A 131,406-nucleotide genomic window follows, 5' to 3' on the forward strand; every position below is an offset into this window, starting at 1 on the left:
AGATACTCCCTAGATAGTCCCCCTTAGGCAGATTCCTGTAGCCAGGTACAGCAAGTTAACCCTGGAAAAGCCAATTAGGTGTAGCCCCAGAGACTACCTGGCTTGTTTACACTAAAAGATTAGCCAAGCATGCAACTTGTAAATTATTTACACTGATGGAGACCCCACTTCTTCATGTCCTTGCTTATGTTATACTACAAGTGTTCATCAATCATAAAATAAAATAATAATAATTATAATTATAATTATAATAATAATAAAGAACAGGACCCACCTAAATCTAAGTTCTGGGTTTACTCTTGCATGGCAGGCTGTCCCCACTCATTCCCCTGTTAGAGGGGGCCAGGTATCTCCAGCTCTGCTGCAATTAAAACTTTAGCCCTAATTATGAAGATAAAAATTTCAAGGGAACTTATTGCTCATGTAGATACAGACTTAGGCCATCTGAAAAATTCTATTTCCTGTCTGGAAGCCCAGGTAGACTTCTTAGTAGAGGTAGTTCTCTAGAATCAAACGGGTTTGGATCTCCTCTTCATGGAACAAGGAGGCCTCTCTGTATGACACTGGGAGGAACTTTGGTTCTATGCTAACTAGAAGGCAAGAAACTGACAACTGACTGTGGATGAAATGAAAAGAGGACGGGTACAAAGCCTGTCACTGGACGAGAAGGAAGGGCAGGCGGGAACAAAGTTTTAGAAAGGAGAGATGGAAGCAAGAGAGGAAAGAGGCAAGATGGTGGAAGAGGAGGATGACCCTTTCTGCATATCTCTGCATAGCTACAGGTTTTAATGAATATTTTTAAAATTTAATTTATTTATGTGAGTACACTGTTGGTGTCTTCAGGCACACCAGAAGAGGACACCAGATCCCACTACAGATGGTTGTGAGCTACCAGGTTGTTGCTGGGATTTGAACTCAGGACCTCTGAAAGAGCAGTCAGTGCTCTTAACCACTGAGCCATCTCTCCAGCCCATAAATATTTTTAAGGGATAGATGTGTACAGGTTTTCGTGCTGTCTGAATGGGCAAATTATACCATATCAATTGGATCAGAGGTTACCGTGTGGTATTTTCTTTCTTGTGGTACTTAACTGAGTTCAAGAGAAGGTACCGTGGTGGGACACATCAAGTCCACCATGAAATTGGGATGTGCGGAATTGGCATGGTAACAACCTGCCAAGGGAACTGTGAGTGAAAGTGGTGTGGCAAGGTTGGAATGGCTTGAAGACCATCGGGTCAGAGAGTACTCTGGGGGCCAGCGTGGAGCCGCTGAGATAAATTAGCGCTAGTTTCTATGGCCTTATGGTGCCAGAATAGTGTGGGTCAGAGAGAGTAGGGAAATGTGGAAACTGCTCACGTTGCTTTTTTTTTTTCTTTTTCTTTTTTAATGTTTAAACTGGTACCAATCCTTGTTCTCTCAGTCCCCTTGGTTAACTATACTTAACATCCGTCACTGAGCCATTAGTCCTTTAACTCAAAAGTCATCAAAAGGAACACCTTTAATTCTGGTTGCAAGATTTGGGTGGATGTTTTCAGAATACAGTCAGCTTTTTGTGTTATCAAACTGTCTCTACCTCTCAAGTTCTGAGGTTATAATTGCTCACCATTGTCCTCAGTGAATACAAATAAAATCTCCAGGACAGTCTCGGTGTACCGCTGCCACTCTGTTCCATGAGACCCCGAGCAACTTGGGATGCAAGATGCCCAACGAAGAACCTTTTCCTAAGAGGCCTGATGCTGTCGGACTATTCCGAAGAATGTAGACACTTGAGAAATGTTTCTCTTTGAAGAAAATAGAGGGAAAAACAGAACTCTTAAGTCTGTGTCACACTGTGTGTCTTCAGGACAGTTTGGAGGATTGCAAACCTAGAGGTTTCAAATCATAAATTGAACATGTAAAATTTCAGTAAAATGTAAAGATGGAATATGCATCGCTCTTAACCATGAGCACAGTGACTTAGAGACACTCACTGTACATCAGTTATGCCAATAAGACTGTGGACTTCATGACTGTTGAACTACTGGGTCAAAACTCAGATGAGCCAAACAGGCAAAAAGTTAATGGTGAAGTGTTGGATGCTTATCCAGGAGACCTAAGAGCTTGGAAGGCAGCTGTCCCAGGGCCGTATTGCACAGCCTGAAATAGAATTGGCTTTACAGAAGAAATATAGTGAGGAGCTTAAATGAATGAACTGAATGACCTCATTGTTCAGCTTGACGAAGAAGTATCGTGTATGCAGAGCACCATGCTAGTTCTTGAGCTGGACGGAGACACGGCAGCAGTTGGCACAGTACCAGCAGCAGCAGCAGCACCTCAAGCTCCTCCCGCCAGAGGACGGGAAGGGGAGCACACCTTCTTCTTCAGGGGATGGAAATAAGGCCTCCAACATCTCAGAGGAGAGACTGGCAGCGGAAGTAGTAGTCCACTCAGTGCAGGGTATGAAAGTGTAGACTCGCTCACAGGCAGGGAAACTCACACATCACTCAAATGACAGACTCCAGCCATGACCCTCAAGAAGAGAAAGCAGGGAGTGGGAAAGGTAATCCAACTGTGGGTTCCTGCCATGTTCAGAATGGCTTGGACTCAAGTGTAAATATACAGGGTTGTTTTGTAATTTTTTTTTTTTTTTTTTTTGGTAAATTTTTATACAGTGTCATTCAATTGGGGAGAGGACACTGTCCAAAATGAATGCATACTTTGTCACAATTTACCTTTTTGTGGGTGTGTTTTTGTTTAGTTTCTTTTTTTTTTAATTGCTTCAATACCTCTGCCACTTTAATTACTTTGAACGTTGCTAAAAGGACATTTTGTGTAGGGTCAAGTTATTTTTATATGAGTTAATGTGAAGTTGTAAGCGGGAATCTATAGCAGTGACGTCTGTAGAAATCGGTGTCTGTCTGGAACCTGTGCTGTCAGGGCACTTCCTCACACTGTTGTTACTCGGGCACCAGACTTGTTAGAGTCGAGGTGGGTTTAGGACTGCCGAGTTTGCCCAGTACAGTAGTTTTTATCACTAAGAAGTTGGACTTGGGAGTCCTCTAGTAGTTTCAGAGCACTGGCTGCTTTTCCAGAGGTCCTGAGTTCAAATCTCAGCAACCACATGGTAGCTCACAACCATCAGTCATGAGATCTGATGCCCTCTTCTGGTGTGCCTGAAGACAGCTACAGTGTATTTCTATGCAATTAAATCTTAAAATAAAATTTCCTTTTTGGTTGCATAGGACTGGGGGATGGTTTAGTGAGCAGAGTGCTTGCTGAAGATCTGGGTTTGCATCCTCAGTCCCCATTTATAAATCCAGGGAGGAAAACCATATAAAACACAATTGTAGCCCTGGGAGAAGAAAGGAGAGGGTCTCATGGCCTTACAGGCCAGTCTGGCAAGCTCCATGTTTAGTAAAAGACCCTGACTTTCCAGATGTGGCTCAGAGGTTAAGAGTAGGCACTGCTCTTGCAGAGGACTAGAGTTCAGTTCCCAGCATATACACAAGCTCTGGGAGATCCAGTGCCCTCTTTGGACCCCACAGGCACCAGTTACCTGCACATACCCCCATACACATAATTAAAAATAGTAAGAAGTCTTTAAAAATGTGGAGTAAAATTGAGGAAGATACCCAACAGTCCTGGCACTCTACATATGCATACATGGGAAAGAGAACCTACACACACAGTTTTAAAATGTGCATCTAAAGTAATATGAGGTATGTAAACACCAAGGAATTTGGTATCTAGAAGAGAAAGCAGTCTCCCCAAATCCATTCTCTGTGAACACCAAGAATATACTGCATCCTTTCATTTTTCCTTTAAAGATGTTTTTATGTGTGTGTCTGAATGTGTGTGTGTGCTGAGTATAGGTGCGTAGGAGGCCATAGATGATGTCAGCCACCTAATATGTGCTAGGAACTTGCAAGTGTTCTTCTTTCTCAACCACTGAGCCATCTTTCTAGTCCCATACTGTGGCACAGGATCTCAACTGGTCTGCCTGGAACTCACTTCACAGACTGGCCTTCAACTCCAGAGTTCGGCTTGCCTCTGCCTTAGTGCTAGGACTAAAGATGTACAACCATCCCACCCAGCCCCAACACTATGTCTTCTAAAATTTAAAATGTCTTAAATATTTAATAACAAAGTTTCCCCTTTCTTCTTCTCCCTCCAACTTTTTTTCTGTGCTCCTATTCTCTCAATATCAATACTGTGGTCTCTACTGTCTGTGTTCATGTGTGTGTAAATATATAGTCTGATTAAGTCCATGTTACTTTTATGTGTATGACTCAGGGCTGGCCACTTGGATTACAAATATGGAGGCTCTTCTCTGAGAAAAACGATTTCCTTCTGTTCTCAGCATTCCTTAGTTCTGTCACAGGCTGAGGCTTCACGAGAGCTCCCCCTTTAATTGGTTTACACAGCCATGTTGATGAGACTTCATAGGTATAACTCCTAACATTTCTGGATAAAATCATGTATCTCCTGTTCCTCTGGTCTTACAATTTTCCTGCCCCCTCTTACACTATGATCCTTGAGCTGTAGGTGCCAGATTGTGTAGATGCATCAGTTGGGGCTGAGCCCTATTCCATTAAAATACCACTTTTTATAAGAAAAAAATGCATCATAGCCCCCAATTCTGAAGTTGAATTTGTTGTTTTCCATGTCTGCAAACTATTTCAAGAGAGAACTAGCTAAAGGCCCTGTCCCATTTGGAGTCTTGCATAGTTGAAAGTTGAAGTTTCAAAAGTCCATGAGGTCCACTCCACCCCCAACTCCAGTAAGATTTTGAACAACAGACACAATTACTCATGGATGTGTATTTTAATAAAAATAATTCTGTCAAAATACAACAGGAAATTTTCATCTCAAGTACAATTTAATAGGATGTTTGTGTTAGAATTCTGTCAACCCTCTCACACCACAAGTTTCATGCTAATGCTGAATATCAACTTGCAAGGACAAAGGCAGAACCAGTGTGCACAATGTGGAGGATGCCTGTTTCAGCTGTAGTTGACAATGGAGGGACCTATGCAGAGGTGGGCACTGGGACAGCCACAGACCCAAATGCCTGTGATTGGTGGTGAAGTAGGGCTCTGCTGTCCAGCGGCCTAATGACATGCATACCTGAGTTGTGAGCAACCAAAGGAACGTTCAGCCCCAACAGTCCTCTGCCTCATCTTTGTGCTTAAGGACTGGGAAGGTGCTGGGTAGCCAGGCAGTCCTTACTTCTTTAGCTTGTGATATCCTGCACCTAGTCTGCACCTAGCCACAGACCGTCGGAGGAAGGGATGGGGGGAGTGACTCTGAGTCATCTGCCAACTTGGTCCTTGCTTTGCAAGGAGCTACCAACTGTGCCTCAAAGGGAAGATGAGTTAGGAAATGCGCTACCTCAGGACTGGACCCAGCCAGGTCCTTTTGCACACCAGGGTCAGGTCCAGCCCTTTACTAAGCTGCTTCCAGGAACTACTCCCCACTCCAGGTTCCTAGAAACAGGCTAGTAGGATTGGGGGTGCATATGGGTCTCCTCTGGCAGCAGGACTGGACTAATAACTGGCTCCAGCAGCTTAATTTTGGCCCTCCCCACAGCTTGTGGGACAAAGGCTTATGTCCTCAAAGTGAGCTGTCCAACTAGGACAGAAAGCCTCTGGAGAGGAACAGAGTAAACAACTTGGACTCAGCTGAAACAGTGAGATAAGGCACAGAAAATGGGGAGGTGGCCATGGGTACTGAGTGTGAGCCAGGTGGACACACGACCCAGTGCAGCACACAGCAGTCCCAAGCCGTCCAAGGCCCTCTCAGCCACTCCACAACCCATGTCTCAGCACCCATCCCCACCCTTGTCACACCCCTAAAGGTGTCAGCTGCTCAGGCACTGCTGAACTCACGCCAACCTAACCCCTTACAAAGCTCATTTGCTGTTTTGCTTTAGGTTTAGACAGGACTGTCTAACCCACGGGAATAGTTAGTTAGCCCTGGCTCTGCCACTATTTGCTGTGTGGCTTTGGTCAAGTCACTTAATTTCCTGGACCTGATTCTTTCACTGTAAAAGGAGAGAACTGGTGGAAATGTTTTCTAAGTTCCACTGTTCTGCAATGCTTCTGGTTTTCATTTCCAAATGTGAGGCCCACCATTGTTAACAGCCCGGTATTTCCAACACGAGTTTAAAGCTTGGGTGTTCCAGCCTTGGGCAGAATGAAAATTCCTTTACACAAGGACAAGACCTCCTTATGAGCTGCTAACTAAGGCCCTGACAGAAACCAAGAAAACATAGTAGCCTATAGGATTAGCCCCTAAAGCAAAATTTTGGGAGATCTCAGTCAGGGCCCTAGTCCCTCACTGACAGATGGTCTAACTCAATTTTGTTCAGCTGTGAGCCTTGTGAGGCCTGGTGAGCACAGAACATCTTGAGTTCTATCACTGATATCTGTGTCCACCAACAGAACAAAAATTTACCCTGCCTAGATATAGATGGAGACTGGAAACTCACTTGTGGCTTTGCCACAGATGACCCTAATCTTTGCAGAGGTTGCCTGGGCTTTTCATTCACCCTGTGAAGCAGGTAAAATCCTGGCCCTTCTAGGTATCCTTTGCATAGACCCTCTCTTTCTTGGCAGACAGTCCCCTCCACAGATGGCCTACCCATGTCCTGGCAGCATCCCAGCCCTGTGATAGTGGATTTTGTTGCTGTTGTCCCACCAGCTGTGAGGATCCATGTGAAACAGCTGGTGGGACATTTGTAAGGCCCATGGAATCTCCCCTTCCTAAGAGTCACTGAGGCCAAGCTGTAGTGAGGAGTATCCTTCCTTAGTTGTAGGGAAATCGAGACCAGGAAGTCAAGGGTTCCATCCACTCCAAGAATCAGCCTCCTTGAGGTACCAACTTCTCTAAAGAACACACCAATCCCATCAGAGTTGGGCAGTGATGGTGAAGTCTCCGACAGGAAGAAAACAGCCCTGTCCTTAAGGGCCTGTCTTGGGAATGGCTTCCTCTTGGCAGCCTGACACACAGCAGCTCTTGGGTAGAAGGCAGGTAGTTTCCAGGCAATCAACTGAGAGTAATGAATTATTTGGCCATCTTAACAAGGGAAGGTAGGCATTGAGATGGGAGAGAGGGGCAAGGCAGGCAGTGAGAGGCAGGGTAGAGTGGTAGACAGCACGCTGGCTACGGACCCTGTGTTCCCTTGCTGTGCTATGTGCCCCTGGGCCACCTCACTTCCCTGAATCCCTGAACTTGCAGCTGTTTTGTTTACCTATAAGGAACCTAGAGACCTACACCTCTTGGGATGCTGCAAAACAGCTTAGTTTGACCTTGCCCATCAAGCAGCCTTCCCTAAAACCCAAATTTCCTGGGCAGCAGCTGAACCTGAGGCTCAACAAAAGGGGAGCCTAAAATAAACAAATCACTTGATTGAAGTGACAAGAGATGATTCTTTTTTAATGAGTTGGACTCAAATAAAAACACATGGTGTCTGGACAGCCTCACCCAAGAGGTGCTGGACCACTAGTGCTGCGATAAATACTGTGTCTTTTTTTTTAATATATATTTATATATATATATAATCTCATTTGTTTGTTTTTTTACTTATGAAAATAATAAGCTATCATCAACCTGGATAGGCTTCATTACTAAATTAGCAGAAACCAGCTCAGCACAAACTCTCCCGAGATAAACACTGGTGGCTCAGTCAGGAGGAAAAAAAAGTTAAAAAACAAAAACAAAAAAACCCAACCTCTCCTCAAAACAAAATCTCCTTTACAGGAGAAGCTACTACATGAGTAACCAGCCAATACTGAGTCACAGGCCACTGCACGTGGAAGGGGACAAGGAGGAGAGGACAAAGGAGGGAGGGAGGAAAGGGAGGAAGGAGGATGGACCGGCCAGGTAGGAAGAGTGGACTCTGCCCATGGCTTCCATGTCTCTGTACCAGATGCCTATGGAGGACAGGGTTGCACCAGCCCTAGGGCTGAAGAAGGGCCAGACAGAGCCAGCCAAGAAGGTCTGCTAATGCAGGTAGTCATCGACTCTGGCAAAGGAGCAAGATCCCAGGCCCGCTCGGGCCATGAGCCGTAGACATTCAGATGCCTGGCCCAGGGCGAGCATCAGAGGAGGCTGCTTTGGCAGGTTCTGAGACTCTGTGGAGGAGATTATAAGGTACGGTCAATACCTAGCCAAGGACTTGGACACAGGTCAAATTTTCTAAAGATGGAAGGTGGAATTAAAGCTATGGATAGAACTCTTAGAAGAGTGTTCAATGTTTGAGTGTCCTAGCCACGAGGCCAAGGACCTGCATTCATGTTAGTAACCTGAGGACCCTGGCCTTCTCTAGAGCAAGTAAGCTGGCCTGGCACATGGCAATGAACTAGCAGCCAATGACCTCAGCTGGGCAAAGGGAGGTCAGGGTTAGGATTAGTCCTAAAAGCCCAGGAGCCCTATGAGGGGCTATGCCAACCTCCACACTCATGGGTTAGCTTTTACCTTAATTAGATGCACTCACCTAAAATGGCGCTGTTGAGAGCAGCACACACAGGCTCCCTCTGGATGGGATCAAGCTGATGACCAACTGGGCAGCTCCAAGGGTCTGAGTATGCTAGTAGGCTAAAGGCATCCTAAGAGACAGAGCACCCGTGAGAAGAATGTAGAACACTATACATAGTCCTGTAGCTTTAGAAGCAAACAGAATACAGTATGGGACCTAGTGAGAGCTCAATATACTTGCGCTATAGAGTTAGACAAGGGTATCACCTCTTTAGATCCCACATTCCACTGCTGATGTGTCTAGAGCCTATTGTGGCCTATTATTACTACCCTTAGATGCTCCCAGAACATCAATTAGGGAACAGCTCTGTGTGAGAACCTGGCTTATCCTATACCTGCAACATCTCCATGTGGGCCAAGTTCTTGCCATATTCCCGGCCCAGCTGTTCACTCAATGCCTGCAACTCTCGGCCAAACAGGATGATCCTTTCTGTGGCAGCCTGGTTGCCCCCGCAGAGCTGCCGCCGTGGATGCCCATCGTCTGCACACAGAGGCCAGCAAAAAACACATTAGAGGGTGAAAAGGGAAGGACAAGAAGAACCCCATTAAGCTACAGCTTCTGAAAGGCAGGTAAGAGAGGAGAGTAAGTGGAGAAGCCTAAGTCTACCTGGCATATAGACCAGGGACAAGACTTGGAAGCTTCTCTTTTCCCACCCTACACAAATCCACATTCTTGAACTCCCTTTAGCCTTGAAGGAGTTCTAGTCTTGGCAGCAGGAATGGACCTTTCTACACTCTGGAATCCACCTTAAGGATGCGTCCAGGAAGGACCAGGAAAGAAGTAGACTCAGTACAGCTAAAGTTTCTCAAGCTGCCAGAGCCTACCATCTTAGCCCCTCCTTAGAGGAAGTGGGCATTGGGAACATAGAAGCTGGATCGTCCTAAGGATCAGTACTTACCCATGCTGGACTCATCTGTCTGCAGGTCCTCGTGCTTATAGGCCCCATTGACGATGCGTGTGGATACGCTTTCCAGCACACCGTTGGGATAGTGCTCTGCCTCCATCTCCATCTCACTGTCACTGTGGAGCAGGGTTGAGACAGGAGTTGGGCCTCGAGGTTGAGCATTGCTTTAGGTAAACTGCAGGAGTTTACCTGAGAGACCATAACGGGTCCTCTAATGACATCAAACCGAAGGATTCCCAGGAACGTGAAATAGCAGCCCAGCTTTCTCCAGGTGCCTGTTACATGGTTCCCACTCTTGTCTCAAAGCTGCTTGTGACTCTCTTCTCACTGCACTCCTCTGAGGGAATATATATCTTCAATGTTTCCCTCTCATCCCTACCAACTCAACTGACTGGGTATCTCTGTGGCCTTGGCTGGGACCCAAACCAAGGTCAGCTTCTAGGCATGCCTAGGACCCACTGAATGCTATCTGGAGCTGTAGACTGCAGGCCAGTTCACATGGCTATCCATAACCCTGATTCCACAAAACTCCTTAATTGTAGACCCTAGAGGTTCTAATAGGCCCAGCCTCCTGGGGAGAGTCCCTGTGTAGGCAGGCCATCATGTTCAAGTCTGGCAAGGCCAGGAACTCTAGACAAAACCAGAGCCAAAAAAAATTGACAGCTACATCTTGAATAGGGACAAAAGCCAGAACCAAGTGTTTGGCCTGATCTGTCAGCAGGTTGCAATGCAGTCACAGACCTACAACAGAGGTGAGGGTAAAGGGCAGAAGGCAGCATTTAAAAGAACAGTGGTGGGTCCAACAGGCACACAACAGAAGCAGAGTGGAGAGAAAGGAGCAAGACAGGCACCTGGTCTCCTGGTTACTGGTACTGCTGTGGGGCTGGGACTTGGTAGAGTCTGTTGAGTTGGACTCGGAGTAATTGACGGAGGACGGGGAAGAGGAGGACGAGGAGGATGAGGACGAGGAGGAGGAGCTGGGTGCGGGGTATTTACTGTGGTTCTGTTTGTTCTTGGTGGATGCAACGCCATTGCTGCAGCTGGGACTGTCTGCTCCTAAGAGGCCAGGTAGGTCAGAGAAGGGAGGTCAGAAGTGGGGCCTCAGGGGTTACCTGAGTGGTCCCTTTCCCTTCCACCCAATCTAGCTGCCAGTTCTAAGCACACCAGGAAAGGTACGTGGGATGGTCACTCTTCCCAGAGAACTCTGGAGAATGGCTGACCTGTATTGTGTATATGGGAGCTACTGGGGCCATGTCGGGGGCTGAGGCTGGGGGAGCCAGGGTAGCTGTCCTGGGACTTGGGGCTTCGGGAGCTCAAGCTGCGGACCTCACTGTCGGTGCCATTCACCATCTCCACAAACTGTCGACACCTGTGAAGGAAGCAGGGCGTTGATGCTCTGGCCCGGCCCACGCTGTGGGATCTGGGTGCAAGCTGAGGGCCAGGCTCAGAACTATAAACTGACTTACTTGAGCATGAAGAGCAGGTTGGGGTTGTGCTCCAGCAGCCCAGGGTAGAAGCGCTGGGTTGTCTCAATGGCTTCACCCACCCGGCCTTCCAGCACCAGCTTCTGGATTTCTGTAGAGAAGCACATGGTTCTGAGTGAGGGCTGAGACTGCCTCCATATCCCTGGTTCCAGGCCTGGGTTGTGGCCAGACTGAAGTCAAGTGGGCAGGTTCTTGGCACCCTGCTAGTTGGAGAAGCTCACAGAAAAGGCTGAGAGAATATGGTTGTTCAGGATACGGCAGAGGCTGGTTTAGAATATGGGGGGAGAACAAGAAGAGCTCATAGCCCAGAGGTCAGAGGTGAGAAGTCAACTCTCACAGGACACAGGCATCCAAGGAGCTAGTGAGGAGAGCCCTGGATGAGAGACCATCATCTTGGAACAGCCCGAGGATGCTGTTTTAGATAGATTGCTCTCTCTTCAGGCCCACATCTTGACAATTTGTAAATGCTGTAGTGTGCTCTGTACTGGGAGAAGAGATAGACTACCTCACACCGTCATCTCTAATGATGGCACTGCTCTGGCCATCCACATCTTGCTAATGCCTTCTCACTCTTGTCCTAGGGCCTGTGCAGCTTGCTGTGACTTCTGGGCCTGAGGCTCTCTCATTTGTAGATCCCAAGTCAAGGACAGGTACTTTTCCTTTTATCTGTCTGGCTGAGCATAACTTGTCTAGGAAGACACAGACACATGCACAGACACAGACACAGAGATGATGGGCTCAGAGAGACAAAGGCAGGAACTCACAGACATATGTCTATGCACAGATCCACTCACCCACATTGTCCTCTCCTCCTCTTTTCTTAAACTGTGTGGGTTCTGCTCTACCTCTCTTTCCATTAAAACATTCCAAACACACACAATACTAGGAGAGCTGCCTCTGGTCAAGAAAGAATGGATTATCTGCAAAGGGCCTACCAGACAAGAGAAGGGAGCAGGGAGCTGGCATGGCAACAGTCAGAGTGTCTCTTCTCCCTGTCTGAGCACTGAGTTCTCTCTCTGCCTACACACAGGCAGAACATTTAAACCTAGGTACACAACAGCAGAGGCAGAGTAGTGTGTAGTACAAACAAAAACTCCTTTTGAGTGATCATGATAGGAGGCCAAGTAGAATCTAGGATTCAGGGGACAGGGAGAGGAAACAAACATGGAGGAACAGGATTCTTCCATGACAGGACCAGGACTACACTTGATTTCCAAAGTGTTGTTAGGAAGGCTGCTCTGAGACCTTCTGAGGGTGCTGGTTGCCCTTGTGTCAGTTTTATCTTGAATGAAGGACAGGAACAGGGACTGGAGCCAGCAAGTTGGTCTCCAGGATGGTACAGGTGAGGTTAAGCTATACTCTTGACAGACTAACCAGGAATGAGCTACAGATTCAGGGGCAAATAAGAAGGCACGAAGAGAGAAAAGTTAACCTTACTTTGTCTGTTCTTTATGGATGCCTGCTCTTCCTGAATCGGGGTTTCAGTCATTCGGGCAAAAGATGTGGCTGTGGCACAATACCCATGATGCACCAGGTAAGACGAGACCATGCTAGAAAAAAAGAAGAGCTCAAGGTAACACTCAAGACCCACATTTCTCACGGAGCACTGGAAGGGACAGACTACATATATCCCCAAGAGGTCTCCCCTACACATACCTTGGTGTGACCTGCAAGAAGGTAAAGAAAAAACAAGACAAAACAAAAAAAAAAACTTCCTTCTTTGCACTCACAGGTCATAGGAGTAGCTAAGTTCTCTGGGATATGCTGCTCTCAAGCTCATCGAAATGGCTGTCTTCTGGCAGACTGCAGCAAGTCCACATCTGGTCAATGAGCTTACCCAGGGATACCTAAAATGGCAACTAGCCAGGCAATGTGGCAGTTACCAGGATACACAGCCACACTTGACAGAACTACTGCACTTAAGCAAATGGTCAGAAAAGCAGGGTGGTACTCTGGGGCTCTCTGTACTAGATAAAAGTATCTGTGTCCCAAGTGAGCCTGCCATTTGGTAGCACTGGCTCTAGAGTTGTGGTTCTCTACCATGGGTCACAACCCCTATGGGGATTGCCTACTAGAAAACCGGCATATCAGATATTTACATTATGATCCCTAACAGTAGCAAAACTACAGTTTGAAGTAGCAAAGAAATAATCTTATGGTTGAGGGTCAGCATAACATGAGGAACATATTAAAGGATCGCAGCATTAGGGAGATTGAGAACCACTGCTCTAGAGGAACGAGAGGAATATGACCCAAATTAACTTAGTAATACACCATGTATCAAGGGTGCAAGAATTCAAGATAACAGGCTGATTTTGCTGGGAAGAGACAAGCACCTCACAGTTAACTGGAGCACAGTTGTGGAAGGGCATAATGTACAACAATAATTTAACTCCACTAAAGCTAGCTGAGCAATGCCTTATGTATGTATGTACATATGTACATGTATATGCATGTGTATAAAGATGAGCTCTCATGACCTGTGTAGACAGATATGGGGAGAATCTTCTAATGTTTACACCTGTGGCTGGCTGGCTTCTTGTGTTTTGATGAGATAGTATAAACAAAATGCTTGGCATAAACTGAAAACAAATATAACATTATAGAATACACTCTTAAAAAATATTATACTCCTATGTTATTTTGGTGTCAGTTTGTTAATAAAGTTTTAAATTTGAACAAAAATATTATACTACTGGAATGTAATCTATAATTATTATTATTATCATATACAAAAGAGCAATGGATTTTGAAAAAAAATTATGGTTCAGATGAGCCCATATGAAGGCTGATAACTCTAAAATGTATTTTCTTGGGGCTGGAGAGATGGCTCAGTAATTTAATAGCATTTGGTGTTCTTGCAGAGTGAATTTGGTTCCCAGCACTCATATGGTAGCTCATAGCCCGTTTGTAATTCCAGTTCCAGGGGATGTGATGCCCTCTTCTGGCCTCCACAAGTACCAGGCACACACAGTACACATGCCTACCTTCCCACAGGCAAAACAATAATACATAGAAAAAAAATTTCTAACAAAATAGACATATTTAAATTAAGAACACTTCTTTGGAGGGCACCAAAGTAAATTTTAAGCCCTTATTTCCTTATTGTTTCATACATTTGAGTGTTTGCATGTAGGCATATGCACTGTAAGTGTGGCTGGTGCCTGCAGGCTACGGAAGAGAGTGCCGGATCCTCTGGACTGAAGTTACTAATGTTGCAAGCTGTCATGTTATCCTGGGAGCCAAACTTGGTCCTTAACCACTGAGCCATATCTCTAGATCCAGAAAATAATGTAGTATATATAAATTTCCTTATTATGAAAGTGTTACCTATGTCAGCAAAAGAAATGGGCTGGAGACTCAGCTCAGCAGTGCTGTGGCTGCCTAGTGTACAAACATCTGCTCTCTATTGCTATCACAGAGAGGGGAGGAGAGAGAAATAGGAGGAAGGGGAGGGAAGCCAGCCAAACATGAAGCTTGTGACAAATCTATCTCCAAGATAACCTAGCCATTTCCAATATTTATAAAATTATGTGAAATAACAGGACACAAATTATACGTAGGTTTCAGCAAATGCTGTATAGGACACATACAGGCACATGGATACATACATATAAACAAAAACCTTCCATGTGTTGAGCCCAGACCTGAAAGTAACTCCACCTCTTCTCCTGCCCAACCATAAAGCATACTGTGGGTAGTGGCATTGCTGAGGCCCTCAAGGAAGCGATTCTTTCTTACTAGGCAGGGGACCAGAGGTGGTCATGCCATTCTTCCCAACAAGGCTCTCACTATCTGTACCTCAACCCTTCCTCAAGGCTTAGTAACAATCTCTCAGGAAGGGAAGGCTGGATACTGGAATAAGACTCAGTGATAGTCTTCTCCTAGCATATGTAAAGCCCTGAGCTCAAAAGAAAGATAAAGTCAATGGAGGAGAAAGTCTGGAGCCGGGGTAGAGACTGAGACCAAGACAGTGAATATTGCAGGCCTACTCCTGGCCCCTCGTGCCTTTGCACAACCATGATCAGGGTTAGTAGAAGCCAGGCCCTTCTCCACTCTTGTGAGCCACGCTTACACCCACTTTCTAACAGGTGAATGAGTAACAGTCATCGCTTCACCCAGGTTCAATGAGGTTGGCTAGTGAAATAAGCCCCAAACTTGCTCTCCTACTGGAGTCTCAGCAACACTGATTTCCAAGACAATTTAGAGATTAATTAACCAAGGAGCATGCTAGGTTCATCTACTCTTTCCCCGATACCACTCCAAGGACACAGGGATATTGATATTAGCTGGATATTGACCCTGTAAAGTGACCTTAAGCCAAACCTTGCAATGCATTTTTTTAATGGCTTTTTGAGACAAGATTTTTCTATGTAATAATCCTGGCTGTCCTGAAACTTGCTCTGCAGACCAGGCTGGTGTTGAACTCAAAGAACACTTGCCACGGCCTCCTGACTGCTGGGAATAAAGGCATGTACCACCATGTTTGGCAGCATGGATTTTTATAGCAGAAAAAAGTATTCACAGAAAAATAAACCATAGTAGTTCTAGAACTTCTACAGAATAGCCCTGGGAAGGAACACAGCTGTGCTGGGATTTTTTTTTTTTTAAAACTAGTTATTTCTTTTTGTTGTTGGTGGTGGTGGTAGTATTTTTAAAGATAGGGCCTTTCTACATAGCCCTGACTGCACTGTAACCTACTATTGTAGATGAGGCTGGCCTTAAACTCACAGAGATCTGCTTGAATTAAAGGTATGCACTGTTATGTCTAGCCTGTGCTGGTGATCTTACAAACAGAAGCCTTGTCAGCTGGCTGGGGAGAAGTGGTATTTTTTAAATTGTTATTTTGAATTATATGTATGTATGCAGTCCCATATGTGGGTTTGTACATTGAGAGCAGTTGTCTCAAGAGACGAGTGATGTCAGAGCCCTCTGGAGCTGGAGCTGTAAGTGGTTGTGAGCCATCTGACATGGGTACTGGGAACTGAACTCAGGACTTCTGCAAGAGCACTCTGTACTCTTAAGTGCTGAGCCATTTCTCCAGCCCCAGGCAAACCTAGGAGCAGCTCCAAAGTACAAAGAGAGGGATGTGCAGTGGTGAGAGGGTAGCACTGAGTCCTCTGCCAGTGCTTCCCGGGAGCATGCCCATCACTGCAACTGTCAGCATTGTCTACAATACTGCACAGGTCTATAGCACCATGAGGCCTGGGGGAGGGGGAAATAACACTCACTTCTGCAGCACTGCCTGCCACTCGCCAAGCCGGGCACTGATGGGAAAGCTGTGCACAGTGCCCTGGACTTTGGCACGCCATTCCCGCATATAGTCCTCAATGTCGAACAGGAAGGGCTGCTGCCCAAAGTTGGCATCCACAATCTCCCCAGGTGTCTGTAGGCCTACTGTGGGGTAGAGGTTGGCCTGAGGAGAAGAATGAATATCAGTCAGGCCCCTGAGGGCAGCAGAGCTGCAGGGGCTTCTCTTCACTTCCATGGCTCTTGCCAGCCAACACTAGGGCTGGGAGAGACTTACATGACAGGAGCAGTAGGGACCGATCACATTTAGTTTACCTCACTAGCAGAAAATTATACATGAAAGCTTGAGGGGAGAAGAACAAGTAAGGCCCCACATGGAAAGTCTTCCTCTGTTCCTTTGATAGGCCACTGTGTCCCCAAGGCCTGGGAACCTGTTACAGAACTCTGTCATAGTAGCAGACAGGGCTGTACACCCCTACATATGTACTAATAAAAATGTGCTATGTGGTGGTTTATAACTTCTGGAAAGAGATACAGGCCAAGGATCTCAGCTACCAAAAAAGAGGTACATGAGGGAATGGGATGACACTGAGGATGAGGAACATTGACGAGAACAGGCAAAGATTTGGTAAGTTGCTTCTGGTAATGGAGAGGCTGCCCTCTTCCTGTGAGAGGCTTACTCAGCAGTGGTTTATGGAATGCTTGGCTTTTACTGTCCATTTCCCATGAGCAACTCTAGTGAGGCCACCCCTCATTCAGTACCTCCCACTGCCATCACCCAAAGCTTCACCCATCCACTGCCCACTAAACACCATTTATTCCAGGAACCCCTAGCCATTCTTTTTTCTTTAAAGAAGGGGGGAGGCAGCATGTCTTATGTAGTCCAGTTGTATATATATAGCTGAAGGTTACCTTGATGTACCATTGCTGCCTCCACCTCCCCAGAGCTAGGATTATGGGCGTGTACTACCATCCTTGGCTCCCTTGTACCCTTTTCACCTTCCACTTTTCAGGCAACAGGTCACTCATAAGTACCACACGTTTCAGCCCATTACAAGATCAAAACCTACAGTCTTTCTGTTTCCTCTCTTTATTCCCATCTTCCACATCACAGGCAAAGCCCAGGGACATTTCCCAATCTTTCCAGCACTTGACAGCACACCACCCACACTCACATCGGTTCACGTCACACCATGTCTCCATACCTAGACGCTTCCCCAGCCAGAGTCAGAATTCTTCTGAGTCTGCTCCCTTTGCCTAGGACAACAGCCCCTTTCTGGGGCTTCCAGGTAGGAAGGAAGGATTCTGATACATAGACAGGAAGTTCAAACATGAGTGTGGGTACTGCAGTTAAGATTCAGGGGCCCCTCAGATCACAAATATACTTCCTGGGGCATGGTGAGATACCCAGGATCCTAAAACAGCCACCAAAGTCAGCAAACTTCTCCTTTTTAGAACCTAGGCAAATAGACCCATGCCAGGCTTCTGGCATTTTGGGTGAAGGTTCTGCAGGTGACAACGCCTGTCCCACTCAGTAAAGTAATGGGATAGAGAAGGTGGAGATGAATCCTAGACTAAGCTAACAGGAAACCCCATCCTTTTCTAAGAAGAGAAAAGCCCATAAAATTCATATCCCAGGCACAGGGGAACCCTGAATGGTGCATTCTAGGTTTCCAGAGGTGATGACTTTCCTCATGGATCTCCGATGGGCATGTATAAGGACCAAATTCCTACGAGTTCAGGAGTAATCCCTACATGCTGCACCCAGTCCACTAGCTGGACTTACAGACATCTCACTCAGATCAGCCTGTTCCATGGTGTTACCCTTTCACCCCCACCCAACCCCCACCCACAACTGCCTTAGAAAATGCCACAAATTTCTGTCACCTGCTAAGAGACGAGGAGGAAGACCAGGCCTTGCTGCTGAAGAGGGAGGATGGCCAGCAGGTAACCCTTACTGGCACCCTCAAGCTGGCAGCACATCACACATCCCTGCTTGGGGAAAGGGCCAGACTCCACACCCTGCACTTGCAGGTACCACCAGCCACCCAGCAGCCCTCACAGCCCAGGAGGAGGAAGACCCATTATTTGAAGTACTCACCGGGAGATCTGTGAAGGCGATACCTGTGGGGAGGAAAGGCATCAGTGATTAGAGAGAGATGGCCCTTGGTCTCCAGTGCTCTGTGAACTCAAGGGGCAGATGGTAGTTAAGCATGTACAAGAGGTACTAGGGCCTGGTAGTTTTAGGCCTGGGCCTTCCTCTTGCTGGATTGGATAATCCAAGCAGAAGGAAAACCAGGACCTTGCCTATAGTTTTTTCCACCCTTTCAAACATTTGCTAAAAAGAAGCAAACCAAGCGATTTGTCTCCTAGGCTGGCTATTCAAGCCTCTTGATATCTAACATGTCTGTACAGAAGCCTACTATGTGCTCGCACTCTTGTCATCTATTACCTGATCCACTCCTCGTGTCGACTCCTTAGAACAGGCATTGTGTTCATTCTCCCAGTTTACAGACAAAGAAAAGAACCTTAGGGGTTAAAGGAGTTGCCTTTGGTCACTGAAATGTTGGTAGTGGTAGTTCTGTCCAGCCCTAGTCTGAGTCCAACACTCCAAACTGACAAATTAGTGCCACCCATCCTCAGACCCCACTAGTTTCAAGTTCTCAGAAGTTCCTTATTATCCAAGATCTGGCTGACAATGACCTGTGCATCCTCCAAACCCTCCTGTAAGGAGTGGGGAATGCATCTCTAGACTTCAGATAAGGGTGCTTACAGAGCTAGCTGCAGTAGGGGTGGAGGTTGTGAATCCCCTACATACAAGCAGACCTAAGCAATATCCAGAGTGGGGCATCAGAATGTGAGGAGCCAACAACGGAGCCTCTTCTGAGGCAGCACAGACCTCTTTTCTTTTTTCTTTTAGATAAAGTCTTATCATGTGGGAACGTCTCAGCTTCTGGCATTAGGGATATACAAAGTACTGACTCCTTGAAGGTCCCAAGGGACTTCCTGCACCCTCATCTGGCAGGAAACAGAAGCTAGCAATACAGCACAGGTAAAGTCTGAACACAGTTTTACAAAGTATTTGCTATTCCTCACACTGGTCCACAGATTAAGCCCCAAGATGAAGATAGATGACACATTCAGATACAAGTTGACTACTCACTCCTCAATGAGTGAAAGTCAAAAACCTTAAGCTTCAATGGCCTGAGGCCAATTGTGAGCCTCATAAATGGGGTCAGAGTCACAGTGTCAGAAGCTCCTTATTACAGTGTAGTCTGCTGGAGAGCTACCCTTGTAGATCCTGGAGGATCCAAGGTGCAACTCTTTCCCAGGCTTGAAGAGAAGCTCACAGGACCTTAAAGAAAGGGACTCCAGCCTCATCAGTTATTGCCAGGTGACCTTTGGCAAGTTATCCAAAGTGGCTTAGCCCATCTCAAGAACCCTTTACCTCATGAGGGCGTGGGGAAGAAGGAAGGAAGGAAGAAAACTAAGGTAGTCTATGAAATCTGTTTGATACACCATGTGGTCTAGGTACAAATTGGCTGCTGTTGGGCTATACAGTGAAAAAACTGCCACACTGGGAAAGGTTGACCCACTCAGGTCTGCCCAACTCTGCCTCACAATGGCACCAGAAACCACAAGTCCTTGAAGGACTTCCAGGACAATGAGGAAAGAAACCACTCTCATCTATACTGTACTGTAGAAGGCAACACTGCTCTACAAGGAGGCCCTGTGAGCCTGCACAAGGCTATTGGGATAATATTTGGGTAAGCACACAGGATGAAGGGCCAACAAATGAGTTAGCCAGGCTTGCTGATGACCATGTAAGTCAGTACAGAACCACATGACGAAGAATCTAGAAGCACACAGGCCACTTGTGACCAGATAGTGGACAGGACTTTGGTCTGAAGCATATTAGTAGTGACAAGCTGGCACATGACGTGGGAAGATTCACCTAGCATCTATCCACCTAACATCATGAAATTTCATGATCTAGAACAAAGGACAGGACCTATTTATTTTTTAGTTAGGTCTCAACAATACATTTATGAACCAGATGGTAAGACATGGGCTTCAAGCTATTATACTTGATTCACCCACTTCCCCATCTCCCAGTATTAGGAATGCAAGCAGTGGTCTACCAATGGTCCCTATCTCCAGCTCTCTTTTCATTTACTCTTCTTCTTGTTTCTTACCATTTTATTCTTATTATTATTCCTTCTTCTTAAGATGCCCTAGCTGGCTGCCCCTGAGCTTTTAAAGCCCCTGCCCCAAGAAACTGGGATTATGGCCTGTGCTACCAGATGGTACTTGGGTTTGGGGGTGATACAGGGTAAACTGATTCTCCGGCCTTTTTTTGTGTTTTAGTTTGTCTAGTTTTGGGGTACTAAGGATTGAACTTAGGATCCTGAAGAAGCTAGACAAGTGTTCTAACACTGGACTCCAGTCTCACACAAAGGGTTCTTACTGGTTAGCATCTAGCTAAGTAAGCAATCTCAGCTACACATAAGCTCAGATTTTGACCTTTCCCTCATCTACTACGTTGAATATCTTTATTAATCAACTTGTTTTTCATACACTAGGCTAACTGAAGTTAGAAATAACCATCAAATATCAAGAAATAAACAAGACTGCAGAATATTTTTTTTTTAAAGATTAGAAAAAAAAATCAGGCAATGTACTACTACGTGAAGTTTAATCATGTGCAGATCTTTGTACAGGGCCCATAAAAAGGATTCACTAGACAGATGAATAAAATAATTCCTGAGGGGACCATGCTGGCAAAGAGTTTGTGATCTTTTGGTGGTCTTAGCACCCACCTATAGGGCCCAAAGGAGACATTAAATATACAGCTACTATAGGTACAGCACAGTATGTTCCATAACAGACATCATGCTGTAAGCAATATGTGGACAAGCTAGAAGGATGTGAGCCTGGCTGCCGATGGGCAGGTAAAAGAATGCATGCTGAGTGAGTACAACAGCCCTTGGGATCCTGGCAGAAGAGATACCCAAAGTGAGGAAACAGCCAGTCAGGAAGCAGAATGAGGAGCGAAGAACCTTCTTGAGAACTTGTCAGCAACTGCAACTAGTGACAGTCAGTCTCAAGAGTTCCTCCAGATTGCATCAGGGGAAACTGCCTGTGACATGTTCTCAATTACCCATTTTTCTGTTCTTTCCTGCTTGCTCTGGGCCACAGGGTACAAACTACCTGACCAACACACTGGATCTTAGTTGCTCATCCCCAGTCAAGAGCAAACCTAATTCCCTTCCAATTCTTGATTCTGTGCTGGCTCACCTCCTAGAAAAGCCACACAAGTTGTGGGAACAGTAGCCAGATATTTACTGCCTACAACGCTAGCTAGAAGCAGGGCACTCTCAGTTTCCATTCCTGCAAAGCTTAGCGGTCTGGTTAGTAAGGTACTGCTGGTCCTCTCATTGGAAGAAGCAGGCTGTGGCTAGAGTAGAGAGAGAGACCCTTGCAAGGTAGTCAAGCCCAGCAGCTACTAGGGACCAACCAAATTAGGAAAGTTTGGCCAAATATCAGTCAGTACCTTGTAGGACAAGGCACCAGAATAGTCAATGTCCTTTTTTTTTTTTTTAAAAAGATTTATTTATTTTATGTATACGAGCACACCATAGTTGTCTTCAGACACACCAGACCCCATTACAGATGGTTGTTAGCCACCATGTGGTTGCTGGGAATTGAACTCAGGACCTCTGGAAGAGCAGTCAGTGCTCCTAACCACTGAGCCATCTCTCCAGCCCAGTCAATGTCCTTTTCTCTGAAGTGTTTTATCATGTTTTAAATTGTAATGAATTGACTTTATCTTATATATTATTATGTACTTATGTGCCTAGGGACACATATATACACGGCATGTGTGGAAGTCATAGGACAATACTGGGGTATTTGCACAGACCAGCTGCTGGCCTTCAACTCATACAAACCATCTTGCCTCTGCTCCTGAATGATGGCATTTCAGGCATTTACCAATCTGACATGTTTTCTCTCTCTTCCCTAATCCCTGTTTTGTTTTTATAGTGCTGATAGTGTAGACTGGCCTCAAAATCATATAGCCAAGGATGGCCTTCAACTTCTACTCTACCTGCCTCCACCTTTGTAGTGCTGGGATTCCAGGCATTTACCACCACATCCAGCTCAAGTTCTTTTTTTTTTTTAAGATTTATTTATTTATTATATATATGAGTACACTGTAGCTATCTTCAGACACACCGGAAGAGGACATCAGATCTCATTACAGATGGTTGTGAGCCACCATGTGGTTGGTGGGAATTGAACTCAGGACCTCTGGAAGAGCAGAGTGCTCTTAACCGCTGAGCCATCAATGTATGCATAGCACAACTCCATTCAAGGAGCCCATCACACCCCCAACTTTCCCACTGCTAAACCCCTTCACTCTCTTTAACACTGTACCAGTCCAGCTCTTGCCTCACCTTTCTCTTCTCACAAGTGCACCCATCCCTCTATCCTGCTGGACCTCTGTTCTCATTCCCCACACCCATCACAACAGAGTTAACCTCAGGACACTTGCCTTTTCTCCTGGTCCTTTTCCAGTGCATCCTTCCACTTCTCTCTGGAGTTGTATTTGTAACTCTGTTAACACTGTTGCATGTTAACCATGAACAGGCCAGAGATCTGTCTCTATCTGACTCCTTCCTGTTTCTGTCTAACTGCCCTCACTGCTAACTCTAGTATCCCAACTATCAGAAGAACTGGCCAAAGTCTTGGGCCAGGTTATAGGCATCCAAACCCTAACCACTGATTACTACAGTCAGGACCCTCAAACTTCTCCATCAAGTACAACAGACAAGTCAGGATTGGGTTGGAGAAATGGCTCAAGTGGTTAAGAGCACTGACTGCTCTTCCAGAGGTCCTGAGTTCATTTCCCAGCAACCACATGGTAGCTCACAACCAACCATCTGTAATGGGATATGACTCCCTCTTCTGGTTTGTCTGAAGACAGAGACAGTGTACTCATCACATATATAAATAAATAAAATATAAGGAAAAAAAAAAAAAAGACAAGTCAGGATCATGACCAGAATATTCCTGCACCCTCAGTAACCACCCTGGACTTACACAACAAATGCTGCTGAAGGAATAATAGGCATTACCTGTTGCCTTCCATTCACCAGAGAAGGTCCCAATGGCTAGGAATGCCTGCAGTTTCCCAGACAGAGCTGTGCAGGCGCTCCATGATACTACTTTGACTTCAAGGCCTGCCCTTGAGCTTCTTTCTCAGCAACCAAAGTGGCTCCCCAGGCCAGACCCTTCAAGGTCTCCTATGCACCTACCAAGGCCTCCTATGCACCTACCAAGGCTGTGGCCATTCTTGGTGTAGAAGCAGGTGCCATTGATGAGGTTGACACAACAGCCAATCACATCCCCTGTGGTGAATGTGGGACCATAAGGCTGGCCTGTCCCGGAGGAGCAGAAGGAATGCCCATCATCGCCATGGTAACCATAGGAATGTTTGTCCCAACCTGTGGGGAAGAGAACAGCAATAGCTGAAAATAAGTACTTGATGGAAGGCTCTGAAGGTCTCAGTTATACTTCCCAGACTCTCTGCCCATCTTAGCCAGCACTCCGGAGTGTGGTCCTTCACAGAGCTGCCTACAGACCTGGTCTTTCGAGTTACATATATATTTTGATATTGAATCCACCAAATCACCACCTCTGAGGAGCTGAGGAAGGGCTGAAAGGGAATCATTGGAAGACATGCAAAAGGGGAAGCCTCAGGAAGAAGTAAGCTAGAATTTAGGAGACCTATACCTGTGGGTTGTTACAATGTTTTCGTTTTTCAGACTCATTATGGAGGCTGGTCTTGAACTTCTGATCCTCCTTCCTGCCTTTTCCAAGTGCTAAGATTGCACCTTGCCCAGTGGTTAAAATATGTGTATATGTTTTAACTGGGGAATACCATATTCTTCTCTTTTTGATGGCACTAGAGATCAAACCAAAGGTCTTAGGAATGCTAAGCAGGCATTCCACAATTCAGCTGTACTAATTCTTTTTTTATATTTTAAGTCAAAGTCTAAACTGCCTAGACTGGTTTCAACCTCTTGAATAAGAGATTTATAGGTGTGTTCTATCACACCTGGCAAAAAAAAATCCTTCCTTTGTACTCGTTTCTTTTTATAAGATGGAGATTCAATGCAGGGTCATTGTGCTAAGCATAATTTACTACTACGACAGACTCCCAGCTCCTCTTCCATTTTAACAGTACAATTCAAATTAACAAATGGACACACACACACTCTCTCTCTCTCTCTCTCTCTTTCTCTTCTCTCCTCCCCTTCCCTCCCCTTCTCTTCTCTCTCTGTCTCTCTGTCTCTGTCTGTCTCTGTCTCTCTGTCTCTGTCTCTCCTCTCTCTCTCTCTCTCTCTCTCTCTCTCTCTCTCTCTCTCTCTCTCTCGGATATTGCCAAGTATAGTGGTACATGCCTTTTTTTCCAGCGGACAGCTGGGTGGAGCTCTGTGAATTCTAAGCCAGCCTGGTCTAAAGAGTTCTAGGAAAGCCATGGCTGGCTACACAGTGAAATACTGTCTCAAACAACAACAAAATCAGGACACTTGAAAAGATGACTCAGTGGTTGAGAGCTCTTACTGCTCTTCCCAGAGGACCCAGGTTTGGTTCCCAGAACTCACAAAGCAGCTCACAATTGCTAACTCAAGTTCCAGCACACTGATTTCCTCTCCTATTCGAGCACTGCACACACATGATACACATAAACATATAGGCAAATATTCATATACATAAAATAAAAATAAATAAAATATTTAGAAAACCCAGAATATCACGCTTTTCTTTAGGAATAGCAGGGTCAACAACAGAATGGTATATAGCTAGCATAAGACCTTCCTTTCTGGAAAGGACAAGGTGCTGTCCCCTTTGCTACTGAATAATAAAAGCCTACTCCAAGGAGTTTGCAAAGAGGGATATGGTATAGAGAAGACAAAACATGTAAGTAAACAAATAAGCAAGATATACCTGGGAGAGATCAGAAACATAGCTTAGCAATTAAGAGCACTGGCTGCTCTTCCAAGGGTCTGAGTTCAATTTCCAGCACATGGCAGCTCCCAACCATCCGTGTAACTAGTTCTAGGAGATCCAATGCCCCCTTCGTGGCCTCCAGGGGTAATGCGTGCAAGTGGTGCACAGGCACCATATATTCAGGCAAACACTAAGACACTTTTGAGCTGAGTTCTACTTGCCAAGAGGATCAGAGGGACAGACATTTGGGTAAAGAGAATATAATCAGCACATGGGAGAAACAACTTTCCCCAGGTAGCTATAAGGATAGCAGCTCTCAAAGTTCCTTTCAGCCACTTTCCAACCTTTTAGAAAAAGTCAGTTTAATAAGCAGAGAACAGAAGCAAGAGATACAAAGAGCCCTGAGGAGCAAATGGGTACTTGAGACCTGGCCTCTGCCTTCCCAGAGGTCAGTAGACCCTGTCTCTTCCTTAATGAAATCAAAGTTTTCTGACTAAAGTCACCATATTCAAGCATCCTTCTGTTCATAGTACTGAGTTATAGTGTCTTCGTAGTACACATGAGGCTCCATATATAGAGACTGACAATGAAGTTACTTTTGCACTTTGGAAAGAGACTACAGCCAGGTGGTAGATATGACTTTGCTCTAGCAAACAGCTTCATTCCTGTGTTTCTCTATTCCTCACCAATAAACAAAGCAGAGGATATGATATCTCTAGAAATTTGAGAGTCATCTATGGTGCTTAGTACCCCTTTCCTATTTGGGAGACCAATATGCATGCCTGAGTAAGCCCCTCCTACCCAGCACTCTTTCCTTAAGAATGATGCACTCTTCCTGACTTGTGCCCTAATGCTAACAGCATGCACGCTCCTCTTTCTCTGAGTGAGTCTGGCATAAAGTTCAGTATGTGTCTGCTAATGAGATTTGGCATTCCCACTACAAGACCACAGACATGCAGCAGGACACAAGGGTCATGAGAGGACAGGTCTGGGTCAGGCTCTGCAAGGAATCACACCCAGGTAGCTCTGGTTCAGAAAGATGGCTGGGCTGTATAAATGGAGACAACACTCTGACAGGATTCCTCCTTCTCTAAAGAAATTAGGTATTGCTACTCTCAAAGAGAAGTGGTCGCATTGGCACCCTATTAGAAAAACCAAATGGCAGGGTGCCCCACCACAATCAAGTACCTACCAGATGTCAGTAACACAAAAGAAAGGCAAGCTACATTCAGCCCAGGAGGCTCCATGTGTCCAGTTTAGGAACCCCAGTACCACCCACTTCCCCTGACTCATCATCAGAATAGGAAGACCCAACACTTAACCAACACAGCCAACAAGGTGGGCTGAGGAAATGGATCATTGTCTTGGCATCCCCACATACCAAACAGAGTGAGAGACTCTTTGTGGGGAGTGCCAGGACTCCAGTATAGTGGCTCTTGGAGCCCACCCGTGCCCCTCCCTTTCACCAGTACACATCAAGGGCTTCAGTCCCAAAGTAACAAGACAAGAAATGGAAAAGACTACCACCAAACCACATCATCAATATACTAGGTCAAAACCCTGGCCAGGGGCCTAAGCTATGGCTGCCTAATAGGTCCTAGCACAATGCTTCCCATACAAAGGGGCCAGCCCATGCCTTACCCACAAAGCTAGGCTGAGCCTGGGTCTTCAAACCAGTATTTTCCCACATTCCACTCAACAGTGGACTTTGGATCAGAGAACTTGATTTTGTTTTATTTCAGTTGAGGTCTCACTATATTACACTGGGTGATCTCAAACTCACAGGTTCAAATGATCTTACTGACTCAGTGTTTGAGTCTGAATCCCAACTTTTCATTCAGTTCCTGAGTTCTTTCAGCTGACTTTCTTTCAGGGATGGCATGATTTAATGAGACTGTGCATGATAAGCCAAAGGAAGTATTTCTAGTAAGGTTCTTTTCTCTCTCAACCTTAGACACCAGCTTACAGACACATGGGTGTGTCTAGTTCCTTTTTGCCCTACCACAGCAAGCAGGGTCAACACCCAACCTCTCTTAACACACAGTTTGAAGGGTCCAGTAGAGAAGACCCAGGTCCACTCTGTTTCAGCTGTCTGCAGCACTCAGAGCATATGCGGCACTCAAGGACCATGTGCAGTGGCTCAGGGCCAGGTGTGGAAAGGAAAAGTGCTGGCTTAGGGGTTTTCTAAGCCTCTGAGGTCCTGAGGCTACCATGAAGAGAGAGCTAAGCACTGTGTGGGACATCATTAGTAAGGCTGAAAGATCATGTGGAGACTGCCTCTCCTGGGGATCCATCCCATATGCAGCTACCTAACCCAAGCACTATTGCTGATGCCAAGAAGTGCTTGCTGACAGAAGCCAGATATGGATGTCTCCTCAGAGGCTCTCCCAGAGTCATACACATACAGTTGAGGATAATTGCAGCTAACCATCAAACTGAATACAGAGTCCCCAAAGAAGGAGCTAGAGAAAGGACTGAAAGAGCTGAAAGGGTTTGCAACTCCATGGGAAGAACAACATTATAAATCAAACCATCCAGAACTCCTAGGGACACCAACCAATGAGCACACATGGAGAGACCCATGGCTCCAGGTGCATATGCAGCAGAGAATAACATTGTCTGGCATCAATGAGAGAAGAGGCCTTTGGTCCAGTGAAGGTGTATTTTCCCAATGTAGGGGAATGCCAAGGTGCTGAAGTGAAGAGAGTGGTTGGGAGAGGGAGCACCTTCAAGGAAACAAGTGGAAGAGGAGGGGGGATGTGAGTAGGGGAAAAGGGATAACTGTTGCAGTAAATACAGAGAACACCCCCCCCACACACACACAAATAGCAAGGCTGGCCCACAGGGTAGTTGCCAACTCAAGGAATTCTATTCAGAAATTTGGCAAACACGTTTCCCCTTTAATCCCAATTAACTTTAAAAGACTGGCAGGACCACAGTGTGCAACAGATCAGCCATGGATAACAGGAAAGCAGGAGAGGGTTTTGAGTGTATTTGCATTGGGTAGATACTATAAGGTAACAGTGCACACTCCCTAACAGCACTGTGCAGCCACACCACCCCCATGGTCATCAACCTTACTTTTGGAAATCTTGGGCTATGATAATCCTAAAACCTCTGGCAGCTGCAAACAGAAAACAGTGACCCAGGAGCAGAGTTTTTCTGGTGGCTTTGCATAGAAACTATGTTAAAGAAGGAAAGATAAACAAAACAAATAAAAAACTTTGTAAATAGCTAATGACACTGGGTATGGTGTGCCTTCCTATAGGGTCCTGGACCTTCTACTGATACAGGACCTAGGTTTGAAGCCATGAGTAGGGCAAGGGAGAATATAGTCAGCACTTGTGTAGTAAAAGCTCAGCAAAGGTAAGAGGACTGGCTGCTCTTCCAGAGGACCCAGTTCAATTCCCAGCACCCAATGGAAGCTCGTAACCATCTGTAACTCCAGTTCTGATACATTCTTCTGGCCTCCAAAGATACTGCACATGCATGGTGCACAGACATTCATACAGGCAAAGCACCTATCCACATATAAATATAAGAAGAAAAAAAAGAGAGAGAAAGAGACAGAGGGATAGACAATCTTGTGTCACCATCCCTGGTGGTAGGAGAGACCTAGGAATGACCAAGAGGGTCTAACTGAGTCTGGCTAGGTCTAGGCTCAAGTAGCATCTGTCTCATATAGCTGAGTTATTTTTCTGCACCCCAGATCCCCTAGGAAAAGCTGGGTCTGTTAGACACTGAGCCATGTTAAGGAAAGGGATGGCATTGTTCTGCACAATGGGGTGTGCAGCATCCACTCCCAGGATTACTGCATCTCTAGGGCAGAGTCTTGATTCTGCTCATTTCCCACAGAGCTCCTTTCAGATCTCTGGGGAGGGCTAAGTGGATTGGCGATGGGTAAAGTAGAGAGCAGCCTGACCTTGCATGCATCACCAAATCCTAAGCTATAAGGAAAGATGATGAAAATGCTTCCCAAAAGGTGGCCTGGATACAGTGCTGCTGAGTCCCCACTATTTTCTGACACAGACTTCTACACATAGCACTGGTTGTGAGGGTTGGAGCAGCAAGGGATCCCCACTCTGTTCTAGACTGATGTGGCCACAGTCTTCTCAGAACACACTGGAGAATCCCTCATCAAGACTAACAGACACAAGTTTTAGGACTAACAATAAGACAGTTTCCCTCAAAGGACTCAACTTACCCGAAAAAACAAACAAACAAACAAAAAACCCCACAGGTTTTTACTTTGTTTTGTTTTTGAGTCTTGCTGTGTTACCAAGCCTGATGTTGAACTCCTGGCCTCAAGTGATCCTCTGCCTTGGCCTAAGTAGCGGAACCTACAAGTGTACATGGTGACCAGCTTGAAAAATACACTTGTGACAGTTTCTCGCTCTGTAGCACAAGTCAAGAACTCAAAGCGATAACTCTTGCTTCAGTTTCTCAAGGGATGGAGTTATAAGTATAAAATAACACGCTGAAAAACAGCCAAAGTCCAGTATGTTTACAGAGAACAGGAGCTGATATTTCAAAGAACAGAATCCTGCCAAAATAAACTCCAATGTCATGTGATAAGAGGTCTAGCCAGACGGTGGTGGTATATACCCCTTTAATCCCAGAATTTGGGAGGCAGGGGCAGGTGAATCTTTTTGAGTTCAAAACCATCCTGGTCTACAGAGTTCCAGGATAGCTAGGGCAACAGAAAAACCCTGTTTAACAAAAACAAACAAACCCCAAAACAAAAAACCCACACAAACAAGCAAACAAACAAAAAAATTTTTTTTTCAGGGGCTGGAGAAATGGCTCAACAGTTTAGAGGACCTGAGTTCAATTCCCAGCAACCACATGGTGGCTCATGACCATCTGTAATGGGATCTGATGCCCTCTTCTGGTGTGTCTGAAGACAGCAACAGTGTACTCATAACATAAAGGAATAAATCTTTAAATAAAAGTTATTTTTCAGGTCTAATCTAGCAGCCTAGAAAAGGGATGCCAAGTAGTACTGCCAATATGCTGACACATGTCTCCTGTGGGTGACAACATGCTAACACGTGTCTCCTGTGGGTGAAGGCAGTAGTCCTTGGAAAAGTTCACCTGAATAGCCACGGGGCTAAGGGCACTGCTAGATTTGAGCATAGGAAAATGAGAGGTGGAGGCTCTCACACTAACCAAGCTCCTCCCATCACACCATCACATGAACCATCAGGATTTCTGACTAATTCTCCACTTCTGGTTTCAGCTGCTAAACCACCTGCATTCTGAATTGCCCTGTAGCACCTACTGCCAGAACCCCAGGTTCCTAGGGCCCATCACTCCTATTCAGGTGTCTTCCAAGGACATCTCAAATAGAGGATGGACAGAAAAAAAAAGGCAACAATGGGTCGGGCCGCACCAGGCTCTTTAGCTCCAATCACTCTTCTCACAGCCCTAGCCCTGGGCAGCTCTGTTCAGTGGCTTCAGACAATTTCCTAACTGATCCCTTTTACAGTCATGGTTTACCTGAAGTACCCTATGGGACTGAACTCTCCAGCAGTCTCTAGGAAACTTAGTCTTAGGAGGTATGTACAGGACTACAATACTAACAGGGGAAGGAAGTATGCTCCCAGTTTTATGCACAAGGATTCTGCTGTAGAGAGAAAGAACAGCACCCCATATCTTACAGAAGGCTTGAGCACTACAGGGCACACCCTCATGAAGCACCAGCTCCTGAGAGGAAAGATGTTCCAGAAAGATGGTGGCTGAACAAAGAGCCTGGTGTGGGTGCTTATCAGGCAACAGGGTCCTAGCTTACAAGAAGTAGGAGAGAATAATTCCTGTTTGGCAGCTGTACACAAGCAGCATTTCCAGACAGTCAGAAACCCACCTACATGTCAGCGATATCTAAAACATCTGCTATATCACCACCTGCTACCAGTATTTACTTCAGATACTTTCCAGTGCTCCAGCTGCACTCTTAGGAAGGTAGAAGAAGGAACTGAACACCCTGTTACTTATTCACCCTCTCACATGAACCTGGCACCAACCCCTGAACTCTCTGCTCTGTGGTTCCTCTCCTACACCTGTGCAGATGTGACAGATGAGCTATGTGCAGAATGTGGCCCAGCTGGTAGAGGCAGCTTTCCTGCTGGGGCTATCCTGTTGATATCCAAGCAATGGGGCTTGGTAAGGTGCACTCCAGGAGGAAAGGTGCTCAGTTACTTTCCACATACTGTGGAGACAAAGCAGACTGTTTCACCCTGTGTCCTCCTCCATCTCAGTCCCTAGCACAGGCTTGGGTAATAGCTTGCTCTGGGAGATACACTCACAACCCTAACTCGATCCTTCCAGACATGCCTTTCCAACAATTAAGGAAAGGTCTTAGTGGGCCTGAATTCTTCTTTGAAGGGTTGTAGCAATCAAGGTAATATGTGCAACACCATGAGAACAGCCGCCTTACTATAGGAACTTTAGCTCTGTTGCAGATGGTCCTTCTTTAGACACACCATGAGTTTCTCAGGCTCCATCTGAGGCATGGGGCACAGAAGCAAGATCTAAACCCCCAACCTCTCAAAGCACCCAAACATTGAAGAAGCCCAAACCCCTGGTCTCCATCCACCATCCCGCCGCTTTCATCCAGCCTCCTCAATCAAGGAAGCCCGGACCCTGCTCTTTCCTGCCAGTTCTCCAAACGGGTGGGGCAGCAGGCAGCTACATTCACCTACCAGTAGATCATCTACTCTTGCCTGTGAGTCACTTAGTCCAGGGTTCCAACATTCTTATTTGGAGCCACACCTGCTTATTGGTTTCACATTTAAGGGGCCAAAGAACACCTTACAAAAGATAAACAACAACAACAAAAAAACTTCCGCAGAAACTTCTGACAGTGCAAACTAAGACACTTCCATATGCTTTCAAGAACTTGAGCAGCACAGCCTCATGGGGGAGGTATGCCTGTCATCATATGCACCAGTTAAGTACCCACAGTGCCATCCCTCTGCCCCAACAGCCTGGAAGACAAAGATGCTGCATTAAGCCAATAACCTACAAGAACACATTAGAAGCAACAGCATTCGGACCATGTGCTCAGCCACCTTCCAGAACGCTACCCCTGCTCACAGTCTATGTTCAAATAGAGAAAACAAGCACTCAAGAGGCAAGTGCAGTCTGTCTGTCTGTCTGTCTCTCTCTCTCTCTCTCTCTCTCTGTGTGTGTGTCTGTCTCTCTGTCTTTCTCTGTCCCTTTCTCTGTCTGTCTGTCTCTCTCTCTCTCTCTCTCTCTCTCTCTCTCTCTCTCTCTCTCTCTGAGACAGGATTTCTTTATTATGTAGTCCTGGCTGTCCTGGAACTCACTGTGCAGAACAGGTAGCCTTGGGCTCACAGAGATCCACCTGCCTCTGTCTCCTGAATGCTGAGATTAAACATGCCCCCATCATGCCCAGCTTCAAATAGTGCCGTTTCAATAAAAACTAACTTCAATCTATATGCAGACAAAATTCACAGAACTTTAAATGCCCAGGTGCTCCCTTTTTCATATAGAAAAAAATGTACCTTTTCCAACAACAATAACTATACTTATGTACCCCCTCCCTTTTTGTGTGTCATGTGGAACTCTTAGTATTTTCTACAAATAAACTCATCCATCAGGATGTGGTAGTACACATCCCAGCATTTGGGATGCTAAGGCAGGAAGATTCTGAGCCTTAGGACACCCTGGGATACATTGTGAGATCCTATCTTAAACCCTCCCTGCAAAAGAATATTTACTTCTTATAACCACCACCCCAGATATTTATATGCTAATGTATTTGTTCCATTTTACAGGTAGAGAAACTAAAGAACCAAGAAACTAAACAACCAATTAAGTAATGGTTCTAGGTAACAAAGCTGCAAGAATGCAAATGCAGTCAATGTGGCTCCCCAGCCATGGCCTCAGCAACCGAGCCATACAGTTTCACAAGATCTTCCAGGTTGGCAAGAAAATCTTGATGTCTCAGCAGGTAAAGGTGCTTGCTGCCAAACCTTTATCTTGAGTTGGTTCCTCAGACTCAAAGAGTAGAACAGAACTGAGCACTGCAAGTTATCCTATGACCTCCACATACACAAACCTGTATGGGAAGCCACACACAGGCACAAACACAGTTAACTGCCTTCTGCATGATCAATTGTGAGCCGGCTTTTGATTCAATGACACCGAACCCTGTAAGTATGAGATGGAAGAGCCCACTGCCATCAGTGCCCCAGGCTAAGGGCACTGGGGTAGGCTGAGCTTCAAACCAAGGCTCATCCAAGCTAAAGACCAGCCTCAGGCCAAGATGATCTGATGCAAAACTGGTTCCAAAACAACTGAAGTTCATTATGTTGAGGCAAAGGACAGCAAAATACAAGAATGATTTCAATCCAAAGCTATTATGCAAGGCCCTATAAACACTCTTGGTGAGTCATGATTAAAAGATGTATTCCACAGCCAGGTATTATCATAGCTGGTAGCACACACTCTTGATCCCAGTACTCTGTGTGGCAGACATAGGTGGATCTCTGAACCTAAGGCTGGTCTACAGAATGAGTTCCATGACAGCCAGGGCTACATAGTGAGACCCTGTCAATAAGATGTAGACTACGTCCTAAGGAGCTTACAACTCAATAATAAATATGATAAATGTGAATCACACAAGGAGTGATTACAAATGTCAGAGCTAAAGGGACCAAGCAAGATTACACAAGGGATCAAGAGTAAGGACATTCTCAGGGCAAAATCAACCAATGCCTGCCAGTGGCAGTGAGAGATGTGATGTCAGCAGCATGTCTGAGGTGCCCCATGGCCATGATGATGTGTAGCATGTGCAGGAGACAGAGGTATTTGAGGAAGAGGCAGAGCAAAGAATGTCCTCTCAGCAGAGGTATCAGAGGTCCAAAGCAGACAGGAACATAATGTACACAGCAGAAAGCAGAGTTCTGAGGTGAAGAAACCAGTAAGAGGGTCATGGACGCAGAAAGGACAGACTAGAGACAGCAGCAGAAGCATGGGACAAGATGAACAGTGAGCCTGCGTGTAATTCTAGGAGCACACAGGAGGGCTAGGAGTTTGGAAGTCAGCAGAGGACACCTGGTCGCTGTAAGAAAACGTCCATTTAGAGAAAGCAGGTTCACTGTCTGCCAGCCTAAAGAGCTGAGTACAGTCAGGGTGGTGAGCAGGATTCCCCTGCTGGAGGGTCCCCTGGCTGTCCTCACTGCCCTCTCGGAGTCTGGCCAAATCAACTGACCCCTCACAAGCCACAAAGGTTCTCTTAAAGCAGACCAATGCTGCTGCCAGCATTCCCTCAGGCCCTTTATTGCACATTAGAGTAAGACAGCAGATCCAAAGGGACCAGAGACATGAGTCCAGGGTAAAGAAGGAAAGAGGAGAAAAAACCTCACACCAGTTCTGCCTGGTTTCCAACACTCAAATGGATCAGGGCTATAAGAAAATGTGTCCATCCATGCCTGCAACACTCCTTCAAGGCTCAGAAGAGGCAGTATTAAGAGCCAAGGACCAACTACTTCTCAACAGCAAGCAGCAGTATAGATCAGGCTGGGCTTCCCAAGTTAACATCTTCTCTCTGACTGGTTTTGACAAGAGCTGCTTGACTCAGGCTCCCAGCCTGTTTCCAATGTCACCAAGATTTAGAACCAAAACAGCCAACTTTTTTTAAAAAATGATTTACATTTCAAATGTTATCTCCCTTCCAGCCACTGTTTTATTAATATTACAAGATGCTTTTTAAAAAATTTTACAGGGTGGTGGTGGTGGTGCACACCTTTCAGACCAGCATTCAGGAGGAAGAGGAAGATCTACAAGTTCAGGGCTAGCCTGGTCTATAGCATGAGTTCCAAGAAAACCAGAACTACACTGAAAAACCTTGTCTTCAAAAACAAAAAAGTTAAAATAATTGAGACAGTGTCTCATACAGCTCAGGCTGCCTCAAAACTCACTGAGAGCTGTGAAACCCCAGAACTTCTGATTGACCCGCTGTACCTCCCAGAGAGCTGGGATTAGAGGCATGCATAACTACATTCCATGTATGGGTTTCTGCAGGGCTGGGGGTTAAACCTGTACATCCTGGGCAAACAAGAACTCTGCCAACTAAGTTGCAGCCCCAAACTTAATGGAGGATTTTAAATGGTCAGCAACTCTCTGGAGATGCATGAGTAGCTTGCAGACCAACTGTCCACTGTCCTAAAACACCGAAGCTTGCTCAATCACCTCCCAAAGAGCTAGCCATTTCCACCTTCTTCTCTTGAATCTTGTCCAGGTCACTTCATGAAGTCCTGAGTCACTGAGACAGGTTCTAACTGGTCTCCTTGTACCTGTTGTTGTCCTTCCAACCTGGCCTGTAGTCTATGACTTAGCTCTTCTGCACCTCTAACATCAGGATCTTTATTTTACCTACAACTTTCTTCCATCTGACCTTCCTTTACCACATGTCATCTCACACTCCTGGCCTGACTCCTCATCCTTTCATTTCCAGCCTGAATGCCCCTGCCTCAGAAAGGCCTGACTAGAGTACACCTTCATCTCACCATGATCAGTCCCTTCAAAGCACTTACCAAATGTAAATTGCCCAACACAGGGTCCTTAACTACATGTTTCTCCTCTACTGGGCAAGTTACATAGGAGGGGAGACTATGTACCTCAGGGGTACACTTGGTGCCTAACATGAAGTATGTACACAGTGCATGCATCATTAGGGGCTCAGAGTTAAGACGAATGAGACACCCCCTGTAAAGCACCCAGCACAGACAGAGCCTAGAACACAAGGCCTTTAGTTATCTATAGCTCCAAGAGCAAAGTGTCTGTGAGTCAAGAAAACTTCTGTTCACTGGATGCTATATTGGAACCAGAGAAAGCTTTCCAAGCTCCTTATGGAACAGAACTGGTGATACCTTCCCTAGGAGCTTCACAGCACAAGGAGCCACAGTGGAGTTGCCAATGCAACTTCACATCCAAAGCCTGGTCTAAAGACAGACCTCCAAGAAGATGATGGGAACTGCCCTGACAAGTTTCCCTGCAACACTGGAAAAGCTAGCCCACAGGGGCTAACCTTCAAGGCCTTCTTGGCCCAGGATCAAGTGTGATCCTTTTCATTCTAGTGGCCTTTCAGGATGAAAGAGTGTTGCCTGCTACCACTTATAAATGCCAAAGCAGCAGCTTGACACTGGACCCCACCCAGCAATTCCAGGCGAGTAGCCAGGACAAGAGAGGGGAGGACACTTAATTCCTCTAACCAGCCAGAGCACTCAGTGCAGCCCTCATACCACAATTCTTATCCCTGCTGAAGGTTTTTCTGTTTGTCTAAAACAGGGTTTCACTTATGTGGCCCAAGCTAATGTAGACCAGGCCGGCTTGGAACTCAGAGCAATCTACCTATCTCTGCTGAGATAAATGCAAGAGCCATCACGCCTGACTACTTGTTTTTAACTTGAAGAACATTTTACTAAAGAGTCAATGCTGGCTGAGAACTCACAATCCTGACAGGTGTGCCAGCACACCCAGCCCTGGGTGAGTACTTGTACTTTCCTGTGACTCCCAACTGGTACCTGGATATCCATGGCTCCCCAGAAAGAAGTGACTAAGCCCCATTTTCTAGTCCTCCCTCCGTATTAAGCATAATCCATACACCCATCTCCAGGTGACCTGCAAACAAAGCACAAAAGGCCTTTATCACATGCTAAGGACAAACCCCATACTCACAAACCCAACATGTTCTGATTTCTCACCCAAACAACCCTCAAAACAAAACTACGTTGGCTAAAACTTACTGACACGCACATGGTTTGTTTTGCTTTGATGTTTCACTTAGTTTTGTTTCTTTGTGTATGGTGTACTGGAAGAAGGGATATATGTTGTATCTAGATTTCCCTACCTGGTGGGTTCTTCTTTCCTCCACCCTTCTCCACCCTTACAGAGAAAAAAGCTTATAAAGAATAGAAAGAGATGCCTGAATAAAGTCAGGGGTAAAAAAGAGGATCGAAGTTATCCTGCTGATTATAGGCATTGAGTTTCTTGGGGCAAGTTTGATCTTTGCGGTCAGGATATCTAATTTCTTCTTCTTTTTCCTTTGTGCACTACTACTTAGCAAACCACAACAAACAGCAACCAACAACCCAACCAACTGACTCTGCTTCTCAGGGCCCTAGCATTTATATACCCTCTGAAAAGGCCCCAGAATTCCATAGTCACAGAACTATCCCTGGGTTAAATTCCCACCACCACCCTCAGAAAGAAAAAATAATCTGCACACACGGTATCAAAATAAGGAGTCTCTCCCAATGACATAGCAGAAGTCTTCTTAACTAAACCAGAAATATTCACTATCTCAATATATACACATCTGAAAACCTGTCTACTTTAGGGGATGGGCAGTGTGCTGGGGACCAAAACCACAACCTCATTACTGAGCTACATCCTCAGGCCCCAGTACACTTATGACTAAATGCTGCCATTTTGTATCTTAGTGTAAGAAGTCTTTTTGTAAACCACAAGTTACCATTTCCTACAGTTCCACAAGCTGAGAATGTAGAGTTCTTACTGTCCAAGAACCCTAGCTCAATTCCTCTGGTAGAACCTTCCTCTAACAGAGTTAGGGTGGATTGATTTGACAACATTAACCCATTAGTTCCCAGCTGTTTACTGAAGGAGGAGGAGGAAGAAACTACCATTACCATGACTTGGAAGAAATACAAACCCTTCTTCCAACTGGCCAATTCTGACTATCCTCCAGGGAACCGTGCACTTCACCAGAAAACATGCTGCTGCTAGATCCACTTGGTAAAGTCATCAATATAAGACCAAACACGACTGAGAAGCAGTATTCACTACCTCTACCACTCTCTCTCCCCTCCGCCAAACATGCCTGCTCCTATTCATGGGTATTACACACCTAGCATACAATGTTCATAGAATGAATAATTCAAATACCTGTATTATACCAAACACCAATACTACCTACAATGGAGACATAAAAAGGTACTTACTCCTCAAAACAAAAAAACTTTCCCTGGCTAAATATGAAACAGAATAATCACTAAGATTAACATAAAGGGCTGGAAAGATGGCTCAGAACATCCAGGTATGTCTCCAAGCCCACAAACCTAAGTCCAATTCTAGGAACAAACATGGAAGGAGAGAACTGCTTCCTGAAAGTTCTCCCCTGACCTCCTACACAGGCCCTGACATGAGTATACCCATATATATATTTGTGTATGCAAAGTAAAGTTTTTAAAATGGAGTAACTTTTGTTTTGCTTTATTTTGTTTTGTTTTTAAAAAGACAAGCTGGGTGGTGGTGGTGCATGCCTTTAGTACCAGCACTTAGAAGGCAGAGGCAGGTGCCTTCTGTGAGTTTGAAGCCAGCCTCATCTACAGACCAGATTTTAGGACAGCCAGAGAAACATAGTAAGACCCTGTCTTAAAAACCCATGAAAAAACAACAGCAATGAAAGAGACTAAAGGTAGTAGCATGTGTCTGTGATCCAGCACTTAGAAAACAGAGGCAGGAGGACCAGGAATTCAAAGTCAACCTCAGCCACATAGCAACTTTGAGGTCAGCTTGAACTACATGAAACCCTTTCAAAAATCAGAACAAACATACATAAAAATAAATAAAATAATTTAGCATGATAATAGGGTTTTACACTTCAGTAACAAATGAGACAAAATATAACCAACCAATAAGCAAACATGAATACCCTGGCTAAGACACCATTAGTTCCACTGGGCATAAAAACACATCTATAATCCCAGCACTCAGAAAACTTAATAAACTAAGGTAGGCAGATGTCTAGTTTGAAACCAGCTTAAGATACTTTACAGGACCCTATTTCAAAACAAAACAAAAAACAGCAGTAGCAATTATAATAAATAAATAACTTGGGGAAAAAAACAGAAAAGAGATGAATGTTGGGATTCTGTAAACCCCTCCCCAGTGACCTGACACTATAAAAGGAGCTGCTTGACCCCTCCTCTCTCTCTTGCTCTTGTGCTCTTGCAGTCTTGCTCTCCCACTCCTACCCCTCCTCTTCCCTTTCCCTTCCCCCCTCTCTCCCACGTGCTCATGGCCGGCCTCTACTCCTCTACTTCTCTCTCTCTCTCTCTCTCTCTCTCTCTCTCTCTCTCTCTCTCTCTACCTCTCCCGTGGCCTGAATAAACTCTATTCTGTACTATACCATTGTGTGGCTGGTCCCTCTGGGGGAAGGGATTCCCAACATGGGCCCCTCAGAGGCATCTCCCTTGCCCCCAGGCCTCGCCACACCTCCATGGGCCATAAGCCCCCCCATTCTCTTCATCCTCCCCCTAACATTGGTGCCGTGACTCGGATCATCATCTTTTCACAACATTGGTGCCCTGTGACTTTTCCTTTCAGTGACTTTTCCTTTCATTGGTGTCCCGTCATCTTTTCCTTACAGTATGCCATTTCTGGTTTGGAAGACTTAATTTTCAGTGAAGTTAAAGTTTCTATGCTAACACATGGACTTTTTGCATACCTTATAAATGTAAAATGTCAGTACAGCATCTTGTTAGTAAGGCTTGCTAGTAATGTTTCAAACTGGCCTACCCCAAAACCTTATTATGGCATAGGCCTGCAATCCCAGGTCTCAGAGGAACAGGAAGCTCAAAGTCACTCTTAGCTATATACAGAGTTTGAGGACCCTGTCTTGGTATACATGAGATCCTGCTTTCCTGTCACCAGCACCTCCCAAAAAGGTCTGACAGCCAAATTTAAAAAAAAAAAAAAACCCTGACATCTTCACTATACATTAACACCTCTCCCTAAATAACACTAGAAGAAAAAACAAGCAGTTTGCATGAAGATCTTTCTAAGGCTGGTCAAAATAGCCTTAGGGTAGGTAGCTCAGTAGGAGAGTATTTGCCTAGTACATGCAAAGTCCTATGTTTAATACCTAGCAGAATAAATATTTTAATTTCAACTTAAAGAAACAGTCAGGCATTATGTGGCAAGCCTGCAATCCCAGCACTGAGAGGAAGGTAGAAAGACTATGAGTTCAAGAACAGCCTGAGCTACATAGAAAAACCATGTCTCAAAACAAACTCCTTCACATAAATACAAATATCCAATAAAAAAAGAAAGGTTTGTAGGTATGATGCATCCAAACAAAATGGCTTGACCGGGTCATTGATGGTGAACGAACACAGAAAGCAACAATCTGTCCATTGAGTATATATGCATACACTGATCATCTCAAAGGGATATTTGGGAGGGAGGGTGTAGTTGCCTCCAAGACAGCCTGAGAAACATAATAGAAAGATCCTGTCTCCAAAAAAAAAAAAAAAAGAAAAAAAAAAGAAAAAAAAAAAGAAAAAGAGCCCCCTCAGAGCCTATGTGGACAGAAGCACTGGCCTACAAACAACAGAAGCCCCAACAAGTGGCCAGTGGCTTGAAGATATATTATCTCTCAAACATCTCATTTAAAGATAGTAACAGAAATCTCCAAATTTGGACCCAGCCAAGGCCGTTACCACTCTCCTCTTCTCAATCACACATCCAATCCACCCAACTGAATTCCAATTCAAGGACCTCTTGGAAACCAAAAACATTTGGCAAGAAGGTTGAATCGCCATCATACTTCATCTTGCCTCCAAGGAGTTTCAGGTCTAAGCGCGCGCGCACACACACACACACACACACACACACACACACACACACACACACACACACGAGTGAGTGCAATCTCAGAAAAATTGAAAGCACACTCTTGTATCCGAACCTTCCAAATCCAGTGGTAGACTGAGCAATGACAGATTCTCCATCATTCTTGAGGATTCCTCCACTTTATCCATGTCCTATGCTAGATCTGCCCACACATTCAGCTAGCCTTGCATCCTAGGAAAGTTAGAGATGTCCATCCTTCCCAAAGAGCCCAATCCAAAATCAATGTGACTCTTCTTTCCACATATGGAGTTACAGGTAGAGTTCAGATATGGCAGGAAGAAGTACTCAAGAAGAGCCAACAGTCAGTGAAAATGAGGTCAAAAGCAAGCAGAGCTTTGGAACCCAGCTATGATCACACTTGGGAAGCAGAGACAAGAAAAAGCTCAAATTCAAGGCCAGCTTGAACTATACTGTCTCCAAAAATAGAATCTTTTTTTCAATACCAAAACAATACAAAAGTTTAAAGATCACACTGAAAGCAAGAAACAAATCTATATAAGAGAATTTAAAAATATAAAGAGATAACACCTAACTTACATTTATACAGTTGTTTCCAATCATATCAAAGCAAAAAGGCAAAAAAGAAAAACGCCAAATTCCTGACAATTAGTTGAATCCAGAGCAAGTCTAGATTGCATTTGGAATCAGTCCATTATAGACAAATTTGTGGTGAAAATTAAATTATTTGGAAAAGGCACTGAAATGTTACTCCCTCTTTTAAAAAGCCTGCTGTCTTCTGCATCAGAGACACAAGGAATACAATACATTCATTGCCTGCCTCCGTGATGCTATCAGGTAGCTTCATCATTTAAGGTGAGGGCACCTCTTCCACTTAAAACAAATACGGACTGAGCAGCATCTGTCAGCTCTTAGGATAGGTTTCTGCCTCCTCAGTTGTACCAAGCTAGGAGAGGGAATGAACAGCTGGGCAGAGAAGAACTAGAAATATGCTGGACTGTCAGAGAAGGACCAGATGCAGAACTGAGAACATTCCACTAATCTGAATCTGCTGTGTACCCACAGCTACAAATTCAGATATCTTAACCATATCTTTTATTTATTCAGAATTCACCTCAACCAGGTTCCACGTGGGAAGCCACCTGAAGACTTTGATCTTTAACATGGTGAAGTAACAAGCAAAAAGGAGCCAGGCTTGGCAGTACATGTCTCCCGGCACATGTCTGAGTCCCAGGTTGGCAATGACCAATAGGATTGAGGGTTACTGGGGCGTAGCCGCAATAGGAGTAAGTTCAGGTCACTTCATTTTAACAGTAAACAGTTCAAATTCCATGAGTGACAACCCTTTGCCAATTTATTTTTTAAAGATTTTATTTTATTTTTAATTATGTGTAATTGTGTAAGTTTGTGCACCTGAGTGCAGGGGGTCCAAGGAGGCAGTGGTGAGCACACAACATGAATGCTGGGAAGTGAACTCAAGTCCTCTAGAAAAGCAGGAAGCACTCTTAACTGGGTCTTAACCTCTACATGTAACTCCCAGGCCTTCTCTGCAGCTTCTGTCAATTAGTTTTTGAAATGTGCGATGCCCTAACGCAGTGACCATCCTTTGGAATTCCCCACCCAATGCTTTGACATCCCACAAACGAGACCCTCAGGTCTTTGTGTTGCCACTTCTGCTCTAACAGATCAGGGCAGCTGAGAGCAGAACAATGTTTTCTTCAGCAGTGACTCACCCGGCAGTCTGTTCATGTTAACGCCTTGAGCTGAGAGTCCAATTCCCATGTACCTTAAAAAAAGCAAACAGGGAAAGAATGAGAACAAAGCAGAACACTTTGTATGTCTGAAGAGGCCGTGATGGAACTCATTAAGGAGGAAGCAATGAGCACAGGCTTCTTCAATATACTAATGGCTCTCGGAGAAGCCTCAGCTTTTTATTTGACTTCTCTAGGCCCTACCTGTAGACAACCTATTCTTTCTTTCTTTTCTTTTTCTTTCTGAGTCAGGGTCTTTCCATGTAGCTCTGGATCTGTGCACTGAAAAAGTATAGCCAAGCTGTGTCTTTTCTGCTTCGTCACAAACCCTGACACAGCTTCTGCTCAGGATTCTCAACACACACACACACACACACACACACACACACACACACACACACACAGAGTCCCTCTCTGCACATTTATGACTAACTTCCTAGATCACACAAAGCAGGGAGGTAGTAAAGTCTGAACTTCTAAAACCACCCCCCCACACACACCCCAGGTATCTAAGTAAGGGATGCAAGGAAAGGTGGGGTCCTTCCTTGGCGACTTCCAAGTCTTAGTGGCACTTGGAAGAGAGAGGCAAACCAAAAAGGAAATCTCTTTTTCAGGCTAACTGTGTGGTATACAAGAAAATGGGTATACTCAAGAACTTAAAAATAAAAGAATCAAGTCATCATTTTTAAGAGTAAAAGAGAAGAAGCCAATATAATGATCTGATTTGAAGCACATACAAGTATGAACTAAACAGGCAGCTGAATACTTAAAACATCCGAAACACCATCCAAAGAAGCTAAGGTGTAACTTCATAGCTGCCAAACAATGTCATGTATTTAATGCCATTGAATTGTACACCTGCTTCCTAATAATCACAGGGCCTATACCATAGTGACCCCGCCCCTGCCTGGCATTCACATGATATTAGTCCCCTCTTTCCTTTCTCTTGTTGGATGAACCACTGGGTTTTAGAGGAGCCTTCTAATACCCAAACAGAATAGTAAACAGGAATACAAGGCTCTGACCCACCCATGTTCCTTTGAAACCAGTAATCCTCATCATGTTGCACAGGTATCAAGAAAAAACATAGACTACTAGCACAAAGCACTAATTAATTTAGCCCACATTGTTTAAAGGAGGTGGTCAGCAAAAAGAAAAGGTCTGGCATTTTATAGAGGAGCATCCATAGCTTAGAGAAAACTTGGCTTCCTTACTTTAATATCTGGGACACAGAGTTAGATCCTTTGAGGTAAAAGACATGGCCCAATACACAGCTGGAGGCTAAACGTAATGCTCAGCCCTTCCAAGAAACACATATACTGACTGCCAGCTTCTAGGACCATCAGGAGCTGTTGTGTGAGCCCGCTGGCAGAACTCCCATTAGATTAGAACCTGCACATTTCCCCAGAAAAACATCAGCCTAAATAATCAGCTTCCTGGCTTTAAGTGGTAGAGGATGCCAAGAGCTGGTCTCCATTCCCTGGATGTCTTTGCTGATCAAGCAGTAAACAACTCCATCAGCCTGCCCAGACTGCACAAGTGCAACACAGCCAGGGGTTCCCCAGCTTGGATGGCAGCCACTCACCCTGTGCTACTGTGAGGTATCTGAGCCTGAATCCTGTAACCCATGCAGTCCCACAACTGGCAAAAGAATTTCCTGAAACTAAGGTAAGAGCTTGTGTTTGGAGCCTAATCTGCTCCCTGGATGACCCTTGACTTATTCTAAGCTAGTACAAACATAGTAAATCAAGGATGCCCCAAGAAAAGTTATGATGGCCACCAGCCAAAGTTCTGGATCTGGTTCTACAATGTTCCATGGGGATGAGTGACCACTAAGACATCTATGCTCAAAACACAAGTTGCTTTTAGGTGGTTAGGGTTATAGCTCAATTGTACAGCACTTGTCTAACATGTACGAAGCCCAGCACTATTAAAAACAAAACAAGTTATTTGTTCCTACAAGAGAAGTCTCTTCTACCTTCGGTGGTATCCATCATTACATTCCTATTGGTTCTCAGGAGGAATGGCATTTCCTAAATAATAGCCCGAGAGCCTCTTCACAAACTACAACCTCAACTTCAAAATCTGATGGTATGAGTTAGGTATACAACACCCAGGGGAAGCTGACACCCATTCACATTGGGCACCATGCTACCTCTGGGTGTCGATGACACCGAAAGCAGCTCCACAGGAGTTCAACCAGCAGACCCAGCCAAGTTGGGATTCAGGGAAACCAGACTCCAACTCTTCAAACACTAGACAACACTAAGTCTTTTCCAGAGTGAGGGCATTCTGAAGCTACAAGAAGCCACAGGTTCCTGGGCTACATGTGGCACAGCATACTGACCAGGTCTAGATACCTGGACTCAAGCCCCAGGCACTGAATAAAAGAAAAGGGAGAAGCTACTGTTTCACAGATGGGTGTTGTAATGGCACATAACTGTAATTCCCCAGCAGCACTTGGTAGAAAGGCAGATAGAACAGCACAAGTTGAGCGCCAGCCTGGACTACAAAGCAAATCGCCCAGGACTACATAAACAGATCTTGTCTCAATTTTTGTTCAAAATATATGTGGGCTCCCATTTCCTAGTAGGTTTCTAGGCACCTAAAGACTATCATCCAGCCAGCCTAAAATAAGCAAGTAAGAAAGTGCCATAAGGACCCTTCGAATATACTAAAAATACTGAGCTATACACTTTTTGGCTTTGTTTTCTGTAATACTGGGTATCTAGCCCAGGCAAGGGGCTGTACTGCTGGTCTACAGAGCAAGTTCTATAATAGCCAAGGTTGCACAAAGAAAACATACTTCAAAAAAACAAACAAACAAGTAACAGCAAAAATAATAATGATGATGACAACAATGAGCCAGGTGATGATGGCACACACCTTCAATCTCAGCATTAGGTAGACACAGACAGGCGGACCAGCCTCGGACTTGTTCATCAACTGGAACACTTCATCTTAAAATGTCAATACCAGGACTAGAGAGATGGCTCCGTGGTTAAGAGCACCTGTTGCTCTTTCAGAGGACCTGGGTTCAATTCCCAGCACCCACATGGCAGCTCACAACCATCTGTAACTATTTCTAGGTGATCTGATGCTGCTTCTGACCTCCTCAGGCACACAAGACACACTTATATACACTTGATCACACACACACCCCAAAAAAGACAAAAATCAACCTTTTTTTCCCCAGAATTAAAAAAAATCTATGTGGAATCTCAAGTGGCAGCAGGTAGCCAAAATAATCTTCAAAAAGTAAAAAATGTTGGAGGACTCATTTCCTGATTTCAAACTTACTACAGTAAGGCTAGACTAATCAAAATAATATAGGACTAAAATCCAACAATAAAAATAAAAGAACAACCCAATATAAGACTAGCAAACAACAGACACCAAGACCAACAAAATAAAATGGAAATAGGGAGCCCAGAAATAAACCCTTATCTATGCAGTTAGCTGATTACAAGGGGGCCACAACCACCCAACACAAGTAATACCTTCTTCTAGAGACCCTGAGGTCTCAGTCATGCCTTCTTCCACAGAGACGAGCACAGTGCTAGGCACACAGGGCAGGCTCCTACACTCAGTCCCACCAGCAGCAAGTCAAGGCTGAACCAGAGAGCCAGAGTGCACTGATGTGATGCAAGGAGTTCCCGAGGAAGTGAAAGCTGAGCTAATGCCTGGTAAAGGACATGAGAGAAGCTAAAGGGAGTATTACTATGCAGAAGCAATGGAATGTGCAAAGGCAAAAAGACAAGAAAGCAGACACAGGATAGAGGAACTGAAAGATGTTCAGTGTGACTGAGTTGTAGGCTGGACAGACATACAAAGAACCATAGCAGGACAGGAAATGGGGGAGGGGAACACACACAGACTACATGCTAACTTAAGGAGTTTGAACTTCATGAGAAATCAATAGGAAGCCACAGAAGAGGTGTAGAAAGGCTACACCTGATCAAATAGCAGACACAGACTGAAGAAGAAAACCCAGACACTATCAAAGTCATCCTAATAAAGCAACAGAGATTAAAAAAAAAAGGAAAAAGCCAACCACTCTTTAGAACATAGTGAGTGTATGAGGTAGGGAGAGGCTTGAGAAGCCTAAGACATGTACCAGCACAAATAAATACCAAAGCAAGGCTGACTGAGACTAGGAAATTCTGAAGCCAAAGCACTCTCCAGAGGCTTCAGCTATCAACCCCCAACTGTTCTCACCCTGACAATGACCCCAGGCACAATCCCTTAACAAGAAACATACAGGACATTCTCAGATTCAAATCTCATCTCTGCTCTCAAGTTCACCATGGGTCTGTGGTCATGTCCCTCGGCCTCTTAGGGCATGCATCATCAGCCAGTGTCATGAACCCAGAGTGGCCTCAGTGCAGCAGTTCACAAGAACTAGATGAAGGAGCACCTGGGCTGTGCTCAGGGAAAGCAGATGGTAGATGACTGTGTACATGACCCACTTTGTTCTAGTAGGTCACATAGGTTCTTCCAGTAGGAGAATCTGATAAAGCTTCTCAAAGGCCTGAACTTGGGACATCTAAAAACAAATGCCTGTTTATTTTAGGATTACCAAGGAGAAAGGACATGAACATTTGCTTCCTTGTTGGTAATAGGCCAGGCTTTGCTAAGAACACTGCCAGATACAGACTGATTTAACATAGCCTGGGAGGGAGGGAGACAGCAAAAAGCCCCCCTCCCTTAACAGGTGACAGAACGGATCCAACAGCTTAGACAATACCTTATTTGTTCATGGGGTTCTCTTTTCAGGCATCAGAGATGAGAGAGAGAACCTATTTAATTTGTTCTCTTCTTCTATATGACAGCAAACCAGAGAGGAGATACCATTTAACAAAGACAGCTAGGAAGTATAGAGGGATAACAGACAAGTGTCTGGTGGTAGCTGGTCATGAGCTGGTTTCTAACTTCTCAGTTTCTGCCACTGACTACCAAAATCACAATGCAAGCTGCAGCTACAAAAGTCTCTCTGCCCCCACTGTAGCTTTTCAGTACAAGATCAAGCCAGGTAGTGACTCACCTTAGACTTGGAGAAGGGGCAGCCACACTGTAGGTAGGCAGGAAAACCCTTAGCTAATAACCACACCCATATTTTATCTACCCAGAAGCTTCTAACAGTGACTCATAGACAAAAGGGGTCCAACTGAGGCCCAGGAAAATGACTGCCTTCAGGATAGGATGGCAGCTACTGGGGCCCAGGCGACCTACCACTCACCCCTGCCCTCTCTTCCACAGAAAAGGCGGTATGCTAAAACTGGTCATCTGGAGAGATGTCAACTTCGACTCTTTCCTTCTCTGTTTTCCATATTTCCTATAACATAAATTATTTGGTGATGATGGGTTTGATTTCTTTTTGTCTTATTTTGCTTTGTGTGTGTGTGTGTGTGTGTGAGAGAGAGAGAGAGAGAGAGAGAGCCTTGAACTTTCAATCCTCCTTCTTCTGTGTCCGAAGTACTAGGATTACAGGCATGGAGCACCACATCCAGTGTATGTGGTGCTGAGGATCAAACCCAGGGTTTTGAAATATTAGGCAGTCTGCCAACTGAGTTACATCCATAAGCCTTGGAATTGTTTTATAATTGTAGAAAAATCCCATTTAGGAGCCAGCTATAACCACCTCTCTAGATCAACCTAGTGCAGCAATTCAGTGACAAGAGGCAGACTGGGCTTGGCTTTCCTTGCTAGTTCATCAGAACATCCACCTCCCTGAACCATGACAGAGGTTGAGACTACACTGGAATAGAGAAAGTGTCAAAATCCACGATAGGCAGTAGGACTCAAGCCCAGGCTCAAATATGGCATCTTGTAATCACACCTCAAGTACCAGAGCATACTCCTAGGAGACAGGCTCAACACAGCTTCAAGTGACTAAAGACCCAGCCATGCTTGGTCATATCAGAGGGCAGGACCTTAGAAGCAAGACCATTAGACTCCCTCATATCCTCCAGTTCTGTATGAGGCTAGAGGGAGGACACCACACCTTTCTGGTCTTTTCCTAATTGAGAACCCTTTTGGAAACAAATCTAGTATTCCCTTATTTCTGGAAGGGAAGCATCTGAAGAATTTATTTGGTTTCTGAGACAGGGCTTCTCTATATAACAGCTCTGGCTGTCCTGGAACTCTGTAGAACAAAACAGGAACTTACAGAGATCCACCTGCCTCTGCCTCCAGAGTGCTGGGATTAAAGGCGTGCACCACCACTGCTGAAATGTTTCTTAGGCTAGCCTTGAAATCCTGCCTCTGCCTCCTCAGCAAATCCTACTGGCACATGCTACTATAACTGGTTTATTTTATTTTTTGATTGTTTTGTTTATTTGTTTGGGGGTTTTTTAATTCATTAGATATATTTACCAGTTCTGGGCTTACAGTTGTGCCATGATGCACATGTAGAGGTCAGAAAACAACTTACTCAAGCCAGTTCTCCTTCCGCCATGTGAGTCAGGGTCAAACTTAGGTCATCAAGCTTAGGAGCAAGCACCTTCACCTACTCAATGATCTTGCCAGACCATGAGCAATTTTAAAGTGACAGCCAGGCATGGTGTATACCTCTAATTCTGGCATTTTGGAAGCTGATGCAGGAGTTCAAGCCTACACAGCCAATCTGGCTTTATGAAAAATAAAAGCAAAATGACGGGAACACATCTCGGTTGGCCTTTAGATGTGATACCCAACTCTGAAAGCACTTCTTGGTTGGCCTTTAGACATGATACCCCCAACTCCATAAGGCTGTTCTCAGGGATTCCACCCTAATTCTGGATCACAGATCTTGGATTTCAACCCACATCTCAGGTTCGATATCAGAGAAGTTTAACTAAGGGCTTCTCAGCTCCTTCCCAGCTCTGACCCAGCAAGTTTAATTGTTGCAGAATAATGCCGGTAATGGCTATGTGTTGTTATAAATGTACCAAACCCAGATGCAAATCCAACATATATCTTGGAAGAGCAATTAAAAAGCCAACCAAGAAGCCAGGAAGCTGGGCGTGGTAGCACATGTCTTTAATCCCAGTATTAGCAGATGCTAGCAGATCTCTGAGTTGGAGGCCATCCTGGTCTACAAATCAAATTCCAGGATAGCCAGGACAACACAGAGAAAACACTGTCTCTCAGAAAATCCAAAACCAAACCAGACAAACAAAGGTCAACCAAGTGTGCAGGCAAGATGGCTCAGTGGGTATGAGCACTTCCCACAAAAACCTACTGACCCGAGTTCAATCTCTGGATTCCATGAGGGAAGGAAAGGAGTTATTCCTCAGAACTATCCTCTGATCTTCATACCTGTGCCGCTGCACATGCATGCCCACACACAGACACCTGCACACATGCATATACTGCAAAATAAAATACTAGCAGGGTGCAGTGACCCATGCCAGTAATTTCAGCCCTCAAGAGGAAGATGTAGAAGGATCAGGAACTCAAGGCCATCATGTGCTACAACACTATGTCTACATACAGCGTACCAATCAGGCAAGTGCTATGAACTCAATCTCAGATTAAGAAAGGAAGGAAAGAAGAAAGGAGAGAAATTCCTATAACTCAAACAAAAAGACAAACCAATTACAAAACAGACAAAAGACTATACAGCTGCTCCTTCTGTGCCTTTTCTATTTTATATATTATTAGTGTATGAGTGTATGTATGAATGCAGGTATATGTAGGCCACGGCACATGCACGTGTACTGAGAACAGGGAACAGTGCTAAAAGATTGGTTCTTTCTTTCTACCACGAGTTTCTAGGGTCAAATTCAGATTTTCAGGCGTAATCCAGCAAGTGATTTTACCCACTGAGCCATCTCACCAGCCCTATAGACATTTGTTGAAAGATTTGTAAAACAGCTAGGACCAGGGAAGTAGTTAAGTTAGTAGACTGTCTAGTATACATAAAGAACCCCAGACAGCAAAAATTGAGCATGGCAACAAAGCCTAAAATCCCAGCACCCAGGAGGTGGAGGCAGGAAGATCAGAAGTTCAAGAACATCCTTGGATACACAATGAACTTGAAAATAGCCTCAGACACAAACAAACAAACCTCGTGTGTGTGTGTGTGTGTGTGTGTGTGTGTGTGTGTGTGTGTGTGTGTTTAAGTAGCTATACAGAATAAGCACATGAAAAGATGCTCAACATCACTGGTCACTAAGAATGCAAACAAGAAGGCATGTCTATCAACAGATGAGTGGATAGACAAAATGTGTCTGTGTGTATGCCTAGCTATCTAACTAGCTAGCTACACTGTGAGGAATGACTCAGACATAAAAAAGGAATGATGCTCAGGTTCAAACTACAACAGATACCTTCAAAAAATTTTTACACAAAACAAGTTAGACATCATAGGACTCATATTGTAGGATTCAATTAATGTAAAACTATCTAAAATGGGGCTGGAAAGATGACTCATCGGTTAAGAGCACTGACTGCTCTTCTAGAGGTCATGAGTTCAATTCCCAGCAACCACATGGTGGCTCACAGACCATCTATAATAGGATCCGATGCCTTCTTCTAGTGTGAAGACAGCATCAGTGTACTCACATACATAAAATAAATAATTCTTTTTAAAATATATTTAAAATAGGTAATTTTATAAACACAGAATGTAATCAGAGGCTGGGAGGAAGAGAGAACTGATGAGTTTTGGATTTTGGGGGTTTTGTTTGAGACAGGGTCTCACTGTGTAGTCCTGGCCGGCCTAGACCTTTATCTACCTGCTTCTGCCTCCTGAGTACTGAGATTCTCAGATTGAAAATAATTATTATTTAATAAGATAATATTGTGACCCTAAGTAAAATCACTGAATTACACATTTAAACAGGATAAACAAGCCAGGCACATGGTACATGACTTTAATCCCAGCACACAGGAGGCAGAGACAGTAGATCTTTTTAAGTTCAAAGTCAACATAGTCTACACAGTGAGTTCTAGGACAACCAGAACTATATAGTGAGTCTCTGCCTTGAAAGAAGCAAACAAATTAGCCAGGTGTGGTGATGCACACCTTTAGTCCCAGCACTCGGGAGGTAAAAGCAGGCAGAACTGAGTCTGAGGCCCTCCTAGTCTAAAGAGAGCGAGCTCTAGGACAGCCAGGACTACACAGAGAAATTCTTGTCTCAAAAAAAAGAAAGAAAGAGAATGAGAGCAAGAGAGCCAGCAAGGAAGGGAGGGAGGGAGGGAGGGAGAGAAAAATAAAATGGACAAACTTATGTAGAAGGTCTTTAGCGCACACAGTTCTTATAGCTAAGCTAGATACCATGAGGGTCAGCTGGCTTTTCCTGATAAGACAAGTAAGGGCCCAGGCACAGAGCTCAATGGAAGGCATCAGAGCAGTCTGTACTCTGGCCTTGTTGTCAAGGCCAGAAAAAGAAGCCCCTCTCTTCTTGCACAGAGCAAATGAGAACAAGAAGAACAAAAACCCAGCTCTTCTCACTGTCTCTCAAAGGGCAGGTAAATCTTGTGGTCCACCAAATCCTCAAGCACCTTAAATAATGACTGAGTAAGGTGCAGAACGTATCTGGCTACAGAAGCTCACGCCTTCAGGGGTAAAGGTTCTATTAATGTGAGAGCTTTGGTGAGGACTGATACAAAAGACCTGAGGCTCAGTATGGAGATGGCTCTGGAGTAGCTGTGGGAAGCTGAAAGCCCACCTTCTCTGATTTAAAATAAAAAAGATTATGTTTGGTGGTGGTAAACACCTTTAAACCTATCTGAGGTAGAAGCAGGTATATCTCTGAATTTAAGGACAGCCTGGACTACAGCATGAGCTCCAGGACAGCCAACACTACTCAGAGAAACCCTGTCTTGGAAAAAAAAAAAAAAAAGAAAGAAAAAAAGTCCCCAGTCTCCAAGGAGCTCCAGGGATTCACCCAGCATTTTCATCTTGCCATCTAACACTTGAGCCAAAGCTCATTAGATGGCAGGCAATCTTGTTCCTCTCAGAACTTGCCCCAGATAAAAGAAACCAACAGAGAAGACTCTAGGACAGTGACTACAAAATGGTTCCTGGAAGACCATTCAGGCAAAACACCAACTGACATTTAGGTCTGAAATAAGAGCTAATACTGGAGATTGTATTTCATAGTCTGATGAGCCCACTTAAAACCACACAGACTATCATGGCACCAGTTACTGTGTGCACCTTGTTCCTCCAGCAACCACTGCCAGGAAGCCATGCAGCTCATTTAGAGGAGGGGCATGACAGATTCCAGCACTATACAGGGAGAAATAATCCAAAAGGCAAAAAAGGCTTTGAGTCAAGATGTGCCCCCATAAAGAAAGGTGGCTCAGAGTGTGGCTCAGGAAACCATGGTACACTCACCAACACTGACACTCAGGGAAACATGCCAAACAAGTACAGCCCACACAGACAATCCTAGGTTACTCAGTTCTGGGCTCCTCTCTAAAGGGCCAACAGTCTTAAAATCAAGTCTTGACTTTCCAGATCCTGCCCATTAAAAAAAAAAAAAAAAAAAACAAACACACTGCCCTTAACCAGAGGATGCAGACATTCAGTATCTCAGCTTAATGTGAGAAGGGTTCCCATCAAGCCCTATGCGTGGTAGACTCTGGATTCGAACTTCTACTTCTTCAGCTTTAAGTAATCACAGAACCATGGCACAGTCATGTGTAAACATGATAAATGTGCTGAAGTACTCAGGCATAAACCATTTAACTCTAGAGCAATTATTTTCTCAGTCTGACTCACCAGACCTAGAATCCCAGCAACTAAGGAGATTGAGGCAAGAAAATCTCAAGTTCAAGGCTGGCATGGACTATGGAACAAATCAAAGGCATCCTATTCAATTTACTTAGACTTTGTCTTCAAATAAAGTTCTAATGGACAAGGGTGGTGCACACCTTTAATTCCAGTGCTTGAGAGGAAGCTGAGGATCTCTGAGTTCAAGGCCAGCCTGATCTACAAAGTGAGTTCTAGGACAGCCAAAGTTACAGAGAAACACTGTCTCAAAAAACAAAGACAGACAGACTGAAAAAATTACAGACTATAGGTAAAAGGCTGTAACTCAGTTGACATAGTACTTGTCTAGCAAGCAACAAAACCTGGGTTCAATCTCTAGCACCGCCACATAATCCAGATATAGGAACAGACAGACAGACAGATACACACACACCCTAGCACTCGAAAAGTAGATCCAAGGTTATCATAAGCTACATAGTGACTTTCAGGAAACTCTAGAATACATGAAACCTTGTCTCAAAAACAAAGGCTGCAAAGATAGCACAACAGCTAAGAACACTAGCTAGCCTTCCAGAGGACTTACATGACATTCCCAGCACCTACGTCAGGCAGCTCATAGCTGCCTGTCTATAATTCCAGCTCCAGAGTATCTGACACCTTCCTCTGTCCTCCATAAATACATGCACACACATGTGCACATACACACAGACTCATACACATATCTATAATAGTAATACACACACACACACACACACACACACACACACACATATTTATCTTAGTGGTAGAGCCTAGCATATACAAGGTCAGGGTTAGATCCCTAGTACTATAAAAATACTGCTCTGCTTGTTTCAGACAGGGTTTCTCCCTGAAGCCTCCTGCCACAGTCTTCAAATTGTGGGGTAACATGAACACCACACCCAGTTAAAAAAATATATATATATACTTTAGAGGCTGGAGAGATGACTCATCAGTCAAAACCACTTGCTGTTCTTCCAGCAGATCTGAGTTTAGTGCCCAGCACCTGCATAAAGCAGCTCACAACCACCTATTTGTAATTCTAGTTCCAGTAGATCCAACCCCCTCTTCTGTTCTCTGAAGGCACCCTCAAATACATACACAGACATACATACATACATATAAACAAAGAGTAATTTTTAAGAAGTATGTTTAGCCAGATGTGGTGGCACATGCCTTTAATCCCAGCACTAAGGAGGCAGAGGCAGAAGAATCTCCAAGCTGAGGCCAGCCTGGTCTACAAAGTGAGTTCCAGGACAACCAGGACTTACACAGAGAAACTCAGTCTGGAAAAACCAAACAAACTCACATTTCTTAGCTAGGTACAAAGACAGAAACCTTTAATCACAGCACTTAGGAGGCAGAAAAGGGAGATCTCTGTGAGTTCAAGGCCAGTCTGGTCTACATAGCAAGTTCTAGGTTCTACTGCCAGAACTTCTCATCTTCTAATCACCTCTGCCCTGAAGGCTGGGAGAGTCATCCTAGGCTGAAACTATGACAAAAGAAAAAAAAAAAAAAAAAGAATCAACTTCCTGGTATACTGTGAATTGAGAAAAAACCTAGACTAGAATGAGTGCTATTATCTAATTATCAAGGTTTTCCCTGGAAGCTCAGGATGTAATGGTGTATTTGAGCCCTGACATCTGTCATTCCTGACTAGCTAGGGTTATCATTGCTGTGGTGCAACACCATGACCAAAGCAACTTGAGGAGGAAAGTTTTTATTTGGCTTTTGCTTCAAAATCACTGTTCATCACTGAAGAAAATCAGGATAGGAACTCAAGCAGGACAGGAACCTGGAGGTAGGACAGACACAGAGACCATGGGGGGAGTTTCCTTATACAGCTCAGGACCGACACCCCACAGTTGGCTGGACCCTCACCTATCCATAACTATTTAAGAAAATGCCCACAGGCTTGCTTGCAGCCCGATTTGCTAGAGCCTTTTTTTTTTTTTTTTTTTTTTTGTCCAATTAAGGTTCCCTCCTCTCCGAAGACTATGTGTTGTGTTAACTTATAAAAAACTAGCTAGCACACTAAAGTTTCCTGAAATCTTAAGATATCTACTAAGACAAGAAGAGAGCCAGGATTGGGGTGAAAAGAACTTTCTTGGCCCCCTCCCAAATCCCTACACGGCCCAGGGCATCTTGTTCTGACATCTTGGTGACAGAAGGGCTACTCACTGCTCTACCATCAAGTCCTCCAGTCCTCGCAAGTCAGCCATGACTCCACATTTTGGTCACAGCAATAACACAGTTGAATCTTGAAGCTATGAAGGCATTTTATATAGATTCTGAGAAGCAGAGAAACATCCTTGCACTGAGATCAGCTACCACTTCTCTCAGACACTAGTCTTCTTTCCAACTTGATCCTTGACCACAGTGGTCTGCTAAATTCACACTCTCTCTGCTCAGCCTCAAAAATCCTGGCTTGCCTTCTAACTAGGATTCTCCCCTTTGTACTGAGCCACCTAAGAAATAAATCAAGCATTCCAGAGACTGAAGAAGCAAAAGGAGGAACAGTCTAGGAATTTCCCTAGTGGTTGACCTTTGACTAAGGAAATTTAATTTATAAAGGACCCAAGGAGCCAGGTTATGGTGCTGTATGCCTTTAATCCAGCACTCCGGAGGCAGATGCAGGTGGATCTCAATGAGTTTGAGGTCAGCCTGGTCTACATAGCTTGGTCCAGGCCAGCCAAAATTACACAGTAAAAACTAAACAAAACACTACCATCAGCACTCACAGGGCAGTGATGGCTCAGTGTGTAAAGGAGCTTGCTGTCAATCCTGCTAACCCAAGTTCTACTGTCAGGATTCACATGGTAGAAGAGAATCTATTTTTACAAGCTGCCTTCTGTCCTCCATTATGAGGTGTAATGCGCATGCGCGAGCACACACACATACATGCATACATACATACACACACACACACACACACAAAATAAAAACTAACTTAAAAAATTCAAGAGCCAGGGCTGTAGAGATGGCTCAGCGGTTAAGAGCACTGACTGCTCTTCCAGAGGTCCTGAGTTCAAATCCCAGCAACCACATAGTGGCTCATAACCATCTGTAATGAGATCTGAGGCCCTCTTCTGATGACAAAAGACAGTGTCTGAAGACAAGAGACAGTGTACTCACATACATAAAATAATAATAATAATAATAATAATGATAATAAAATAAAACAAAAATAAACAAATAAATATTAAAAAAAATTCAAGAGCCGGGCTGGAGAGATGGCTCAGTGGCTAAGAGCACTGACTGCTTTTCCAGAGGTCCTAAGTTCAAATCCCAGCAACCATATGGTGGCTCACAACCATCTGAAATGAGATCTGATGCTCTCTTCTGGTGTGTCTGATAACAGCTATGGTGTACTTAAATAAGAAATAAATAAATAAATCTTTAAAAAAAATTCAAGAGCCAATGATGCCTTTAATCCTAACACTTGAGAAGCAAGGTAGGTAGATCTCTGGGTCCAAGGCCAGCATAGTCTATACAGCAAGCTCAAGACAGCCAGGCAACACAGAAAAACCCTGTCTCATAAAATAAAAAGCAATAAAATAAAATAAAATCCAAAAGCCATAGAGATGGCTAAGTGAGTAAAGTACTCAATGCCAAGACTTAAGACCTGAGTTCAATCCCAGGGACCACTTGGAAAAGAGGAGACCAAGTCTTGTAGGTTGTCCTTTGACATCCACGTGTGTCACATTTTAAAATTTAATTAAGTGTTCTTGGGCTGGAAAGATAGCTCAATGTGTAAGAGCACTGACTGCTCTCCTAGCAGTCCTGAGTTCAATTCCCAGCAACCACGTGGTGGCTCACAACCATTTGTAATGGGATCTAATGCCCTCTTCTGTTATGTCTCAAACAGCTACAGTGTACTCATATAAATATAATAAATAAATCTTTTTATTTTTTTTAATGTGTTCTTACTCCTCATTCTAAGTTCATAGTTCAGGTGACAAGTTATAATGAGGAGTCCCTACTAGAAAAATAAGATTCCAGCTTCCTCAGCCCATGCCAGAGCTATATCCCAAGATGTCCAAACTAGTTTTCACCATCAATAAAGGTAAGACATATATCACCTCAAGAGGTTCCAGCCACTTCTAAGTCTACCAGCTTTGGGCAGTTAGGGAGAATAGGACCCCACTTCTGGCACCTACCTACGAGTGCTTTGAGCAAGGATAGCACCTACTCCTCAGGGCAGAGACTGGTAAGGCATTAGTCAGTCCATAAATAAGCAGAGATTCAACAGCACTGAACCATGCACAGAGACCAGAATTGGGGGAGGGGTTCCTAAATGAGAGGACCAAGAAGTGACACTTTGGGTGATTCTAACACATGAGAGGGAATTACTTGGGCATAAAACATAGGATGGTACTGTTTTTCAAAGAGGAGCTGGCAAAACCAAACCATCAGACAACAATGTAAGCAAAGAGTCACTCTAGTTCTGAGAAAGAGAAAGGTTCATACTTTGAGAAAACTATGTTCCTGATGAAAGACATAAAGCCACTGACCCACATGGACAAGACTCTCAGCAGAGGCCTGGTAGACCAGACTGTCAGTCTTCTGCCCTAGCCAGAGTCTGTACACACAACTGCCCTCAAAACAAAGTCCAAGATCCTTGGCCACAATATACAAGGAGTTTTCCATTTGGCCCCTACTTACTCTGCCCTGGGGCCCAATTTTTCCAAACAAACATAGTCTCCCTGTGTAGTCCCAAGTTATATCGAAGCCAAGCTGGGTTCAAGCTTTTGTTCTTCCTGCCTCTGCCACATGAGCAAAATAATTACAAGCATAAGCCACCATGCCCTGGACAGCTTCATCTTTTTATGTGTCTTCTGTCCAAAGCATCTGTTTCTTAATTTGTTTATCTTGAGCATTCCAGCTGCTCTTTGCAATTTTCATCACCATCTCTTCTGCAAGTGTCCCATCAACTCAGAGGTGCAGAAGGAGATGTAAGCCCTGGGCCATCCCAGATAGAGTCCATAACACGGTCTAACAATTCCTATGCTCCTGTGAGGTTGCTTGCAGGAGTGTATCTTTCTCATCTCTAAATAGGCCTAGTGTCTGTGCTCCTGGAGCCCAGCCCTAGGACAATCAATGTTCATCCTGGCTTGTAGCATGAATGGTTGGCTGTAAGATCCTTACTCAGGGCCCTAGCTGAAGACCATCCCACTAGTGCTCCCTACACTACCTAGTACTCCAGCCTAAGTCTGCTGTTCTTGGGTAGAGCTGACCATCACATGTCAGGAAGCCTCTGCCACTAAGATGATGTTACAGTCTATTTTGAGGGTCACACTGAAGCATCTGTCATCCAGGACAGCCACACCCTCCATGTGTCATCTGCCTGAGGAACCCAGATGCCCCTTATCTCAGGGGGGCACCCCTGGCAGGCCTTGAGACATCCTCTCACCTATCAGACCTCTCCCTAGGTTCACAGCTCTAATGACATGGCAAAATTCAACTGAAGCTAATCAGTCTATGCCAAGCTCTTAACTCCTTCAACAGAGCCCTCCTTCCCAAACAGGAAGAGCCTAAAAGCCCAGCACCCTGGCATGAAGCTAATTACCCATTCAGGTCACAGATCCACAGGTAGTGCCTACTGGAAACTCCTACTCATCCCTCACTGCCATGCCCTACTTTGCCTCCCCTTAGGAGAAGCTCTTCTCAGGCCTACTGTACAGGCCACAGGCTCCCTGAGGACAGGGCTGATATATCGCTGTCTTTGCTTCTGCTCTACTGTATCTGCTACAATCAGGATGAAAAACAAAACAACAAAAACTCTTGAAATAACACCATTCTGTGGCCCTTGGGAGGCTTAGGCAGCAAGAGACTGCCACTTGTTTGAAGCTATCTGAGCTACAAAGCAAAACTGTCTCAAAAGAATCACCACCCAAAGCAGACAGACAAAACCCTTCTCTGAGGGGCTGGAGAGAGAGCTCATCTGCTAAAAGCATGGTGCTCTTCCAGAGGACCTGAGTTTCATTCCTAGCACCCATGTCAGGTAGATTACAACTGCCTGAAATGCCAGGGTCAGGGGATGTGCCATCACATCCTAGCCAATTCAAGTACTGCACTCACAACACACACGCGCACATGCGGTAACTAAAAATAAATAAAATCACTTAAAAGAAAGCTTTCTGTAAAACCAAACCATACTAGCTAAGTGTTTTCTACCAAACACTATGAAAACAAAAGCACTTCTTTCTGATGAACCATGACAATAAAAAAAAACAAAAAACAAAAAACAAAGGATTAGTAAATACCATAGGAAAACACAACTCTACAGAAAGACAGGTTTACAAATTCAATGGGAAAATAAGTCAGTTAAGCCTAGCAAACAGTGAGCCCTGCTTCTCTAGCCTCAGCTAGCACTCTCCCTGTCTGTATCCCCTGACATTGTGATCCTATAAGGATCCAAAAAGATGTTCCTTCACACCAACCCAGAAGACATGCAATAACAGTCATAATGGGAAAAGTGTCCGGGATCAGGCAAGGACACCTGACAGGTGAGGCTATTGCACATTAAGCCTTGCAGCCAGGACAGCCACCAAACATCTCAGGGACTCACCCACAAAACAAGTCTTTCATCATTTGCTCCAGCCATTTTCTAGAGATGCTTAAAGGTGACAACACAGGAAGGCTACAAAACCAATACACTCATGCCATCAACAAGACCCAAGTAAAAATATACTTCCAACATTAATGGGGAACAAGCACTGTCTGCTTGTTGGCCTCCTCAAAAACCAAACCTGAAATGGTGTGGTGCTAGGGGCAGACAAATCTCTGAGTCTGAGGCCAGCCTGGTCTATAGTGCACAGTCAAGGCTATACAGAAAAGTCCTGTCTTGAAACATAAGAAAAGAAAAATAAACACCTGACCTATAGCTCATACCAACAACTGGTTACACCTCAGCCACAAGAAGCCTTTCAGGAGTCATATAACCACTCCCATCTTAGTGGTCTGTCAACTGAAGAAAGCCATTACACACACACACACACACACACACACACACACACACACACACACACACAAAGACCTTTACAAAATTGAGTTTCCAGATCAACTCAGCAAGTGTATTCAACATATGCAAAGATACCGAGAATAGGTCCCAGGAATGTAACTCAGTTGACAAGAGTACCTGTCTACTGGGTTTGATCCCCAGCACTGTATAAATCAGGTGGAGTAGCATGTGTCTGTAATCCTAGCACACTGGTGAAGTAAAGACTGAAGGCTAATCAGTTACAGGTCATTTTCCATCATATAAGAAGTTACAAACCAGCCTGGGATACATGAAACATTGTTATTTAAAAACAAAAAACAATTGCTGGAAAAGAAGCCTGAAAAAATATACTTAGTTTTGTTGAGACAGAATCACATTATGGAGCCCTGGTTGGTCTGGGACTTGCCATGTAGACCAGCCTGTCTGCCTCAGCCTCCAGAGTTGGAGATTAGAGGTGTGCACCACCATGTCAGGTTTTCACCCTTTTTTAGATGCATAGACAACACAATAGTCATACAGTCTAACACAGAGCTTTCTTCACCAAGTCACTGAAATCTAAAAGGCCAGTCGAAGGATTCCAGATCTTTCAGTTTAAATACTCCCCTTCGAAAACTTGTTCTTGTCTCTCACTAGCTCAGCCCTTATCTATGAAAAAGGGCCACAGAGAAAAGATCCATTTTCCTCCCTACAAGTTTAAGAAATACACCCATCAGTCTCCCTGGTAATATCTGAGTCCACACCAACATCTTAGTCAACACTGTATCTATTTTTAAGGTGTTTGTTTTAAGAGGTCATTCTCATTGACACTAATTTAAACATATCAAATATGTCTTATTAGCTGGTGGAAAGAAAGAAATATTAAAGTCTTAAGTCTTTCAGCAAATATAAGTTTCTTATCTACAAATAAAGCAGACAGGAATGAAAGTTAAAGATCCAACAGATTCCCTTGATTAAAATTCTAAAGTCACTGAGTTTTAAGGTAGTTTAGATGCTCACTGAACTCCCCAGAGTAACTATGAAGAGACTCAAGCCCCAAGATCTACCCAAGCCCACAGGGTCCTCCAAGGCCAGGATGTCACAAAGTCACTGAGAAAAGCAGGCAAGGTTCTAATCCCAACGGTCCTGTCCCAGATTCAGCCTCTTTCTTCTTTTTTATTTTGCTTTGAGACAGGGTCCAAGCTGTCCTGGAACTCGCTCTGTAGACCAGTCTGGCCTCTACAGAGATCCACCTGCCTCTGCCTCCCAAGTACTGGGATTACAGCCATGTATCATCATTCTCAGTTCAGGCTCAGCCTCTAAACCTGACCATTTTGCAAACAATGTAGTTGTTAAGAGACAAACATTATCCTAAAAGCTCAAAAACATACACTCAGATCCACATAAATGTCACTGGCAGGGTTTGCAATTCTCCCATGGCAAACCTAAAAAAACTTGTCCCTTAGTCAGGTGATGGTAGTAGTGGTAGCACATGCCTTTAATTCTAGCACTCAGGAAGCAGAGGCAGATGGATCTCTCTGAGTTCAAGGCCAGCCTAGTCTACAGAGCAAGTTCCAGGACAGTCAGGGCTATACAACAGAAAATCCACACCCATCTCTACCACCCACCCTCAAAAAAAAAAAAAAAAAAAAAAAAAAAGAAGAAGAAGAAAAAAAGAAAGCTTGTCCCAAAATAGTTACAGTCACATTATGGAATAGCTTGGGACACCTGTTTTATAATAATTACTAGAGGGAAAAGGAGATTGGAAGAATAAGGAAGACAAAAAAATGTCCCCTCTGATGCCTTGTGTCTGCTTAGGTCACCCTAAAATAGGGAGTCTCCCATAGGGAGTCTCCCTAATGCACTTTAATTTTAATAAGACCTTAAAGCTGGTCCAACTGGTGTTCAAGACCTTGGACTGAAAAACAAGTTTATGAGCAGCAAGGTCACCTGATTCTGACCATGTGTACACTGTTTATCCAGATGACAGTGGCCACCACAGCTTTGATGAATGCTACCCAGACTCTACTATGCCTTTGAAGCTTACTGAGGCCTCTGCTTGACTCAATGCCATAAAAAGGAACCTCAACTTAGAAAGGAGGGAAGTCACAAACACCACGTGCTAGTAGGGGAAACCCCACATGCCCTTTGAAATGTTAATGTAAACTTGTTACTTATAACCCTGATCTATGACTATCTAATTACAATACTAAAAAAAAGTGCCTTCTGTTCTACCTACAATGTGCCTGCCAATCTCAAAGACAACTGTTTAGACCAGATTATGTCCCTAGACAGAGGAGAGGTAACCCAGATCCAAGTGGGTCACCAGGCTAACATCAGTCCCTAATACTAGTTCTGAAGCTTCAAACTTTGACAACAGGGAACACTAGTTCTATGCTGAGGAGGGAAGGGATAGTGAAGAAGGCTTACCCATCTCTTCCTTTGCTGACAATCTTCACTTCAAAATAGTATATACCACAGGCCGCTGGGATGGGGTGGGTGGCACGTACAGAGGCTGCATCTTTGTGATTTTTGCCATGACCTGATGGAAGAAGCCAAGGAAGAAATGTCAACATCAGAAAATGCAAATGGAGGCCTCCTTTTTCTTTGTGCTAAGGTTACTTCAATCCTCCCTGGCCAGAGGAAGTTCTTGTACTCTCCAAGGAATAAGACAACTGAGTAAAGCCTCCCCACCTTTAGATCATCTCCACCCAGGACCAACAGTCCTGACAGAGATACTGTCCTCCGTAACAGCAAAACAAGGGTAGATATAGGCAACACAAGTGGGTGAGCGACACAGAATACTGTTGTCTGTCTCTCCAGAATCCAAACAGCCGGGCCTGGAGCCCAGGGAAAGTAAGTAGCAGAAATGGAACTCATCACTACCACCAACTTCAGCACACAATCCCCAGTCGAGTCCAGGATGACTGGCAGACAGGCATGTACCTACTGTGACAATGTTACCATCTCTTTTAGCAAACACTACTGAAACTAAGCCGTGGTAAAGGGCCTAGCATAAGTTGGAGCCAGCTCAGGAAAGAGGAGTGGCCCTGAAGTAGAAGGTCCTATTTAACACTGGTTTGGACATTTAATGTAGTTGTCTTTGAGTCGGGTGTTTAGGAACAGAGCAAAAGGAAGCAGGTAAACCCCGGCCTGGCCAACCCCTCTTCTCTGAACGTTCCACTGGGCTAAGGCCCAACTCTCAGAAAACCCGAGCAAAGATTCTGGACACAGCCTCCCTGCACATGTTCTGGACTTGTCTCCCAGCGGTCAGACCCGCTGATACCTTTGTAATGGACACGGAGGTTTCCCTGGGAGAGGCCGATGTAGTTGTACTTGTCCTTGGGGCTCCAGGAGCGCGGCAGCGGCGTCTCGTGCTGATTAACTGCAGGGTACAAGCGCTGGAGGCGCCGACTCAGTTCCTGCTCTCCAGGTGACGGTAGCCCGCCCCCAGAGTCCCCACCGGAGGAGTCCCCAGCCTGCGGGTTCCCAGCTCCCGAGTCTGCCGTCGCCGCCGCCATCTTGGAGGGAGCTGCTATTGTGTCACTGGGGGCGGGGAGGAGTGCAACAAGAGCTGCCTTGCTCAGCCAATGGGCCGTGAGCATACCAGGGTCGCAGGGAAACTGAGTCCGAATCCCGACAACCTTTCTTTGGATGCTACTATACTTCGCCAGATATAGACTACATATCCCACAAGGCAGAGCGCTATAGAAGCCAGCCAACGCGGGCTCCTGAAGAACTTCGGAAGATGTAGTACGCAACTTCTCACTCACAGCCTGTAAAACGAAGACTCCGAACAGGCTGAAAACTACCATTCCCAGCTGGCCAAAAGGCTAGGCCTCGAAGCTCACCTTCCTCGTCCATGGCCTCAGTTTATTCTCCTGCCTCAATTCTGTAGCTAATATCAAATTTGCTGCACTGACTGGTTCTCAGAACACCCCATCCCCGGGTCCAGGTCTACTTTGCTACTTGGCCTTTCTCCAGAGTGCTCGCGGGGGCGAGGAGGATGGAGGCGTGGCGCAGCCGTGATCCCACCCTCAGCGCGGAGGCCGCTGGGGGCTGGTCCCCATAGCAACGGATTGTACACTACCGCAACGGCTCCAGCCTGCTTCGGCTCCAGAGTCATGGCCAACCCTGAGACCCGTAACTACAGTTTCTCCAAGCCAAGGTAGCACCTGGCCGGGATGAGGGCGGGAAGGACTTGAACATTTCCAGAAGAAAAAATGACACTGATCCGGATCGCTACACTGTTTGTTGGTCTCTGTTCTTTGAGCTAGGACTTCAGCGCCACAGAATCAGCGATACAGTTGTAATAGAATTGGGGCTAACTTCTCAGTCCAGTAAGAACGTTACGTGCTGCCAAAAATGCAGGCGTACTTTTTCATTAGATACATGATCGCAGCTAAACACCGAAAAACGAAGTGCCTTATTATAATTATATGTGAAAATCTCACCACAGGTCCTGTATATAAGAAGAATTCAGTCTAATGAATCTTGTTTCCCGCCTGTTCTTTCCTAGTAGTGGAAAAAGGGCGAGAGAGGCGACTTCATTCTCAACTCAAATCTTTTAGGGTCTGCTGCCTTGATAGAAAAAGGCTACAAAGGCTAGCCTGTTCTACAGTGAGAGTTCCAAGACATCTAGGGTTATATGGAGAAACCCCATTTTAAAGTAAATAAATTAAAATAATAATAAGTAATAATAACCCTGTAGAACTTCCAAGGACAAGAAATGCCAATGCTGTGATTGTCCCTGAAGCTTAAAAATTAGTTTACAAGAAACAGGTAGGGCTGGAAAAATGGCTCAGCGGTTAGGAGCACTGAGTGCTCTTCCAGAGCATGGTGGCTCACAACCATCTGTAATGAGATCTGATGTCCTCTTCTGGTGTGTCTGACAAAAGTTACAGTGTACTTATATATAATTAATAAATAAATAAATAAATAATAAACAAACAAACAAACAATTCTTTGGAGGCTGGAGAGATGGCTCAACAGTTAAAAGCACTGGCTGCTCTTCCAGAGGTCCTAAGTTCAATTCCCATTAACCACATGGTGGCTTACAACCATCTGTGACAGAACTAATGCCCTCTTCTGGTGTATCTGAAGACACAACATTGTACTCAGATAAAATAAATAAATCTTTTAAAAAAGAAATTAAAAAAAGAAAGAAAGAAAGAAACAGGTAGCAGGGGGCTGGAGAGTTAGCTCAGTGTTTAAGAGCACTGACTGCTCTTCCAGAGGTCCTGAGTTCAAATCCCAGCAACCACATGGTGGCTCACAACCATCTATAATAAAATACAATGCCCTCTTCTGATGTGTCTGAAGAAAGCTACCATGTAGTCAAATATAATAAATAAATAAATCTTTAAAAAAGAAAAAAAATAGGTATCAGGGGGTGGAGAGGTGGCTCAGCGGTTAAAAACACTGACTGCTCTTCCAAAGGTCTTGAGTTCAAATCCCAGCAACCACATGGTGGCTCACAACCATCTGTAATGAGACTTGATGCCCTCTTCTGGTGTGTCTCCTACTGGGTACTTATAATAAATAAATAAATATTTCAAAAAGAAAGAAAAAAGGTAGCAGGTTGAAAAAGAGAGCCATTTAAAAATAAAAATTAAATAAAAAAAGAGAGCAGTTACCCATCAAAGGCATAATTCAGGAAAATTACTATCTATGAAAAAATATATAATAGGGCTGGGCTGTAGCTAGAATGTGCCAATATCCCCCAGCAACACATAGATTATGAAACAGACTCAGAATCTTCATTCATTAGGAAGGGAGCACAATGTAATTTCTATGAGCTGAATTCGATGGTTATATAAAATATCAATTCACCATTCCACACTGTTTCCCTTATAGAGATACATTGTGGGCTTCCTCCTTCAGACCTTAGAGAAGGCCAACAAGATGGACAGACCAGAGCTTAGCACAGCAGAATGTAAACAGAACCTGATAAAAGAGACCTTAGAGTTTTATATTTCCTTGGAGAATGTTTCTCCTCCTATGGGCTTTTCCCCTTTTGTTCTCATATCCTTGCATGCTACTGGAGTGGGCTGTCTGGGAAGGTCATTCAATACCAGGAAATACTCCTGAGAACCCAATGCTTGCAACCAATTATAACACTGAGTTTTCATCATTATTGAGATATAAATGTAAACATTTTTCATTCCTCCTTTAGGACTTGTGTTAAATCATTTAAAACAAAAAAAAACAAAAACTAGGGAACCTAGGACTAGAGAGATGGCTCAGCAGTTAAGAGCACTGACTGCTTTTCCAGAGATCCTGAGTTCAATTCCCAGCAACCACATGGTAGCTCACAATCTGTAATGGGATCTGATGCCCTCTTCTGGTGTATCTGAAGATATCAACAATGTACTCTAAAATAAATAAATATTTAAATAAATAAATAAATAAATAGGGGCTGGGGATTTAGCTCAGTGGCAGAGTGCTTGCCTAGCAAACACAAGGCCCTGAGTTCAATCCTCAGCTCTGAAAAGCAAACAAACAAACAAACAAATAAATAAATAAAATGGGAGCCTAGCTGGGCAGTACTGGTACATGTCTTTAGTTTCAGCTTTTGGGAGGCAGAGACAGGTGAATCTCTGAGTTCAAGGCCAGCCAGGTATACACACACACACACACACACACACACACACAGGAGCCTGAGAGATGATTCAGCAGGTTAAGGATTGCCTGATTACATGACTCTGATCCCCAGGTCCCACATGATAAAAGGACAAAAGTCATCCCAACAAGTTGTTCTTTAATCTCCCTTGTGCCCTGTGGCTCATGAATACATATGCAAAGAAAGGAAGGAATAAAGGAAAGAAAAAATGGGCCTGGGTGGCTTCAGAGATGGTAAGCTCTTTCAGAAGGACCTGAGTTTGATACCGTGTCCACATCAGTTGGTTCACAATTACCTATAATTCCAGCTGTAGGGAGAATCTGACACCTCTGGTATCTGTAGACACTTGTACTAATGTACACACACACATAATTAAAAATAATTAGAGTCTAGAGAGATAACTCAGTGGTTAAGAGCACTGGCTGGCTGCCCTTCTAGAAAATCTGGGTGAGATTCCCAGCACCCACAGGTGGTATACAACTCTCTTAACTTTGTTTCCAAGGAATCCAATGTTTTCTTCTGGCCTCCTGGAGAAATACTCATACACATACAATAATACAATAAAATTTAAAATAAGAAAAGTAGTTAGAGATTAAAAATAAACTAATAAGTACCTGTCTTGGTTAGGATTTTACTGCTGTGAACAGACACCATGACCAAAGCAAGTCTTATAAAGACAACATATATTTGGGACTGGCTTACAGGTTCAGAGGTTCAGTCCATTATCATCACGGTGGGATCATGGCAGCATCCAGGCAGACATGGTATGAGAGGAGCTGCACCATCTTCATCTGAAGGCTGTTAGTAGAAGACTGACTTCCAGGCAGCAAGGGTGAGGGTCTTAGAGCCCACACCCACAGTGACACCACCACAACAGGGCCACACCTTCTAATAGTGCCACTCCCTGGGCTGTACACTTTCACGGTACCCTTTTTAGACGAGACTCTACTGACTGTACTTGGTTTTCATTTTAATTTTTATATCCAAATCTAACAACAGCTATAACCTACTGAGCTTTTCCATTAGGCAGCTTCTCCCAATGCCTAGAGCTCTACATAGTTGTCCTAATTACTTTCCATATCATGGTGGTTACAGTATAATCAAAAACAGAATTTTGATAGGGTATGGTAATAAATTCATGCCAGTAATCCCATGACTCAGGAAACTGAGACAGGAGCCTCAGTTCAAGGACATACTGAACTACAAACAACCTCATCTCAAAAATTAAAGGTATAAAAAAGAAAAACACATATCCAGGAATAGTGGTTTATACTTGTAATTCCAAGACTCAGGAAGCAAAGAGGGAAAAATGGATACCAGACTAGCCTGGTCTCTGTTGTGATTTTCAAGGCAGCCCGGGATACTTAGTGAGAACCAGGTCAAAATTAAGTTAAATAAATGAATAAATTTATTGAAACAGAATTTGGGATAGTGACTGATGGTGAGAAAAAGGTATTAAGAACCCAATGAGCAGATTAAGTCATACTACATCTTGTTGCTCTCCAATATGTGTCTTTTAACAACAACAACACAAATCAATATTGGAGACTGAACCTGAATCTCATACCTATTAGGCAAGTCCTCTACCATTGAGGTATATGCTCTAGTTTGGTTTGTTTTGAGAGAGGATTTCACTATTTACCCCTGATTGGCCTGGAACTCACTATGTAGAGCGTGCTGGCCACAAAGAGAGATATACCTGTCTCTGACTCCCAAGTGCTGGGATTTAGGGTTTATGCATAGCCCAACTCCCTTTTTGCCTTCTGTCACAAGAGGATGTTGACAAATTACCCAGGATGGCATTAAACTTGCAATCCTCCTGCCTCAGCCTCCTAACCAGCTAAGATTACAGGACTACTAGTCCATGATAGTCACAAGCACATATGTATCAGGTGACACGTGTCCTTCTCTGAGTTGCTTGTTCATTTCTTTTTTCACATTTATGCAATGTTAAGTGGCATTAAGAGACTAGGGCTTAGGGTCTCACTGCCCCATTAGAGTAGCCTGAGAAATTCTACAGAACAGAGTTTCCCAACTAGGTTCACACATTTGGGTAATACTACTTTTACTTTTTTTTTCCCTTTAGGTTTTTCAAAACAAGGTTTCTCCTTGTGCCCTGGCTGTCCTAGAATCCTCTCTGTAGACCAGGCTGCCTAGAACTCAGAGATCCACCTGCTTCTGTGTACTGAGTGCTGGGATTAAAGGCATGTGCCACTAGCACCTGGCTCTAGTCTCACTTTGTTTATGAGCAAAGAAACTTGGGTACAGCAACATACTTAGGTCACTGGCTAGCAAAACCAACGAACATATGGTATGCAAATCTACCTAGCAGCATACCCTTACCCGACAGATCACTGAATTACCTCTTCTGTTTCTCCCACTTGGGTCACAATGGCCATATATATGTAGTCCTTTCTTTTTCTATTTGAATGTCTTTCTACCTTGAGCAAGCCCCTTCCCAAGAGGCTTGACTTTCAAGTTTAAGATCTCTTCAGGATCCATTTTTCTCCTAATCTGCTATTGTAATTAACACCTGTATACTTATTTTAGTCTTTGTAGTATTTTGTTTATCTCAAAATCTTTTTGCTTTGTTTTCTTTGTTTGTTTGAGACAGAGTTACTCTGTGTAGCTTTGGCTGTCCTAGAAATAGCTCTGTAGACCAGACTAGCCTTGAACTCACAGAGCCCCACCTTCCTCTGCCTCTTAAGCTCTGGGATTAAAGGCCTGTGCCTCTACCACCTGGTGCTTAACTCACTCATATTTAGCCTTTACAAAAATGTTTGGAACAGAAGAATTGTCTACTTCTTTAAGAAAAAAATGTTAAAGGAGGTTAAACAATTTGCTCAAATCTGATCCTTTTGAAACCCCAGATGCCAGGCCTACAGACTCTTTCTACCATTAAACAATGAATGCCCTTTGTGGGCTGCACCAGTACCTGTACTCAAAGTGCATAGACTCACAAGTCTACACACACACATACACACACACATACAGAGAGATAGACAGAGACAGAGAGACAGAAGAGAGAGAGAGAGACAGCCAGACAGAAAGGGGGGAGTTTTAAAAAGAAGGGAGAGCCACAATACTCTGTGGGGAAGGGTCAGAGGAGGAATCTCCCCTTCATGGGTTCTGTCACCCACCACAGCTTCTTTTCTATGCAGAACACGTACAAAGTCTTCAGGAGAGACTCCGGAAGCCAAGGGCATTGAGAAACGAAAGCTTTCTCAGAAACGAAGGACACTGGTTAGTGATGCTCTTCTTTTGGAACCCCACATGTCACCCTCTACAACCTGTCTGTTCCACCTACAACCCCAAAGTATAACCCAGAAAACTAGCTTCTTCCCAATCAGAGAAGTCAGGCTCACCAGGCTCTGGGGGAGGAGGTGAAAGCATGCTGGTCCCTCCTCCTTATCTGAAAGCTGCCCCAGGCTGGCTTAGCCCCTTTCTTCAGCACCTTTCACTTCGCAACTCAGCATTCCAAAATGGGCTTCATTCCATCATCAGTTTGTTATGTGTACCAGACACTGTCTGTTGTGACCTGTGCCTTTGTCTTTATGCTCTTAGGTCTGATACAGTGCTCGAGTTCTATAAATACTTATGCACAAGCTTGTGAAGGCACAGTCCAGAGGGTTTCTCTATTGAGTTTGGCGCTAAGTTCCTCACTCCTGTTTTTTAAACTTTTTTATTAGACCAAGCACAGTGGCTCACACCTGTAACCCTGACACTTGGAAGGCTAAGGAAAACTGCTGCAAGTTTAAAGCCAGCCTGGGCTTCATTAATAGTATGCTCTCAGCCAGCCTGGGCCACACAAGAGAGACCCTTTCTTAAAAAGTATTTGTATCAAAATAAATGTGGTCAGCTAAGGATGGTGGCACACACTTGTAATCCCAGCACTTGGGAGGCCAGAACATGAAGCTTTTGAGTTCATGGCCAACCTGGGCTACATAGAAAGATCCCATTCAAAATGCTTTCTCCTTGCCTCTTCCCTCCCCAGAAAGGAAAACTGCCTGTTACCTTACTAAGTATTTTAGCTTTGTTTTGGATTTTCTTTTTCAGTGTCTTGAATCAAACACATGCTATGAAAGTACTTCCCAGTGAGCATGCCTTATTTGGAGCTTTTGTTATTTTGATATTGGGTTGTAATTCAGACAAAAAAAAACACTGTTCAAATTTCAGAGGAAAACATCATATTTGATGGGGCTAGAGTGGATGCCCCAGTGCACTTGCTACTCTTGACTAGAGCCCTGTCACACCGTAACTCCAGTTCCGGAAGCTGCAGACTTCAAGCATGTCTTAAGGTGCACTTACATACAGGCAAAACGTTCATACACATAAAGTGAACAAACTTGTAAAAATTAAATATATAAGCGGAGGCTGCAATCTGGATGTATGGTGAATAAATTCCTTGGGGAGGATTTGGGAACATAGAGGCCAAATACGTTATGAAGCTGGGGACTGCCAAGACCAGGCTCCTGTCTAAGAAGAAGAGAGCAAATATGGAATCTATAGGAACGTAAGATGACCTCCAGTTCCATCCTGTCCTCAGCCAGCTTTTATATGCTTAACTCGGTGTTAGACCTGCAGTCCAAGCACTTTTGCTTTTTCCCCCACTTTGGTGTCACCAACTACCAGAGGGCCATAAGTAGGGCACCCTCCGGTTTTTACCTGCAGGGGGAAGCAAAGAGCAGGGAACTCAGAAGAACACTGAGCGTTCTAGCAGCTCTTGGGCAGAAGCCTTCACCCCCAGAAAGCAGCTGCTTCCACATTGAATGGAGTATTCATTTGCCTGCTCATGTAGCCCACGCTGGCCTCAAACTCTCTGTGAAGCCAAGGTGATCCTTGAACTCCAAGTCTGCACCCTTCGTGTGCTTGAACTATAGGTGTGTACCAGCCCATATAGTTTGCTTATTTGAGGCAGAGTCTTTCTATGTATTTCAGGCTGGCATCAAACTTTTGATCATGGTGTGCTGGCATCGTGTACATGTTACCAGATATATTACCAATTATATTACCAGATAGTTTACTTTTTGAGACAGGTCTCTATGTAGCCCTAGCTGTCTTGGACCTGGATTTGAGTTTAGCTTGGCCTAGAATTCAGAGACCCACCTGACTCTTCTGCCACCAGGATGGACTTTTTTTTTTTTTTTTTTTTTAATCTTTTAGTGGAAGACAATCATGCACTTCTGATGCTCTGTCTCCACAACTAGAACATACACATTACAAACAGTAGGATTATAGGCAGGCACTCACACTACACAGTGCTAGGGACAGAACCAGGACTTGATGCATACTATACAAGCTTATTATTATTATTATTATTTACTGGTCTTGGTTTTTTCAAGGTAGGATTTCACTATGCATATACATATTCAGGAACTCATGATGTAGACCAGGCTGGCCTCAAACACAGGGATCCCCTGCCTCTGCCTCCCAGAGTGCTGGGATTAAAGGTGTGCACCACCACCACCCAGTTTATTGCATTTTTCTATGTCATATTCAATGAAAAGATTTTTTTAAAGCTATAAATAGCATTTTGTACCACATGCATCTGCTAATGGGCCAAAATGAAACCCCATTCACTAAGGGACCCTCACCTACTTCTTCCTCCCCAAAGGATGCCACCCTTGCAAGCTTCATTTGTTACATATCTATAGTCCGGTGTGTCTTTTCCATCTAGGCATTAGCCTGGACTTACCCTCCTCTCCTACTTCTTTATGCTTTTGGCATGTTATACACAAAAGGCAGGGCTTGGAGCTCTTTGGTATTCAGATTTGTTTGTCATAGTATAGGCATTCAATGTCCTCTAACAATATAGAAGAGTGTAACTTACATTTACTGGGTCCCTAACAGTTACTACACAGTTTTCTCCTGACATCCTTGTCTCATGCATTGGGATGCTGACTACTGTTACTCCTACTTTACAGATGAAAAGTCTGAGGCTCAGAGAAGTTAACCTGTGGTCACAGTGCTAAAAAGGAAGATGCGATATATAATCCTAACCATCTATAACTAAAAGACGACCACAGTCCTAACTATGGATCATATTAACGATGTCTGTATAGTTAGGTATACTGGCATATGACTATGATCCCAGCATATAGGAGCTAGAAACAAGGTCTCAAGTGTAAGGCCAGCATGGGCCCATATAGCAAGATTGTGTGTGTGTGTGTGTCTGTATGTGTGTGTGTGTATGTGTAGGGATACAGAAGAATATTAGAAAGGAAAGAGGCTGTAGAAACAGCCAAGTAGTATAGTGCTTACCTAACTTGTGTGAGATGGTTCTGGGTTCAGTCCTCAACAATACTAAAAATGGAAGGGACAGACTAATATTTCAATAGTAACCCCAGCTGTCCCTCCCTTAAGCCCTTGCAGTTATCCATGGGTGGCCACCTGTCACCATGGCCTACATATACCAGCGGCCAGACGATTCTACATAAACGAAAGCCCTGTTCAGATGACAGCCGGAATCGAGCCAAGTAAGCCAGGGCCAGCCTAATGGGGGATGGGCTGATCTAGGCTAGGTTTTGGTCCAGGACATAGAACTTAGTGGAGTTTGCAGCCCCGACCAAGAGTGCAAAGGTCTATGGGTGCTAGTGACATCTCAGCCCACCATCCTCTGCAGTAGCTGGCAGCCGCCCCTGAGCATCTCCAAGCCCAGGTACCTGGAGCAACTAGAGAACTATCTGCGCAAGGAACTCCTCCTGCTGGACCTGAGTACGGATTCTGCACAAGAACTGAGGCTACAGGTCAGAACCCACAGACCCAACATGTCAAGGGTGGAAAGAAACCTCATGCATCAGAACTGAATAACAGAGTTTCACAGGGAAGTGGTCCTCCATCTTGCAACTATTCCTCTTTGAAAAGAGGCAAGTCCTTTGACAGAGCCTCTGGCCTGGTGGCAACAATGAGAAATGTAAGGAACCAGCTCAGAAAAAAGAGACTGGTCAATTTAGATGTAGTCTAGACTCTGGTACACATTAGATAGGAACTCAGTAATGATGAAAAAAAATCACAAGACTTCTGACCTAGACATGAGTGAAGCATTTACTGAATGCTGACCCATGTGCCAGGCTCTGGGTACTTGAAGGCATCCCACAAGGAAGTGGTAGAGCTGGGATTCCAACTCAAGGCTGGCTCCAGAGCCTATGTTCATTCTAGTAGGTAATTCTGCCTCCAGAAGTGTTTGCAGACCTAGAGTCTCCTTTCACGTCTGAGTATTTCTGAGGGATGAGATGGCTCACTTGCTGAAAAGCCTACTGCACAAGTGTAAGGACCTGAGTTTGGATTCCCAGAACTCACCTAATTAAAAAGCCAGGCCCAGCTGCATCTGTAACTCCAGTACTTGTGGGTTGCCTGTGAGAGAGACAGGCAGATTCCTGGAGTTTATTAGCCAGCCAGCCTCGCCAATTGGTGAACTTCAAGTTCAGTGAGTGAGTGACTTTATCTCAAAGAAGACACCTAATGTAAACTTCTATGAACATGCATACACACCCACAGTCATTCTAGATCTAAGTTTGAAGGGAGTATTCTCTCTTCCACTTTGAGTTCAGAACATGAAGCTAGCTAGAATCTTCAATGTCCTGTTCCCATAGGTCTTTGATATAGAGAGGGCCTTCAGGCTAGAGACTAATAGATACAGGATCTGGTAAGCAAGAAGCTGACTGCCTGGGCAGCTAGAGTCAGCTTGGGCAGAATGATATATTTGTCCCACACTAGTGGGTTGCTAAGCCTCAGAGTTGGCATCAGGCAAGGCCTCATACCCATCCCTCTTCTCCAGCTCCATGGTACTAAGACTTGGGTGGTACTTGGTCAGACATAGGTCACTGGCAGTCTCAAATGGAGACAGTTCTGAGCCCACTGGAGGGGAGGGGGTTATGGGTCAGGCAATGATAGGTTCCTTTTTTTTTTTTTTTTTTTTTTTTTTTTTTTATGGCAGCCTTACAGGGAGATCTTTGAGTTCTTCATAGAGGATTTCAAGACATACAAGCCATTGTTATCCTCCATCAAGAATGCATATGAGGTGATGCTGGGTAAGACTGCAGCTCCTTTCTGGGCCCCACCTGAAATGAACAGACTATTCTGACTTTTTAATTTTCTACTACCAACTGAACTTTCTGGTGATTTTGCATTCCCCCGTCCCTTCTATCCTTTAGAAGGATGGTGAGGCAATCTGTAGTAAACAAGGAATCTGAGGAGAGTAAATTCTTCTGGAAGGAAGGAGGTTCCCTCACCTGGCAGATGCACTAATCAGCTACAGAACGGAAGGCTTAGAAGGATGGGTTCCTAAGCCTCTCCATGGGAGAGGTCCTGACCCTTATCATGATTCAGCCCCTGGTTTGTTTTTGATTTTACATGGCTGGAGACTGAGCCTAGTGTCTCATACATAATAAACAAGCACTCTATCCCTAGCTGCTGCCTTCCTTTAAAAACAAGTATGTGGAGAGAGTGGAGAGGCACCGGTGAGATGGCCCTACAGTTAAGTACTGGCTGTCTTCCAGAGGACCTGGGTTCGAATTACAGCACCTACTTGTTAGTCAACAATTATCTGCAAAGTGATTTCCAGGGGATCTGACTTCCTCTTCTGGTCTCTGCAAGCACCAGACACATGGGTTTTCACAGACACACAAATAGGCAAAAGACTAATGACCTGGGCAACCAAGGATCTATGATTCCTGGTGGTTAGTTCTCTGTGGCCCTGATAAAGGGATTTTCTGCCTGTCTGTTTTTTTTTGTTTTTTTGTTTTGTTTTTGTTTGTTTGTTTGTTTGTTTTGAGACAGGGTCTTTCTGTGCATTCCTGGCTGTCCTGGAGCTTGCTTTGTAGACCAGGCTGGCATCTAATTCAGAGATCTGCCTCCCTGGTGTGGTGCTGGGATTAAAAGGCATGGACCATCACACCCAACCCACCTGTTTTTGCTTAGCCCACCAAAGAGAGAAAATCCGGTCCCTGGAGCCCTTGAAGGCCAAGATTGTCACTGTGAACGAGGACTGTAGTGAGAGAATTCTGGCTATGAGGGCCGAGGAGAGGCATGAGATCTCCGTGCTCAAGAAAGAGAAGATGAATTTGCTAAAACTCATTGATAAAAAGAATGAAGAGAAGATCTCATTGCAGAGTGAGGTGAATGAACGTGGGAGATCTCACAAAGTCCTCATGCTCCTGCTCTACCTGTAGCCTGGGGTGGTGACTGAGGCAACCCCAAACCCAGTCTACCCTTCTGCCTGGAATGGAGGAGCTATCACATTCCCAAGAGTCCTCCTACTGTCTTCCCTCTGCCCTGTGCAACATAGACTTGAAGGTGGCTCCAGGCACCAGAAAACTCTCCATGGGCAGAAACACTGACATCTTGCTAGGTACTCAGGCATAACTGATTGCTTTTCTTTTCCTAAGCTGAGGGGACTGTCACCATTTCACCCTCTGGAGTAACTAGCTGCCAACCAAGACTCCAAAAGCCACTGAGTATACAACTGTATCTCCCACTCCCCAGGTGGCTAAACTGAGGAAGAGTCTGGCTGAGGAGTACCTGCGTTACCTTACTGAACGAGATGCTCGCAAAATTCTCATCGGGGACCTGAATGAACTGAGGTACCAGCGAGAAGACATGTCACTAGCCCAGAGCCCAGGTAATCCAAGCCATGTAATTTCTTCTTAGGTGCCCAAGTCTGTCTATCACGATTTACCCTGTTCACTCAACATTCCTAATATCTTTATTATCTTGTGTTCATACATGGTAGGAGATGTCTGGGCCATTAGCTGGGGCTGTGGACCTTTTGTGCTAGATTGAGAATCACAGAATAAAGTAGAAAATTTAACACTGCTGGGAGCTGAGACTGGCGAGGAGAAACCTAGCACCACATGTCCTAGGGTTCTCTACTTAATCCTGAACCCTTAGGCTGGTGATGCTGTAGACCCAAGAAATCCCAAGCAGAGAAGGTATATTACTTTCCTATTGCAGTGGTGAAACACAACGACTTATAGAAGGAAGCATTTAAGATTTGAGGCTCCAAAAGAAACCTGTCTGTCACCACCATGGCAGCAGGCATGGCAAAGGAGCAGCAGCTCAGAGTTCATATCTGATCCACAGTCAGGAAGCAGAGAACACAGTGGGAATGGTACTGAGTTTTTTGGAACCTCAAGGTTGCCCCCAGTGACATACCTTCTCCAAGGTTGTATCTCTTAATCCTTCTCAAACAGTTCCACTAAATGGGGAACAAGTATTCAAGCATATGAGCCTATAGGGTCCACTCTATTCAGGTATAGGACATGTCCCAAGCAATATTCAACCCAACTTTGAATATAAGCCCTAGAGCCAGGGTGACAAACTGATACACCCCTGGCAGGTGTTTGGGGAGAAGATCCTGTGAAGCTAACACTGGCACTGAAGATGACTCGACAAGACCTGACTCGCACGCAGATGGAACTTAACACGATGAAAGCCAACTTTGGAGATGTGGTACCTAGGAGAGACTTTGAAATGCAAGAGAAGACCAACATGGAACTTCAAGAGCAGGTGCTTGGTGGACAGGTAGAGTTTGACATGGTAGGGTATGGTCAGGGTGGGTAACTAGGACCAATCACCTTGCCTACAGCTAGAAAGTCTGAAAGGTGACTATGAAGAAGTCCGGAAGGAACATGAGATGCTGCTGCAGTTGCACATGAGCACACTAAAGGAGCGGGACCAGTTCTTTAATGAGCTGCAGGAGATCCAGCGCACCTCCACACCACGACCTGACTGGACCAAATGCGAAAGTAATGATGATTGTTGGGGCGCCAGGGCCTGCTGAAGGACATGGACTGGGGTCTAGCTTCCTCTCCCAACTTGCAGGTGTCGTAGCGGGGGGCCCAGAACGCTGGTTAGTGCTGGCTGAAGGAAAGAACAGTGATCAGCTGGTGGATGTACTTCTGGAGGAAATCGGCATGGGTCTGCTTCGGGAGAAAGACTTCTTTCCTGGCCTGGTAGGGGAATTCCTGAGCCAGAGGCCATTTAAGATTCTGGGGGAACCATCTAGAACTCATTTCTGTTTACAAACAGGGCAACAGTGGGGTCCAATCATGTACTGACACCTGCCTTTCAGGGCTTTGGGGATTCTATCCCTCCATTTCTTCGGTTTGATGGCCCTGTAAAGAACAAGAAGCCCAGCAAGAAGGAGGTAGTAAATCTCCTTAAGGAAGCCTGGAAGGAGCGTATAGCAGAAGAGCAGGTCAGCTTTTGTTGGTTATAAGACATTCCTTCCGCAAAACCTCAGACCCAGTTTAAGGAGTTCCCTCAAGATGGTAGGGAGTAGGGTGGGGGTCTAATAAGCCTGGGACACTGACCAAGCCTTCTCCTCACCCTATAGAAGGAGTCATTTCCAGATTTCTTCTTTAATTTTCTGGAGCGTCGCTTTGGGGTTGGTGAAGCCATGGCCTGGGCTTACACCATTTTTGAAAATATCAAGCTCTTTCGTTCCAGTGAGATCATGAGTCAGTTCTATGCAGTATTGATGGGAAAGGTGAGCTTTGGCCCAGGGAAAACGGAAAGCACACAATGGTCCTGCCACTACTCTAGTAAACAGCATATTAGTAACCGCTTCCCTCATTGTAGAAACTGGAGACTGTATATATCAACCAAAGAGAGACACTGTCCCATCTGCTGAAGGAGTTGATAAATGTTGACACTCAGAACGAGGGGTTAATAACCATCGAACAATTCTGGTAAGAGACTGGTCAGACCACTCCAGACTCTAGTCCATTATTTTGACTGGTCAGGTTCTCACGTATGCAGGGAAAGGGGAGCCTCACAGGAAGGGTCACAGCCTCAAAGCCTGGTGTTCTTTAGGTGTGGCGGCATATGCTGGGAATTCTAGCACTTGAGAGATTTAAAAAAAAAAAAAAAAAAAAGCAGGAGTCATTTAATTTCAGACCAGCTTAGAACAAAACTGTTTCAAAACATGCCAGCCAAAGTAGTGCACATTCTTAATTCCAGCAGTTGGGAAGCAGAGGCAGGAGGATCTCTCTGAGTTCAAGGTCATTCTGGTCTACAGAGTGAGTTTCTGGCAATCAAATTAACATAGATATAAACCCTTTCTAAATAAATAAAATAAATAAATCAAGTCAAAACAAAAAGTTTAGGAGACTAAAGCAAGTGGATCATTATGAGTTCAAGAACCATGAAAACGGAAAAAAAAAACCAAAAAACAAACAAACAAAAACAACCCTGCAGAGGGGCTGGAAAGATGGCTCAGGGGTTAAGTGTACTGACTGCTCTTCCAGAGGTCCTGAGTTCAATTCCCAGCATCCACATGTGGCTCACAACCCTCTGTAATGAGATCCAATGCCCTCTTCTGGTGTGTCTGAAGACAGCTACGGTGTATTCATATAAATAATAAGTTTTTTAATAAAAACCAAAAAACTCAACTGTTGAAATAATGGGGACGGCCCAGGAGGAATGGGAGGGTGAGTTGGCAGACTTAGTCACTCAGACCCTGTTGGAAATTTTACTTTCCCTGTAGCACCGTCCTCAAGACTACCTTTCCTCTCAAGAAGGAAGAGCAGATTCAGGAGCTAATGGAGGCAGCAGGCTGGGGTCCAGACACCAGCAACACAGACACATTAAACTACCGAGCATTGTTTGCTGAGGTAGGTAGGGACACATAACTTGCCAGTCCCTTCTCTAGTCTTAAACTGCAGTCAAATGGCCTCACCTTGCCTTCTCCCATACCCCACCCACAGGATGAGGAAGGCCAGAGTGAGCCATTTGTGCAAAAGCTGTGGGAACAGAATGAGAGTGAGAAGGAAGCATACTTAGAAGAACTGAAGCAGGAGCTAGGCATGGATCTGTGAGTAGCCCTGGGCCCTGGGTGGGGGTAAGTCCTATCAGAGAGCATCTCGGGTGATGAATCTCCCCAGGCAACAGGTACCATGCTGGTACTACTCCCATCTGAATAGTTTATAGACACTTCAGAGTCAGGGTACAGAGAGAAGAGCTCAAACCTGTATACTTGTCTTTCTTTCCTTGTGGGCAGTCTTGAAGAGGTAACCCTACTGAAGATGCGTGAGACCCTGATGAACATCGATCCTACCATGGACAAGCAGACTCTGGGTGTCTACCTGGGCCAGGCCTATCAGATCCCTGCGGCTGATGTACTGTTGGAGGATGAGGAGAGGCAGGGGACAATTTCGATAAAGCTTGAGACTGCACTTGATCGACTTAAGATGGCAGACACAAGGCGTGTAGGACCTCAAGAGACAGAGCCAGCAAGCTAGAGTCTTCACGGGCAATGAAAATACTCCAATGTTGCTAACCTTCTTCTAGTATAAAATTCTTTATCTAAATTCATACTATTTTTCAGGCTGGGGGAAGGCGATCTGGGTAGGTCCTAAGACAGGCACCAAAAAGAACAACCCATTTGTGAGACTTTATTGGTGCTAGGAGATGAGGAGGCCTTGATGATTGTGTAGGGTTCAAGATGTCCAAGGTAGGGAGAGTAGGTGCCAGGAAAGGCCTAGTCCTACTGTGCAGGGAAGACAGAATTGCCACTGAATGCACAAGGGATAAACTGTTGCCGGTACTCCAAGGGCAGGAACCGCTCCACAAGCACATGCAGCGAGACTTGATCAGTGACTAGTCCCTGCCTGTGAGAGAGGAAAACAGGATCAAACAGAACTAGCACCAGCCTCCCATACTCAGCCTCCCTTTTATGTGCACTTACCGTCGCATCAGTAGCTCTAAGTCCTTTGGTTTCACAGTCTTACGGCCATCATGAGCAGCAAATACCTCCAGGTCATTGCAAAGGTGCTGGAAATACTTGTCTAGGCTGCCAAGAAAATTGCAATAGAACAGACTAAAGACTCTGTCTATGAAATGGCACCTCTACCCACTCACATGCTAGACTCACCACTTCTCTACTATCTCAAGAGCCTTCTTCTCCACAGGCATCTTAGAATAGAAGCTGAAGAGCTTCATATAGTGACTCAGTCCAGCCTTGTAGGGGTCTTGGTGGTGCCTAGGACCTGCAGTTCGGGTCCTGGACGTAAGCTTGGCTGGCACAGACTCCAGGGGCTCTGAAGGTAAGCTGAGGACAGGAGTAGACAGGTGATTGAACTGCTATTTGGAGAGGCCACTATTTGAAGACAAGTCCTGCTGGCTCTACTGAACCTGGGACTGTTGCAAATTAAGTAACTTGACAAGAAATCCAATGGGGGTGGGGTGGGGGAGGAGACAACACCTTCAATCCCAGCACTGGAAAAGCAGGGACAGGTGAATTTGAGTACAAGCCCAGCCTGGGCTATTGCTTGAATTCCAGGAAAGTTAAAGACTAGACAGAGAAACCCTGTCTCAAAAGCCAGGAGGAGGAGAAGGAAAAAGAAGAGGAGGAGGAAGATAATGATGATAATGACCATAAACAGCCTGGTTCTTCTCTGTGACCCTGATCCTCCTCCGGTCTAGACCCAATATCCTAGTCAAACTTCAACATTTATGTTGGTATCTACTCAAGCTTGTTAAACCTCAGTTTGGGCAGTCTCTCCCCTCAGTAATCCATCACCGCCTATCCCAAACCCACTAATGTCTTCCAGGAAGCCACCTATGATTACATAATGACCTAGGAGCTTCTCTCTCATCTAAGCTCTTCTAAACATCTAGGGACAGGCACCAGGATGACAGGCAGGCTATAACTACCAGACTTGAGCTCTGTGCTTGGCAATCATCTGCATGTCTATGAGGACTTAAGAGTGCACAATGCCAACTTCAGGGCATCCTTTTCCCAACAACCAGGGTTTCTTACACTGCAGCTCCAGGTGATGGGGGTGGCTCAAATAACTGACGTGGCTGTTCAGCTGGGAGTACATCATGGGCACTGGAGGATAATTCTCCACTTGCTGCAGAGAAAGAGTTGTGTCACAAGGGGTTCATGCTTGACCGTTTCACATAGCTATAAAGGCCTAGTCTCCTTAATTCCTAAAGGCCTCATAGAACTCTAGTTAAGTGATTGCCCTATTCCCCCTGGCCCCTAGAACTACTAGTTCCCATAAACAGCCTGGTTCTTCTGTATGATAGGACCGAAGAAGCTAGTAACACTCACCTACTGATACCTACCCTAAGCTTCTTACCTGGCCTGTCAGAAGTTTCCTCATCCCCTGAAGATTGTTCTTGATCCTTGGACTCCTCAGCCTCTTTGGATCCCACAACTTCTCTTAGTTCTGAAGGCTGAGGCTGTGGCTCCGAGAAGGGCAAAGGAGAGGCACCAAAGCCAGTTCTGCTCACTGAGGGAGGACAAGTAGCACCGCAGCAGTGACTCAGACGCTCCTGGCCCTACTCGGACTCTGCTCTTGGGGAAAGGAGGGACTCCTGGGCACACAAGGGCTGGAGGAGGGAACCTCTACCTATGCTTGCTAACTCTCACCCAAGTCAGCCTTCCTCATACTCACTCCGGCTCTGCAGCCCAGTCCCCGTGCTTGGTGTGCTGGGGCCCACAGCTCTTTCAGCATCTTCAGCCTCAGTGTGAGTGGGGTTGGGCAGAGAGTGACGCACACTAAGGGAATGGCCAACCAAGGGTTGTGAGAAAGGCTGTGTGTCTTCCAACACTACATCCGTTGGCAGAGCAGCAACAGGCGTTCTATGACTGTCACCTGGAGATCAAGAGCCAGATAAATTCTATATCCTAGGCCCACCTGGTAAAACCTGGGACTGTAAGGTGGAGGCAGTGAACCTTCAGGGCTTTTCTGCCTAAGGAAACTCCAGAATGAGATAAACGTACCTTCTAAGGCTGTTACCTTCCCTTTCCCTCCCCTTGCTAGGCTACCCTTCCTCTGACATCCCCCAGCCTGTATAACTTGCTCATAGCCCCCCCGCAAACCGACTACTCATGCCTCAACTGTCCATATCCTCTGCTCAGCACTTCTCTCAAATGTCAACTTGTCCATCAGGTTCCCAGGTTAGTGCTAACATCATAAAACCTGTTTCTCCCACCCATCTTCTAGCAGGCACTAGCCACTCACTATAGGACACCCTTTTCTTCCACCCTCAGCCCTGTAGTTCAAGAATATAAAGTAATAAAAGCCACAGAGACACTAAGACTAGACCCACTCTGATGGTCTAGTCTTCTTCTTCTGAGATAGGGTTTCTCTATGGAGCCTTGGTTGTTCTGGAGCTAGATCTTTAGAGCTGCAAGGACACTCGAGGCAGGAACACTGGGTTATGATGGCTATTCTTAGTTGTTACCTTAACTACATCTGGAATTAACTAAAATCCAAATGACTGGGTATACCTGTTAGGGATTTTTTTTCTTAAATCACTTGATGTTTCCCACTTCTAATCCAGATCTTTGAGGGGGGATAGATCCACCTGTAATCTGGGCCACACTTTCTGCTGGCCACCTATGTATAAAGGTCCTAGAAGAAGGAAGCTTGCTTTCTCTCTGCCTGTTTTCTCTCTTGATCTTGGTTCCAAGTCTATTCCTTCACTGTCAACAGAGCCTACTTATTTGAGTCTCCAGCATATACTGAAGACCAGCTGAGACCTCCAGCCTGTGAGCCATTCTATAAATCCTTCCATGTCTACTGTCTATCTTATACTACTCCGTGGGAACTCGCAGAAATCAAGAATTACTTGCCCAGGCTGAACAAAATTATTTTGCATTTATAGGGTAATTTTTAAAATAAAAAGTGGTTTTACAATAATCTCATGTCCAGCAGAGATCAAACAACACCTAACAGGAAACCTGTGAGGGTTTTCAAAGGCTTCCTGACAATGAGGGATTGCCTCGCTTGCACTCACTCTGTAAGTTGTTTCTCTAGAGAACCCTGACCAATACACCAAAGTACTAAGTAGTACTTTGTAAAGAAAACAAATTCCTGGATGTCTGGCCATGCTCAATTCAGTATTCCTGATCTCATCAAAAGTGGAGCAACCCTGAGTTCAGTAGAGTCTCATGTCTGTCATAGAGTAGTAGCTTCTCCCTAAAGCTAAAAGAGCAAATTATAACCTTACTTGAAAGAGCAGAGGTTACGGAATTATCTTCCAGATCCTGCAAAAGAGCACCGACATTCACAGGTCGGCGTATGGGACGTCTTCGAGCCAGACCAGGTCTCTCTACTGTCTGTGGCTGAACAGGTGGGACAAAGCTGAGGTTGAAGGAGCTGTTAAGATGGAAGCAGACACAAGAAAAGCCTGAGGCACAGCTTCCCCAAGGGGGCTCATCTCTTAGAATATGGCCACCGTATTGTATAAACTGCAAAACGGAACAGTACCTGGCCAAGGACGAAGCATCAGCATTTCCACGTGGCTCTATCAGGGCCCATCAAGAAAATGTAAGAAGAATCCACAGTCAGTTACCCAAGCCCATGAAAGCTCTCGCAGGTCTTTTCTACCTCCCAAGAAGACAGAAAACAGCTCAGGTATTTCCTAGGTCTCACCTTGGGAGAGAGGCAATGCCTGGTTCACTTCTCGCTGAAATACTGACAATCTCAGCTTTTGCTTCCTTTTGCCAGGGGCTGTTAGACCTGGAGCCAGGGTTGAGGGGGGCTCCAGTTCAGGAAGTTGTAGCTCCAGGCTATAAGGATGAAGTTTATCTCAGACTGGTCAGAAAGCCCAATTTTAGTTTTTGGGGATCCCAAGAGGTGGCTTAGCCTATGAGGAAAATTCACTGTGTACCTTCCCCGACTGCTTTCCCGTTTGGAGGACCTGGCCACTTCTGGTACTTGTGCTGGCTTCACCTCTGGGTCTGGCATCACAGTAGTAGATTCTGGGGCTGTAAAAATAGCAATGAAAGGGTGGGGCTAAAAAAGAAGGACACCATAGGACTGACTGTTGGACTAGCACCTAACTTTAACTGGCAGGCTGACACCCACTTACCAGTTAGTAAGATATTCTTCAGCAGAGTCCGGGGTGTCTGTTCCTCCAGGTGCCCACGACCTCGAACACGAGCCAATCTGCCAACTGACTATGGATACAACCACCACTAGTCTCTTTTTTGACTTGAGAACTTCTCAAGTTAGGCTTCACAACAAAAATAGACTTTAACTCAAGTTAGACTTTAGGGTTCTATAAAGTCACTCACGGAGTGGGCTGGACACTTACCCCAGCTCCATGGGAATGCTTTCTGGTACTTGTCTTTGTTTGGCTACTCTGCCTTGTAGCATATGGTGTTTGAGACCGTCTTCTTTGTGCACTATGTCAAAAACAAAACAAAAACAAAACAACCTACTCTGAGAATTCTGTCGAGGAGCTGGAGGTGCGACATTTGCCTTCACAAGGTGTTGTAGTTTAAAAGCCATTCCTTCAGGTGTAGGATCACAGAAACCACTGGTACCTTTCATAGTCCCCAGCAAGAAAGGGAAGGAAGGGTATAGTCCTGAGGTATAGATGGACCGTGGACTGATCTAGCAGGGGATGAGGAAAAGCTTCACAGAAGTTAAGTCTAGCACAGTAAGAAAAGATGAGTAGAGGTTCGTCACATAGGTTACAAATTGGAAGAGCATCCCATTCTGGGCATTAGAGTAACAATCCAAGTAGGAAATGTAAGTTATTTTTAGCCTTCCAAGTTGTTATGGTGCGACATTAAGCTCCCCATGGGTCACCACAGCCCTATTTCCCCAGTCCATCGTGTCTCAGAACTGTCAGTGCTCCCCAGGCAAGCTGGAGGGGCTGGCCAGATGGCTCAGTGGTTAAAGGCACTGCCTCCAAGCCTGGCATCCTGAATTTAATGACCAGGACCCACATGCTGGAAGGCAAGAACCGACTCTGCATGTTGTTCTTTGACCTACACACTCTTTCACAAACACATAAATACATACAGTAAATGCATAATGTCAATTCTCGAATGAACAAGGGTCTGTTGGTACCAACTCTTTAATCCCAGCTATCAGGGAGGTCAGGGAAGGAGGATAGTGAATTCAAAGACTGTTTGGGCTAGTTTCAAGCCAAGCCAAAGCAGCTTTGTGAGATCCTTTCTCAAAGAAATACCAAAAAGGCAGGAGATGACACTCAGTGGTAGGGAGTTTAATTAGCAGGCATAATCCAAAGTACTAGGATCAATCGTAGCACTTTGGAGAAAAAAGAAAAAGAAAACACCTTATCATGAACAAGTCTCCATTTTAAAAGGATGGCATTCTTTTAGACTGGTGAATGCCAACTTCGGTATCTTCTGCTCGCAAGCCTCCTCAAGATGCTCTGCAAAGTCAGGTCAAAGCCCTGCTCTCTAGAAAAGCAGCTTTCCAGTTCCTGCATCCCGACTTCCCATGGGAGCCTCAGAGAGAGTCGGACTGTATGGGTTGGGAAAGATGAAGTCATCTGTCTGTTAGTAGGGATAGATGTCAGGACAGCCTTGGTCTGAGTTGGATAAAACAGCCTAGAAAACAGTCTTACCCTCTGCTTCTAGAGATCCAACACTCTTGTGAGAATCCTGTCTCACCCTAGAGCATACGGTGAGAGTACAAAACAGCATAGCTGAGTCCAATTTGATTAGGAACACAGTCAGATCTCAGCATCTCAGACTTAGTACTCTGAGTCTGTTTTCCTCTTCAGACGCAGACACCACCCCCCATTCATTCTAGTTGCTAGGACAACACTCTCACATACTTGGTCTGAATGCTCCGGCGTCGCCTCGGAGTGAGTACATCCGCTGTATCCAACACGCGCCGCAAGAGCGTACGTACCGTCGGATCGCCGTCGGGACTGCTGAGGTCCGCCATGTTCAGGACCCACCCCTCCTAACAGCTCCAGCTGCTGCAAGCTCCGGGTTCCCGCCGCCTCTTTTGAGTCAAGTCTCGCGATGCTGCCACATGGCACCACGGGAATTGTAGTCCAACAGCTGGAGAGTAGGATCTGACTCGATTGTAAATTGATTTGGGAGGTGGTCTCCTGTTAACCGGGTGTGTGTGGGGAGAGGTGGAGGTGAAAGGGGGGAAGGATGAAACCAAACCTTATGGTTTCTTCATCTAAAAGAAAAGGGGGAGTTATAATTATCTTTAAAAAAGAACTAGAGGACTATAACTATGGCTAAGTGGTAAGGCCTACTTGCTGCTCTTGCATAGGACCCGAACCCTTACTGGAAGCACCCAACTGCCAGAAACACCAGTGCCAGGGCATCCGATGCCCTGCTCTGATCAATTCATACACCAGGCATACCTTTAGGGTCAAACTCTTTAGGCAGTCCTCTTGCCTTTACCCTATGAATACTCCGATTGCAAATGTAGGCCACTACGCTAGATTTTGATAATCTCACACATGCATGTACGCACGTGTGCAAGTACCTTTTGTTTTTGAAACATAGTCGTATGTAGCCCATGCTGACCTCAAAATCCCTACGTAGTTTAATATGACCTTGAACTTCTAAGCCTCCTGCTATCTGTTTGTTTGGATTACAGGTGTTTTCTTTCTTTTTCTTTATTATTATTATTATTTTTTAGTATAGAACAGAGTTTGTTCAGGGCACACAGGGGGAAAGGAGCAGGAGCAAGAGCAGAAGACTGAGAGTACAGATGTTTTCTATCACACCCAGTTTAAATTATTTTTCTTAGAGGTCTTGTGGTGTTTTTTTTTTTTTTTTTTTTTTTTTTTTGAGACAGGTTTTATGTAGTCCAGGCTTGCCTCAGACTTACCATGCAGCTGATGATGAACTACTTACTCTCTAGCTTCCCACAGTGTCATAACACCACACACCATTTCTGCAGTGCTAGCCATCAATCCTAGAGCTTCCTGTAGGCTCAGTGAGCAACTGAACTAACTCGCCAGTTAGATCCAGTCTCTTTTTATCTACAGTTACTAGGCCTTAGTGGATAAAATTTCATGGTCACTGTGAATTACCTAAATCTAATTCCTCGAGATTTATTTGAGCTAGGAAAGGTGATGTATGTCATTAATCTCAACACTCTGGAGACAGAGGCAGGTGGATCTCTGTGAGTTTGAGGACAGCCTGGTCTGCACAGTGAGTTCCAGACCAGCCAGGGCTACAAAGTCAGAACTAACTCAAACAAACATTTAAGCAAACAAACTTCATGTTTACTACATCCTTATTTTTGAGATCAGCTACATGGCCCTGTCTGGCCTGGATTTACCATGTATACCAGGCAGGCTTTGAACTTGTACTAAAGTCATGCTTTATTCTTGCCTTTTCAGAACTGAGAATGTGGGCATGGATGACGACTTTCTGCTTTTCTTTTCTCTTTTGTTTGAGACAGGGTTTCTCTGTGTAGTTCTGTGGCTGTCCTGGAACTCACTTTGTGGACCAGCTGGCCTCAAACTCTGTCTGCCTCTGCTTCCTGAGTAGTAGGGTTAAAGGCATTCACCCACCACCCAAATACTTCCTGCTATTTTTAATTTTCTATCTATCTTTATTTATTTTATATGTGTGTGGCTATGTCTGTGTCACAATGCACAAGTAGAAACCAGAAAACTCCTTCTACCATTTGGGTACCAGGGACTGAATTCAGGTCTTCCAGGCTTGGTGGCAACTAGTAATACCTACTGAGCTCTCTCACCAGTCCAAGTTTGTTTGTTTGTTTGTTTTTTTAAGATTTATTTATTTTATGTATGTGAGAACACTGTTGCTGTCTTCAGACACACCAGAAGAGGGCATCAGATCCCATTACAGATGGTTGTGAGCCACCATGTGGTTGCTGGGAATTGAACTCAGGACTTAAACCTTTCAGAGATTGGCATGCCTCTGCTCCTGAATACTGGAATTAAAATTGTGACCTATTAAAAGAGGTGGTAGCACACATCTTTAATCCCATCACTAGGCTGGCAGATGTAATCAGTGAGTTTGATACCAGTCTGGTCTACAGAGCAAGTTCCAGGACAACTGAGCTACTCAGAGAAACCAAAAAAGAAAAAGAAAGAAAGAAAATGTGAACCATCATCCCAGGCTGTGTTTGTGCTACTGTATAAACGACTCACTCCAGTGGATATACATCTTTCACATCCTAAGTGTACATACTGGGTAATCCATTTTGGATGTGAAGAGATTCCAGCTATGGACCCAGTTGCTTAAACCAGAAAAGTGACATTTTTCTTTTATTTATAAGTGAGCAAAGCCCACATAAATAACCAAGATCTTATTGGCTCTACTAGAAATGCAATGGCCATATATGGGCTTCTGTCTTGTTTTTGTTTCTCCTTAGAGAGGTAGGCAAGTGTTTAACTCTCTTCTCACTTCACTCTCTTAGCCCTGTTTTATTTCCAGAGAGGGTATCACTAAGCTACCCAGACTGGCCTTGAATTCGCTTTGTAGCCCAGGCTGTCCTTCTCAACCAGCCAGGATTACAGGTCTGCACCACCAGGCTTGTCCTACCCACAAAGACTATTCCTGGGAGGAAGACCAACTATTGTCTTGCTATAATACAATTTTTTTTTTCACTTGAAACTCAACTTATTGGTTTCTTGAAGAGTTGTCTACCAATGTTTAGTTTGTAATTTTTCTGGGCTCTATTCTGGCTGCCCTATCCCGGCACTTACATGGCAGGCCTATGTCCTTCCTGTTGCGTCACCCAATACTTCCCCTAGGTAGGAGGTTTGGGAGGCCAAGCACTGATACAACTCACTTCCAAGTTTCTAATTGGCCTATCATCTACCCAGGCCTCCATTCATCATTGTCTTCTTTGTGGCCTTTATCGATTAGACATCTATTGGCACTTATTCATCCTTTATACAAAAGGCATTCTAATCAGTCTCCAGGAGAGTGAGGGCTAAGGTGGACCTGACAGCTCAAAATTACCTTGAATGTGTTTTCCCCTTCACTGTCTGGCACATAGTAATCAGCTAGTAGGAATCTGGTTTAGGTCATTGAGTCCAAATAAGAGGTAACTGAGAGTCGAAAGAGTGTTCCCAATATAAGAAAGTGACTCCAGAAGTTCTTCTGGGCTGACTTGGGCTTCCTCCAGGGTAAAGATTGCCTTTATCTCCAAGGTACTGGGGATTGGGGGATTTTTATAGAAAGCTACAGAACCTTATTCAGATCCTGGTCTGCAGGAACTCCACCTCTCCTTTAGGCGGCGCTGCAGTCCATGACCGCACCCAAATGTTCTTCAGAGGCACCATGGAACTTGTAGTCTTTGTGTGCTTAGATCCAGAGCGCTTGCGCTCACGAGTCACGCGCCCCGTACCATCAGGATTCCGGGTCCTTGTGAGGAGGGGTAGCCCATGCGACAACGTTCCATTCGAATACATTTCCCCTTCGCCTAGGACGAGCTTTATCTGGAAAATAATCGACTCTGAACAGGATGGCGCGGTGCCCGGGAAAGCAGCCGGAATAAGCCCGTCCCGTCCCGGAAGTGAGCAGCTTTTGGCGCGGTGCATTGTGGGGGGCGTAGTCCTCCTTTCCAGGCGGTCCTTCGCGGCGTCCCCCGGGCCGACTCTGAAGCGCAGGCGGGCGGCCGGGTGGGTAGCGCGGCGCGGGCGGTCCGCAAGCATATTCTGGGCACGGGGCCTCCGCCCGGGAGGACTGCGCCGGGCGGCAATAGTGAGAGGCCTCTAAGAGTCTCGCGCGGCGCGGCCCGTCGAGGAGCTGAGGCGGGGGCCATACTCGGCCGTCGAAGAGCTCGAGAGGCCGGTGGGCCGGGCCGCGCGTCGCAGCCATGCCTGGCTTTACGTGCTGCGTACCGGGCTGCTACAACAACTCACACCGGGACAAGGCGCTGCACTTCTACACGTTTCCCAAGGACGCTGAGCTGCGGCGCCTCTGGCTCAAGAACGTGTCCCGTGCTGGCGTCAGTGGGTGCTTCTCCACCTTCCAGCCCACCACGGGCCACCGGCTCTGCAGCGTTCACTTCCAGGGCGGCCGCAAGACCTACACGGTGCGCGTTCCCACCATTTTCCCGCTGCGTGGCGTCAATGAGCGCAAAGTAGCTCGGAGACCTGCGGGAGCTGCGGCAGCCCGCCGTAGGCAGCAACAGCAGCAACAGCAGCAGCAGCAGCAGCAGCAGCAACAACAACAGCAACAGCAACAGCAGCCGTCTCCATCCTCCTCCACTGCCCAGACCACCCAGTTGCAGCCGAACCTGGTGTCTGCCTCTGCGGCCGTGCTTCTTACCCTTCAGGCCGCTGTAGACAGCAATCAGGCACCGGGATCCGTGGTTCCAGCGCCCACTACTTCCTCGGGAGATGATGTGAAGCCCATCGACCTTACAGTGCAAGTAGAGTTTGCAGCTGCTGAAGGGGCAGCCGCCGCTGCCGCCGCGTCAGAGCTAGAGGCTGCTACAGCTGGGCTGGAGGCCGCTGAGTGCACTCTGGGCCCTCAGCTGGTGGTGGTAGGGGAAGAGGGCTTCCCTGATACTGGCTCCGACCACTCATACTCCTTGTCGTCGGGTACCACGGAAGAGGAGCTCCTGCGAAAGCTGAACGAGCAACGGGACATCTTGGCCCTGATGGAAGTGAAGATGAAAGAGATGAAAGGTAGCATCCGCCATCTGCGTCTTACCGAGGCCAAGCTCCGTGAAGAACTTCGAGAGAAGGATCGTCTGCTTGCCATGGCTGTCATCCGCAAGAAGCACGGAATGTGAATGGTTCTTCCCAGAAACCTGCAGAATTCGTGACTCCTTCCAGCCCAAGGAATCCTCAGGCAGATGTTGAACTCCCCAATATTCTGGTTGACAGTGCTGAGGTTTAGGACAGCGGGACTCCAGTTGGTCAGTTGGCACCCTCTCGTTTCCTCCTGAAGTAGGAGTTGGAGACTTCAGAATCTGGTGACACCAGCAATTATGACTTTGTCTCTCACTCCCCAGTTTGTTACAGATTCTGGTTATACAAAGGCTTCAGAACCATTGAACTTGAAACTTACTCTGGAGAGGTGCAGATGGGACTCTTAGGGACTGTGGGTTTGAGAAAACCACATCTTAAGGTTGGCCAGCAATCAGAGACAGCTTTGCTGTGTGTAGTGATAAGAGATCTCAGTAACATCATTTCTCCTTTTCATTGCTACCCGTTTCAGGTGCAGTCTGTGGTTCTGATGGGGACCAGTTGATCCTCTGCCTCTTAGGACCTCACTACCTAGAAGGTCATTTATCAGAGGGCTCTGGGTGACTTGCTGATGGAGATCCAGCTTAACAGGGACTTAGGTTTATCTCGTTATGTTTGCTACTGGTTACAAATTCTATTTTCTGTACAATTAGACTGACGTTTTCACTGTGTTTGGCAAAACAAATTAAACAAAAAAAGTAAGGTTTTTATTTGGGTTTCGACATTTTATTTTTATTAAAGCTAAGTGTCCTTGAAATATGAGGATATAGGTCTTGGCCTATATGAAAGAACAGGCTAGCCCAGAAAGTAGAGATGCTTTAAACAAGTGAACCCGGTTTCTCCATAAAGCATACAGATCTTTATAAAGTTCCTTGTTAAGGTCACTCCAGAGAGTTTGGAAGCTGCAGGAAAGGCCTTGGTTTGTCCATGATTATTTTGCTGGATTGTTGTGTTTGTGTACATACATACATGTGTGTAGTATGGGGTGCTTGCCAGAGGTGCTGTACAGCGTTTTTTTTTTTTTTTTTTTTTTTTGAGACAGGGTCTTCTTGGGTTTGGTGACTTAGCTAAATAGTTGAGCACTTGCCTAGCAAGCACAAAGCCCTCAGTTCTGGAAAAGAGGGCTAGGGTGGCAGTGGGGGGGGGGTCTTCTTGCTTGCTTGGATCTCACTCAGATTGGCTATTTGGCCTGCCAGTGAGCCTCAGGGAATCTGTGTGTCTGTCTCCCCAGTGCAGGATTACAAGTTTGTATCACCATGCCTATTTTGTTGTTGTTGGTGGTGGTATTGTTTTTATTACATGGGTTCTGTGGGTATGCTTGCAAAGCAAGCACTTTACCAACTGAGCTATCCATCCCTTCCATTGATTTATTTATTTTTTTTAAAGGAAAAGGTGTGGCTGAAAAATGGGAATTGTTTTATTTCTCTAGATTCTTGATAGTTTTAATTTCTTTTAAGGGGAGTGGCAGGAAGGGTTGAAACAGGGTCTCTTTCTGTAGCCCTGGGTAGCCTAAAACTCTGTAGACCAGGCTGGCCTCAAACTCAAGAGATTTACCTGTCTCTGACTGCCATGAACTCTCTGACTGAGATTAAAGGTGTGTACCACCATGCTGGGCTTAATTTTGTTTTTGAATTCTCTTCTGCAGTTTGTTTACCATTTCATATCTTGGGACATGTAGGGTCTGAAACACAGGTGAATGTGATTACTTAATAAATCAGGTTCAGGACTAGACACAGCCTTGGCTTCTTCAGGCACTAGGGACTCTTGTTACGAATACATCATTTCAGGACACCTTCATTGTGAGAGGCAGACGTTGGAGGGCATTAAGGATATTGGAAAGGTAAGATGACATTGTATCTATAGTTGTAAGTAATTCAGCTCAAAGCTAATGGGGAGATGTGAATGACTGTGTGTCCTGGAATTTAATTTGCAGCCTAGGCTGGCCTCAAACTCAGTCTGCCTGCCTCTGCCTCCCAGTGCAGGCATTAAAGATGTGCACCGCTACCACCTGATGTGAATGACTTAAACAACTTATTTTTATTTATTACTTTGAAGTAAATTGTGTGTGTGTGTGTGTGTGAGAGAGAGAGAGAGAGAGAGAGAGAGAGAGAGAGAGAGAGAGAGAGAGAGAGAGATTGTAGCTGCTTGAAAAGGCCAGAAGGTGATTAGATCCTTCTTTGGAGCTAGGGTTACAGGTAGTCATCCTTGGGTACTGGGAACCAAAACTTGGGTCCTCTGTCAGAGCAGAATGTACTCCTTAACTATTGAGCCGCCGCCTTTCTAGCTCTGATGCCTTTTAACATTACCTGTTTTTCTGACTATTGGGACATGCATGAACTCTTATCTACTTAGGCCGTGGCTCTGTAAAACTTGACTCATTTTTGAGTTAGTTATACACCAATCATCTTGCCTGGGGACATGTCCTGCGACTGCAAGCTGAAGTGTACCCAAAACACCAGGGTCTACTTCCCTGCTTGTCCTTTGGCTCTGAATAGTTGAGAAATGGGTCTTGAGAAACCTGCGGTATGTGTTGTTTAGGTGCCCAGTTTGGGGAGAAGCTGAATCGGCCTTTTAGGGTTAACTTTGGCTTGTAATCAGGTAGTGAACGCACAGCAGTGCATTTCTAGGCCATCTGCCATGTCAACACTCTCCTTGGAGTGGGGGCTTCTCCCTCCTAGGCACTCTCTCAGTGTATCCTTGAGATCCTGTCCTTTTCTTTGAAAGGACAACTGCTGTCACCTTAGTTCTTTTGAACCCTTTAGCAGCATTCCCTGGATCATTCTTCCTGTCACATGACTTGCCTGTGTTTTGTTTTCTTGGTGGTGGTGAGGCTCCAGATATGTCACCAAAGTGGTCTGGATAGACAGGGGATTTAATCAAGAAGCTTAGCCTAATTTTATCAGTCATTCCCCAGGAGTTGGGGTGAAGCTAAAAGGGCCAAACAGAAATATTAAAGATGTTTTTCTGGCCAGGAAGATAGAGTTAAAGGTGTTTGTAGCCATTTTCCTTTGCTGTGGTTCTTTGGATTGGTAGCAGGGCCATTTACCCAGCACGGGTCTGCCTGAGAGGCATTACTTCAAATATTTGTGTCACCCAGAAAACTGAAAAGGATATTGAACATAAAGGGGAAGGGGTGGGAAGATTATTTACAGTCTGACCACTTGGGAAGTTTTATTGAGCCTGTTATTTTTCTTCCAATAAAAATTAAACTTGGAGGGTGAGTTGGCTCAGTGTGTAAAACAGCTTATGTCTAAACCTGAGGATCTGATTTCTAGGCCCCAATGGCGGAAGAACTGACTCCAGTAAGCTTCCTCTGCCCTCCACACCCATGTCATGGCTCATCCCTCCTCAACACAAATAGAATGTAAAAACAACAAACAAAAATAGTTGCCCTGTCTGCTGCAACAAAACAAGTAAACCTAGAAATTAAAAGGAGCCTTTATGATTCTGTTTTGAAAATACCTCTCTCTACATATGAGGTTAATCTCTCCAACTATGGCCCACCTTAGTTGAGTGTTTTGAATCTCAATAAAAGCCTAATTAGCTTCCAACAAACTTTGGAGTAAGTAGCTCCTTCTGAGACACAGCTAACTCAATGAACAAGAGAGGAGTGGGTTTCACCCCGCGGGTTGAGACTACAGAGCTCCTAAAAGGAGTAGGCTTTGGATTCAGAAACAGCCTAGGGGCCTAGGGAGGGGCTGCTGGGACAAGCAAGCCAGCTCCAAGCTAGAGCAGCCCCCACGGAGGCGGAGTCTGGCACCATTAGCCACACGAACCTAGGCGGGGCCAAGCCAGCTGGGACCCGGCTACAGCCAAGACCTGGTCCTTGCCTGGCGCCAACTCCGTGTTCCAGAGGCTTCCGCTAGACCACAATTCTCAGGGGCTCACCCGGACAGCTCCCTCCCTAACTTAGCCTCTCCTCCCGCGCTGCAAGCCGTGGCTGCGCTTCCGCGGAAGGCATTCTGGGAAATGTAGTTCTATCCAAATTCACTAACGCTAATAAGGAGGGTTATTTGGACTACGTTTCCCTGAATGCAGCGGGACGGGCGAGGGAAGGCAAGGGGGAAGGGACAGTCGGTCGCAGACCGCGCTGGGTTGCCGCCGCCGCTGCCGCCATCGTGCCAGCCCCACGGGTGAGTGTTGGGGCCAGCGCGCCGGGGCGGGGGCTGGGCCGCAGGAGCCGCGATCTAGGCCGCCGGGAGCTTCTGCTTCGAGGCCCTGGGAGGCCCCTCCCCTCTTCACACCCCCACGGCCGCCCGAAGAGGCACGGGGCCCGCACCATGTGTCGCGAGCGGCTCCGCCTACCGCGGATTGTCTGCGGCCGCGGCCCGGGGAATGCTGAGAGCCTGACGGACGCCTGTCCGGGCCGCCCTGTATCCTGGCTGATGGCCAGATCTTTTTCTTGTCCGGACGATCAGGATAGCTCTCAGGGCCCCGCCCTGTGTGGCCTTGCCTGGCTTGCTCGAATCCTGCAACCTCTGCAGGCAGGTTGGCGGGCCGATCACAGACCCACGTCCCACCACCCGCCGGCGAAGATCCGGGGATGGGCAACGCCACCCAGCTCGCTCCAGAGCCAGCATGGGTAAGGGTTGCCCTCCTGCCGCTGCTGGGGCTTGGGACCATTGCCCGGTTCCAAACCATAGCCCGGCTAGGATGTAGGTGAACGTTTCTCTGCTTGATTGCCTGCTGGGAGTGCACGAAACTTAACCTCTACCTCGGTGGAACCTGTGCTGCAGTGTCCAGCATGGAGGACAAGGGCAGGGAATCTGGGGTGGGAGGGGATGCCTCGTAAGACTTTACCTCTAACTAGTTCTGGAAAATCGGGACCTAGTGTCTTTGGAGAGGCAGCTCCCGTCTGGTAGGCCCAGCCTCCACCCTTCTTTATCCATGACTTGGCTCCAGCTCCGGGATGAGTTGCCTGACTTTGTTATAACGGAGAAAAGACGCCAAGGAAGTGAAATTTTTGTGAGCCTCCAAGGTTTTTGTTAAGATTTCTCAGGCAGAGCCCAATTCTAAAATACATTAGAACCTCCTAGAGTCAGCATAACATAGCCTGACAAGATGATGATGAGGTAGGATTTAATTCATGAAGAAATAGACTCCAAGCTTGAGGTCTTTGATCCCAGTGCTGGACAAGAGAAGGTGGAAGGCACCCTGTGATTAGATTTCTTGTTTAGATTGTATTTGTCTTTTGAAGTTGTTTGCAGATCTGGAACTAGAAGTCACAGAATGTCTGCTTTCTCTTCACATGTTTTGGGGGCTGCCTGTGAACAGTCGAGAAGCCGGTTGGGTCTTGAGACAGTGCCTTAGCAATGGTGCCACAGGTCATCCATCACCTTGAGTTCCTGGAGAAGAGGTGTATTTAACCACTTACTATTAGGCAGGCTTTGAGAAGGCACTTCTGTTTGACTGATGATTGAGGAACTAGTGTAGAAAAGCTCCCAGGACTTGGCAGAAAGCATCTCTTGTCAGGTTGGATTCTCTGGTCCATTGCTGTATTCTGTGTCACATTTCTTAAGAAGGCCTAAGAGTCCCACAGACCTGGGCAAACAGAGTGCTTAGTCTCTAAGGATGACTGACTTAGGGCCAGAATGCTGAACACCACTGTCTTTAGCGCCCCCTGCCCCTGATTTTCCTCAGATACTGTTTTTCTGGTTTTCACTTTTTTCCTCCATTACAAGTTCTCTGCCCAGTCATTCTCCCTGATCAAAATCAACAAGCAAATATTGCTCAGATCTCACTAGGGCCTACTTTTTATGGACTCATCTTCTTAATCCATATACTTGATAAGCACATGGAAGTAAGGCTTATCAGTAGGCCCTGGAGAGACTTTATGTGTTTAGCTAAGCAGCCAGGGAAGGGCTAGCCACAGAACATATAAGGTCAAAGAAGTAGGCTCACTTGGCACTTAAAGCAGTTCTTTTCAGACTTTCTTGTTGCTAGTGATGTAATTCGGTAGGTTTCTTGTTTGATTTCTAGCACTGAATAAATTGGGTGTGGTGGCACAAGCTTGCAATCCGAGTTAGCCTAGCATCATAGAGGTGGAAGCGAGGGTCAGTTCTATCTTCAGCTGCATAGGAAATTCAAGGCCAGCCTGGGATACTTGAGACCCTGTCTCAAAGAACTAAAGCAAACTCTACAGCTTGTGTGGGTTTCAGATGAGCTATGTTTATGGCTTAGATCAGCTTGCATATTCCAATATTCCAGGCTTCTTCTGAGTGACTTGTGCTCCCCCCACCCCTTCTCCCTCTCTCTTCTGTTTTTGACTTTTAGGCACACATGGTTCGAATACCATGCAAGAGACTTTGGTAATCTATCACACAGTGTAAGGCAGGACAGAGTTCAAGGTGAAGCACGTCTTTAATCCCAGCACTTGGGCAGATGGATCTCTAGTGTGAGGCCTGGTCTACAGTTCAAGTTTAGGGCAGCCTAGGGCTACACAGAGAAATGTTGTCTGGAAAAACAAGAAAATACAGTTCAAGGACAGTCAGTACTTTATATAATGAGGCCAAGTCTCAAAACAAGCTTCAGGATTCTTTTAGCAAAGTATTAGCATTTTATTGGACATGAGCAAGGTTTGTTTTGCTTTTCTCTGAATATTCAGATTTCTTTTGCACAAACATTCTTGGGTCCTTTCTCTATGTTTGACTCTGGGATGGGGTTACTGGGAAGAAAAAACAACACAAATACTGTCTGTCCCTGATGTTAGAGAAAGGCCTTAGTACTAAAGGTGACAGTAAAGCTAGCGTTGTATGCTGAGGGCTCAGTTGAGAAGAAGTGCAAGGACCCTTAATTCTGTGCAGAAGAAGGGGCTTCTAAAGGATTAGAGCCTGGGAATGTCACCAACATTGACCTCTCTCCTTGCCTGGAACATGGGTGGGTAACATCTAGCTTAACTGAGACTCCCTCATGATCAGATTGGTCAAGTGACAATCAGTTATTCTTTGAAATCCTGTCCTATTCCTCTGCTTTCCCACCTCTGGAGTGGCTGGTATCACATACAGGCTTACACTTCTCCACCATTCTGTTTTAGTTGCTGCTTGTGGTATAGTTCTGTAGTAGAGCATTTGTCTAGCAGGCAGGAGGTTGCAGCTTCAGTCCTCAGCTTTTGGGGGGCAGAGATAAAAAATAAGAATGGCATCTCCAGGATACAGACTGAGATGCCAGACAAAGTGGAAAAGCATTCTCTCAGAAGGACATTGAAAGTGGGGCAGAGTTTCTTTGGGCTGCACCTCAAGTGGAATTTAATTTTGTTAAGTTTCTTCTTTGTCTTTTGTTTTTTGTTTTTTGTTTTTTTTGTTTTTTTGTTTTTTTTTCTTCTAGACAGGGTTTTTCTTTGTAGCCCTGGCAGTCTTGGAACTCTGTAGATCAGGCTGGCCTGAAACTCAGATCTGCCTGCTTCTGCCTCCCAAATGTTGGGATTAAAGGTGTGTGTCACCACCACCCAGCAGTTTTGTTAAGTTTTTAAATGAACCTTTTCCAGATGTTTGCAGGCTTACGGTTCAGTTTGAATTGGCTACCCCCTTCCCAACTTTGTAATTCTGTGATCCTTAGACTTTGACCATATGTAGCAAGAATTCTGAATTCTCCCTTTGGGAGCCAGTAGTGTGCCCCTGGAGTGACTTTCAAACCATGTGAATAAGTGCTCAGGGCAACTTCTCTCTTCTCAGCTCTAATGTGTCCTGGGCTGAATGCTTTGCTTAGGTCTAGCTCTGGCTGCAAAAGTGTCAGAGCAGCAGGAAGAACCCAGGGTGAGTGTGCTTATTGCCCCAGGATGCTCACTGCAGCAGTCACATGGCCAGCCTTGGGCCTAGTATTCCTTATTGTTTTGTGCTTGCCTGTTATATGCCAACTTAGTAAGTGCCAGGAGCTGGAGACAGGGCTACCATGAGAATGAAGAGCATCCTTTCTAAAAGGGTTTTGTCAGTCCCTAAGGAGAAGTCTGTCCCAGTGTCCTTAAAAGATTCACTTTATTTTGCCTGTGTATATCAGAATGTATACACCATATTTGTACAGGTGCCAGTGAAGGCTGGGTAAGGGAGTCAGATCTTTGGGACTGGAGTTACAGGTGGTTGTGTACCACCATGTGGGTGGTGGAAACTGAACTTGGGTCCTCTGCAAAAATATTAAGTGCTCTTAACCACTGAGCTATTGCTCGGCTCTTATTACGTATTTATTTTGTGCTTGTGTCTGCTCATAGACATATGCCATTGTACACAGTGGAAGTCAGAGGGCAACCTGTGGGAATCTGTTCTAGCCTTCTTCAGTGTGGATCCCGAAGATTGAGCTCAGGTTGTCAGAGTTTGCCAGCAAAATGCCTTTGCCTGCCGAGCCATCTCAGTGCTACCCCATTCCCCTTTTGTTTTGTGATACTGGAGATTGAATCTGGGGCTTGAAAGTAGGCAAGTACTCTACCGCTGAGCTGTTTCTCTAGCCCTCTTATTTCTACTTCAGTTGAACGATAGTTTTTATTTTGTAATTATTAATGCTAAACCATAGCTGATCTTTGCTGCTATGTGGGTTTTTCTTTTTTCCACTAGATAGGAGAGAAAGAATAGAGGGAACTTCTTTCTTCTCTGAGCACAAGTACTAACAAAATGCAAACAACCCCCTGAATGACCACCAACCACCAGCCCTATATCTCATACCTGGGATAAAAATCCAGAATATGATAATAATTCTTATGCTAATAGTATTCTTATACTATTTCTGTGGTTTTTATTTTTTTTTTTGGGGGGAGGGTTCCCCCTTTTGACAGGGTTTTTTTGTGTGGCCTTGTCTACTCTAGAACTCACTCTGTAGACTAGGCTGGCCTTGAACTCACAGAGATTGGCCTGCCTCTGCCTCCTGAGAGAGCTGGGATTAAAGTCATGTGTAATCATCACCAACATGTGGCTCTGTTTTTTAAAGAAATCAAAATTCCAGAATTCTCACTGCATCAAACCTAAATCTTTAAGGCTTTTTGTTATTTTTTGTTTGTTTGTTTGGTTGGTTGGTTTTTAGCTGTATCTCTGTAGCCCTGGCAGTCCAGGAACTCAAAGCAATCTGGCCTTGAACTCACAGAGATCCTTGCATACATTCCACCCCACCCCTTAATTAAATTTAATGGACACAGCTCAGTGGTAGAACTTTTTTTTAAGATTTATTTATTTCATGTATTTGGATACACTGCCGCTGTTTTCAGACACACCAGAAGAGGACATCAGATCCCATTACAGATGGTTGTGAGCCATCATGTGGTTGCTGGGAATTGAACTCAGGACCTCTGAAAGAGTAGTCAGTGCTTTCTCCAGCCCCTCTGTCTCCCTTTTCACCTTTTTAAGATGGATCTCACTAGACTGGCCTTTCTCATCCTCCATCCTTGGCCTCCAGGCCTGTGCTACCAATTTCAATTGAATCTCAACCTTTATAGAAATAGGAAGGCTGGCTACCTCTGGAAGGATCTATGGGGTCATATCACCTTTAGGTGGTTTCTAGTCATAGGAGAGAATGCAAGCTCCTGGTTGTCCCTGTGGTAAATCAGCTTTGAGCTACTGAGCACGCACTCAGGTCTCTCTCATCCTGAGGTACCTGGAGCTTACTGATATTAGAAGGGAAGAAAAGCATGGGCTTTTCCTCACTGCCTCTGTGCTTCTGCCATCTTTGCTCTTAGCTGTTGGGGTAACCTACTGCTTCCCTGTTCATTCTGGCTATCTTTATGGGTAATCGAGTGCTGGCTATGCCAGGGGGCTTTTGAGGTGAAAATAACTATACCAGCCTTGTGGGGCCATTTCGTTCAGAGGCTCAAGTCAGGACATATGAAAGAGGAAGAGCCACTTTACCATCTTGGAATCTGTCCTCTTTAGTTCTCGGCTCTGCTCGGTCTTGTGGTGTCACAGCAGTGCTGGCCAAGGATGGTAGTGGAAGACCATGGAAGCAGCTTTTGAGGAGCCCCATTCCCTACTAGGGTGCCTCTACAGAGTATTCAAGGCCTGAAACTCAGCTCCCAAGTGGAAGCTAAAGAAAGCCTAGGGCTGCAGAGATCTTGTGCTACCTGGGAAAGGGAGATTACTGGAGCAGTAAGTGTAAGGCAGAGTGTAGAATGCAGGTCTCAGGTTCCGGGTCGGTTGGGGCTCTGGAGGCCCCCAGGCATAAGAAGTAGGTGTTAGGAATATGTAGACTTCAGATATCAGTTCCCGAAAAGGGCTCTGTACAGGCTAACAACCTAGGCATCAAAATGTCTCTAAACTTGAAGCAACAGAGTAGTAGGTTGAGCAGTTGCCATTCCTGGATCAAGAATGCCCCCCTGTGTGTAGCCTCTCAGTTGGTGGCTGATGATAACTCTTTATACTGGATTCTGCTTTAGCACCTTGGTTAATTTCTCCCTAATTTGCCCAAGTTCCTGATGAAGAGACAGGACCATAACTGAAAGAAGTGAAGCAGGCTAACAGACAGATTTTTTAAAAGATTTATTTATTTATGTTACATTTACACTATCGATCTCCATGCACACCAGAAGAGAGCATCAGATCCCATTACAGATGGTCTGTGAGCCATCATGTGGTTGCTGGGAATTGAACTCAGGACCTCTGGAAGAGTAGTCAGGGCTCTTAACCACTGAGCCATCTCTCCAGCCCCAACAGCCAGATCTTAAAGGAGTTGCCTGTGTGTCTACCATTTACCGTGTGTGTGTGTGTGTGTGTGTGTGTGTGTGTGTGTGTGTGTGTGTGTGTGTGTGTCTGTGTGTGTTTGTGTCCCTGGTGATTAGGACCTTTGAATTGAAAGAAAGTGTTGGGGACAGTCTCCACTTGCCACATGTCACCCAGGTAGCTGAATGGATCAAAGGATCATTTCCTGGCATCTTAGATACAAGGTGTGGGTGAAGGAGAACATGGGTCACTGAGCCACTTACATTGAGCAGTCCTGCCTAAATCTGATAATTCCAGAGAACAGCCAGCATTGGTTAGGCTCCCACATATTCATCCACTTAGTCAACAAAGGTGATTGAGGGCTGGGCCAGGTATAGTAGAAATAGGTGATTAAGAGTGCCCTGGTCAGGGATTCTGAGCACAATGAGCACAGTAAAGTATGATGCTGTGGTAGTGATCCGTGCTGAGAAACCAGTACAGGAGATAACATGAGTAGCTAGATTTCTGCACACGGCATGACTGATGCACTCTTGAGCTCACAGCAGCAGTGGATACCTGCACAAGACTGGGCCCACTGACATTTCATCACGGGGCGGGGGGTTCATAAGACATTCCTCTGGGGAGCTACAGGAAGTTGATAGTTAAAGGTTGCTGGGATTAGCCAAGTGTCATCACTGATTGCTCTGCTCCAGTAAATAACCCCTCACTAATGCTCCTGCAAGCAATTTTAAGTGCAGTGGGCTACAGGAGAACAGAAAAAGACAAAGGGAGGATGGAGACTTGTTCACAAGAAGGGCTTTGTTTGGGAGAAGGTAGGTGGTAAAAGATAATGGGAGAGAATGTGATCAGAGTACATTGTATATGTATGAAATCATGAAAGAATAAGATAAAAATCGAGGCCAGGGTGGTCAGAGAATGCATCGGTGAAGAGGTGACATTCGAATTGACATGTGATAGAGAACCAGGTATCTAGTTGCAAGAGTGGTTGAGGTATAAGAACCAGTGAGTAAGTGGGCTGGTGAGTCACTAGCATCAAACCTTGCTTAAGATTCTTGGGACCTGGGGGTAAAGTACAGGGAGTCTTGTGAAGGAAGAGTAGCTGCCTAGTGGGTAAAAGGTGTGTGCTGCTAAGCCTGACAACCTGCCTTCAGTTCCTGGGACCCAAGTGTTGGAAAGAGAGACCCAAGTCCTGCAAGTTTTCCTTCAGATCTGCACGTACTTGGACACCCCTAAATAAATGTAGTAAAAGGAACACTGGCTACAAAGTTCTCAGGTGGGAGTGGCCTCAATCTGTTCTAAAATGCCCAAAATGCTAGCAAGGGAAGAAAGTAGGTGGCAAAGTCAAGGTTATCAATCGGGAGGGCTGGAGAGCTCAGGGCCTTGAAGATAAAGTAGTAATGAGGCTTTCTTCCAGATACCATAGGAAATATTGGCAGGCCCTGAGTTACATATGAGTTTTGGGATTGGTGCCTGAGAAGGTGACAAGACTGCAGGTGCTGGGAGTTGAACCGAGGTCCTTTGTAGCAAGTGCTCTTAACCAGGCAGAGTTTTCCTGTTTTTATTTCATGTAGCCTGGCCTTGAGCTCCCTATGTAGTCAGATGTAACCTTACACTCCTGATTTTTTTGCCTTCAATTCCCAAGTGGTAGGACTACTAGTGTGTACCACTATACCCAGACAGAAAGAAGGACAGGCAGGTGCCCTACTGGGCCTTCTTGTCTTGGGTTGCTGCTCACCGTGTGTGTGTGTGTGTGTGTGTGTGTGTGTGTGTGTGTGTGTGTGTGTGTGTGTGTGTGTGCGCGCGCGCCAGGGTTTCACACAAAGTAAGTGCTCTACAACTGAACTACACCTCCAGCCCTTCTATTTTATTACATTTTGTGGGGAGGGGCATGCTATAATGCATGTAAACATCAGAGAACATCTTGTAACTATCTGTTCTCTACTTCTGCTATTTCAGTTCGGTGGGTTTGGTAGTAAATGCCTTCACCTACTGAGCCAACTTGCCTTTTTAATGTGTCTGGGTTTTTTGTTTTGTTTTTAACTTTTCTTTTCTTTTTTCCACTCCTCCATTGGGGACCCTGTTCTCAGTCCAATGGTTAGCTGCGAGCATCTGCCCCTGTATTTGTCAGACTCTGGCAGAACCTCTCAGGAGACAGCTATATTAGGCTCCTGTCAGCAAGCACTTCTTGGCATCCACAATAGTTTGGTGTCTGTATGTATGTATCTTGTTTTAACTGCATGTGTGTCCATACACTAGGTATACCATGTTGCATGTGCACAGAGGCCAGTAGAGGGTTTTGGATCCTGTGGAACTGGCATTATAGGTGGGTGATAGTTAACACATGGATGCTGGGAGCTGAATCTAGGTGTTCTATAAATTAACTGCTGAGTCATCTTTGCAGTCTCCTGAAACTTATTGTTTGCTTGTTTATTTGTTTTGACACAAGGCATCTTTTTAGCATAGACTAGCTTAGAACTCGTATTTCTCTCTAAACCTCCTGAGTGCTGAGATTATAGGAATGAACTACTACAAACGTCCGTTTTTAGACCTTAGAGTAAAAAAATCTATGAGAGGGGCCTGCTTTGCCGCATTCAGAGGCCTAAGGCTCCGTGCCCAGAGGCTCCTGTTTCACGGATTCGATCCGCTCATTTTTATCTCAGGTTGTCCTTGGAGTCCTGGCTCTGAGGCCCACTAAACTCGGACAGTCCAATTCTACCCACACTGAGCTGATGGACTCACTGGGTCTCATTTGGTTCATCTCTGACATGGGTATTGCTAGGGTTAGGGAGTTCACATAAGGTTCTTTGCACAATTCTTTCTTTGCTTGATCTGTGCCTGTTTTTGTTTTTTAATATGATTTATTTAAATGTATATGAGTACACTGTAGCTGTCTTCAAACACAAGAAGAGGGCATCAGATTCCATTACAGATGGTTGTGAGCCACCATGTGGTTGCTGGGAATTGAACTCAGGACCTCTGGAAGAGCAGTCAGGGCTCTTAACCACTGAGGCATTTCTCTGTCCCTGTGCCTGTTTTTGAGACAAGAGTCTCCATTATGTGCAGATCACTGGATTTTATCTTGGAGACCTTTAACATTTAAAAATACAAATAAAGTTTTTCTTTTAGGTCAACATTTAAGAGAGTTTATGGTTGACTTCTTAGGGATGTGTGAACAACCTGAAATTGTACACCAGGTTTATAGTCTCTACCTTTTTGCATACTTCTTAGCAGAGACTTACAGGTTTTGTGATTCTCTAGGATCTTTGCACCCTCCAAAGGCCTAAGGGTCCAAAAGCTGATCTCACAGGGCAGCAGCTCCTTGAGGAACCTGGCCCTAGTCAGTCTGTGGGCTACTGAGAAGCAGGAGATGGTATGGCTGTTGGCTTCTCAAAAGAGCTGTAGGGCTAAAGGGTAGGTTTTTGTTTTAAAGATTTATTTTATTTTATGTATGTGAGTATACTGTTACTGTCTTCACACACACCAGAAGAGGGCATCAGATCCCATGGATCACCTGCTGCCCAGGAAGACCACCAGCGTTTCCTTTTGTCTCTCTGTTACTTGTTTAGCCAGGTATTTTTCCTGTTAGAGAGTTAGCTTACCTTTAAGAACAATACTACTGCTGGGTGTGGTGGTGTATGCCTCTGGAGGCAGAGTCAGGTGGATCTACATAACAAGCTCAAGGGCTGCCAGGGCTATGTACTGGGACCTGCTTCAAGAAGCAAACACAAAACAAAACCCTACCTAGTTGGACATTTTAGCATATGCCTTTAATAAAACTCAGGAGGCAGAGTCAGATGGAAAATAGACCAGTCTGGTCTATATAGCAAGTTCCAGGCCAGCAGGACTACATAGTGAGACTCTATCTCAGATAGATTCTTAGGATAGATAAGATAGATAGGACAATACTACTGAAAAAGTAAAAATACCCTACTTCCTGTGCTGCCCCATGGTCTTACCACATGGCCTTACTTTTGCTCTCTGTTGGCTCAGTTTCCATCCTCTGGTTTGGTGCTGTCACATACTTGGTGGTGCTGTTTCTTCTTCTGCCTGGCATGTTCCTTGATGGGCTGAGAGCAGAAGGAAGCCTGACCCTCATTATTCCTGCATCTTCTCCTGAGAGCTCTTGGGAACTGGGCTGAGTATCTTGGCTTCTGTGGGGTTGGGACATGCTGAGGGGATACTATGGTAGAAGGCACAGAGATGTGAGGGTGGGAAAATGTGGACATTTTTTGGAAATGTGGCCAGAATTGCATGTGAAACGGTTGTAGACCCTATGTTTCTTTCGTGTGTTAATTTGTTTCTTGGCACAAATGTGAACTGGGACACACCTTTTGTTCATGTGTACAGGCGTGGCTGGATCCAGGCTTTCTCCTCTGCTTGCTTTAGACTTTCCTGGACATTTCTTAGTCATCTGAGCAAGGTTGCTATTTTTAGTACAGCTACCTCCTAGGGAACTTAAAATAAAACTATTTCCTGTCCTTTCATTGGCTAGAGTATCATCTTAGGGCTGGAGGATTGGATTTATCTCTGTTTCTTTACTCTGTCCCTTCCTGCTGGCTCCTCTGGCCTTTGGTGAGGTCATAGAAACTGTAGTGAGTACTTACCAGGCTAAGCTGTGTATCCACCAGCAACATGGAATTACTGTCTTCAGTTTGCAGAGGAGGATGTCGGAGCCCTAGAAGCAATGATGTATATTAGCTCCTACCACAACTAACGCTTTTCTGCTGGGGTCAGATTGCCCTCTTACTGTTTTGTCTCAAATTTATTATCAGGACAGAGGATGTGCTCCTCTGCAGTCAGATCCATACAAGTCTCTAAGGCCCACAGGAAGTGCAGCTTGCCCTCCTTTGGAGGGCTTTAACAAAGCCAACGTGGCTTTTTCATCATTGTCTTTGGGTTGGTGGCCCTGAGTTGTATGGAGACACCCCTTCAGGAGCAGTAGTGGTGAGACAGGATGCTGTGCAGAACTGCCCATTCACGCCTTCATCTATTTTTCCCTTTCTCCTCCTGTCACAGCTCTGAAGTGGGTAGAAAATATCATTATCACTAAAGTACTGACACCAGAAAAGACCAGGTCAAGAATCACTTGTCCTCAGAAATGTTAGGTGACTCCTTGGGACTTTGCTGTGGTCAGGAATGAAGTCTTTAGAAGCCGTGTGTCCTTTCAAACTACCCCCCTCCCCCATCACTTCCCTGAGACAGTATTGGAAACTTGAAGGCTAAAAGAGAAACATTCTATACAGAAACATCAGTAGTTTCTGGTCTGATTAATGGGTAGAATGGCAGAAACTGTGGCTTTGGAGGTTATTGAAAGGATTAAAGGAAAATGTGGAACTGGACTGGTGCTTAGTTCCTTCTTCTTCCCTTATTGGACATAGGGCCTATTCTGGTTTTCCTTTACCCCAGGTATATCCTCAACACCCACCTTGTCTACCTGGCACCCCTCTGTCAACCACCTAGAGGTCCTTAGAAGATGGGTTAAATGTGGTTCCTACCACTGATCAGGGAGGGTTGTCACATACCCTGAAAGAACGGGTATCAACAGAGAATCTTCCTGCATGAGGAGGCTAGGAAAAGACAGGCTACTTCTTGCTTCTGTGGTACTAACACTTCTCTTTGTCTTGCTGGTCTTGCAGGTCTCAGTGAGGTGGGTGACTCTCCAGGATGGGAGACAAGCCAATTTGGGAGCAGATTGGATCCAGCTTTATTCAGCATTACTATCAGTTATTTGATAACGACAGAACCCAACTAGGTGCAATTTACGTAAGTCTCCAACATGAGAGCCAATATAAAATCCTAGGAGATCAATTTGGATATCAAGAGTGTCCTGGACAAGAATTTTGGGCTTTGCCATTTCATGTGGTTGGCACTCTCTGTGGCAAGTATAGACCAGGATTCACTATCCTCTGGAGGTAGCAGCCATGAGCATTTTCAGGGCAGTGTTGGCTTCTGGAGATCCCATGTGCAGCTTCTTTGAGACCAGAACGTCTAAGTGCCTATGGGGATAAAATAAAGTTAATCCAAGGAGTCTTCTAAGTGGACATTGCTTCATGTTTTAATGATACTCATTTATTCATTCTTGATTCTGTCTAAGATTCAGCAACATAAGGGCATTCAGTCAGGCTAAGCTAATGATTCATTGATCCTGGTTGAGCCATCAGAAGTTGTTGGTATCTCTTTCAGAATGTCAGGGTTCGTTCAGAAATCTTGGAAATAAAGAAAGGCATCTTAGGAGTGGTTACAGATTCATCCTAGATGATATAAATTATCTTTATGAGTTGGAGGAATTGTGCCCAGGCCCTCATGCATGTAGAACAGGTGCTTTGTCACTGTCCTGTACCACCCCTCCTCCCCCTTAGTTTCTCTCATCCTCTGCTTTGGACACAAGAATCTCAGTTTTGTTCAGGCTGGCCTCATACCTGGATTCCTCCACCCCGGCCTCCCAAGGGGCTGGGAATACAGGTCATTGTAAAATAAAGCAGGTTTGACACTGCCCTTCCTAAAAGACAGTTACTTTAGCAAGGTCCTAAAAGACTATTTTGTGTATATTGTTTCATAATTACGCAAATGTTTCTATTCGATGATTGAGGAAACTAAAACTCAGAAAAATAAGCAATTTACAACTTGTCTAACATTACAGTTGGAAGTAGCAGAAATTCCCACCCTTCCCCATCCCCACCCCCTCCCCTCATGTAGTTTAGGCTAGATCTAGATTCTCCATCATCCTTTCACAACCTCTGTCATTGGCTGAGTATGGTAGCACACCCTTTTAATCCCAGCATTGGGAGGCAGAGTTCTAAGCTAGCCTAGACCACACGGTGAGACTCTGTTTCACAAAGTGAGGGAGGGGTGTGTGCTAATAAGTACATTTTGTAATCTTTTACAGTGAGTTATAATCTAGAAAGTTTGCCTGGATGTTGTGGCATAAGCCTTTAATCCCATTACTGGAAGGCTGAGGCACGCATATTGTTTGAGTTTGAGGCTATCCTGGACTACAAAGTGATTGATACTCTGCCTCAAAAATAAAATAAAAAGAAGTAAAGAACTTGGTTGGGGGGGGGGTGTCCAGATAAGGTTTTTTTGTATAGGCTGTCCTGGAACTTGCCAGGCTGGCTTCCAACTCAGAGATTGCCTGCCTTTGCCTTTAATTCTGAGTGCTAGGATTAAAGGCTGGCAGAAATAAAGAATTTCTAATTTAGAAATTATTGCTCATAGATTGGGGGCTCAGCCTTAATTTTATCTTGTTTCCAGATAAGTAAACAGAAATGAACTCATCTCCCTGAGCAAGATCCTTTTGAGGATTTTTTCCTAAGGCTTTAAAGTACTGAGACACTGACTGTCTTTCTTTCCTATACACATTTTAGATTGATGCATCATGCCTTACGTGGGAGGGACAACAATTCCAGGGGAAAGCTGCCATTGTGGAGAAGTTATCTGTAAGTAAGGTCCAGAACTGAGATACAGGTAGCTTTTTACATGCTTCTTCTGACCTCGGCTTACCTCCCATTCTTTCTCTTGCAGAGCCTTCCGTTCCAGAAAATTCAGCATAGTATCACGGCGCAGGACCATCAGCCTACACCAGATAGCTGCATCCTCAGCATGGTTGTAGGGCAGCTCAAGGTAGCAATGCCACTGTGTTTCAGAGCAGGAGTAGGCAGGCAAAGCAGAGCCCTGGGCTCCGGTGCCTTCCCTGTGGATGTAACCTGCTTATTGGGGGGAACATCCAAAGTGACTGTCAAAGCAAAACAAAACCCATCAAAGTGGCTGCCTAGACCTGCATTGTTTATTGTAACAGCCATGAACCACTGCAACTGACCTTTTTTACATTCCCCTTCTTTCCTTGGTACTGAATGATGAGTACATGCTAAACAGAAACTTTCTTACACTGAGCCACTCCCTTGACCCCATAATTTTTTCTACATGTTCATTTTTGAGGTTGGATCTCACTGTATATCCCTCACTGGCCTAGAGCTTGCTCTGTAGACCAGACTGGCTCCACACAATTTTAAATTGTGCTAATTAAAGTAAAATGTACTTCCTTGTTGTGTAGTTAGATTTCAAGTGCTTGTGGTCAGTGACTGTAGTTGCAGAAAGTTCTAGTGAAGAACATTGCTCTAGAGCCATTATGGAAAGGGTGCAAGATGAATAGAGCAGAGACGAGCTGTTCTGCCAAACTCTTGGGCTCCTGTGTCGTCCTGAGGTATAGATAGACCTGCTGCCTGGACACTTAGAGATAATCCTTGGATAGCCCTCAATGCTACCACCCAAAGTGATGCTCCCACGTTCTCCCTTTGAGACAAGGTCTTGCTGTGTAGACCAAGCCTTCTAATTCAGAGCTCCTCCTGCCTCTGTTTAATATGTGCTGAGATGAAAAGAGTGTACCACCATGACTGACCCAAGCTTCATGTGCCAAACAAAGCAAATAAAGTCCTACCTTGTTTAGTTCCCTTTTCCTGTAAGAAAGAGAAAATGGAAAAAAAAAAATTTTTTTCTTGGTATGTGTGCATGAGTGTATAGTAGACATATGGAAGCTAGAGGAAAATTTGTCTTCTTTCCATTTTTACATTGGTCCCAGGGATCCAACTCAGGTCACCAGATTTGTAGGGCAAGAGCCTTCATTTAAGGTGTCTGTCACTGTGTCTATCCTTTACCCCTCTTAAGACCTATCATCCTTATAGTCAGACACTTTCCAAAAGCCTCTTCCCAAAGCAGGACAGATTGCCTGACCCCTTGGCCAGATAGATCTCAGCTCTGAGACCATGTTGTGGTTTGGTTCAGCACATGCCCACGTGCATTCCGCTCTAGATCAGCTGGCTAGTGCTTCCTGAATCCAATATGGGTGTGGAAAGAGTGTCCTGTGGAGGGACTACCTACAAGTCTACCTTCCTTTTCTGTCAGTTCCTCTTGATGTTTCAGAATGTTCTGCCATGACCTGAAACCAAGTAGACACTTAGTTTGAGGAGGCATTTCCAGGAAGCTCATCCTCTACTTTCTTAGGCTGAAGTAATAAGCAGTACCACTTCACACATAGTTTCAGATTCCTCCTGGTGTTAATGTCCAGGCAGAGCTTCAAATGACTGATTCTTAGAAACAGAAGCGAAGCTGGAGTGTGTGTGTGTGTGCATGCACCAGGCCTCATCCTGGTTGTCTGAGTTCTGGTTAGAGGTTTGGGGCTGCCTTTCTCTGTCTCAGTGTTATTCTGGTTATTCCCCATCCTACTCCTACCCCTTATAAAATTGTGATCCTATTGTGAATTTTGTGTGTGTGTTATTTATTTGGTTTTTGTTGGGGACTTATTTGCTTACTTGCTTGCATGGTTTGTTTGTTTGTTTTAAATAGGCTTGTCATGCACTCACTGAGAGGCATGTCACCGTGCCCAATATGAACTCAGTTTTAAGATGTAAACCATTTACTCTGTTTTTATCAGTAATTTCTCCTAATTGGATTAACTGGCTTTGTTGAACATTAAGATAGTTCGCTATAATTAATAGTAAGTACTACAAGATTCCTTAAAATTTTTAATCACTTCCACAGACATTGTTGAGTTAGAAGGCAGGCAGGTCCTCTACTCTATTGCCTAGCTAAGTGGTAAGATGTTCTGCCTTCCAATATACAATGTGAGTAGCCATTTATTGACACCTACATGACATCTAACAGTTCCCATTCACAAGTACCTATTTTGTACTGGAATTCGGGTTTAACATCATTAGTATCTGATCCCAAAGTTGTACTAGCATTAAACATCCTTTTCGTTCTGTAGCCCCCTTACTGAATCTTTTCTTTCTCCATTTGTACAGGCTGATGAAGATCCCATCATGGGTTTCCACCAGATGTTTCTATTAAAGAACATCAACGATGCTTGGGTTTGCACCAATGACATGTTCAGGCTTGCCCTGCACAACTTCGGCTGACCTCCTCCTGGCCAGATAGTCACGCTGTTTCCTCCTCCCTCTTCCCAATCCTATCTCACTCCTCCAGATGCTCCAAATATCATACACAAACGAGCAGGGCCGAGGTGGGAGTGGGTGCAGTGCGCTTCTGTCACCACGGTATTGTGCATGATGTTTGGATGCTAGACTAGTTGCATCTGACAGGAAAAGTTTGTGTTGTACCAGCGCATGCCTTGGAAAGACTTAAGTAATGCAAAAGATTGTCGGTTTTTTGGTTTTGTTTTATTTTGTTATTTTAATCTACTGACAAGTTGCTCTAGTAACCCAAAGAAGTGAAGGAGAAAGCAGCTGCCTCACCAACCGCCCAGATATTGATTTGTTCAGATGTTTCAATGCCTCATGATACAATAAAACCACAAAAATTTTCTTAACAGTTTAAATTGTTTTAATTAGTTAAGTAGTTGGCTGGGCGTCATCAGTTCTGGCCCAGTGTCTTACATGCCACCCTCCCCTCTGCCTCACCTTTACAGTACCCGCTGCAAGGAGCAGATTCACTCAAGTGGCAGTCCCGCCTAAGCTCTCAAGTCTGCTGGGGCAGAGTTCTCTCCAGCTCCAGGTCTTTGGAAAGCAGGTCCAACCTGAAGCTTCTCTCGTACTGAAGCTCTTCAGTCAGCTCTGTCTGACACCTCTTGTGGCCTCTGCTCTGTAGATTTGGGTTTAGTAGCAGGATTGATGATTCTGTAGCAGCTAGAAAGGCCTTAGCAAATATGACTTCCCATGTTTATACCTTCTGGGTTCAAGTTCCAGATGGAGAGGTCTGGTCTATACTCAAATAAAATAAATAACTTTCAGATGCCCACATTCCCCAAGCAAAGCAATCATGCTGTACTGCCTGCTTGGGATATCAAAGCCAGGTCCTATTGGATGGGGTATAAATTCCACACTATGGAAGGAACCAGGGTGAAGGAGGCTTCTAGCTCTCCCCTCAGACTTGTGCAGGGCATTTGCACAGCATCTCCTTACTTTCCACACACACCATGCTCTCTTCAAATCCCAGGAAGTCTTAACTATTACAGCAGTTTTTGCCCCGTGTCTTAGTCTGGGCACAGGTTTTGCTCAGTACAAATACAGCTTTTCATCCTTGAGACCTCTGGATAGTATAAAACCACCAGAATAGCAACTGCAATCTAGAACCAAGCCCAGGATTTGGGTTTTAGGATTGACTAGGCACACCTGAAAGCTCCCTCCTCCCCTTCATCCTACACTCTGAGAGGAGATTAAAAAGTTCCACATACTCAACAGGTTGCCTGGTTACACCAGCATAGTCATGGACACCAGACTGGAGGTTCCAGTGGGATTGATATTTAAGCTGCTGTGTATTGGGGGAAGTAGGTGTGGGAGAGAGGTAGATACCAGCTGCCTCTTAATCCACCCTGTATAAAATCTGCAATACAGCTTCTTCCATGTACCTGTGCCTGAAATGTCTGCAATAAAGAGGTGTTTGTAAACTATGGTTTCTTTATTCCTAACTTAAAGTTGCTGTGTGGGACAAGGGGGTACTGGGGACAGTTGGTAACAACGAGTTCTTGTGGTAGAAACCATTTCCCCTACCCTTGCATTTCCCGGGGCTTATGATCTCGCAGGTGTCTTGGTCTTACTTCTAAGGGGAAACACCCTTACCAGTTCACCTTATTTAAAGTCTGAAAAGTCACTACCTGAGTGGTAAAGTTGGCTTCCTTGTACCATTATCCAGAGTTCATCAGAATGGGGTAGGACCTAGGTTGGGTCTCTGGAAATAATAGGGTTTTAGGAAACCCAAATGTTCTATGAGTATATTAGCTCTTTCTCAGTCTTGTGAAATTTCCCCAATACTGGGCTAGCCAGGAGCAAGCAGCCTTTGGAGACTGCCTCTGATAGGAACTAAGTCTCCCAGAGCTCGGAACCTTTCTTCTGCAATCGTTGTAGATTCCGGGAGCCAAGGTCAGTGGGACCGGAAGTGGAGGCGGTTGGTGGGGTTGGCAGGGCTCACGGACGCAGTCCGAGCGGCGGTTTGCGAACTGCGGCTAGGTTTTTGTGTAGTGTTCTGTCTCCTGCTCTCTAGCGGGGTCGTGGCTGGGCGAAATTGGACACTGCGGAGGTAGAACTAACGTCGTGCGAGCAGGACTCTCGTGGCTGGGCCCATGGCCTCTTGCACGAGCATCGACATTGAGGACGCCACGCAGCATCTGCGGGACATCCTCAAATTGGACCGGCCCGCCGGAGGTGAGCCAGGATGGGGTGGGTAGGCTCTTAGCGAAGTGGCGGGTGTATGGCGTGGATCAGAACCGTTTTCGGGTGCCGCAGGTTCCTTTAGCCAGATTCAGGATCCTCCCGTTTGATTGCGGAGGACAGGAATTGGAAATTGGAGTCATGGATGATCCCTGGGTATATCCAGAGAATGGCGCAGACCCCTGGGTGTTACCCATCCCTATCGTATGCCAGACCATTCTGCCTTGTTCTTAAGTGTTTTGGCTGAAGGTAAAGGCCCCTTGTCGAAATCCACCCAATCCATCTGGTTTCCTTGCTTCCAAACTCCAGTGTTTTGAGTACTGGCCCCGTGTCCCTCCTCGCCATGGTCCAGAGGCCTGGTGCAGTGTCGGTTTAGTTCTAGGCCTAGAATTAAGTGATATACCGAAGAGCCTCTGTGCCCACCCTACAACTTGACTTTCCCCCCAAAAGTGTATACTCCAGGCCTGATGTTGCTGTAAAACCGATTTTCTGGCAAAAGGTGGACAACCCCAAATTCATGTTTCTACTGGATTGAAGGCAGATCACAGACTGGCTCTGATTAGATTCCAGACGTCTACAAGCCCATATGTTCCCAATTCATCCGAGTTTTACTTGGGCTCCCAGTATCCTCCTTGGGGCTCTTGCCAGATAAGAGTTCCCCAGGACAGAAAGCCAACAGCATTGTAATATAATGTTATTGTAAAAGAGGATTGTTGGGGTACTGTGATGTAAATGGAGAAATATGGTGAGGGAGATGGAGGGCTGGTTTGAGAGGAGACTGTTAAGGCTAGTTTGGATACTATAGACAGGAGATTGAATACCAGGAAAAGTACTCGAAGTGCTTATGTAGAAGACACATATTACAGAAAGGAAGTACTATGTATGAAAACTACATGTTCTAGTGTGATTCAGAGATGTTTGAACGTTGTAGTTGACTGGTGATTATGATGTACATATTGAGAACTGATTCTTTTCTCACACCTTTTATGCCTGCTGGTGGGACCCAGATGCTAAAGCAGGCATTGGTACTCCCCAGTGGGTTTAGCTGACATACAGATAATCCATCTGCTGTCTGAGGCTCCTGGGCCTTGTGCTCTCAGTGTGTGCTCCCTTTACTCATGAGATGATTAGTGCCTCTGATGCCCACCATCATCGGCTGAGCAGACTGTACTATGTGTAGACTTTGTAGAACCTGGCATTATTAACTGTATTGCCTAGGCCTGTTTATCCTCATAGCAGACTGCTAAGAAGGGAGAGTAGCCAGCTTATCCCTGCGCAGCTAGGGTGGTTCTAGTCCTGGTGAAAGCTAGAGGGTCTTACCCTGTAAATCCTTTGTTTAGTGACTGGCACTTGGTTTTTTGTTGTTGGTTTGGGTTGTTTGTGTGATTTTGTTTTTGTTTTGTTTTTTTTTGAAATAGGATTTCTCTGTTTAGCCCTGGCTGTCCTGGAACTTGCTCTGTGTAGAACAAACTGGCCTCAAACTCAGAGATCCACTGCCACTGTCTCCAGAGTGCTGGGATCAAAAGTGTTCACCACTACTGCTCAGCTGATGGTTTTCTGTTCAAGTAGCTTTTGCTTGTCTCTTCCTCGAGGGACTTATCAGACCTAAGACTGTTTTATGACTGATAACTTGGTCTTTTACTGAAGTACCTTCTTGCTAGCTAGGAGTTTGGGAAGTAGTGTCTGAATTAATGAGTTTTTGAAAAGTAGCCAGAAGCCAAGCATAGTGACATTCACTGTAGTCCCAGCACTTGGGAGGCAGAGGCAGGAGAATTGTCAGCTGAAAGCTATCTCAGGCTACACATTGAAGCCCAATCTCAATAAATAAGAAAATAAATAACTACATAAATGGAGACATAGCTTAGTGGTAGAGCAGTTGTCTAATGGGTGCAAAGAAAGCCCTGAGTTCCTCTCCCCAAACAACAACAAAAACCCACCTAGCATGCAAGGGATGTCCAGGACTCAGTACTCAGCACTAAGGAGTGGGATCAGCTATTGCAAACATCTAAAATAATGTCATTCCTGATTCCACACCCCATCACATGCCCATAGCTTCTCTCCTCTTTGTCTAGTCCCCCTTGTGTCTTTCTTCCTGAGTTTACCTGCCCAAAGTGGCTTATTATCTAACTCAGTGTGTCAGACCCCTTCTCTTTCTTTGCACTAGGATCCCTTCTCCACAAACTTCCCACTGTGTTTGAGTTCTGGTATTTCAAACAGACTCTCAGCTGTTCTGTATGTTGCCCTGTAACAGTCAGTCTACCAGCCACAGCTGACAATGTAAAACATAAAACCCTTGTAGAGCCAAGTTTGTTAGCATGTACTTGTACTTCCTCAACTTCAAGGCCCTGTCTCAAAAAAGAGAGGGAGTGATGAGTTTTTCTGACTCTTGCACAGAAAAAGAACTAAACAACCTAGCCTCCTTCAGAGGCATTTTCAGCCTCTACCCTTACCATGTTTTGTTTCTGGATTGTTTGGGTTTTTGTTTTGTTTTAGATTTACTTATTCTATTGTATGTTTTGCCTTTATATATGTATGTATACTACGTGTGGTCTTGGGGCCTGAGGAGATCAGAAGAAGGTACCACATCCCTTGGAATTAGAATTACAGATTGATGTGAACCACCATGTGGGTGCTGAGATCAGCAATTACTGCCTAAACACATCCATTTCTCCGACTTTTTCTGTTTTGTTTTGAGACAGGATTTAATTATGTAGTCTAGGCTGGCCTGAACTTCATATATAAGCCTAGCATCTCCTTGAATTCATAGCCTTTCTGTCTCATCCTCTCAAGTGATGAGGTTACAGGCATGTGCCACAGCACCCAACATTTCCCATGCCTGTGTTGTAAGTATAACTGCTGTGATATCTTGATTGTCCCCATACCCTCCTTCAAATCAAGTTTGTTTGCTATTCTTAGCCCAAATATTAACTGGTCTCATTTTGTGTTTTGGTGCTAAAGATCAAAACCAAGGACCTCACATAGAATAAATCAGCAGACAAACAGGCTACCACTAAGCTGTGCCTCTGGCCCCAAGGTCTGTGGTGTTCTGTAACCTTCCCACAGGAAGACGAGTCTCATGCTCTTCCCTGGTTTTGCTATCTAACCACACTTACAAAATGAAGAATGAACAAAGGACCCTGCTCCCCACTGGACATAACAATGCTCCTGAGTACTTTGTGGTCTAGAACTATAGCAGAAGCTCATGGCAGGCAAAGCAAACCCTTTCACAGTGTTCTTTTCTTTCCCTAGGCTCCAGTGCTGAAAGCCAAAGGTCATCCAGTGCCTACAATGGAGATCTCAATGGGCTCCTGGTCCCAGACCCACTCAGTTCAGGAGACGGTAACTCAACAAGCAAACCTGGTATACGAACCATGCCACCCATTAACCTGCAGGAAAAGCAGGTCATGTGAGTACCTGAGAAATAGTAATGATGATAGTGATATGTGCAGGTTTTACTTAGCTATAGGGATAAGATTAAGGTCAAATGAGCAAACAGCCTCTGCTTTCTCTCTTCTGGATGATCTGGGGCAGAGCACTATACCTCATTGAATATATACTAAGAGAAGAGATGAGAGCAAGCTAAAGACTTGGCCTGGATGCCTAGTGTAGAATGCAATTAACCTCATGTGTCAGGGGGGAGGTGAGCAAGGGGAACTTTGTATATGAGAGCCAGGCAGAACTGGGAATCAGACTAGACATCTTCATCAGGTTAAGATGTCCATAGCACCCTCTACTGAGCCTTTTGGTGAACAAGGGACTAGGTTTGTGTACCTCTTTCAGTTGCCTTTCTGGAGATGACAGCTCCACGTGCATTGGGATTTTGGCCAGGGAAGTAGAAATTGTGGCCAGCAGTGATTCTAGCATTTCCAGCAAGGCACGCGGGAGCAACAAGGTGAGTTCCAGGATTTTGTGCCATATGTACTATATGGGAGCAAAGTCAGCTTCTCGCTTCTCTCATGCGTGCTGCCAATTCCTGTGGGAACCACTTTGATAAAGAATCTGCCTTATTTTCAGAAAACCAGGTTGACTCCCAAACCTCTGGAAATCTGTTCTGAGAGATATCAGTGGGTTCTAGGTTTGTACCTATAGGCCTGTCCTGTCCTCAGGGTTGTTAATTACTCCAGCCTTCAGCTTCTTCAATCTTCCTTACTCTGAGTTCTCAGGTGAAAATTCAGCCTGTCGCCAAGTATGACTGGGAGCAGAAATACTACTATGGCAACCTGATTGCAGTGTCTAACTCCTTCTTGGCATATGCCATTAGGGGTAAGTAAGAACTGGAGCAAGAAGGAAATGATCTACTACAAACCCCAGAGATGCAGATGTACTCAGATGCTAGCGCACAGTAGAGATTTGTCCTAGGACTCAGGGAGCTAGTCAGGAAAATCAGACCCAGTGCTGCTGCCTGGGTCTAGGCACTTGCTCATGATCCTCTGCTTTTCTGATTCTAGCTGCCAACAATGGCTCAGCAATGGTCCGTGTGATCAGTGTGAGCACGTCGGAGCGGACCCTGCTCAAGGGTTTTACAGGCAGTGTGGCTGATCTTGCTTTTGCACACCTCAACTCTCCACAGCTCGCCTGCCTGGATGAGGCTGGCAATCTTTTTGTGTGGCGATTGGCTTTGGTTAAGGGTAAAATTCAGTATCCATTCTCAGGCAAGGGGGGTGAAAAGCAGAGCTGGGCCTAGGGCCAGGATGCTAAGGGTTACATCATCATCTACCTGTTTAGCCTTAACTTCCTACTCAGAGAAGAGATTTTAGTTCATATCCGGCAGCCAGAGGGTACACCACTGAACCACTTCCGAAGGATCATCTGGTGCCCTTTTATCCCTGAGGAAAGTGAGGACTGTTGTGAGGAGAGTAGCCCAACAGTGGCCCTGCTGCATGAAGACCGGGTGAGAGGACTGTCTATGGTGAAGGAAGGATTGGAACTGTTGTATTGTGCTCATGGACTGAATACCTCCCTGTACTCCTAGGCTGAGGTGTGGGACTTGGATATGCTTCGCTCCAGCCACAGCACCTGGCCTGTGGACGTCAGCCAAATCAAGCAGGGCTTTATTGTGGTAAAAGGTCATAGCACGGTAGGTCTATAGCAGATCACCTCCCTGCCTTTCCCTCTTCTGTCCTCTTCATCTGCACCCCATTCCCACAGTTGTCCAACCAGTATGTTGCCTATGGGGCTGTTGAAGACAAACTGGCTCTCACATGTACAGTTTGTTCCTAATCTAGCTGTGCCCTGCAAGTCTGGTTTTTTTTTCTGTAGCACCTGCCCCCTTCATTCAGTCACACAGCAGAAGCATGAGGCTACTGTTGGTCAGCCCAGCTCACTACCATCTTTATTTAGAAAGGGCTCATTCTTGTCTCTGGTTAGGAGGCAAAGCTTTTTGGGTTCTTTGCAGTGCCTAAGTGAAGGAGCCCTCTCCCCCGATGGGACTGTCCTGGCTACCGCAAGCCATGATGGCTTTGTCAAGTTCTGGCAGATCTATATTGAAGGTCAGGATGAGCCCAGGTAAGGCAAGATTTGAAAGACACTAGTGTCTGCCCTATTTAGAAAGAGGGACAGATCATTCGCTCAAGACTGTTCACCTGTCTGTTTGCAGGTGTCTGCATGAATGGAAGCCTCATGATGGGCGGCCTCTTTCTTGCCTCCTGTTCTGTGATAACCATAAGAAACAGGATCCTGAGTGAGTGAGTGGGTGGGCAAGTAGGTGGGCTTTTCTGTGGGCTTGTAGCTGGTAACCAGTCAGTGCCTTGGTGATTCTCAGGGTCCCGTTCTGGAGGTTCCTCATTACTGGCGCTGACCAGAATCGAGAGCTGAAGATGTGGTGCACAGTGTCCTGGACCTGCCTGCAAACCATTCGGTAAACTAGAATGAGGGGCATAGGCCAGGGATATAGTTTATTTGAATTCTCAGCCTTACTTGGTCTGCTTCTTGGCTTCCTAGCTTTTCCCCAGATATCTTCAGTTCAGTGAGTGTGCCTCCCAGTCTCAAAGTTTGCTTGGACCTCTCAGCAGAGTATTTGATTCTTAGTGATGTGCAACGAAAGGTAGGCTGCTGTGGAGGTACTTTGGAAAGAGCTGATGTTGCTGGGAAGGGCAGGACTATGTGACATAGCCACAGCCCCTGTAGCCTCAGTTGAGTTAGGAGTGTGTTACTCATGCAGGTGCTCTATGTGATGGAGCTGCTGCAGAACCAGGACGAGGGCCGTGCTTGCTTTAGTTCCATCTCTGAATTCCTGCTCACCCACCCTGTGCTGAGCTTTGGCATCCAGGTTGTGAGTCGCTGCCGGCTACGGCACACTGAGGTGCTGCCTGCTGAAGAGGAGAATGACAGTCTGGGGACTGGTGAGGTGCCCTGGGGTAAGGGCTATATCACTTGATATGTGAGAAGTGTCCATGCACAGAGCAGGCCAAGGCCTTAATGATCCACACTGTTGTTTCAGAGAGTTCCCATGGAGCTGGTGCCTTAGAATCTGCAGCTGGCGTGCTTATCAAGCTCTTTTGTGTGCACACTAAGTGAGTGTGTCAGGGAGGCCTGCCATGTCCTGTCTGTGTTCCCCCTGCCCAACTGGCTCTGGCCTTTTGAGTATTTTGTTCTCCCCTTTGTTGTTCTTTAGGGCACTACAAGATGTGCAGATCCGCTTCCAGCCACAGCTGAACCCTGATGTGGTGGCCCCACTTTCTAGCCACACTGCTCATGAGGACTTCAGTGAGTAAGGGAACAGAAGGGAGACAGGTTCCACTGATGTGACTTTGAGATCTGATTCAGCAGCTTTCCCAACAGCATTTGGAGAGTCTCGACCTGAACTAGGCTCTGAGGGGGTAGCTTCAGCTGCTCATGGTTCTCAGCCTGACCTCCGACGTATTGTGGAACTGCCGGCACCTGCAGACTTTCTCAGTCTGAGTAGTGAGACCAAACCTAAGTTGATGACACCTGATGCTTTCATGACACCCACTGCCTCCCTGCAGCAGGTATTACTTCCTCGGTGGAGAGAGGTCTGGTAATGTCCCATTAGCTGACCTTAGTGCTCATTCTCTGGATCTTCTCAGATCTCTGCATCCCCTAGTAGTAGCAGCAGCAGCAGTAGCAGCAGCAGCAGCAGCAGCAGCAGCAGCAGCAGCAGCTCTCTAACAGCTGTGTCTGCTGTGAGCAGCTCCTCAGCCATGGACCCCTCCTTGCCCAGGTAAGGTAAAAACCAGAATTGGGTCTAGTGCCAGACTGTGATGAATTAGAGTTGCTAATGCCTCGCCTTTCTGCCAGTAGGCCACCTGAGGAGCTGACCTTAAGCCCCAAGCTGCAGCTAGATGGGAGCCTGACTATAAACAGCAGCAGCAGCAGCCTGCAGGCAAGCCCTCGAAGTCTCCTTCCAGGGCTGCTCCCAGGCCCAGCTGACAAATTGATTCCCAAGGGACCTGGTCAGGTGTGTGTGGTGGGGGAGGGGGATATGAATGAGTATAAATTACTGGGTAGCAACTGGTATAGGGCAATGGGAAAGACTGGAGCGCTCTATTTCTACATATTTTTCCTGACCCTGCTTAGCCTTGGAAGTGTCACATTTCCTCAAAGGTTAGAGCAGCCTTTCATGTTCCCTGGAGGGCATTTTATCGGCCTCCTATCCCTGCTTCTTGTAAACTGTGACCCTGCCTTCCACTTGCATCTCATTCCTCTTATGTTTCGTCACTACAGACACCAGTATCTTATTTTTGTGCCCCTTGGCCCTTATTACTTAAACCTCTATCTTTGGCCCTTCTCAGGTGTCTACTGCTGCCTCTGCACTATCCTTGGATTTGCAGGAAGTAGAGCCATTAGGGCTACCCCAGGCCTCCCCAAGTCGCACACGTTCTCCTGATGTGATCTCCTCAGCATCCACTGCCCTGTCTCAGGACATCCCTGAAATTGCATCTGAGGCCCTATCTCGTGGCTTTGGCTCCTCTGTTCCTGAAGGCCTCATTGAGCCAGATAGCATGGCCTCAGCAGCCTCAGCACTACACTTACTGTCTCCTCGGCCCAGGCAAGGCCCTGAGCTTGGGTCTCAGCTTAGTCTAGATGGTGGCCCTGGGGATGGGGATAGGCATAGTACCCCTTCTCTACTGGAAGCAGCCTTGACCCAGGAAGTTGCAGCCTCTGACAGTCAAGTCTGGCCTACAGCACCTGACATTACTCGTGAGACCTGTAGCACACTAACAGAAAGGTGAGAAGCTTAGAAGAGGAAAAATATGCCTGGGCAGGGTTTGGGGAGTACATTAAGATTATCCACTACTGAGTCAGTGTGTTTCCTTAGCCCCAGGAATGGCCTCCAGGAAAAGCACAAAAGTCTGGCTTTCCACAGGCCACCTTATCACCTGCTGCAGCAACATGACAGTCAGGACACAAGTGCTGAGCAAAGGTGAGCACTGTCTTGTTCTGTGCATCTTTAGTGAAGGAGAGCAGTTAATAGGGGAGCAAACACTTAGCCCTCCTCCCCATCCACAGTGACCACGATGATGAGGTTGCCAGCCCTGCCTCGGCCTCAGGAGGTTTTGGCAGCAAAATTCCTACTCCACGGCTACCTGCCAAGGATTGGAAGACCAAGGGATCCCCTCGGACTTCACCTAAGCTCAAGAGGAAAAGCAAGAAGGATGATGGGTAGGAGAATTTTGGGACCAAGTCAGGGGTGATCTCCTAAGTTGCCTGATGTGACCTGCAATACTTTTTTGCCTATGTAGGGATTCAGCGGTGGGATCCCGGCTCACAGAGCACCAGGTATGTGAGGGAGTACCTTTCTACCCATGGGACCCCCCATCCCACGAGGGTGGAAGGGACTTTGAGCTATTTATTATTTTTGATGTGTGGAAATAGAAAAGACAGGCATGTGTAAGTTGTCAGTGCTTCTGGCAGGTGGTTGAACCCCCTGAAGACTGGCCAGCAGTAATTTGGCAGCAGCAGAGAGAGCTGGCAGAGCTATGGCACAACCAAGAAGAGCTGCTACAGCGTCTCTGTGCCCAACTTGAAGGTCTCCAGAGTACTGTCACAGACCATGTAGAACGTGCCCTGGAGACAAGGCATGAGCAAGAGCGTATCCTTGGGTAGTGACACAACATGGCAGTAAGCTGTGGTAGCATTCTTGCCTAGGAAAGGCGTAGGTCCTATTGTAGACCTGTTCCTTAGCTACACCACAGAACGGCGGCTGGAGCGGGCACTGGCTGAGGGGCAGCAACGGGGTGGGCAGCTGCAGGAGCAGCTGACACAGCAGCTATCCCAGGCATTGTCTTCAGCTGTGGCTGGGCGGCTAGAGCGAAGCATCAGGGATGAAATCAAGAAAACGGTTCCTCCATGTGAGTTTTCCATGACGCTTCTTTTGAGTGGGCCAGGTGGGTATAGAACACTTTCAAACTCCTGGTTCCGTCCACCTGCCTCTCCTAGGTGTCTCCAGAAGTCTGGAGCCTGTGGCAGGCCAACTAAGCAACTCAGTGGCTACCAAGCTTACAGCTGTGGAAGGCAGCATGAAAGAGAATATTTCTAAGCTGCTCAAGTCCAAGGTGATGTAGGGTCCAGGATGGGGAAAGTGTGGCTACACAGGCCAGACTGGAATCTGGCTTTCAACTTGACCCCCTCCCCTTATATTTTAGAACTTAACAGATGCCATTGCCCGAGCAGCTGCAGACACGTTACAGGGACCAATGCAGGCTGCGTACCGGGAAGCCTTCCAGAGTGTGGTACTGCCGGCTTTTGAGAAGAGCTGCCAGGCTATGTTCCAGCAAATCAATGACAGCTTTAGGCTGGGCACACAGGAATGTGAGTGTCGTCATAAAACCTGGCGGAGCAGGAGTGGTTGTACTCTGCTCTTACCCCTTCTGTGATCCCCATTGTTACCCTTTAGATTTGCAGCAGCTGGAGAGTCACATGAAGAGCCGGAAGGCACGTGAACAAGAAGCTAGAGAGCCTGTGCTGGCCCAGCTTCGGGGCCTGGTCAGCACACTGCAGAGTGCCACTGAGCAGATGGCGGCCACTGTTTCTAGCAGTGTTCGGGCGGAGGTGCAACACCAGCTACATGTGGCTGTGGGCAGGTGTGTGGGCAGAGCTCTGGGTGAGGTGGTAGGTTAAGGGCTAGAACGGGCTTCCTGTTCACTTCACTGGCTCACTTCCCTTTGTAGCTTGCAGGAATCAATCTTAGCACAAGTACAACGCATTGTCAAGGGTGAAGTGAGTGTGGCACTTAAGGAGCAGCAGGCCACTGTCACTTCCAGCATCATGCAGGCTATGCGCTCCGCTGCTGGCACACCTGTCCCCTCTGCCCACCTTGACTGCCAGGCCCAGCAAGCCCATATCCTGCAGTTACTGCAGCAGGGCCACCTCAACCAGGCCTTCCAGCAGGTACAGTAGTGTTAGGTCTTAAGAGTTGAGCAGCACTTGACAAAGATGCGTCCTGACAAGGTGCACTTCCCCCAATAATAGTCTTTGGGCTGTATGTCAGACCCATTGATTCTTTTTGCCTCTCCAATCTGTTGTCCCTTTGTTCCCTCATGCTAGACCACTTCCCCTCTACCTTAACCCAGCCTTTCTGAGGAAGACTTTGTAATATGATTTTCTAAAGTAGCCTTACAGCCGTATCCGAGTTTCTGAACATCACTTCTGGAACTCTTAGAATCCAACTTTGCTCCTCTGGCTATGGGCTATACACCTCAGATAAGAAAGCATTCCATCCTGGTAATAGGTATAAATCAGCATGCTCTCTTGTTCTCCTCCCAGGCACTGACTGCTGCTGATCTCAACCTGGTGCTGTATGTGTGTGAAACTGTGGACCCAGCCCAGGTGTTTGGGCAGCCGCCCTGTCCACTATCCCAGCCTGTTCTCCTTTCCCTAATCCAGCAGCTAGCATCTGACCTTGGAACTAGAAGTGACCTCAAGCTCAGGTGAGTGGGGCAGTCAAAAACCAGAAAATGAGCCTAGAGGTAGGGATAGAGAACAGTTCCTAGCAGACACCCACTCTTACCTGACTCCCTAATTTTTCTACCTATATTCTTCATCCATTCCCATATGAGGCTTAGAAAGTTTCTTTTTCATTATTCCTCTGGGCTTCAGTACCACCAGGGGGCACTCCTTTCTGCTGGCATCCAGCTATAGCCTGCCTTTTCCCTATCCCCAGCTACTTGGAAGAGGCTGTGATGCACTTGGACCACAGTGATCCCATCACTCGAGACCACATGGGCTCTGTCATGGCTCAGGTGCGCCAGAAGCTCTTCCAGTTCCTGCAGGCTGATCCACACAACTCACTTGTCAAAGCTGCCCGCCGCCTCAGCCTAATGTTACATGGCCTTGTGACCCCTAGCCTCCCTTAGCCATTTAAACAGTGATGGGGTGACACTAAAGGCCAGTTGGCAGGTTTAGGTCAAGGCAGGGCCATGTCTGCTGTTTTCCTGCTCAGGCCTTCATCTCTGGTGTTTGAAGGGAGGTAAGCAGCCGGGCACACTGGCAGTGGTCTACTGATTGTGGTAACCAGCAAGGTTAAGCTGGGCCCAGGGCAGGTATTGTGCCTTCTTGGGTCCTGCCATGCCTGAAGCATGACCCCAAGATCGTGACACCACTTGAGTTGAATTTTCCATATTCCTTTTTACCTCTAATTTGGATCTTTTTGTTTTTGAAAAACATTGAGAAATTCAATTAAAGGCTTTTGCAATAAAAGAAAGTGTGTGTGGTTTTAGTTTGTCTTTGATGTAACTATTCTTTCCTCCCTTTGGGGAAGTCTGTCTAAACCAGTCCACCCTGGGGTCCCCTGGCACCTATTCTCATCTGCTAAACTGCCTACTCACACCTCCCCTGTCCAAGTCAGGCAAAGCTCCTAGAGTCAGCTCAACATCAAGTTGCCTTCCTCTCCAGGCAGTTTTGCCCTCTGGGGTCCTTCCTTGCTCCTCCTCCTATCTAGATACTGGAGGTGAGACTGACAGCTGGGATGATGCTCCGCCTCCAGCTCCCATCCAATCAGAATCCCTTCCTCTGGGGGCTGGGTCCACAGGCATCTCTCCAAGCTTCTAGCTTCTGCACTAGGCTTACAGCCAGGGATGATGTGCTACTGCTGCCACTGCCACTGGCGCTGCCGCTGTGAGCGGCTACCCTGTGCCCTGACACTGTTGCTGCTACTGCCACTCGGTGAGTGTGAGCGTCCTGGGCCCAGACTGCAAACCACCTCATAGATCCTAGTCAGACTGGGTGTAGGGTATGGGAGTAAAGGAATTAGAGATGAGCAGTGAGGGCTCTAGGAAAATGTGACAGTGGCTTCAGGAGGGAAAGTGCTATGGAAACAACTCAATTGACAGGGAAGAACCTTTAAATTGTGTAGCCCCTCTTCTGACAAAGGGAGCCAGTGGCCCCTAGTAGAGCTCAGGCCATGGATCTCTGAGCTTAGAGTGACTGGCTTCGATCCCCCCCCCCCACCCTACCTGCTCAGCTTCAGTAGACACACTTGTCTTTAGGGAGGCACTGAAAGTGCCAGGTGAAGCTCATGAAGACTACAGGAAAACTGCCTTCTGCCCATGGCCTCATGCTTCCAGACCCTATACCCCTGAATCCCTATCTTTGACCTAGAGTTCCAGGAACTGGAGAAGGAGCTAAGCTTTGAGACCCAACAACCCCTTTCTGTTCCCACATCTGACACCTTCCTGTACATCACAGTCCAAATCCTACCTTGAGAGTTAAGACAAGTTATCTCCAGCTATCCTGAAGTTCCCTGGGGGCACCTCTTTCACGCTGAGTCACATCCCCAGAGCAGTATCAGGTAAACAAGGTCCTGACAAATGTGCTCTAGCTCACTCTATTAACCATTCTCCATTCCCAACCCACTCCTAATCTGTACCCCACTTAGCAGTGGCTTCTGAGGGTCCAAACCGCTGTGATACCATATACCAAGGCTTTGCTGAATGTCTCATCCGCCTGGGGGATGGCATGGGCCAAGGAGGCGAGCTACAGACTGTCTGCAGGTACAAGCAGATGGGAGGTAATGGGTCGGTGGGAGGCATTAACCCAGTCTTCTACCGTCCCACCTCAGAGCCCTGGATCTCTTCCTAGTCCAAATCTTTGTGCTCTAACTCCTCTAACCCCATTCTGTAACAGATCCTGGAATGACTTCCATGCCTGTGCCTCTCGGGTCCTATCAGGCTGCCCAGAGGAGGCTGCTGCAGTGTGGGAGTCACTGCAGCAAGAAGCTCGCCGTGCCCCGCACCCAGATAACTTGCACATCCTCTGTGGCGCTCCTGTGAGTGTTCGGGAGCGGATTGCTGGCCCAGAGACCAACCAGGAAACACTACGGGCCACAGCTCCTACACTGGCTCCAGCTCCAGCCCCTGTGTTGCTGGCTGCTGCTCTGGCGCTTGCCTGCCTCCTGGGGCCTCTGGCCTAAACAGTCTGGTTGGCCAGCCAACAGTGCCCTTGCCTCCCATCACTGCATGCAGTGGCTGCCATATGAGCTCTGCAAAGTGTGCACACTTTTCATTAAAGGTATTTATATTTGCATCAAGCTGGTTCCTTTCTCCTGGCTGTGGCCCTCTTGGCTAGAGCAGGGACTCCCAGAAACTGATCCCAGGATGGAATGTGTGTGCCTCAGGACCTCCACAAGGGATTCAATCATCCTTACAAACATTCATTTTGTGATGGAAGCTTTGAGATTTCTTTCCATTATGCTATACATCCCAAGAGCATCCTGGGTCCCAAGAGCTCTGGTAGAGACCCAAGATCTACCAGAATGCACAGCTCTTCTCTGCCTTTCCCAACCTGGCAGAAATGCAGTGGTGGTGGCAGGGGACTACAGCAGGGTCCCAGGGTGAGAGTTCTCTATCTCAGACTCCTACCCTCAACTACTCTCTCCTGGTGGCCAGGCAAGGTCTTTCTCGGGTTTCTTGCAGCCTCCTGATGTGTCACCTGCTTTTCCCCTTTACTAAACTATCCCCTCAACCTTCAATACATGCTCAGACTCAGTGCTTAGTCTTCTGAGGTCTGGACTGTCTAAAGAGAATTCCATCCAGAAGTTCCTGTCTAAGTCCAAACTCAAACCCCTGACAGGATCAGAAATATAGAAGTTAAGGTCATAAAGAGGGGTGCTCTGGCTTCTGCTCTCTTCAGGTTTGCTCTTTGGAGTTTGCAGTGAGGATATGATTCAAGGAGACATTGTGGAAGAAACAGTTCGAAAGAGTGAGAAGAGTGGGCAGAGGCTCTGTTCATTGAAGTAGGGCGGGAGGAACAGAGGTTAACACCATGAGCCTGCCTTTTCTTCCTAGATGCTAGAATTACAAGCATATGCTGCCATTCCTAGCCTTAAAAATTAAGACTTTTGTAGACATTGTAATGACCTCCTCATGGGCTTCTGTTATTCGTTCCCTCTACTTTCTGAGTTGAGAAACTGATGCTTGTGTTAAGCTGCTTCCTTTTACCTACAAGTTCCAGCATAAGTCAGCTCTGCTTCCTGCAGAACCAGCATTGCCTACCCATTCTTTGAGGATGGGAAGTCTCAGAGAAGTGAAATAGCAACTGAGAGGTGATAGTGCATATGTAGGGTGGTTCAGAATAGCTGGGAGCTCACTCAGTAAAGTCCTTGCCACACAAGCATGAAGACCTCAGTTTGGCCCCCAGGACCTATGTAAAACAGAATGGTGGCATGCACTTATAATCCCAGCCCTGGGAAGGCAGAAACAACTGCACAGCCAGACTAGCCTAATCAGTAAATCCAGGCTTCTGAGAAACAGAGCCTATCTCAAAAAACCAGGTAGATAGCACTCGGGGAATGATGCCCAAGGTTGACCTTGGCACACACACTCCCACCCATACATATTCACACAATACACACACACACACACACACACACACACAGAGAGAGAGAGAGAGAGAGAGCAGGACAATCCGATGGCTCAGTATTCAGTGAGTATAGGTATTTGCCACCAAGTCTTAGAGTAGGAGACATCTGACTCCAGGTTATCCTCTGACATCCACACAGGAATTGTTATATGTGTGCACATATACTCATAAATAAATAATAAATTAAAATTTGTCATAAAAAAGTGGCACCAGAAATCTGTGCTGATATGGAGAGGGATTTATAAGACAGGCTGTTAGCTGGGAAGAAGCTTGTCAGACCAGGCATGTAATATTCATGCTAGGAGGCTGTTTGCATACATGCACAGAAAGACACACAAACAGAGAACAGGTGTGATGAAATCTGCTTCGATTCTGAGGTGGCAGGTGTCTGAGACCTCCACTCCAGTATGTAGGAGGGACATTACCCTCAGTTTCTTCTCACTATGGCTGGCTCAGATCCTCCCATGAGCCACTGTTCTCTCTACCCTGATTCTTACCTTTGTCCCCATAGTTCACTGACCTAGATATTTTTCAAAGTTTTATTTTTATTTAGATGCATTTATTTTATATGTATGACTTTTACCTGAATTCATCTATGAACACCACATACCTGATGCCCCCACAGCTCAGAGGAGGATGACAATTCTTCTGGGACTGTAGTTCTGGAAGTTTGTGAGCTAGCACATGAATGCTGGGTTTCTGTAAGAGTAACAAGTGCTTTTAACCTCTGATCCATCTCTCCAGCCCCCTTCCCCACCCCTTCAGACACACCAGAAGAAGGCATTTGATCCTGTTACAGATGGTTGTGAGCCACCATGGAGGGGCTGGGAATTGAACTCAGAACCTCTGGAAGAGCAGTTAGTGTTCTTCTGAACCATCTCTCTATCCCCCAGCCCCTCATTGAACTAGATAGACCTTTATCTCCACTTCTGTCAACCAGTAGTTGTTCAACACATATTTCTGAAGGAGACATTTCAGAGGAAAACAAAATCCTGAATCTGCTGCCTTTGGCCACTAGAAACTTATTATAAGAACAATAGAGTTTCCATTCTTTGAGGTGTATCTTTTTGGGGGGAGTCTCACTATGTAGTCCTGGCTGTCCTGGAATTCACTGCATAGACCAAGCTGGCCTCAAATACATAAAGATCTGCCCACTTCTACTTCCTGAATACTGAAACTAAAGTTGTGTAGGACCTTGCTAGGCTTATATATCTTATTTATTTATTCAATAGATACGTCTTGTTTTTTTATATATTAAGATTTATTTATTATATTTAAGTACACTGTAGCTGTCTTCAGACAAACCAGAAGAGGGCATTAGATCTTATTACAGATGGCTGTGAGCCACCATGTGGTTGCTGGGATTTGAACTCAGGACCTCTGGCAGAGCAGTCAGTGCTCTTAACCACAGACCCATATCTCCAGCCCTATATAAGTTTTTTACTGTCCCCAAATTGTACTTGTGACCAGGATCTTGTTTCTGGAGCTAAGAAACTGAGGCCTCACTCGTCAGCCTGCTGCATGGTTCCCTTCTCAGACACATAGATGCCATCCAAATACTTTCTGATCTTGTTTTTAACTGCCATGGCTTGCTGAATCAGAGCTGCTGAGTTGGAAACAAGTTCAATATCATTTCCTTCAAGGATTAATTCCTCCTTCTGGGCTTGAGAGACAGAACAAGCAACACCTGTCCTCATCCAACCCCTGCGGATGTATTTTTCACCCAAGAAACTTCGGATTTCAACCAAAGACCCATTCACCTGAATAGCAGTGTTGGTAGGGAAGCAAGCACACACAGACCTCATCTTGTAACGGAAGCCCAGTGTGACACCCTTGATCATGTTCTGAACATGACTGCAGATGGTTCTGACAGTAGCCAGCTCCTTTCTGTTACCCCACCATTTGTCAACATGGAGCCTTTTCTTTTTCTTTCCAAGAAGACTCAGCTCTACATTGATGTGATTGAAGTCCCTCTGAAGAGTTCCCTTGGGGCCCTTCACAATGACTGTGTGCCCATTCAGAGTGATGTCAACTTTTTCTGGAATGTCGACTCTCTGATTGCTGAGAATGCTCTTCATTCTTGAAGTAGATGGGGCAAAGAGCTATCCATTTTATAAAATACATTTATTGTTGTGTAGATATGCTTGTGGATGTGACACGGTACACATGTGGGGGTCAGGAGAAAACTAACTGGAATCAATTCTCTCCTACTATACAGATCTCAGGGACTGAACTCAGGTCACAATGCTTGGTTACCATCTTGCTGGAGATAGATATTTGCCTCCTGAGTGCTGGGATTAAAGTCATGGACTACCATGCCCAATTCACATTTTTTTTGTTGTTGTTGTTAGAGTATTTTCTCTAATTCTTCTTGGTCAACAAGAAACAGCTATTTCTTGGTAGTTCTCACCTCATATAGGAAGTACTCTGTTACAGAATATGAACTGAATTAAAAGTATCTCTGGATTTGCAGAACTGGGGCT

At 45.6% G+C, this 131,406-nt stretch overlaps 8 protein-coding genes across 12 annotated transcripts; 5 read left to right on the forward strand and 3 right to left on the reverse strand.

Moving 5' to 3' along the window:
• Positions 1–4,817: 4,817 nt before the first annotated feature.
• RANBP10 (RAN binding protein 10) lies at positions 4,818–63,790 on the reverse strand (the record flags this gene model as incomplete). Its single annotated transcript, XM_080937084.1, has 14 exons — positions 4,818–8,114; positions 8,477–8,588; positions 8,853–8,998; positions 9,417–9,538; positions 10,274–10,478; positions 10,643–10,791; positions 10,889–10,997; positions 12,344–12,456; positions 16,138–16,322; positions 18,258–18,280; positions 23,497–23,664; positions 42,550–42,602; positions 62,700–62,811; positions 63,556–63,790. The coding sequence occupies 14 exons, from the start codon at positions 63,788–63,790 to the stop codon at positions 7,984–7,986; spliced, it is 1,863 nt and encodes a 620-aa protein (XP_080793210.1). The 3' UTR covers positions 4,818–7,983.
• Positions 63,791–70,074: 6,284 nt separating this feature from the next.
• Positions 70,075–80,132, forward strand: TSNAXIP1 (translin associated factor X interacting protein 1; the record flags this gene model as incomplete). The annotated part of the gene is made up of 15 exons (XM_080937098.1): positions 70,075–70,134; positions 73,255–73,367; positions 73,514–73,637; positions 74,828–74,921; positions 75,811–76,007; positions 76,375–76,510; positions 77,228–77,397; positions 77,477–77,636; positions 77,713–77,843; positions 77,963–78,088; positions 78,227–78,379; positions 78,472–78,581; positions 79,379–79,505; positions 79,599–79,705; positions 79,892–80,132. Exons 2-15 carry the CDS (start codon positions 73,270–73,272, stop codon positions 80,130–80,132), a joined length of 1,974 nt encoding a protein of 657 aa, XP_080793224.1. The 5' UTR covers positions 70,075–70,134; positions 73,255–73,269.
• A 245-nt stretch (positions 80,133–80,377) lies between these two features.
• Positions 80,378–86,558, reverse strand: CENPT (centromere protein T; the record flags this gene model as incomplete). Its single annotated transcript, XM_080937093.1, has 13 exons — positions 80,378–80,501; positions 80,579–80,683; positions 80,765–80,941; positions 81,653–81,746; positions 81,978–82,130; positions 82,296–82,496; positions 83,857–84,005; positions 84,117–84,153; positions 84,282–84,418; positions 84,520–84,616; positions 84,721–84,808; positions 84,946–85,036; positions 86,446–86,558. 13 exons carry the CDS (start codon positions 86,556–86,558, stop codon positions 80,378–80,380), a joined length of 1,566 nt encoding a protein of 521 aa, XP_080793219.1.
• A 3,636-nt stretch (positions 86,559–90,194) lies between these two features.
• THAP11 (THAP domain containing 11) lies at positions 90,195–92,252 on the forward strand. Its single transcript, XM_080937099.1, has one exon. The coding sequence runs from the start codon at positions 90,441–90,443 to the stop codon at positions 91,362–91,364; it is 924 nt and encodes a 307-aa protein (XP_080793225.1). The 5' UTR covers positions 90,195–90,440; the 3' UTR covers positions 91,365–92,252.
• A 3,115-nt stretch (positions 92,253–95,367) lies between these two features.
• Positions 95,368–112,271, forward strand: NUTF2 (nuclear transport factor 2). 2 transcript variants are annotated; one of them, XM_080937108.1, is made up of 5 exons: positions 95,368–95,453; positions 107,585–107,711; positions 109,313–109,384; positions 109,470–109,568; positions 111,746–112,271. In XM_080937108.1, exons 2-5 carry the CDS (start codon positions 107,613–107,615, stop codon positions 111,857–111,859), a joined length of 384 nt encoding a protein of 127 aa, XP_080793234.1. In that variant the 5' UTR covers positions 95,368–95,453; positions 107,585–107,612; the 3' UTR covers positions 111,860–112,271. The 2 variants fall into 2 exon arrangements, with proteins under 2 accessions (XP_080793234.1, XP_080793235.1); XM_080937109.1 differs by lacking the exon at positions 95,368–95,453 and adding an exon at positions 95,563–95,902.
• A 1,591-nt stretch (positions 112,272–113,862) lies between these two features.
• Positions 113,863–125,702, forward strand: EDC4 (enhancer of mRNA decapping 4). Of its 3 annotated transcripts, none has more exons than XM_080937069.1 (29): positions 113,863–114,100; positions 117,356–117,512; positions 117,887–117,998; positions 118,270–118,369; positions 118,555–118,744; positions 118,850–118,997; positions 119,079–119,183; positions 119,502–119,611; positions 119,703–119,786; positions 119,868–119,963; positions 120,047–120,149; positions 120,267–120,462; positions 120,546–120,618; positions 120,720–120,811; positions 120,887–121,074; positions 121,153–121,286; positions 121,364–121,523; positions 121,858–122,294; positions 122,385–122,489; positions 122,576–122,728; positions 122,809–122,845; positions 122,981–123,158; positions 123,262–123,417; positions 123,506–123,621; positions 123,712–123,877; positions 123,963–124,149; positions 124,237–124,456; positions 124,832–124,995; positions 125,229–125,702. In XM_080937069.1, exons 1-29 carry the CDS (start codon positions 114,019–114,021, stop codon positions 125,419–125,421), a joined length of 4,242 nt encoding a protein of 1,413 aa, XP_080793195.1. In that variant the 5' UTR covers positions 113,863–114,018; the 3' UTR covers positions 125,422–125,702. The 3 variants fall into 3 exon arrangements, with proteins under 3 accessions (XP_080793195.1, XP_080793196.1, XP_080793197.1); XM_080937070.1 differs by having other exon boundaries at positions 120,267–120,447; XM_080937071.1 differs by having other exon boundaries at positions 120,267–120,447; positions 121,367–121,523.
• A 376-nt stretch (positions 125,703–126,078) lies between these two features.
• NRN1L (neuritin 1 like) lies at positions 126,079–127,475 on the forward strand (the record flags this gene model as incomplete). 2 transcript variants are annotated; one of them, XM_080937105.1, is made up of 3 exons in its annotated part: positions 126,079–126,229; positions 126,942–127,056; positions 127,190–127,475. In XM_080937105.1, the coding sequence occupies 3 exons, from the start codon at positions 126,142–126,144 to the stop codon at positions 127,473–127,475; spliced, it is 489 nt and encodes a 162-aa protein (XP_080793231.1). The 2 variants fall into 2 exon arrangements, with proteins under 2 accessions (XP_080793231.1, XP_080793230.1); XM_080937104.1 differs by having other exon boundaries at positions 126,142–126,229; positions 126,945–127,056.
• A 2,950-nt stretch (positions 127,476–130,425) lies between these two features.
• Positions 130,426–131,016, reverse strand: LOC308436249 (large ribosomal subunit protein uL6-like; the record flags this gene model as incomplete). Its single annotated transcript, XM_080937110.1, has 1 exon — positions 130,426–131,016. The coding sequence occupies exon 1, from the start codon at positions 130,999–131,001 to the stop codon at positions 130,426–130,428; it is 576 nt and encodes a 191-aa protein (XP_080793236.1). The 5' UTR covers positions 131,002–131,016.
• Positions 131,017–131,406: the final 390 nt, after the last annotated feature.

Source organism: Micromys minutus, assembly GCF_963924665.1.
Source record: "Micromys minutus genome assembly, chromosome: 24".
Lineage (NCBI taxonomy): Eukaryota > Metazoa > Chordata > Mammalia > Rodentia > Muridae > Micromys > Micromys minutus.

Excerpts from the sequence above, each read along its gene's own strand:
- EDC4 (XM_080937069.1), top strand. The coding sequence starts at position 114,019 with ATGGCCTCTTGCACGAGCATCGACATTGAGGACGCCACGCAGCATCTG. Across the intron at positions 124,150-124,236 it reads CTACATGTGGCTGTGGGCAG|CTTGCAGGAATCAATCTTAG; the intron begins GTGTGTGGGCAG and ends TTCCCTTTGTAG. Across the intron at positions 124,996-125,228 it reads AGAAGTGACCTCAAGCTCAG|CTACTTGGAAGAGGCTGTGA; the intron begins GTGAGTGGGGCA and ends CCCTATCCCCAG.
- THAP11 (XM_080937099.1), top strand. The coding sequence starts at position 90,441 with ATGCCTGGCTTTACGTGCTGCGTACCGGGCTGCTACAACAACTCACAC.
- NUTF2 (XM_080937108.1), top strand. The coding sequence starts at position 107,613 with ATGGGAGACAAGCCAATTTGGGAGCAGATTGGATCCAGCTTTATTCAG. Across the intron at positions 107,712-109,312 it reads CCCAACTAGGTGCAATTTAC|ATTGATGCATCATGCCTTAC; the intron begins GTAAGTCTCCAA and ends TACACATTTTAG. Across the intron at positions 109,569-111,745 it reads TGGTTGTAGGGCAGCTCAAG|GCTGATGAAGATCCCATCAT; the intron begins GTAGCAATGCCA and ends CCATTTGTACAG.